This window comes from Eumetopias jubatus, unplaced genomic scaffold (genome assembly GCF_037043125.1).
Source record: "Eumetopias jubatus isolate StellerSeaLion01/CBP00866 unplaced genomic scaffold, mEumJub1_p1.0 scaffold_9, whole genome shotgun sequence".
NCBI classification, from domain to species: Eukaryota; Metazoa; Chordata; class Mammalia; order Carnivora; family Otariidae; genus Eumetopias; species Eumetopias jubatus.
Window position 1 is genome coordinate 32755921 of NW_028274815.1, and position 144179 is coordinate 32900099.

At 40.5% G+C, this 144179-nt stretch overlaps 2 protein-coding genes across 6 annotated transcripts; one reads left to right on the forward strand and one right to left on the reverse strand.

The window, feature by feature from the left end:
• The first annotated feature begins 7841 nt into the window (after positions 1–7841).
• TMEM178A (transmembrane protein 178A) lies at positions 7842–54287 on the forward strand. Of its 2 annotated transcripts, XM_088026179.1 has the most exons (5): positions 7842–8245; positions 21638–21698; positions 43092–43209; positions 45629–45766; positions 54046–54287. In XM_088026179.1, the coding sequence occupies exons 1-5, from the start codon at positions 7842–7844 to the stop codon at positions 54285–54287; spliced, it is 963 nt and encodes a 320-aa protein (XP_087882305.1). The 2 variants fall into 2 exon arrangements, with proteins under 2 accessions (XP_087882305.1, XP_027973092.1); XM_028117291.2 differs by lacking the exon at positions 21638–21698 and having other exon boundaries at positions 7842–8241; positions 43096–43209.
• Positions 54288–70459: 16172 nt separating this feature from the next.
• On the reverse strand, positions 70460–108753 carry THUMPD2 (THUMP domain 2 tRNA and snRNA guanosine methyltransferase). 4 transcript variants are annotated; one of them, XM_028117271.1, is made up of 10 exons: positions 108628–108753; positions 99824–99959; positions 97820–98226; positions 96629–96706; positions 93548–93600; positions 91720–91807; positions 84316–84387; positions 83717–83831; positions 74197–74305; positions 70460–71276 (listed from the first exon to the last, which is right to left on the reverse strand). In XM_028117271.1, the coding sequence occupies exons 1-10, from the start codon at positions 108751–108753 to the stop codon at positions 70952–70954; spliced, it is 1509 nt and encodes a 502-aa protein (XP_027973072.1). In that variant the 3' UTR covers positions 70460–70951. The 4 variants fall into 4 exon arrangements, with proteins under 4 accessions (XP_027973072.1, XP_087882528.1, XP_027973073.1 ...); XM_088026402.1 differs by lacking the exon at positions 108628–108753 and adding an exon at positions 105059–105215; XM_028117272.1 differs by lacking the exon at positions 96629–96706.
• Between the last annotated feature and the right edge of the window lie 35426 nt (positions 108754–144179).

Consider the following 144179-nt stretch of genomic DNA (forward strand, 5'->3'; position numbering starts at 1 on the left):
CAACACATTGTTATGTATTCTCCCGAGGATCTCCTTCCTGATAGCTCTTCACGTACTGGCTAACGATTACCTGGACCCAAATTACTTTTTCAAGAGGGTTATCCAAACCAAGAATGGAAGGTAAAAACAGAGCTGTCCAGGATGGTGACCTCTCTGAGGTGGTGGCAGGTGCTTGCAGACCTGTGTTGATTTCACCCTTTTCAGGCACATCTGACTCAATCCTTGTCTCCTGGTCTTGAGAGTCTGAATCTGGAACGTTGACCGAGCTTATGTGGGCCAAGTCTGGATTTCTCATCATTTGTGGAGAACTTCCCTCTGACTTCTAGCAGCTGCATTTTGGCTGAATCTTGAGTCCTTCTTGAGTCTTTACTCTTTTCTCCCTGTCCTTATAAGGAATCTGTCTGTCTCATTTACTTCTCTTCTCCAGATGCTATCCACAGCTGGCTTAGTGTCCCCTTGCCCTATCAGGGCTTCCTCGGCCCCCTGCACAGGGAGGGGAAGGTCCAGGCACTCCCCGTATTCTCCTAACATGATTGGTACCCATGAAATGCAATAACTATGGGCAGTCATTCCTACAGAGGCATTTCTATCTGGTCCATTTAAAGACCTTGAGAAATGGAGATACCTTATCGTACTCCCGCAGCTTATTTTGCCTATTCACAAAATAGCATTAAACCTCTTTTATGGGCTCATAACAGAAGGGCCTATTGAAAGAGCATAATGGTTTCTTATACTTTTGAGTGCCCATCATTCCACCAATACTATAGATGATTATGTTTTTAGGGGCCTTATGGTAGGCCTCCGTGCTTTTCATTAGGGCACAATCCTTGGGAGTTACAGTACAGTACGATCCTGTACTGTAACTAGGATTATGGCTTGCAAATGTGAGCAGTAACCAAATATTCTTGTTGGAGATGATAAATGGCAAGAGCTGCCATTCATGTCTGGAGCACTTACCATAGGTCAGCCTTTATATTATGTCACTAAGTGTTTTATTTTCACAGTGGATTTGATTCCTATAGCAACCCTAAGAAGAATATTACTACTTGGATCCCCACTGCACAGATGAGGAAACAGAGGTTTGGAGAGGCTATGTAAATCTCTCTTCCCCATAAAAAAACCATGCTAGAACTTGAACCCAAGACTTTCTGACTCCACATCCCAGACTCTATTGTCTCTCTATGTGTCACCATAGCATATCATTGGACTGCCCTGCCTTGGCTGGGAGACATGCATTGTCTTGATGCTTGAGTGCCTACAAGGAGGCCTTGACCCGACTCTCTCAGTTCTTCTAGCTAGCTACACTTCCCTCTAAGCAATCTTATCCAGTCCTGAGAATTTAAATATCAACATACATATCACACCTATATGCTGACATCTCTAAATCTAAACCTTCGTTCCAGACTCCTTCCCTTCCTCTCAGGCTCATACAGCCAACTGAGATTTCTAAATGGCATCTCATACCTAACAAATCCAAAACAGAATTTTTACTTCTCCCCAAATATGCCTGACATCCCATACATGATACCACGGTTCGAACAGACCAGAAATGGAGGCATGGCTCTTGATTTCTCCTTTCCCTCATCTGGACTCACAGTAATTCTGTGACTTCGACCTTTACCCACTTCTCTGTTTCTGCTGCTGTCTCTTTAGTCTAAGCTACTAATACCCCTTGTGTAGACTATTGTAATAGACTCCTGATTGGTATCCCTGCTTCTGCATGTGCCATCCCTGACTGGTTTCCCTGCTTTCACACCTGCCACCCCCAGCCTCAATTCCTTTTTCACATAGTCTTCTGAGTGACATTTAAAACGTGAATTAACTCCTGCTCCTCCCTGCTTAGAACTCTTCAAAGGCTTTCTTTTGATTAAAGTCCAAACTCCATAGCATGGCCTATAAGACCACATATAACCTGGCCCTTGACTAACCCTGCCACTGAATCTCATACCACTCACAGCCTCACTCCCGGCTCTCTAGCTCTAGTGGGCTTTTTTCTCTGCCTCAGTGGTATAAAGCTCTTTCATGCCTCAGGACCTTTGCCCTGGCTGTTTCCTCTACCTGGAATGTTCTCTCCCTGGCCCATAGGTGCTCAATAAATGTTAACTGAACAAATGGGAACAGTAGATTGCCTTCCCTACAAGAATAATATACATAATATGAAAAAAAATCACATCATTAATAACTTATTTAGCCATTTGTATTTATGACATATAAATGATATGAATTTAACATAATTAGGCTATGGGTTTTCTGAAGCTTGTTTATACGTTTACATGAATGGAGTAGGGAGGAGAAGGGAGTGGGGGGTGCGGGTTTCTCCTGAAAACATATTTAACATGTGGTAATCCTGAATCCTGTGGAGTAGATGTTGATATCCTTGTTTTTCCAAACTTAGGTGATTTGGGGAGGTTAGGTAACTGGTTGAGAGTGAGCAGGTAGGAAGCAGTTGTCTGGAATTTATAGGTGGTCTGACTCGAGCGCCTCTGTGTGCTTCCCAGATCCTGGTGCCTTAGAGCAGACACAGTTGAGAGAGGATGTTCAAGGGTAAGAAAAAGGGGAGACACCTGGAAACACTAGCTCTTTTGCTCACACAGGCAGCGGCTCAGGCTGCTGTGAATTGGAGAGACTGAGTATCTTAGCTATATCCAAGTCTATGTTGGTTGTCAAACATGGCCTAAATGAGCTGCATTAGACCTCAACTTTGAAACCCCGTATCCACACACACAGATAAGGCAGGGAATACAGTTACGTATGGCAATTAATAAGCCACCATCTGCTAAAACATCCCACTCCGAGTGGGATTTAACATGGTTATGGGTTTCTTTGAATGTGTGTGTGTGTGCGTTTTTCCCACCATATGTGTTTAAAGGCTCCAAAAAGGAAACAGCTTAATCCAGAATGTGAAAAAGAATGGTGACATTCTGTGGTGTGTCACTGAAATGAGAAACTTATCAGGCACCATCTATTTTGGGGGTTTTGTGGTATTCTATGGTTCCAGGCTTCGAGTTAGTGACAAAATGGCACTGCCAAGATGACTTACCACATACGTGGGGTAGGAGAAGAGCACTGTGGTAGGCACTGCTTCTAAAATTTACTTTTGGCTTTGCCCTGGACTGAGTTGACACACATATAGAAAATATCCCTTCTCCTCCAAGGCCTAACTGAGAAAGCATCTATTCTACTTGGCTTACCTATGTTCTTCCCAATGGAAATGAATCCCTCTGTACTAGATTTTCCTGTGTGAACCTCTGTGATGGCACTCATCCAGGCGATCCTTCCTTGCAGCCTCTTGCATCTCTTTCTCCTCCACTGACCTATAACTTTCCCGGAGGGTACAGGCTGTGGTGTTTTTCATCTCTGCATAATCCAGTGGGACCTAGCACAATAACTCACTTTGGAGGTACTCAATATATGTTGTTGAATGAAAATCAAATTGTTTCAGGGAAACAATGTAGGATGGTGACTTTAACCCAAAATACCTCAGTTATTTGTAGAAATGACATATTGTAGATTAACAACATAATTGACTCTGTCCTTATGTTAAAGGCTAAAAAAAGTGTGATTTTATAAAAAAAATCCTCATTCAATACAAAAGCCAGGGCGTGGTTTTGGTTAAACTGCATGGTCTAAATCCTGTGGAATCTCAATGTTTGAAATGAGGGAGGATATTGCTTTTGGTCTCAGCATTGGGGCAAAAAAGAATATTCATGGTTGGCATGGGTAGCTGAGTATAGGTATGTCAATAAATCATTGCCATAGCTCTTTGATTATTGGAGATGTGTGTCTGCGTGTGTGCGTGTGTGCGCGCGCGCACGCATGCGCACGGACATTTTATAAGGAAATATTTAAGAACTTCTTGACTGTCAAGAGAAATACAATGAATGTCACAAAGCCCCTAGATATTATGATAAGTGTGTTTGCAGAAGACAAAAGTATCTTATTTTCTAGATATTTAAAGATGGCCAACACGTCACTTGGGATGTTTAAATGTTATGGGAATAAAGAAGGACTCCAGAGTTGTATCGCGAATAATTTTCTCCAGCCTAGAAAGGAGAGTTGGAAGCTGAAGGATGACATAATCAAAGTAACATTTAAGAAAGAGGCATTTGGCAACAGTATCCAGGATAACTGCAGGCAGGGCTGCTCCTGGAACCATGGGGGCCAAGGCGGAAGCTGTAATAATAATCCCCCGTAAGGTGATGGAGGCATAGTCATGGCAAGTGATAGAAATGTAGAGGAAGGACTGGCTATGAAAGACATTTCAAAGGAAAAATCCCTATGATTTTTGTGAAGGTGATAGACAGTTCTAAAATACCGAGTTGGAGTGACTTGAATGACTTGTCAACACCAAGGAAGGAGAAGTGGGGAGGGGCAGCTGGACACAGGGAAATAGGAGAGTTTGCCTTTGGACACGCGGGATTCAGGAATGCGGTGAGACACCCCAATGGCCAGTCCCTGGCTCTATCCCTGTCATTTTCGGACATTGTGGTTCTCTGAGGGACGCGCTGGGGATATCAGATCTGGAGATGGCAAAGAGGAAATTTAAGACAGGCGAAGAACCAGCTAAGTTGGAAAACATCGAGGTCGCAGCATAGCCACTGCTGAGACACGCCACACCGCTCTGGTGGGATATCTGATCTCCTATCGTCCTGACTCTCTGCCGGGCTAAATGCCCTCATACGCTGACTGTATTCTGGCTTCCACCTCTTCTTCTTGTCATCTGCAAGCATTTAGCTTGTTGTCAGGCATTAGAACATGTCAGCTTTATGATTTAAAAATGTAGAAAAAAGTTCTTACTTTACAGTGGCCCCCAATATTACAGCCTCCGAGCTTGTGAGGTAGATACGTAAATCAAAGAAGTATATTCTGACTGTAATGCCAATATCTCTGATCTAATCCTCTTGGTAAAGTTTAACTCATCCTTTGGAACTAACCTGGAAGTCTCTAAATAGCCTGCCTGCCTCCCCGGGGCAGTTAGTTTTTTCATTGTCCATGTTCCCACAACACTTTGTTCTCATTTCTGCTAGAGCCCATGGAGCAGTTGATGTGACCGTCTTTGGCCACTAGACCCGGAGCATCTTGAAGATGGGAACTATCCATTCATCTTCGCATCCCCACTCCCCTAACAGAGTGGGGGGCGGTTAGTGGGTGACACCTCATTGTTGAAACTATCCAAAAGAGAAATTTTAAGAACATGGATGGTGCAATGTGTGGTTGTCGTAGCAAAGCCTGTGTACACATCATATGTCATATCCCTGCTGATGCTGTTAATGCTGCACCAGCAGAGGCAGCACTCTCATTACATGCTGCTGGCCCATCTTTGTAATGTGTGACATTTTTTATGAAATACTATCAAGGGTAATCCATCATACAGTAACCTTTGGATTATATGCTGAGACTGGTCTTAAACATAGACATAAATGAACTTCAAAAATAACGCTCTTTTCTAAGAAGGGTATGATCAAAGGGTTGTGGCTAGGAAAATAAAGCAGAACATTATGCTCTTTAAAGTTAAACAAAAAGTGCCTGAAATAGAGGTTTTCTTCCGTCTACTTCAGTTGGGGACAGGGTTATTGTGTGAAGATAATCAGGTGGCTCTGAAATGTGGCAGGCTGTTTATGTCTGGTAGGGCATCAGTGTATGAAAATGGGGTGAGGCCTCGCCAAAGGTTTGATCACCCTTGGGGATTGCAAGGTTTGTAATCACCTTCTCTCAAGAGGCGGCTTTGTTTGTTTTTTTAAATGAAAGGACACATGACAACTTGAGTGAATTTCAGATATCAACTGTAGGCTTACAGTTAAAGGTATTTCTCTCTGCATATCCATAAAGATCTAGGATTTTAAACACATTATAGAGAATAAATAAAAGAAGGCTTCTAAGTCTCATCATTTTTGTGTAAATCCAGATAAGACTCTTTTGATGAGCTTAGCGTTTCCTGTTAAGGAAAAGCTTATAGGTGAGAGAAACACTAAAATTATAATTCTTTGTCTTCCTTAATTAGACTAGAGCTCCCCATAGATCTTGCTGAAGCTGTGAGAAAATCCAAGCAATAATTCACATTGTCAGGTCAGCAGATATGGGCACAGGGGTCCAATATGACGGTAGGATTTGCTTAGGTGACCTGTGAACTAAACAGCTCAGAAGTATACAGCCTTGGTTGGAAATATACGCTCTGAAGATGCTGAGCACAAACAGCAATGAAAATAAATCCCAGCAAGATTCTCATTCCACCTTTACAGATGTCATTCCAGGGGAAGTATATAAATCCCATTAATACCAATTGATGTGGGGCACTAATTAATAAGTCCCATTAAATCATGGAGTAATGACATTTAGCATCTAATGAATGCTCATAATCTCTTGATCATTAATATTTTATAGCATAAGAACACAGAACTGGCATCCCTGGGCTTGTGCAGCATGGTTTTCTGTCTCTGACTTGGCTCCAAGGGCATTAAGTGGCACAAGGGTATTGCACCTCTGTTGTAAGACTACACAAAGCAGTGGAATCTTTCAGTAACCCTGGGTTCTAACATTTCCTCATTTTAGTGAATGTGAATCTGTCATCCTCCTAATTAACAGCTATGGACTGTGCAGCGCCCTGGAAGAATAGAAGGGAGCTGAGATGTGGACTTTGTTGTGTAGCTTTACTGTCTTGTTGACCCTCCCATTCCATCCAAGAACTTACATGGGAGAAAATCATTACTTTGATTTATAACCAGGGGCTTTCTTTATTCAAATGCAATAATCACCTCACAGAGCAGGTGCCATTTCAAGGGTTTATTGATCCTATGCTCTTCTAGAAATTCCAGGAGGCCGTCACTCTGCCCTGAGATAGACATGGTCAAGAAAAAAAACCTCAGTCTCTGAGCAGGCTGAAGGGAAGTGGGAGAAAATCCCCTGCCACCGTTCTAACGCTCCAGTGACACTCGGTGCCTTTCCGCTCCCCCGCCCCCCAGAAGAGGGGCTGGAGGAGAGAGAACGCTTAGAGGTTGCAGTGGGCAAGGGAGAGGGAGAGAGCACCGACAGAGGGCTGCCAAGGGGTCTAAGAGGCTGCATCCTTCAGGCGTGGAGAGAAAGGGTCTTCAGCTCCAGATCACGATTCCAAAGAGTTAAATTTTACCACGCAGCCCGATCTGGATGGGAGTTGCTTCTGGGTACAAAACGGGACACTGATCAAAATCAACTTGGACAAGTGACAAGCCTGAGTCTGATGTCGGTGGATGTCTTTTAAGGTCGTTGGAGGGGAGAGGACGGGAGGCAGTGTGCTCAGGGGTAGGTGGAGAGAAGCTTCGAGTCCAGGGCAGGGCTATAAAGGGATACGGAGTTGGCAAACAGGGAGACAAAACGAGTGGGGAAGAGAGAGAGGAAGAGTTGAAGAAAAGTAGGGGGAAGTGGGGACAGGGTTAGGGGAGAGAGGAGGATAGGAGAGAAAAGTGAGGGCGGCTGGGAGGGATTAAAAGGGAAGGGGGATCGCTGGAGAGAAGGGCGGACGGCAGGCTCGGGAGGTGGAGAGGAGGCGAGGGGACCCAGCGGGTGGGGGGTGCCGAGAGGCAGGCGAGGGGCTGGGGAGGAGGAGGAGGGCTAGAAAGTGCGAGCCGCGCGGGGTGGGGGTGGGGGGCGGCGGGGAGCCGGGGGGCCGGGAGGGCGGTGGGAACCGAGCCGGGAAGGGGGCACCGGGAGCGAGCCGGGCCGGGAGCCGAGGGCGGGGAGGCCGCGGGAGGGAGGTGGGGGGCAGGTGGGGGAACGAGGGAGGGAGCGCGGAGGAGAGCCGAGGCCAAGTGCATTGTGTCTGGCGGCGGCGCGCGAGCCCACCGGCTGCTGCGGCGGGGCGGGAAGCCATGGAGCCGCGGGCGCTCGTCACGGCGCTCAGCCTCGGCCTCAGCCTCTGCTCCCTGGGGCTGCTCGTCACGGCCATCTTCACCGACCACTGGTACGAGACCGACCCCCGGCGCCACAAGGAGAGCTGCGAGCGCAGCCGCGCGGGCGCGGACCCCCCGGACCAGAAGAACCGCCTGATGCCGCTGTCGCACCTGCCGCTGCGGGACTCGCCCCCGCTGGGGCGCCGGCTGCTCCCGGGGGGCCCGGGGCGCGCCGACCCCGAGTCCTGGCGCTCGCTGCTGGGGCTCGGCGGGCTGGACGCCGAGTGCGGCCGGCCGCTCTTCGCCACCTACTCGGGCCTCTGGAGGAAGTGCTACTTCCTGGGCATCGACCGGGACATCGACACCCTCATCCTGAAAGGTGAGCGGCGGGTGCGCCCTGCGCCTTGGGCGCCCGCGCGGGGAGCGCAGCCCGCGGATCCCCAGGGGCGCGCCGGTCCCCGCGGCCACCTCCCCGCCGCGTCCCCGCGCTCCGCTCCCCGGCTGTCTTTCGTCCTTCCCGGCCGCCTCCTTTCTTCATTTCTCTCCCTTTCTTGACCACCCCCTTCCTCCCTTCTCTCTCTTGCTCTTCTTTCTTTCCATGACTCTCTTCTTTCTTTCTCATCCTGCTCTCCCTCTCCTCCTTTCTTCACGTCTGTGGTTTAGCCCCCCCCCCCCCCCATCTGCTTCTTTCCTTCCTTTGCCTCCTTTTCCCTTCTTCCTTTCCTTCCTTCGCTGTCTTTGTACACCTGCCTGACTTGGAATGCAGGTGTAGATTTTTCTCGACGCTGCTCCCCTACGGAGGGTTAACATTAAAAAAGACCCGACCTTTCCCAACCGGGCACCTCTCAAGTTGTGCTTTCCTTTTAGAAATACCTTTGGAAGAAAAGTGGTGCAAGCCTCAGAAGAGGCGGAAAGGGGCTTTTTCTTGTATTGTGCTGATGTTGGCATTAGACAGAACTGGTGTGGCCATCCCAGCCTGGCAGGCTAATGGGAAGCTAAGGAGGCCCGAGACCTTCTTCCCAACACCAAAGTGCAGGGTTTCCTGTTGATTAGACCTCAGATTAGACCTCAGACTTCAGATAGACCTCAATTCATTGGTGAGGCAGTTGAACACAGACAGGACGTCTACTTTTTTCCAACCTTCCTGGTCACTCCACACACCACCCTCAGCGTCTAGGCACACCAGGGTGAGTGAGGGGAGGAGAGAACCTGCCCAAGCCCTTTAAAGTGCTTCTTTCGGGATTTGGCGGAGACTCTCATGTGTGTGATACCTTGTAAGGTTGCTTTTGTTGTAGTTGTGGTTTTAGTCCTGAGTTGTAGAGCATCAGTTTGCTCTTCTGAAATCTATGCAACACCTGGCTCCCATGCACGGTTAATCAGAAGTTTGATTTTTTTTTTTTTTTGTAATCTCATTCATGTAAAAATATTCAAGTGACAATCCCATTGGTGAAGTTTCCTTCTAAGTTTCAGAGCTCCACTCTTAATATAAATTATTTTTCTCTGAAATGAAAAAAAAAAAACCCCTTTCCCTTAGACTCATTATTGCAAAAAAAAAAAGGAAAAAAAAAGAAAAAGTCTAAAATCACTGCATTTTAGTATTTAGTAGCCATTTAAGAAAGTTAACGAACAGACTTGTGTGGAATTACAGTGTGGAATGGGATTACATAGAAAGGAGGGGGTTAATAACGTTTTGGCCTTCAGAGTCTTGTTAGTTGGCATATTCTTCATTTCTCATACATGTCAACTTCCTCCTTCCCATGGCTAGCTCAGCTGGGGACTGCCATCTGAAATCTGTCTGTGGGTGGAAGGACTCCAGCGCTTTGGGGGAGGAATAAGACAGAGTAACCTTCCTTTGGGAGGTGTACCTTTTTCTTTCTTCTCCTAACTCACATCCAAATCTGATTTTACCTCATGAAGATGCTGCATAATTAATTCTGATAGTAGCATAGTACATGAACAAACTGTAAAAGCTGGATTTGGAGGCTCAGTTATGGAATGCTCATTTAGGCAAGGCAATTTTGAAAGCTAAGCAGTGTAGTCTGTCTTTGGAAACGACAGAGCTGCATTGCCTTACACTTTCTATGCCTAGGGTAGTTGATTGCATGCAAATTGCTTATAGAGGAATGCCTGAAACAGCAGGGCAGAGTCTAACCCACCAATGGGAGAGGGACCCCCACAGGATACTGCACATTCCCCACCGCTGGAAGTGCCCTGGCTAGCTGAGGTGCCCAGCTCTGGGGTAGTCCAGGATCAAATAATCCTAAAGGTAAAGGGACTTTAGAGGTCACTGAATCCAGTCTCCCACCTATTGTTCAAAATCCCTTCTTCTACAGTCTTTCTGGCCGATGTTTGTCCAGCCTAGCACTTCCATAAGATTCCTATACTAGTTAAAATCATTATATTTTTCTCATCATGAATGCAGTGTCTTAGATTAAAACAATATCAGCTCTGTGATATTGATGGTGTTTAGCTAGTCCTTCGTGCAGAACAGTGAAGGGTTCTAGGCTGTAACCAGAAGACATGGGCTCTGTATCCTCCAAGAAGTGTCCAGACCTCATTGGCCTTCAGTTTTCTTGTCAATGGTACCAGGAAAGCTGACTCTTCTTTAGGGAATTTTCTAGTTCTAAAATTTAACATTGTTGTAATAACAACAGTGTAAATTTAGCTTTCTGGGAAGTTAATGAGCTGACATTATTACGACATGAGGGGTTTGGAGAAAATGACAGGTATCAGTACATGATAGAATCATAATTTGTTGTTTGGGAGATGGCCAAAAAATGCTTCAAGTACTTTTAACATTGTAATTAACCTACCTTGGACTAGTTACATAACTCTTCTGGATCTCCATTTCATTACCTATGAAATGAATAGGCAAAATGAACAGCTTTAAAATTCTATATTTCTACAAATAATTTGATTTTGGCATCTGTATTAGGTAAACAATATTACCTTTGTTTCGGCATCTGACATTAGCGGCTGTGGTATGACTTTCTTAAATGAGTCATAAGTATCTAGCGGTTGACATCACATCTAATTTAAAAATTTAGATAACTAGGGTCTTATGGTCTATTTTTACTTTCTTCTCCAAATTACATTGTTTATGAGTTTTAACATTTATATATTCTAATCATCAGAAATGAAGAAAAATAACCTCAGAGGGGAGAGTGGGGTGAGGTGGGCAAGGGCCCCAGAACCATCTGGGGTATTTAGTGAGCTTTTGAGAAAAAAAGAGATGAGCTGTTCTTCATAGGACTCAGAAGGCAAAGCCTGGAGGTGAGTAAAAGTTGCAGAGAAGAAAGTATGAGTTGATCATATGGAAAACATTCTCACAGTTGGAATTATTTGCATCTCATGTTACTGGAGGCCAGGCAACTATTTCTGAGAGATGTAGTTGAGACAGAAGCAGTCCATATAAACAATGAGAGATTAGTTTAGAAATGAAATGAATAAACTATCTCTTCTTAATCTACTTAAGAGAAATCACATGAGCCAGAAAAGCATCCATCTCAATGGGACAAGTATTTGGGAAAAATCACCAAATTCTAATTGTCACCTTTCATTATGATTCTAGTTCACTTCTAGCCCAGAGTGACCCTAGAAGGTCTAGACTGGACCTCTAAGCAGGACCTTCAGTAAGAATGGTGGTAAAGTTATTGATAAATGCATTCAGAACCAAGACTAGAACCCTGTGCTACTCTACCAGGCTGACAAAGGACCATTCACCAGCACGGTTTGAATACATTGTTTTTCCAGCTGCAAGTTCTCTTCCTAGCATTGCATTGACCAGTCCACATTTCACTCTCTTGCCCTTTGGGATAACCTGCAAAGTCTTTAGACAGATTAGGTTCACACGATATTCCATAGTTTACTATCCAGTGCAGTAAATGCCCATTGAAAGCCTATTATGTGCCAGGTCATGAGGAAGATGGAGGAAGATGTGACACGTGGGGTTCTTTTGTGTTTGAGTTGGTCAGTTGATTCTAAATTATTCTTCCATATAGTTCCTTCTTGCAGCTAACTTTTGATGCTAAGGAAACTGTGCTGGTCACAGTACTGTATGCAAGTGAAGGCATCCTCTGCTTAGCCATCAGAAGGACATAAAAATTGAGAGAGCCTAGTTGCAGGAACTTGAGAGAATGGACCTAAAACGTAGAGCTTCAGGCCCCTCCGTGCCACTGGGACTCTTAGAGGTTTGGAAGAAACCTGTCTATGTAAAAGTTACAGAAAGCCAGTAGAGCAGATGGACATGGCATGGATTTTGTAAGAAGCCCCAGAAATGAGAAGAGGTGACCTAAAGATAGGTTCTTCATTCATTCATTCATCTGATCCATTCACTCGACAAATACATATTGGGTGTTAGTATTGCTCTAGGTGTAGAGGATACAGGAGTGCATAAATTGATACAAATGTCTGTCCTCAAAGAGTTCATATCAAGTGGTGGAGTTATTTTCTAGTGGGTAATATAGGAACCACCCTTAGTAGGTTATGGGAAGAGCACGTGGGGAGGGCTGCTAGCACTGGTAGGCAAATGATGCAGGAGACAGTGCAGAGTGATGGAGTACTCTGCCCTCTGGGGGATGCCGGCCCTTCTGTTCCAAGTACAGCTCTTATGTTTAAACTACTGGATGAACATTCAAATAAGAGGACAGGTGGAAGGAGACTCAGTTGGAAACATCATATAATGCTTCTTTCGGTTACTGAAAACACTGATTTTAATAAATAAACGTTGATGAGACTTGTGAATCCATTGTATAGAACTTTGGAGAAATTAATTTTGAATGGGAATTAGTCATTGAAATTCTATCAAAAGTTCCAACTGTTCTTACTGGCCTTCACTTTAATTTTCTAAAATTTTTTAATTAAAATTTTTCATTAAAAACAATTAACATTACATTTCAAATATATGTGCCTTGTTGATATAAATCAGATTCTAATATTACATATTGCCTGCAATAAACAAAAGGAAAATTAATGTGGCAGTGTTTTGTTTTTATGAAATTTAAAGGGGTAGAATTTCAGAAATATGAAGATGGTAATTCTGTATGCATAATGTTAACTTGCATAAATCATTTGGGATTGAATTCTTGAAACTTGAAATAAAACATGTCCTTGTGGTTTCAGAAGCATTTTTCATCTAATGAGATAAACAGAGATATCAAAGACAGTGGGACACATATACTTTGTCATTTTGTTCTCTGCAAGAGAAAGACGGTAGGAAAATTGGTAGGAATTCATTGGATCTGTTCTTCACTCTGCTAATGATTTATCTGTTTCCCCTGTTGCTTATTTTCCATGAAATTAATAGTCTGTACAGGACCCACCAAGTTCTACCTGACACAGAAGTAGATTGATGCTTTTCTTCAGCTCATTTGTAGACCATAGTATCATTTGTGTTGGGATAATTATTTCCCAAGAGCAGATGATCTAGGAAGGTTGAGAGGCCAACACTGTTTCTCCTCTCTGACCCATTGGCTCACATATTGTTTTCAGATCTTGTCTTGGACCAGAAGATGCTGCTGGCGAAGGGATTCCTTAGTTTTGGGGGTGCTGGAGATATCATTAAGACTTTCTTTTTCTTTCTTTACTCAGAAAGCAAGTGGTCTCTCAAATCGTTTTGAGCATCACTCTATATAATTTCTATTTATTCATTTTTAAATTATGTTCATGGACCATACCAAGCATATGCATCATAAAACATAGACAAAAGCAAATTTTGAAGGGAGGTGGTAATAGATATCAACACAAGTTCAACTATTTTCACCCTGTGTTCCAAAAGATTGCTTGTATACCCCCTGGCATGTGCACACTCCACTTTGAAGAGTGCATCTCTCACTGCTCGTTAGCAGAGCCAAGTTTTTCATCTGAGCCAAGAAAGGAGGGTTTTTTCCTATCCTGGCTGAACTTTACGGGGGTCTCCCAGCGCACTGTTATGTCACACACATTCATCTTGCACAGGGGAGAGAAGACGCATTTTATTTCTGTATCTTTTCTGACACCAGGCGCAGTATTAAATGAGCCCTTTTTGATTAAATAACTTCCAGTTCATAATACACAACTCTTAATGACTAGATTTTTGGTTTTGTTGCAAAATGTTTTGAGGCTGAACATAGCCAAGGATAGTACTTTATGATTCGATGCATTCTATTGCTAACGCTCCTGAAGGTTATCTTGAATAGAAATTAAAATTCTTACTTGCCACTGGGCTCTCAAAAAAAGATACTTGCTTAAATTCTTTCCATCTGCACATAGGAATTGTCTTTTAAAAGTGATTTATAAACACAAAAGTGCATGGCGTTTTAAGTGGTTTGGGATCAGAATTGCCAGAACCAATGACATTTGTATCCACCATGTCTCATGGATAACATTTAGCGATGGCTTTGAGGGGAAAAAAGGAAGAGTTTTTGCTATGTCATAGAAAGTCCACATCCAATTATATCCAAGTTGCTGTGATTTTTGTTTTCCTTAGCTACTGAATTTTCTTCTCCCTCGCTCAAAAAGAGCCCTCAAGCCCCATCAGGCCGACTACTGGTAATTGCAAGTGTTCTTGATTGCCTTAGGAGATAAGCTTTTGTTAAGGGAGCATCTGGACGTTAAGATCCATTGAAGGAGATAGGGAGACTCCAGATGCTAAGCTGGAGCCCACGAGGAGTGGGAACATTGAAGGAATTTAGGCAGGTCATAGGGTTTCCCAACCATTAACCAAGAATGAACTTTCCTTTCATCTTTATTATACCTGAAGGTCAGTGTACCCCAGGTTATTGATCTGTGACCTCTGCCAAGCCAGCTGTGACCTCAGAGTGGCTGTCTCCTGATTCCCTCAGCCCACCTTCTCTTTCAGGGAACTTCCTCTGTCCTTTCATACTCAATTGTGTGGACATCTGAGTTCTATTTTCTGGTACTATTTGCTGGCTAAAAGAATAAAAATAATCAGATTTGGTCATCCTCTTCACTTGCCACCCCCTTGCAAAAGCAACTGGTGAAATAGAAAGGAAAAGTTGAAAACAACCAAACTGGAGAATCGGCAAAATACTTCAAAGAGCAGATGTGTCTCCTTTGGAGTAAAACATTAGCTCACCATTTCGGGGCAGTTCCACTAAGATCATTTGAACCATGTAGACTTGCTTCAGGTTTAAAAAAAATTAGTTTTCCTACAGTTACTATTAAAAAAAAAAAAACACAGCATTGACATTGTCTAAAGCTTTGCACAACTGGTTGTAAAGATTTTTATCGAAATAAAGGCATCTGTAAACAGAAAGTGGACTTCATCTTCAAAAGCTGGTAAAATTTATGACAGTTGATTTTTTTCACTTTCTTACAGTGTTTCCCTGTGGTTAAGAGTGATTGCAGTGATTAATCTATTTTATTGCAAGTTTTAACTAAAAGGATGTAACTGAACTTGGAGCATGAGAGACTTGGCGTCAGCATCTGAGATGGACAGTCTTTGCTGCAGGGTAACTGGAAACTATATGCAGCGCTCCATCTTTCTTGAAATTCAGCCAGATAAACTGATTACAGACCTAACAATAATGTCATGGGGACACCCATCAGAGAATGCATTAGCAAGTGAAAAAAAAGGGGAACAATACAAACCATATTTTAGTTTCTGTTATCTCAAATTGCTGAGGACGCATGGAATTATTTTCTATAACTTGCTAGACGTCCCTCAGTGTTCAGACTTTTTGATATTTTGTTCACAGGTAAAAATCAATCAACTAATGTCTCCTCGAAGGACCTAAAGGATATACTTTGTTCCCTTTTGGTTTTTTCCGAGTAATTTGATGTTGTGTAGGTATGCAGGGAAAAGGTTCCAGAAATGTAAGTGGGAAATTCTGAATGTATCGATAATTCCAGAAGGCTTAATTGTCCCTTTGCAACAGGTCACTCAACTGCAAATCAACACTGAGGCTTCCATCTGCCAATAAGCACTGACATGGAGACTTAGGGTCTATCACAGTGGAACAGGCAGGCTAGGGAGAGTGGGGGAGTGGGGAGGGCTATATTTGGCTCGGATCTCTTTTGTTTACATTTTAAGGAATTTTTATTTGGTGTAGGGGATGCGAGCATTTGCTTCACTCAACAATCAGTCAACAAATGTTACTGAGTGTTGGAAAAGAAAAGCTTTTGAAGATAAGAGGCTGCTTAGTGAAAAATATGGGTGCTATGTCTTCCTGGATTGTGGGGTTGTGTTTCCCTAACCATACCCAGAGCAGAGAGGAAGGAGGTCTGGGTAGGTGGTGAATTTGACTTTAAATGACATTTCTTAATTCTCATGATTTTGAAAACTGCTTACAGTGATGTTTACAGTTGTCATGGAATCTTAAGTCCATGTGTCCTGTTAAATGGTACTCAATGAAGTTACCCTGAAAGACAACAAAAGTAATCACTTGTCATGTGATTGAGAAATTAGGATACCGATCAACGCCGTGACAGTTTGATGTCGCAGGAGACAACCTTAGGAAATAAACCAAAAATATAATTGATCCTAGGCCAGCTGGGGCTCAGTATTTCTTTTATACCACTGATGCCTCAGAATCCTTTGGGCCAGTTCACTTCATTCTTCGCATGGAACATATTGTAAGAGACCTGGGTGTTCAGGCAATGGACATATTGGTTGAAGGGAGCTGAAACTCACAAGTATTCGACGAATAATGAGAAAAGCTGAAGTAAGGAGTGGCAGGAAAACTGACAGTGACGGCTAACATGAATGTTTCTGCAAAATAGTGTCTTTTGTTCAAGTGTGGAAACAAAACAAAACAAAAGACACAGGGAAAGTGTTTGCTATTCAGCAGTAAAAATCCAGCCGGAAGATGTCCACTGAAGAAGCATCAAAGTCATGTTGTTATTCTTTCCTTTTTTTTTTTTTTTAACCTCAAGAGTTACCTTTTCTTTCTGGAGGAAACTCAGGTTGGTGGGAGGAAAATGGGTGAGCACATGTAGAATCAAAGATCCATACAATTGAAAGGAACTTCGAGCAATGATCCTCACCCTCTTTTTTCGCTGTGATGCCCATGATAGAAGATTTTCACCTGTGCTACCAGTGCATATCAATTTCCAGCAGACCAGCTCGAATTCCCTCCTTTTCTTTCTGAAAGCATCTTATCAGAATGCCTGTGAGGGAGGGGATGTTGTAATCAGCATCATTTTGAATTTGTTTTAGTTTATAAAACAGAGTCTATCATTTAGATAAGGGAGGCCCTTCAGTCTTGTATAGAAGAAGCTTAGAGACACCAGTCTGACTGGCAGTGGAGGTGGAGGTTTTATCTACATTGAGTATTTTTTAGGGGTGGAGGGTTGTAAGGGGAGCTGATGGATATTGTATGCATGGATGCTTTGATCCCCCAAAGTCATCCCCAGACACCACCACTGATTTGGAAACTTGGGAGCTGTATAAAGAACTCATTACCTGTTCATCTTCTGAACTGGTCCCAACACACCTGATTTGGGAAAAATTTTTTAAAATGACAGGAGAAAGCATATAGAAGGTCACAGTTTTGTATGCCCTCCAAATGTGACATAGTTACTGAAATAAATATGTCTGAGAGCCCCTGAGAGGCATTAAACAGAGTCATTCCCTAGTCTCTAAACCATACATACAGATGATTCTACAGTAATATTTTGATTATGCCATGGGGGAAATTGAGCACTTCTTACAAACAGGCACCAGATTTTCATTTTGGAAATTTGTGGCATGGGTACTTTTTAGAGCATGTTTTTATTTCTAAACTATGACAGTGTTTTTGTTTTAGCTCGCTTCTAGTTCTACCTACAGGTTAAAATGGCACACTACCCACCCCCCCACCGCCGCCTAGCCAAGTATTCTATATATGTAGTTTTCTAGAGTTGTTTGTATTTCTGAAAAGGTCAGGTATGGCAGCATTTCTGATTAGGTATGAAACATTATAATTTGAGCTGTGGGTCTAATTTTTAAAAATGCAATTAATAAAGTGCTTGATAAACATCTACCTGCATAGGTGGGTTTATCAGTTAAGGATCTCTTAGTGCCAAATAACAGAAAACCCAAATAAAAATGGCTTAACCTACAAAGAAAATGTATTATCTCCCATAACAAGATGTCTGGAGGAAGCCTGTACCCGGGCTGATTAAAGATTCAGTGCTGTTGGGCTTTAGTAGTCCCAACATGGGTATTTTTGCCTTCAGGCTTGTCTCTTCCTGGTCACAGCTGTACCATGAGTCACTTCCTTACACAGCGACAGTTCAAAGGCTGGGAAGGAAGGGAGGCCATGCCCTGTTTTGTGAACCTTTTTTATAATAAGTGTAATTTCTCAAAGGTCTCCGAGCAGACTTCTCACTGGTCTCATTGATGAGACCAATGTCACATGGCCATTCCTAAACCAATCCTTGGCAAGTGGAATGAGATTAGCATAATTCCCTTAGACCAATAAGGTTTTCCCCTGGCCCTGGAGAAGTGCCCAATTTCCCCAGGGAAGCATTTGGCTGCCTGACAGGTGAACAAGATTTGGTCTCTGTCAGCTAAGGAAATGCGGCTGTTGTATATACAATCATAGTGCCTGCCACAGCAGGGAACTCCAAATGGCAGTCCTGTCCTGCCTGTGGTCATGCTGCAGGTAGATCAGGACTGAGAGGAGAACCTGGATTTTCTGCTAGCTTTTCCAAATATGCTGTATTGTCTCTCCACATTCTGCCCTGATGGGCATAGGGGAAGAAAAACATCTTTTTCCCCTCTCCACTCCTAGCTTCTCTGGTTGGGACCTTATAAATCAGACTGACAGAAGACAGATTAACAACAAAAAACAAACAGAAGTTTAACATGTGCATGGTGCATATACATGGGAGCACTCAGAGATAAGTAACTCAAAGTGGTGGTTAGAACTTGGGCTTATATAGTAACATAACAAAAGAATAATACATTTTTTAGAAGAGACCATACAAAGGAAAAGGACTTTGAGTTTCTAGGACTGACAAATTGTGGGAAGGCAAATATATGAGGGAAACTAAGGATAGATAAGAACTAGTTTCAGCAATTTTTATTTTTTTTTAATGTAGATTCCTCTGGTACTGTCTCTGCACTGATAAGGGTCTAGAATTTTCTCTGGTGATTAGCTTCTATCCTTCCTGGTAGAAAGGGGAAGGAGGAGAGCAGAGAATTTTTCTTATATCTACTTCTTCTCAATTGCCTTCAGCTCACAGTAATCCTTATGCAAAAGTAGCATATTTTAGGGTAGCATATTCTGCTACCTTTCTTGGGCACATGGAAGTGCCTTGAAAGCCTGGTGCCTTTGTGAGGAGCCCGTTGTGATTCTTTAATCTCTAGTGATCCAGAGACTTTGTGGTTGTTTCTAAGGAGGCCTATTGACAATTACACTTTTAAAAATGGAATGCAAAATGTCCAAAATTGTGCATTTTAGTGGATTTGGATGTATCCTAAGATCTGATAGTGCAGTTGCTATAAATCTGATACACGCCGGTTTGGTGAGGTCAGTGTTTCAGTGCTTCCTGGTTGTACAACATTTGTTCCCCTCACCCGCAACACACACAGAAGTTCCATGCACACCAGAGAAGAGCTATGTGGAGATCATTATTCTGACTAGGCCTGACCCCACCCCGAGCCAGGTTGGTTTATAAAAATCTGTTCACCCCACAATATGACTCATTTTCATTTCCAATAGGAAAACAACAGTGACAATCACATGTTTCATTCTCATCCCTGGACGGGTAACCGAGTGACCATTATTACAACTACCAAGTGCATCTATCACTATAATTGCATCATAGTGATGCACTATAATATATATAATAATATATAACAATATAATTGTTATAGTGATAGGGGAATTAGCAAATCCCCCTGCTGTTGTCTATGTCCTGATGTGTTGGTAGAGGCCCATGTTCAAAACCTGAGAAACTAACCAATTCTAATTTGACATGTTACTAGTGTCTTTTTAGGGCTTGGATAAGCCAAGAAATTTCTGTGAAGAACTGTTTGCTTTCAAAATTGTAAACCCAGAAGGCCACATGAGGAAGCAGTTGTTTGGCTGTGTGTGATCTTGGGTTTGGAGGAGGGGGTGGAAGGAGACTGTGTTAGGATGAACCCCAGTCATCTCATCAGGCATGTTCAAGCCAACCCACTCCAGTGCACCTCACATTTTCTGGTGGAATTACTATGCTCCTCTTGGGTGTCTCATTTGAAACTGAGAGTCCTATTTATTAAAGATACCTCTTTAGAGCAGGAATTTCAAAGTGAGAAAACAATCTGAACCATTACAGATGGGCTGAGCTAGCAGGATTTTAGCACAGAAGCCTCAGAAGATGGTGTAGAGCCACAAGGTATGTGGGTGGACATATATTTGGACCACCAGATTGCATGCCAATTTGTAGGTTCAAAAAAAAAAAAAAAAGCAAGAGAGCAGGCAGGAAAGAAAAGAAAGCAGGAAGGAACAAATGAGCAGCTATTTGGTGACTCTTTGGAGGACCATCTATGGGGATCTTGTTTCTTTAAATATCTATTAGTCCATTTATCTTTCTAAAATACAATCTTTGGAACACTACCTGAAAAACTAATGATGTACTGTATGGTGACATAACATAATAAACTAAAATAAAAACAACCCCCCCCAAAAAAAACCAATAAAATACAATCTTATCATGTCTTTCCTTTTATTAAAAGTCTCTGTCTGAGGGCTTCCTCAATAAGTTAAACGGAGAATTACCAAATGATCCAGCAATTCCACTCCTAGGAATATACCCAGAAGAATTGAAACGGGGACTCAAACAAAATCTTCTACGCAAATGTTCACAGCAGCACTATCCACATGAGCCAAAATGTGGACACAACCCAAATGTCCACCCATTGATGAACAGATAAACAAAATATGGTATATTATATAATGAAATATTATTCAGCCATAAAAAAGGAACGATTTGCTGATTCATGCCACAATATAGATGAATCATGAAACCATTATGCTAAGTGGAAGAAGCCAGACACAAAAAGCAATGTATTGTATGATTCCATTTATAGAAATATCCAGAATAAACCAACCCATAGAGAAAACAAGGAGGGAGGAAGGGGTAGTGACTGCTTAATGGGTTTTCTTTTGGGTTGATAAAAATATTCTGAAAAAAAGGGGAAATGGCTATACCATGTACTAAATGAAATGGAATTGTTCACTTAAAAATGGTTAAAAGGGTAAAAAAAAAAAATCTCGGATGGTTTCCCACTGTTCACAGCTGTAAGTCTAAACTTCTCAGTAGATCATAAAAAGTCATAAAATTATCTTCACCGTGTAGCTCCAACTACCTTTCCGGTGATATACCTGGCCACTCCTCTGTGAAATCTAGGATGAGGCTACACCAACCCGTTTGCTATTCCCTCAGTACATATGCCCTTCATCGTCTGTGTCATTGCATATCCTGTTTCCTCTGCTGGAAATACCATGCCCTCTTGTCCATCTGGGCTCTCTTCCTTGAAAGCTTTGTGCCCTAGTTATTTCCTTGACCCTAGCCTCAGCCCCTCATTCTGCAAAGTTAATTGCTTTATTAGCCGAGACCCTAGTATGCTTGATATATCCTCTATGACAGTACTTCCTACATTGTACTGTGGCTTGTTTCCTTGTCCATTTTTCTCTCTACCTTAAGGCCAGGGACAGGTGCCACCTGATTAGTATCTGGCACATGGCGATCTTCCCATAGAATGGCTGCTGAAAAAATTGCATTGGTTTGACTCATATCACGGTCATCCTATCTAGTTCATTTTCTTCTCGCCCACTCCATCATTTTTTGTTCAATTCAAGGAGAAGGAGAAGGGAGAATTATTCTCAGTTTTCAAAGCATAGGACTCTAATAATTAATTCAAAAAAGACAAAATCCTTGGCATTTTTTAAAAAGTAGTGAGAGTAGTAGATGTTAAAAAAAAGCATTTATGCTATGCTTTTATTTTTGAAGTGTTCAAAGAATCAGTGTAAAATTAACAGGGTGTTTCTTTATGTGGGATTTTCCTCATAAAATGTTCTTAATTCCAAACTAAAGGATTGTATTATTATTGCGGTTTTCTTGTCTTCCTGCTTATCTCCACAGGAAGTCCCTTCCTTCAAGGATCTGTTCTGGTGTCTCCATTCTCTCACAGGACCTAGTAGGGGGCTTTAGAAATACCAGGAACTCAGCACACATAGAGTGTTTTGCAAAGTTCTTTCCAAGTATTTCTTTGTACAGTTTTGGTATATTAAATACTCCTTTTTTTTTTTCAATAAAACTGTTGCAAGTCCAGTTATTTACTTCCTTTGGCCAAACGGCAGAAGAGCTGGAATGTACTGCAGAAAGACTCTTGGTTGCTGCCCTTCATCAGGCTCTTTCCGGAGCTGCTCTGCTGCAGTGGGCTCATTCCTCGGGAGGCTCTCGGTCCGCTGGAGAATCGCGTGGGATACAAGAGTGCTCACAGGGCTCTCTGGCAGAGGTGGCTCTCCAAGAGACCAGTGGCTTTGCTGGTGTTCTGAAGTGATCTCCCTCCCAGCAAGTTTATTTTGCAGTTTTCTGAGGAGATGGGTGGGAGTCAGCAGACTTGGGGCATCTTCTCTACTCTGTTATTAACTTATTCTGTGACCTTGGGCAAGTCACCTGACCTCTCCAGAGCCTCATTTTCTTATTTGTAAATACAGAGATTGGATCAGCGTAACCTGTTGGGTCTCTTTCAGCGTTAACCGGCTATAATTATAGGATGCCCAGAAAACAGCAGCTTAATTAACTCTGCAAAGTGTTAAGGAGAGGAAAAGATCAGTTCTTTCTAGAAGCAGGTAAGCAAGCATTAGGACAATCCAAATTTGAGAGCCTTTTCTTGTTTTCAAATTGTTCACCCATATGTCTTTCCTTTGCTTTTTGAATGTGACAGGCTTTCTTAGTGCTTAATTTTCTTTTTCGTTTCCTGAGGATTTCAAAGGAGAAAGCAGGACTGTCTATATTGTTCTAGGAATTCTCTTCTGTGGGAGCAATGTTGGCCATTTGGTTGGAAGAATTCAACTGTATAATTTTTTTCTTCTTAGATGATTTCATAGGGAATTGGTAATAATAAGGTAGATCTGGTTTTAGGGACTGGAGTCAGAGTTTACAATAGAGAACAAAAAGGAGTACCCTTTAGGACATTGCATAGTATAATTTAAATTTTGTCTTACTCGCTCATTTTTAAATGTCTGAGGAAGTTTTGAAAAGATTTTGATGAAAGGAAAAAATCATATACTTTTTTTGTTACTACAGGAAAAATTCAAGCTTTATTCCTTCTTTGCTTCGAAGAGTATTTAAGACTCATAATCCATGTGAAGTCAATGAGAAGTCTACAATTATGTGTGATGCTTCATTTTGTTCAAAAGTTTTAAAGATATGCTTTCTGAATTTAATAATCCACTGTGTTAAATACCTAGAAGTTATATTTGATCACTTTAATTTAATTCATATTATGAATTCTGATTATTCATTTCAATTTCTTTTTCTCCCCCTCAAATGATATTTTCAGTGGCTTGCCACATATTGTAACAGGCATAGTAGTTAATTTTACCGAAAGCCTTATTCAGAAAATTTGAACATGATATGACTTTCGTTGACCCCAAGTTTCCTCCTTTGCAGAGGAAAGGATATACCTAGATAACCTCTTTGGTCATCCATTGCAGTGATTATAATGGCTGATCTGGCACCCAACTTCCGATCCTTGATAGGATCAGTTGTTTTTACTTAAATCTTTCCACACAAGCCAGAGACTAAGTAGGCAGGCCAATCATCTGCAACGTTTCCACCAGGATCAGGCTGGTTCTTACTGAGGGAGCCAGAGCATGACTTCCAGAAGACAGACTGTATGTAGTCTAGGGTATTGAGGTAGTACACCTCACCTTGCCCCTGTCATAAGCATTGGGTTAATTGGAAGACTTACTTAGAAGATAATCTAAGAGGAGGAAAATAAACCTGTTCAAGGAAGGTTAACTAACCTACACTGAATGGTGGTGGGGAAGATGGGAGAGAAGCAAGGCCACAGAGAAGGAGAGGAGAGCCATCATCACATAGCGGTCTTAATTTTGCTCTCCTGGTTTGGGAATATATTGCTTAGAAAGTTTCCTCACTCTTTAGGGATTTTTGTTTTTGCTTCCTTTTACAAACAGTTATACAAGAGTCTTACACAATCCCTGGGAGATTATGAACTAGGTAAGTGAAATTTTTCTGTAGTAGCCATATGACGAGGAGTGTGATACTCATGGAGTATTAAAAAAGCACCTTAAAGGTACATAGCACATTCCTTCCACATCACTCAAAGCAGCTTTTCACAAGGAGAAAAAGGACACATGTTCCCTGAGTAATAAGCTAGGTGGTCCAGGGGAATGACATTGGAACTGCTGGTAATTATCATTTGTATACAGAGGGGGATGTGTTCATGCAGTGATGGTGGGGGGGGTGAGGTGAGGGATGGGGGGTGGAGCCTGCGAAGGAGGGGGAAGATGCAGAGACCTGGGCACCAGGAGCTCCTGGCCTAGCCCTGGCTCTTCCTGCTGCATGTCGGACCTTGACAAGTCACGTAAACCTCTCTAGATCTCTGCTGGTCGTTTTCAAAGTGAAGGGTCAGACTTCATGATTTCTAAGAGTTTTCCAAATTATTACATTTTATGATTTATTTAGAGCATCAGGAAGTCAGGGTGAGTTTTCCATATAGCTAAAACCTACCTTTCTGTGCATCTCAATGGAGGGGTGTATTTATTCAATGCATGATGCACATCCCTGCCTTCTGAAACAGAGAGCACCAAATTTAACTTTGCATCATGAGTCAGGTCATCCTTATGAATGATGATGTAATACTTAGGTACCCTTAGGGAATGTAGAGGTGTGTAGAACTCTGTGCCTCAAAACTAAATAACACAGTCTACTATTCTTTAAAAAAATTGTGTTGCTCTGATTTTTTTTTTTTTTTTACGCTTAGCTGCCTTTCTAAATATCACTTCCTTCTGCTTCTGTGGTCTGCTTCTAGCTGTCCTTTTATATATTCCACTCTGCTGCTTCTAATGGGCTAGGAACAGGGGGCTGTAGATGAAACACATAGGAATTAGGTCTGAGGTTAGAGCAAATAGTCTTTAGGTGAGGTTTCAGGAGGTACTCTGCAGGATGTGATTGTCACTGTGGGAGACTTTTGGGGGGGGGCCTCTTCTGTGTGGCAAGAAGCAAGCCTTGTGTAAGTACAGTACGAAGATACTATTTATGGAACGATGTCAAGTTTGTGACCATTCTTCCTACAGAGAAATCGAGAATGGTGAGAGAGCAAGAATGCCAAGAGGGCTCAGAAATAGGAAGAGGTCACCGAGAGGGCAGATGGGCAGATCGGTGACCGTGTCTGGGTGACGGACAGGCATGGCTGGGTCTCATGGGTAGGGCATCCCACACAGTCATCCTGTTCACAGCCTTGCCTTGCCCGCCCTTCTCCACCGTGACAGCCCATTACTTTCTCCTTTAGATAAAGCAGATACAGGGGATTGGTGGCGGCAAGGCTGAATTAGGACCCATGGATGCCGACCTTCTGGTTAATTGTCACCCTATTGATCCTCAAGACCACTTGTAGTAGATTAAGAAAATGTAAATTGGTGATTCATTTGCTGCGCATTTACACGGAAATGCCACTTTATTAGCTTGCAAATTACAGTATCTTCCATTTCGGTATAAATTTGGACACTGGCTAATTTGCACTTGTTTAATCTTGCAAGTTTGGCAATTTTGGGAAGGCTCCTATATCCCCCACCCTCCCTCCCCATAATCTCACCTCACCCATCCAACAAAGCCAAGAATGTTGCTTTAGGCAACAGGAGCCATATTACAAAATACCACTGGGTTTCTTAAAGCTTTTCTGATGTAAATTAATTAACTAATTAATTAATAAGCATCACATAGGTCAGTCTCTCTTAGGGCTCTCTTTGCTGTGATCTGTGGGTGCAGTCAGAAAAGCAGTCAGATTTGGTGTTATCCACCACAAGGGACCACAGCTCCCTTGCCCAGGTGGAGGACGGGAGCTCATCCTGGGCAGGAGGGAAGCAGGAAGGTCTAAAATCTGTATGGGTGGCTTCATCCAGGATCTTGTGTATGTTAACTCCTGAGTGTGATAGGGAGGTGTGGAGTAAAAGCCCTGAGATGACCAGTCTTAAACAAATGGGACTGCCTGGGCCATCCCTTTTGGCCCACGATTGTGTACCCCCTGTGTTAGCTTTTTCCTCTTTTACAACTAGCGTGGGTGACGATGGGCACGGTGTGGGAGCACCTTCTGCTTTCTTCCCGACTAACGCTGGCCCCTCCTCACTTCCAGAAAAATACTGTCATACTGGAGCACGGGATTCTGGAATGACAATCCCTGGAACAGTATAGCCTGGGGCCTTATTTATCCAAGGCTTCAGACTGACGTCTTCTTTATTGATTTGGGCTGATAATCATGCAGTCTGTTGGACTGTTTCTAATTATTTTGGCTATCTTAATTATTGGATTGTGCATGATCTGCTCTGTTCAAATAATTTCTCAGCAAAAAGAATTGGACCAGCTCAAGAGAGTATACCCATCTACCTAGCTTCTATCTGCTCTACCTCTAGCCCTTGGTGTCACGTCAAATGAATCATTTTTGCCTCCCTGTTTTTCATTTTCCTCTCTGTGAGCACAGAGAGAATGATATTATCTTGTGGCTGAAGATTTAGGGTCACTGGGTATCAGGCACTAGCAAAATGTAAATTGTTGCTACCAGTTTGATAGGATCATCCATGCTGACTTTATGTTGTTTAAATCTTTACATTTTTCTCATTATGAACTTCCATAAACATATGCTCATTGTAGACAATGCAGAAATCTGAAAAGAGGAAAACAAAAATCATTTATAACCCTGCAACTTAGTCATGTAAGCCTGTGAAAGTTTGATTTCTTTCCATCCAGTATTTATGCAAATATACACACAAAGACATATTTGAGATAACACAATATATACTGCTTTGTATCCAGCATTAAGCCACAAGCATTTTGCAATTTTCATCATTTTTAATATCTCCATAGTATTTTAACGTGTGGATGCCTGGCCTCCTAGTTAATTTATTCTTTCCGACTCTCATATGTCCTCATATCCCTTTTTTTGGCCCAACTGACAGGATCATGCATCTGAAATAAAACTTGATCAGATCGCGGGCCTGCTTAAACCCTTCTGTGGCTCCTGATAACTTCTCAGATGAGGCCTGGCAGTGGGGGAAGCTCCTTATCCTCCCCACTCACCGTCTCACACTTTACGCTCCGTAACACCGAACCTCCTGTCCAATCAGCCCCTGGAAACGCTCCTTACCTCTGCACTTTTGCTTTTTGCTCTTCTTCCGTCTGGAATGCTCATTCCTCCCCCAATGTCACCACCCTTGACCGGGCTGACTTGGACCCAGTTTTAAAATTCACCCTAGGAGGGCCTCTCAGACTCCCCCTCACCACGAATGTGTTTCTCGGGATGGTTCTGTAGCAGCTTGCTTGTATTTGCATCACAGAAATGATGTGGCCCCCCCCCCCCCAATCCATTCCCCACGCTAAGGCAAGAGTGACGTGTTTCATGCCTGTTTGTTTCAAAAACAAACCAAAAAAATCAATTCTGGTCATGTCATCAATTTTGATCATTTCTAATCTGTGGTAGACTTCTTTTGAGGCTTATGATAAGGAGCAAGTCTCAACCCACCTCCAGGCTTTCCATGGTCTAGCCCCACTTTCCTCTCTAGTGACAGCTCCCCACCCCCCACCCTGCACCCCAGTACCACAGAGCTTCCTCTTCAAAGCCCTGTCCATGCCCTTCCTTCTGCCCCAGAAGGATACTCCTGCCCCTCCTTGAGACCTCAGCCTCCCTGGACTGCCTCTACCTTCTCCTCATGGCTCAGGCAATGGCTCAGGCATCCTGTTCGATGGTCCCAGAACACTGGGTTCTCCTTTATGTCAGGCTTGCATTTTGCATCTACCTGTGCTCTTATTTCAGTAATGCCAGTGTCCTGCAGTAGACTCTAAGCTTTCTGAGGGTAGGGCCTCTGTTCGTCTTCATTCACAGAGGTGGGATTGGACAGGAGGAAGATCACAGTGTCCAACACTTGAGGTTAAACAAACTCTTCAACAGATCGGGCTGGAGAAGACTGGTTCGGTTAGAGGCGATCTTGTCGGGCAGTGCAGGACCTGTGACTGAAGGTGGCCCTGTATAAAAGTGCCCGCTCTTTTATCGTCCTTGGAAGACATTATGAAATCAATATTATCAGCCCCATTTTACAGATTAACTACGACTCCGAGGATTTCATAAAGGTAGCAGGGGGTAGGGCCATAAGTTAACGTTAAGCTGACCTCTAGGAGGGGGAGGCAAAGTCGCATGAAGGACAGGGCCGGTCTAAGAAGTGATGGAGCTCCTGGTGTGCTGTGTGGAGCCCCACGTGTTTCTTTGTGTGTCTCAGGTTGCGTTTTGGCAGCTCGCTGGCGCATCGTGCAGTATTAAACCAGTCGGGCCGCAAAGACGTGCCGCCGGAAGCAGGGAGCACCGCAGAGGCCGATTTCCTCTCCGCGCGTTTGAGCCCCTGGCAATGAATGGTGTCGTCCCAGTCCGTTCGCACTGCCCCACACAAGTGGGAGCGGCTGCTGGCCGGGATGCCAGGGCCCTCAGAGGGCGCTGTGCCCGGTCCCGGGGAGGAAATCACCAGGTGCCAAGCCTGGGAAAACAGGTACTCAGGAGCCCTTGAAGGAAACAGGCGGCCCTTCTACTTCTAGTACGAAGGTTTTTAAAGTCACTGCCCTGAGGAGGCCAAGAACTGTGGGGTCCCTATCCTGAACATAGGCTATCTAGCCCCGGGCTTTGAAAACCCAACAAAGGCAAAACAGAAGTCTTCTGGCAAAGGAGAATAATCCAGAAAGGATGTTGCCAGAGAGTTAAAAAAAAAAAAAAAAATTTCTCCAGGATTTTCTTAAATTAGGTTTTCCTTTTAATTACCTAGTTATCCTTCAGAAACTTGGAACAGTCCCATTCCTTATCAACATATTCCTTGTCAATTATGCACAGGCGCAGGCTTCTGGTGCCGAGGGTGATGCTTAAGTACAAGGCAGCTGGAAGTTTTCCCCTTGGGTTGTGGGGAGTGTCAGGAATGCTAATGGGCCGAGGCTCTGGGCTGAGCTGGTAGCGGGAGGGAAAGGCCTCACTGAGCACAGGGCCTGGGGGCGGGGTGGGGAGCAGAAGAGAGGCTCAGGGCCTGCAGGGCGCCCCGCTTCGCTGCCCAAGGGGGCAGGGTGGCTGGCCCCACCAGGTGAAATGGGGAGGGGTGCTGAGCATTAATTTTTAATTTTTGTGATTTCTGATAGACCCTGCCTGCTCCCCGGTTGTAAACACCGTATTCTCAAATAGAGGATTGAAGTGATGCTTAGCAAAACTGCTTATTGGCCCTTTTTAAATTTTCCTGTCTGGCTGTCTCTGTCACTCATGCTGCTTGATGTAAAATGAGGGCTGGAAACATAGTGTGGGCATGTTCTGATGAGATGTGGGCTGGAACGTGGCGGGCGCGTTGTGATGAGGTCCAACGGGGACAGTGGTGAGGTGCAGCTGCGAGTTATCTTGTCCCCTTCATGTCCCCCGTGTCCCCGCCGAGGCTTCTTAGGGCTGCATGGGATCAGCACAGGGGGTCAGAAGAGAAGTGCAGCTCGGCTGCACGCTGTCCTTGGAGCTGGACCGGAAGCACGCTTATATTTCGGGCTCAAGCACCTGATGGTTGTTTTGACTGTTGGAACTGTGTGGGTAGGTGGGTGGGTTCTGGTAGGAGGAAGAATGGGAACTTCACTTTGGAGTGTGCGGCGGGCCCTCCCCACGCAGAGATTCCCAAATGGACGGCAGTTCCACCTGGTCAAGGGGAAGGTTTTCCCTTCCGATCGGATCCTCGCTTTAGGTATTGAGCGCCACCCTGTCAATCTGGGGCTCATGTAGTGTCTAGGGCTCTTGGGTTACAGAGAGATACGATCTCTGCTCTCTACCCCTTGTGGTCCTCCTCCTGCCACCACCACCACCCCCCCCGCCCCCATCCTTCCCCACCTTCATCTCTCTCCTCAGCCTCTCCTGTGCCCCTCCTCCTGTTTTTCCTCAGCCCTAGTCTGGGGTTTTAGGCACCTGACCACGTGCTCAGCAAGCAGGGAAAGAAATCTTCGCATGCAGAGGTTTGGACAGTGGTTTCCTCGAGTCTTTCTTTCTGTTTCGTTGTGGGTAGAGGGCAGTGTGAGAGCCAAGGGGATGGAAATATACAAAGAATATTGTGATAAACGCAATGCCACACGTCAACCCATGCCTGCCTGCTCTGTGCTTGTCCCTTTAAGAGGACTGATTAGGCATGATCAGGTGTAGTCGTAGTGATTCTCACCTGACAAAGTCTGTTAAGATATCTAAGATTGGCTTTGGAGGGAGATGCTAATTCAATACCAGCTCTGTCACTTGTTAGCCATGGGACTGCAGACAGATGACCTAAGCTCACTGAGCCTCAGTTTCCTCCTCTGTAAAAAAGAGGTAATGATGGAACCTGTCTCCTGGGGGAAATGTGAGTAGAGCTCTGAGCCCAGAGGCATGTAACAAGGCTTATAACAAGGCTTCAGTAAATTATTATCACAACCATTTAGTTATGTGGCCATGGGCAGGCCACGTAAGGAGTCTGTGCCTTGTTCTTATTTGTAAAAGGAACAGAATGTCTTCCTTATGTAACTTACAAGGATGTGTGACGAGGCTCTGAACGCAGCATAACACGCTACATAATAAATAAAAGCATGATGATCATTTTCCTATAACCACGCTAAAGCAATTTCGGTGGTCTCACAAGTGTGCTTGTCTGGCTACAGATTTATGCCCTGACTTTGGGATGCCTGTGGAGCTGCTGGAGGAGCCAGCGCACACAGGGAATAGTGGCAAAGGCTGCCGAAGACAGAGGGTCCTGCCCGGACTGCCGTCTTCCTCCCACTGCCGCAAACGGCTTTGGGATTTGGCTTTTTCCTATACCATAGGGTTCTTGCCGCTGGAAGGTGGTGAGTGCCATCCTCTGCTCTCCTTGCCGTGAATCCTTGATAATTCATTCAATTTGGAGATTTTATCCCCCTTCACTTCTTGTCTATGGTGTCTGCCAGGCCACCTAAATATGAGGGGGCTGGAGGAGGGAAGGGAAATGAAATCGGACTTGTCAGTTTTGCTTGATCATTGCTTAGGCATGATCATTACTTAGAAAAAGTTGAAAATATTGTTTCAAATCAATTCATATTGTTTTTTGAAATTGATTCCAATAGCCTACCGAAGTCCAGGAGGACAACTCTATCAATTATCGAGCCAGCAATAGAACAGGCACTCTCTATAGATCCTGAAGGCTGGCTCTAAAGGGCTCCCAGTTTCCATTTATCTTGATATGTATCTGTGACACGTCTCATCATAAATCCAGCAGCCCATCTGGTGAAGGGGACACAAGAACATTGTTCATGGTAGCAAATATGTTTAAATTTTTTCACAGTTTGAGCAGAGCTATTACCCTTGTCTCTACCGCCATAAATTAGCTCTACCAAACATTGCTTTCCTAATCTCCATCTACACTAGTAATTAGTCAATTCAGCTTGATCTGGGGTTCATTTTCATAAAGGAAACAAACTTCTGAAAGTGTAGCTCAATTAGAAAGAGTCTATCAAGCCACCTGGAAGGGGCCACGAGTGTACTGTTTTTAAGGATAATTTGCCCTGGAACACTGCCAGCCCACTCCAGAATGGCCCATCTTTCTCCAGCAAGTTGCTCTTTTCTGAGTTTTTGGGAAACCGCTCAAGCCATCAGAGTTCATGGGTCCCCATGTGGCAGGTGGGGGACCTCTCTTTCTCCTTCTCTGTCCATCCCTCCCTTCACCCTCCCTGTTTCAGACTCATGGTTTAGTTGCAAGTTGTTAGTTTTTCATTTTTGTGGAACAATTCTTTGTGGAAACCATATTTTGTGGAAATATTCTAGATTCAGAAAGTAGGTCCTCTGTCTAAAAGGTACTCGCTCAATAAATGTTTGTTGAACAAATGAATAAATGAATGAGTGAAAGAAAGATTAAAGGATGATGTGATTGACTTAGGTGGCAAAAGGTAATGATTGATACTTGGCCCCTGATTTTTTTCCCAAATGCTAGATGTGAGGATGAAGTTACACCGGCTGCAGTCCCGCAGGTCAGGACTCACACTTTACTGGTCCTTCGTAGAAAGAGAGCAGGAAGAGGGAGTGGATGGACTGTGTCCCTAGGGACTAGGCACTGTTAGGACACTTGATATATATGATCTCATTCGGTCCTCATAACAAGTCTGTGAGATTGTATTACCTCTACTTTACAAATGAGGAAATGGAGGCTCAGAGTGGTTGAATTTATTGCTCTAAGTCACACAGCTGGTTCCAAAGCCAATATTCTCCTTTACACTCTTGGATGCTGCTTCTTATAAGACACACATATTAAGTGTAAAAAAAACCCCCAAAACCCAACCTGTATATTCCCAAGTTTCTCCCAGTCTTTGGGAATATACAGGTTTAACTTCCAATGAAAAAAATCATATTTATTGATGTCCATACTAATTGAAAAAGTCATACTGGAGAGGAAATAAAGCTTAGGTTTGCTTCCTACACTGACTGGATGCCTCCCAGAATCCAGGAGATTTGAACATCAGGTGTGTATTAACAACAGCTTTAGACTCGTGTACAATTAAGACAGGTTTTGTTCGGACTGTATTGATCTCTCTGAGGTCAGCATGTCAGAACCAGAGCCAAGAGTAACCAGCAGCAACTGTCGGCCCGTCCCTGTAACACGGTATCCCCCAGGGGAAGGAAAATACCCCAGGGTACTAAGTTGGAGCATCCACTGAGCCAATGGCTGTTTGGTTTCACATGAGTCAGCGCCCGGGGAGCAAGATATGGGATAGGGTGTCGGTTCTTGCCTGTGTCTGCCTTCTTGCCAGTGGCATGATCGTATTCCCCTTGCCCACATTGGCAACCCTGAGCGAAGAAGAAGGACTAGAACCTGCCTCCTGCCAGAGAGAAGGTAAAGGGAAGGAGGAGAGAAAGAGCAGGGAGGGAGAAGCCGAGTGCACTGAGCTGGGCTGAAATCCCCCATAAGCCCCATAAAATCACAACCTCTCTTTAATCTCCAATCGTGAATCCCTGTCCTACCAGCTAATCACCAGCTGCATGCCATGATAGCTCTGAGAAGCTGAGAATCCCTGGTTTTTATTTTTCAAAATTGTATTACTTTTTACTGTAGATATAACATCATAACTCCATTAAAGGAAATTTAAAAAAATGAATTCAGCCAAACCGGTGGTCATGCACTGCCTTAACCCCATGACAGTTTCCACCCGTGTACAGGATCGTGCTTGTGGGAGCACTGTTCTTTCTGGTTTGCCCTACTGCCCCCTCCTCTTTTCAACTTCCCGTGATGATGTTTACTGTCTCTGCAGTAGGCTGAATCTGTCAGGCTTGTCATTGGACCCTCCCTCTTTGGCCCCTAGAGATCATGTGTTTACCGTTCACGGAACTCACCAGAGTCTTGCCTTTAAGGAGGAGTCCAGTTGTCAGGGTTTGTTCAGGTAAATGAAGTAGCAGTAGCAGCAGTAATAATAATTATTATAATAATGACGATGATGATGGAAGCTAACACCAATAGTAGGATGTGTCTCATTTAATTCTCCTCTGAGATAAATGGACTACCCCTGTCCATATATTACAGCTGAGGAAACTGATGCCCGGAGAGGTTAAGAAGCTTGCTAAGAACACGCAGCTAGTGAGTGGTGAAGCCGGAAGGCAAATCCAGCCCGTCTTGCTTCAAAGAGAATATGGCGTGAACACTGATACAATTTCACACAAGTGAGAAGCTGATTCTCCATTACTAATAAGAGACAAAGATAGCAGAACAAGATAGTATATTGTGGAGAGAGTCTAAACACAGAACAACGTTCACACCTTTCAGGCACTTCCTAGATCAAACACTTGCTCTCAGTTGCTTTTACTTTGAATCTTATTCACCTTCATCTGCTCCGGTATAGTGGCCATCAGCCACGTGAGACTATTGAATGTTTGGGATGAGACTTACATGGAAGGAGCTGTGCTGTAAGTGGAAAACACCAGATTTCAAAGATTTAGTGTGAAAAACGTATGTATAATATCTCACTAATTGAGGTGCCTGGCTGGCTCAGCCGGAAGAGTATGGGACTCTTGATCTTGGGGTGGTGGGTTCAAGCCCCACGTTGGGTGTAGAGATTACTAAAAAATAAATAAACTTAAAAAAACCTCACTAATAATTTCCAAAATATTGATTGTATGTTAAATTAAAATATAATACAATTAATCTTACCCATTTGTTTTTGTAGCATGGCTATTAGAAAATTTAAAATTCTCTATATGACTTGCAAATTCTCTAAATTTCTACTGGACAGTGCCACTCTCCCATCACTAATTTTGTACCTCTCTCCTCTCAATTCTGGAGATCTGATGATGGGTTTGCACTTGGGGCTTGACTTCAGGACTGGTTTTGGCTATTTGGGGCTTAAAAGTCAGCATTAGTCACACAACAGCTCCTGAACTCACTGTATCTGGTTTATTTATCTAAGTGAGGGCTGTTCATACCCCTTAAAGGAGGTAACGAGGAAAACATTTTCTTTTGTCTGGTTGGCGCCTGATTCCCTTTGAAATTAAATCTCTCTGGCAATAATATGGCAGCCACCCTGCCCTGTGGCTCCAGGACGGATCTTTCCTTTCAGACTGGCATGCGTGCGGGCAGAGCGGGTGGGAAAGAGTCCTTTGTTTTTCTGTCCATGGGCCAGTTTTGGAATTCCAAGTTGCTTTGAAATGTTTTAGGAAACAATGCAGACTGTTCACTGACCCTTTCATCTGCTGGAGAACCTGAAGCAACAATTAGACTGTTGTCAGCAACTGTGGCTGACGGAGCTCTGAAATATCAGGGACCCAGAAAGAAGTCACAGCCTCGGCTCTGAAGGAACCTGGGACACTCAGAGGGAGGCAGAGTTTCTGATCTATTAGGAAATGACAAAGACTAAGTAATCAAGAGCCAGATTGGGAGGCTCAGCCTCTAACGTCACAACAAAGCCAGAGAACGGAGTGAGCTTCATGGGTTGCAGTGTTCCTTCTGGAAGGCATTTTGAATGAAGGCATTGAGCCTGGGGGGTGGGGGTGGGGTGGGCGGTGCTTAGGAGATTTGGGGTTGTTCCAAGGTGATGGCCATATAGCTATAGAAAGAAATGGGCATAACCCTGCCAAGGCATATGTCTGGGAGGGGTGGGAATAACCCTGGGCACCAGTTGCACGGAGCGCAAGTGAGCTGGGGGCAGGGATAAATGACAGGGGTCTAGAACCTGGGTTTGATTACAGGGAAGCCAACGGTACGTTCTTGGATTGAGGCAAGACAGAGCCAGATGATGGAAACCTCAGGCTTTATTGCTCTCAGGGACCACGAGAGATTTTCTCATCTTCTGTTTGCTCCAGTGTGGAAGTTGGTACATTGGCACAGCATTGAAGCGATCTAATAAACAGTTATGGGGCATTTACTAGGTGCCGGCTACTTTATTTTTAAATAAATACATAATTCTACAATAAATACATAATTACTTTATGGGAAGTAAAACTGTGTCCCACTTCGAGTGATCAATGTAAAGGAACATATGAAGTGCACGATACTGTAAATGATAGGTGGATATAACAAACATCTTAAAGGTTTTCATATTCTCCATTACAGATGGGCAACCGAGGCTCCAGATCTTCACACAGCAGATTTCTCCAACAGTGGCCCGAGGGTGGGTTGGAGGGTGGAGAGAACAGTGGCAAGGAAGCCAGTTGGTCACCTGTTCAGGAGTGAAGTGATGGGAGTCTTGCCCTGAGCTTGAGCGGAGAGGGCACACGAGAACCCTTGGTTATACACCTGTTCAGGCAGGGGTTGCACGTGTCTGTTTCTCTCTCTGTACCCTCGGGTTAATCTGCGATGCACATTTAGGGTGCAGATTCCTAGCGTGTGGCAATAGTTCTGTATGGTGAATGTGAGCAGATGCCAAGAGATATTTCATAACCAGATGCTGACATTTCTTGAGTGCTTGGACTGGCTTCATCCCATGCTAAGTCCTTGAATGACCTCTTTCCTTCCTCACAATAACAGAATAAAGTATCTGCCATTCTTTCCCCTCTTTTACAGATGAGGGAACAGAGGCTCAGAGAGGTTAAGTGATTTGCCAAAAGTCACACAGCCGGGATTCAAATCCAAGTCTGACTGACTGCAAGGCCGTTAGCCACCACACATATTGCCTTGTCATTGACTGGTACACAATGACTTTTTAGAGCATCTTCTGTTTCTCACGTTTCTCCCTCATTTAACCTAAGTATGGGTTTCTGTAACTTAGCATAGAATTCGATTCATCTCTCTAAGCACCAGAAACAATAGAAGTTCACCAGACCATAAGCCCCATTCCTAACCTCCGTGCGGCATATTTATGTGTCTTCTTCTGTGGTTTATATCATCATTAACATGGTTCTACTTGGCCCTTTAAGAAGCTAATTAATCACTAAATATAGATCACAACTTGTTCTTTTCAACCCTCTGCATGTTTCTTCCCCCCATTGTGTGATGCCATCTGGTGCTATGAGCTCATGCTTTTTTGTGTTCCTTTTCAGGGAGCCAGATATATTGCTCTCTCTACCCAGAAAGCCAGTTGATTTCAAAGTTTGCATGCACGGCTTTGAAAAAATTTGAATCTAATGCCTCCTTGTGGATTTTCACAGTATCACTCTTGAACAGAACACCGCATGGAACTTCTCTGTCTTTACCATCATCCCTGTATATGGGTACACTTGTCGTTTCATCAAAAGGACCTCATTTGTCTTTGGCGAGCTGTCAAGCAACTGCAGGTCTTTTCCTGTGTGATTTTTGTCAAATTTCATTTTGTCACTTTAAAGTGTATGCTGTAGGAAGCCAGACCTTAATAAAATACTTGCTCCTTCGAATCTGTCCGACTTTTTGCTATGGCAGCGGAACGAGTCCTTAAGAACAAGGAACTCACACGGCTAACGGCGCAGGCCTCTGACATTGCTGCTGATCTGTCCTTCACTCCCGCTTTCTCTTCTAATTCTGCCTGGAGCCTCTAATCATCTTCCAAGGGAGTGAAGCGCAGGAGCTGTAGACTGTTTTCTTGCCAACTCAGCTGAGATGCTCTGGGCTCGCCACCGGGCTCCCAATCTGTGGGATTGTGCAGGACTGCTTGTTACCATCCAGTTCAGACCTTGCCACTCTCCACACTCCTTTCTCTTCTCATTTCAGAGCTCTTGGCAGTTTAAATTTAGCCTGGGAGCCTAGTGGGGAAGGAAAGGTAATTTGGCTCTGTGTGTGCGGCTTACCTCACTCCTGGCACATGCCGGATGCCCCCTGGGGAAGCAAGAGAGAGTTGGCCGGCTGCCTACCTCCTTTTCTGCTGTCTTCCTCCTGGGATCATGCCTGTTCCCAGCAAGGGGCAGAGGAGAGGAGCCCTGAGAATGTCTGCAACGATGTAAAAGGAACCATACATTTCCCTAGCACAGAACTTGTTCTGGGGCCAGCCCCTCGGACTCTCAGAGATCAATTTCTCCCCGGTCCACACCCCATTTCCAGCCATAAGCAGCTTCTGTGAGATGTAGGTAGGATGAAGTTACTGAGTCAGCCATAGAGCCAAGCCAGTCTCCAAATAACGTTATTGAAAGGTGTGGATAATGTATAGACAGAAGCCTCGATTACGTATCAGCTTTGTTTCCAGAAGAGTGTATGTTGTTACTAAACTGAAAAAATGTGTTTTTCACTTCACATTGATAGTTTGCTTAATAACTACAGTTCTAACCGCCCACAGAATTAAGATGCATTTCTAAAAGATGAGGATTTCTAATTTTCCTGACTGAGTAGTATACAAAATTTGGGTAACAGCTCACGTGTTAAAGCTTGGTTACTACTTTGCACTGTGGCCTTATGCTAGTTGCTTAACGTCTCTGAACTTCTGAGTTTTCTACCTACTTAATGGAGTGAATCATACTTTATTTTTCTTAATCTGGTTCGTAGGGTTGTGGGTGAATATCAGATAGATTTTGTCAAAAGTTTTTTCTGCATCTATGAGATGAGCTTGTGGTTTCTGTGCTTTATTCTATTGGTGAGGTCTATTATACGAATTGATTTTTGTACGTTGAAGCAATCTGACATTCATGACATCAATCCCACTTGGTCATGATGTACAATCCTTTCTCTGTGTTGCTGAATTCACTTTGCTAGTGTCTGTTGAGGATTTTTACGTACCTATTCATAAGGAATATTTTGAATTATTCTTTACTTGTGATATTTTGGTTTTTGTATTGGGGTAATACAGGCCTCCTACCATGATTTGGGAATTCTATTTTTTAAGATTTTATGAATGATTGTTAATTCTTTAAATATTTGGTAAAATTTACCAGTGAAGACATATGGTCCTGGACTTTTCTTCATTGGAAGATTTCTTTTTGAAAGATTTTATTTTTAAATAATCTCTATGCCCAATGTGGGCCTCAAACTCACAACCCCTAGATCAAGAGTGGCATGCTTTACTGGCTAAGCCAGCCAGGTGCCCCCACATTCAAGATTTTTAATAAGTTATTTACTAACTCAATCTCTACCTATTATAGATCTATTCAGATTTTCTAATTTTTCTTGAGCCAGTTATGGTGGTTTGTGGCATTCTACAAATTTTCCATTTCATCTGTATAATCTAATTTGTTGGCATATAATTTTTTCATAGTATTCTCTTAAACTTTTTTTCCCCATAAGATTATTGGTAATGTCCTCTGTTTTATGCCTGATTTTAGTAACTTGAGTCTTCCCTTTCTTTATCATGGTTAGTCTAACTAAAGATTTGTCAATTTTATGTTTATTATTTTTTAAAGGTTTTATTCATTTGAGAGAGAGAGAGAGAGAGCATGAGCTGGGGGGAGAGGCAGAGGGGAGAGGGAGAAGCAGACTCTCTGCTGAGCTGGGAGCCCAATGTGGGGCTCGATCCCAGGACCCGGAAATCATGACTTGAGCTGAAGGTAGATGCTTAACCATCTGAACCACCCGGGCACCCAAGATTTGTCGATTTTATTAATCTTAGTGCCAATTTTTGGTTTTGCTTATTTTGCTATTCTCCATTTCATTTATTTCTACTGTAATTATATAATCTCTTTTCTTCTGCTTAGGGTTTAGTTTGCTTTTCTTTCTTTAGTTTCTTAAGGTAGACAGTTAATGATTTGACATCTTGTTTTTTAACGTAGGCATTTGCAGCCATAAATTTTCCTCTAAGCAGGTTAGTGTCATCCCATAAATTTTGGTATGTTGTGATTTTGTTTTTTGTTTTCATTAAGGTGCTTTGAAATTTCTCTTGTGATTTATTTTTGGACCCATTGGCTGTTTAGGAATGTGCTACTTAATTTCCACAAATTTGTGAATTCTCAAACTTTCTTCTGTTCATTGTAGGATGGTCAGAGAACATACTCTATATGACTTTAATAATTTTAAATTTATTGAGATTTGTGGTCTATCCTGGAGAATGTTCTATGTGCACTCAAAAAGAATGTGTATTTTACTCTGGTTGGCTGGAGTGTTCTATAGATGTCTATTTTGTCTATTTGTTTTAGAGTGTTGTTCAAGTCTTCTGTTTCCATATTGGTCTTCTGTCTAGTTGTTCTACCAGATTGAAGGTGGGATATTGAAGTCTCCAACTATTATTGTTGAATTATCTATTTCTCCCTTCAGTTTTTGCTTCCCGTATTTTGGGGGCTCTGTTGGTGGGTAGGTGCATCTGTTTACAGTTTCATAAATTCCTAGTGGATTGACCCTTTTATCATTCTAAAATGCCTTTGTCTCTAGTAAAAATTTTTGTCTTGAAGTTTATTTTGTCTGGTGTTAGGATAGCCGTTCCTATCTCTCTTTTGGTGATTGCATGGTGTATCTTTTTCTATACTTTTATTTTCAACCTATTTGTGTCTTTAAATCTAAAGTGTGTCTTTTATGGACATTATATACTTGGATCATGTTGTTTTATTTATAATGCCAATCTCTGTCTTTTGATTGGAATGTTTGATCTGTTTAGATTTAATGTAATTACTCGTAAGGGAGGACTTACATCTGCCATTTTGCTGTTTGTTATCTGTGTGTTCCTCTATTCTTCCATTACTATTTTCTTTTGTGTTAAATAAATGTTTTCTAGTAATCTTTTAAATTCCCTTTTGTTGGGGCGCCTGGTGGCTCAGTTGGTTAAGTTTGTGCCTTTGGCTCAGGTCATGATCCCAGGAGCCTGGGATCGAGCCCCACATCAGGCTCCCTGCTTAGTGGGGAGCCTGCTTCTCCCTCTCCCTCTGCCATTCACTCTGCTGGTGCTGTCTGGCTCTCTCTAGCTCTCTGTCAAATAAATAAATAAAATCTTAAAAAATATATTAAAAAAATAAATTCCCTTTTGTTTTATTTTCTATTTATATTTTCTGTTATTTTCTTAATGGTTACCCTGTGAATTACAATTAACATCTTAATTTATAACAATCTAGTTTGGGTTAATACCAACTGAATTTCATTTGTATATAAAAGCTTTGCTGGTTTATAGCTCCATTCCCTCTCCTGTCCTTTGCACAGTTGTTATCATACAAATTACATTGTATGGTTCCTCAACATAGTTTTTTTTTTTAAAGATTTTATTTATTTATTTAATTGACAGAGAGAGAGAGAGAGACAGCAAGAGAGGGAACAAGCGGGGGGAGTGGGAGAGGGAGAAGCAGGCTCTCGGCTGAGCAGGGAGCCCGATGCGGGGCTCCATCCCAGGACCCCGGGATCATGACCTGAGCCAAAGGCAGATGCTTAACCGACTGAGCCACCCAGGCGCCCCTCAACACAGATTTATAATTACTGGTTAATGCTTTGTGTCTTTTAAATCAGATAGGAGAAAAAAAAGTTACAAAAAACACAAACAATACATTTATTATACCTCAATTTTTCCTTCATTTCTGAAGGATGACTTTGCTGCATATAGAATTCCTGATTGATTATCTTTCTTTCAGTGCTTTGAATAAATCCTCTCACTCCCTTCTACTTCCATAGTTTCTCATGAGAAATCATCTTCTATGCTTTCGAGGAACCCCTGTATGTGATAAGTTGCTTTTTTTCTTGCTTCCTTCACAGTTCTCTCTTTGGCTTTCAGGAGTTTGATTATGATGTATTTGGGTGTGGCTTGCTGTGAGTTTATCTTATTTGTAGTTCATCAAACTTAGATGTAAGAATGTATGTTTACATCAAATATTTTATATTTATTTCATCAAATATTCTTTTTGCCCCTTTTTTTCTTTTCTCCTTTCTGGGATTCTCATTATACTTACGTTGGTTTGGTGGTGTCGAAGATCTCTGTAGCTCTGTTTATTTTCCTCACTCTTTTTTCCTCATTTTCTTCAGACTGGATCATCTCAACTGACCTATCTTCAAGTTTGCTGATTATTTCTTCTGCCCCTCTAGTGGATTTTTCATTTCAGCTATTATTCTTTTCAGGTTCAGAGTTTCTATTTGTTTTTTTTTCTTTGTATACTTTCTATCACTTTACTAATATTCTCTCTTTGATGAGACATCATTCTCATGCTTACCTGTAGTTCTTTGGATATGATTTCCTTTAGTTCTCTGAACATATTTTAAGCAGCTGATTTATTGTCTTTGTCAAGATAAGTCCAACATCTGGGTTTCCTCAGTGATAATTTCTACTGGCTGGCTTTTTTCCTCACGCATGGGCCATATGTTCTTGTTTCTTTGTATGTTTTGTACTTTTCTATCAAAAACTGAGTATTTAAAATAATATTATGTAGCAACTCTGGAAATTAGATTCTTCCTCCTCCCCAGGGTTTGTTATTGTTTTGTGTTGCTGCCATTGGTTTTTTAGTGTCTTTCTTTAACTAATTCTATAAAGTCTGTATTCTTTGTCATATGTGGCCCCTGAAGTCTCTGCTTGACTAGCTTTGTGTGTAGCTAATGGACAGAAATGTCCTTAGCTGCCTGGAACTTATAAGTCCCAGTCTTTGCTAATGGGCTCTGTGTGTTTGTTGGACATGTCTTTAACTCTGCCTTAGCCTTCACTCCCTGCTTACATGGAGCCTCAGGTCAGCCTGAAGATGAATATCAAGTGGAATGACAGTTTTGAAAAATACAAATGCAAGCTATTAATACATTTGCAGCATGTTATCTGCTATTATTCTCACAGAACAGATTGTTTGTTCTTTGTAAGCACAGGCATTTTCTGTCTTATAAACACCTAACTCCTATGCCTTAGACCACATAACCACTGCCATGCATAGGATTCAGGCTGAATCATGGGACTCAGGAGATTTCAGGGGGAAAATAAGCCCATATTTATTTATGCAATAAAAGCATGGGTTGGGAGGGAGGGTGGGAGAAGGTACCAGATAAAGCAATGGGTACACCTGTCCATTTCAAAATATTGCACATAGGCCTGGGCATGCAACCAGAAAAGGTAGAGAGAATTTTTTTCTTTCTCCTCTCTACTTTTATTTTTATTTTTCCCCCTCTCTACCTATAATATTATTCTTTCTCTTGGGGCCCAGAATTTAGGTCAGCAAAATTCGTATTAAGGAAATACATCAGCTGCTCTGGGGTTAAATAGGCTCTTGAGGTTTGTCTGGTAACTGAATCACCACCTAAACCACCAACCAGAAGGTTGTCCTAATGGAATGATGTCTTCCGGTTTCCAAATAATATACTTCCTGATGAACTTTTTGATGCAACCTGTCTGAGAGCTTGAGATTGGATTGAGTTCAGACACATGTAATTTGTCTGGGTTAACTTAAAATTTTAAATCGATTTCCCCCAACCATCTCTATACTTTAAGGCCATTTCTCCTTGTGGAGTTTTGTGTTTAGTTAATACAAACTTAGTGTTGAAGAACAATTAGGAGAGTTTAGATCCTTATCAATTTTAACACATTCAAAAGTGAAACATGATTTAAAAAATTATGTCATGTTTTAGGTGTTTCCTGCTCTGATTTGTCTGTATTACTGAGGGTCATCAAGAGATTCCTATCCCGGGACACCTGGGTGGCTCAGTTGGTTAAGAGATTCCTATCCCTTCCCCCATTCAACCCAGTTTAGGATACATTACTCTGCCGTAGGTCTCCAGAATTGTATTACAAATGCCCAGACTAGTAAATCGCATTTCTTATTTCCTTCAAGGTATTGCACAGAGATGCACGGCTATCAAGTACCACTTTTCTCAGCCAATCCGCTTACGAAACATTCCTTTCAATTTAACCAAGACAATTCAGCAAGATGAATGGCACCTGCTTCGTGAGTATTTCTGGGAAGGGGTCAGAGAGGAAATGGTGTCTTTCTGAACAAAGAGTATTCCCACCAGCCCTCTCAGGTTTGAACCAAGAGATGTTGTGCTGAGCTTTTGTGGGCCTGTGGGCCCAATCCAACTTGGTCAGAGACTCTGAGAGTCATTTCACTATGCTGCGGTCAAACTTGTTTACAGATGGAATGTGTGAATATCAGTCCTGAGGCTTTGTGAGACAGGGCAGTGTGTGTTTCTGCCCTGGCGGCATCTGTACGCAAATGGCCTCCTGCATCTTTTCTTTACCAAGTCATCGGGTGCAAGGACCTGCTCTGCCACTTATCTTAGTAAACCAAGGAGATTATACTTTAGGTACTCTGTTTTGTTTTGTTTATACAATATTCATTTTAGCCACCATGTCTATCTCAGGCCTTGGTATTTCTGCTAAAATGTCTTTATGAGTGTGTATGTTGTAATTTTCTCAGAGGATGTCTGTCATTAGAGGATATCTCGATGATGGGAACTGCTCTTTTTCACTGTCAGGAAAATGTGAAAATCTAGAAAGGATCATGCAGTGTGACACTAAAGAGGGCCGATATTTACCTGAAAATTGTTGATTCATGCTGCCTGGTGATAGATGACTCAGGAAAGCAAAAAACTAGACCCTAGTCAGAGGTCGACGTTGTCATTTTCCAATGAAATAAGCAGCAAGGACTTTGGGGATCTTGTTTGGTGACCAAAGCCGCTGCAGAAAACCAAGCAGAATCTCATTTTGTGAGGAAGTCTCTGCAGATCAAAAGACTGTTTTGAATCTCAAACATATACATGAAAGCTCTTATGATACTGCTTTAGCAGTGGTCTCATGCTATACATATTAGGATTGGCAAATTTAGGACTTGGAAAGTCATTGCCTGAAATGTGGTTTATTTCTTAATGGTATGACTTCCTGAAAATTCTTTCTTGTTGGCTGATCTTAACAAGCATTTCTCAGCAGATCTGAGTTAGTTTTGTGTAAGTGTTCTTATGTCTGAACTCTTCAGGAGCATCTTTGGAGTTCTTTGTCTTAATCAACAGTCCAGAAAGCCCCGTAGTCACTGGTTTTAAGTCTGGTGAGAAAAGATCAATATAGGAGCCTGAGAAAGAACCTTGCCTCTTTACTGGAGGAGTTTGTGGCTTGCTGTTGCCCAGCAAGACAGTATTTGAGCGTTCTCTTTATCTTTTTTGAGGTTCTTACAGAAAGACATTTTCAGTATTTGCATGCATATGCTCTTTCTAAAAAAGTCACATTTGGGGATCTGTACCAGGTTTACCAGATAAGCTTAACATGTCTGGTACTAGTGCAAATCCCATCTAGATTATATCTGAACCTAGTGCCTTTTCATGGTCATAGACAATAGAATTACTACTTACACCACAGGGAATTTAGGAAGTTGAGACAACAATGGCTGACCTATTTTGACGTTTCCTCTGCTCAGATGTGGATGTCGCAAAATGACTTATCCTCTTAACATTAAACTCAGCCCCTTTAAATGATCACAGCCCCTGGCCCTTGGCCTGAGGTGCCTCCTCTTCTAGGCAGCGATGCTCTGCTTTCATTTAGATGCTCTGAGCTGGAAATGAGAAGCCCCTTTAAAAGAAAGGAATGGTCCATGTGGGCCCAGAGCTGTTGACTGGCCTCTGGGGCAGCTAAGCTATGCTTGGGATCTACTATTTTAAGAAGGGTCGTAGACATTTAGCTAACAATTTTTAAAATTCGATTTGTTAAAAAAAAAAAAGGGAAGGAAGGAAATAGAAAAATAGAAGAAATTAAATAGCAGAGGGTGGGCAATCAGAGTGCTGCTTTAGGGTAGCAATCAGAGTGAAAATATGTCCGGGTCCCTGTCGTTGGTGCATGTCTTGGTTTTGCCTCAGAGCTGGGGGAGGGGCTGGGCTTCTGGCCTAAAGATCGTGATTGTGTCTTTGTGACAAAGACAAATAAGATAACTGGCACCTATGGCGCTCGGGTAAAACCGTATTTCACTGCAGCATACCTTGTAGGCCCTTTCTCCGAAGCCAGATTAAGTGTAGCCACTTGCAGCGGTGGTAGGTGACATTCCCGTTGCTCTTTTGAGGAAAGAGAAGATATTTCACTCTCTGTTTCCTAAGTAACTTGCTATCCATGACCCAAGTTGATCTGGGCACCGTTCTCTGCTCTGCTCTGCTCTCTGCGTGGTCCAGACTTCTCCGTGCACGCAGAGAAGGTAGACTCTGACCCCATCTGTCCTCTGGTGGGAGACCTGGGAGACTTCCCTAGACCACCCCAAGCCTGCAGACCCCAGGCCTGCTTGTGCCACTGACTAGTGTTTACCATGTACACCAAGCTCTTCATTCTCTAGTTTTCAGTAACTCTGCTGTTTCTCCTTCCCATTCCGAATGTCTGTGTTTCGAGAGTAGACCTGAGAAGAATCACCGCCGGGTTCCTGGGCATGGCGGTGGCTGTCCTGCTCTGTGGCTGCATCGTGGCCACGGTCAGTTTCTTCTGGGAGGAAAGCTTGACCCAACACGTGGCCGGACTCCTTTTCCTCATGACAGGTACGCTGAACACCTAAGACCCCTCAGACCCCCCCTCCGGGCAGAAGGGAAGGCTGCTCTGCATGCAGCCTGCTTCGCTCTGCTCATTTTGCTTTCACTTGTGAGAAAAGCAGCCAGGGGCCATTTGGCTTTGGTGGGTGATACAGAATTTAAAGAGAACAGCAGTGTTCCTAATACGGGCCTGGTTTCTCCACTCTGGCCCTAGCCTTGGCCTGGACTCTTGGCAAGCTCTGGCCATTGTTTATCAGGAGCTCGCCATGAGAGAGAGAGAGAGAGAGAGTGAGAGAGAGATCAGCACAACCACCCCCTGGGCTGGAAGTCAACTCAAAGTACTTCTCTTAGTGATGGTGTCTTTGGGGTCATTTTTACACACAAAACATTCATTCATTTCACTCCACAGATAGATTTTGAGGACTCACTATGTACCAGGCACTACTTTAAGTACTAGAGACACAATGAGTAAGGCAGACAAAAATCCTTCTCCATTTTCATCGTGGGGAGACAAGAACTTGTGATAGTAATAAAAGCTTTGAGGAAAACAAACAAGGTGGATTAGGGGGCTCGGGGAACACTTGCTGAGGTGGCAATTTCCCTGCCAAATCGGGAAAAGCAGCCAGCCCTTGGGAGTGTGCTGTGGGGTGAGCCAAGCCCTACGGGCAGGGATGGGTTGGTGTATTTTGAGCCACAGAAAGAAGACCAGTGTGGCTGGAGGGCAGGGAGATGCACAGTGGCTTGGATTTCAATCTAAGGGTAATGGAAGCCACTGGTGTTTTAAAAAGATTTTATTTATTTATTTGGGAGAGAGCGAATGAGCGGTGGGGGAGAGGCAGAGGGACAAGCTGACTCCCTGCTAAGCACGGAGCTGGGCTTGACGTGAGGCTTGATCTCAGGATCTTGAGATCATGACCTGAGCCAAAGTCAGACATTTAACCCACTGAGACGCCCAGGCGCCCCAACCACCTAGAGGTTTTAAGCAGAAGAGAGACTTGACCTTAAAGCAGGGGATTGGAAAGGGGGTGGTGTGTGGAGACATGACTGTGGTCTTTTTGATTAGCAAGTGAAGGAGTCAGGAGCTGAGCTGACAGCTAACACTGAAGGTGGCTACAGGGAAGAAATCTTTTTTCCTTCTGCTCTTTCACCAAAAAAATTAATGTACTGGTGATTAGCGAATGTCAAATGAACAGTTTCACAAGCATACTCAGTATCAGAGCTAATATCACTTTGGATACGTAGCCATTTTGAACAAGCCTATTTCTGCTGCTTTGGAGTTCCATTTTTCAAGTGCCCATGACTGGGTTTGCTAGCACTTCTCACTTAATGGCCCCTCACTCACATCCACTTAACTGGAGGCAGCAAGACCTGACATCATTGGCTGACACCATTTTCTGTCTGCCTGTCTTTCAGGGTTGACAGGTAGGTGGCGCTTTGCTTTCTGGTCAGCCAATCTGAGGCCTGAGTAACCCAAGTCACAGGCAGAGACCCTTCCTTCTAACTGCCATGGGCCCCTCTCTCGCCCTGTGAGTAACATGGGTCATCGTTGTAAGCACCCTGACAGAGCATTCAGAAATCACATGGCCCCCGAAGAGTCTCAGCAGAAAACCAACGTAAGCTCTTCACATTTTGGTGACTACGCTAGGACTGTAGCACAAGGAGGCTAAAATTCTGGTTCCTGAGGTTTTGGAGGAGGATTCGAACCCTCGACCCTAGCCATTGGGTGCCTCATTTAAAACCCAAAAGACAGAATGAGTGGGTCAGGGTAGCAAAGAAGCAGAGAGGCCTGTTTCTGCCCAGAAGTTTCCTTTAAGCCGCGGCTGGGGCATCACAGTCATTAGAAATCTTGTCCATTTTCTTCCTGCCCCCTACTAGCTGAGCCCCCATTTTCCTGACTCGTGTCCTGGTGTTTATCAGAGAACTGCAGATTCACTGACCCCCAACCCTGGAAAGGCCTACATCACGTCCCCTTGTCAGGAAAATGAGGGGGGCTATAGACAAGAAAGCCTTAGGGATGGTTTTAAAACATACTTCAATATGGGTAATGCATAAATAATTTAGGATGCTCTTAGATATAAAACAATTATTAGCGGTAAAATAAATCACTGGCCATAAAAGCCAGGGCTAGCGAGAGTTCCTGAGAAGGTCATGGGCCAGTCTGGTTTTAGATGAGAGGAGAGCGGTTTTGGAGTCCTGGGTGGGCACAGAGGAGACCTGCTTGCTTTTGCAGGGAGTGGATATGCTGTGTTGTGCTCATCTGTTCCCTTTCTGTTGGGTTTAGAGAGGTTTGTTTTATTTTTTGCTGTTTTAAATACTGCCTTTACCTTTCCTTTGTAAACACCGGGTAACTACAAGAATCCATTGCCTGAGATAAATTAGCTGGAGGATGTTCACGTGTGGTAGCCGCAGAGGAGAGCAACGAAGGTTTAAAAGAATTGATTTTAATTAAGCAGAAGTGTCTTCAGCAGCCCTTGTCAGCATCTCTCCCACAGATTTCTGATGCTAAACTTAGCCGCTTCTAATGCGCTGGCATCTTCATTCTCCGCCTGAACTTATTAGCCAAACCTTCAATGCAGAGCATCAGTGATGTGACAGTTTGAGATGTTAAAATGGAAACTTTGAAGCAGTCTTCCTCCTTCTGCCTTATTGCTTGCAGACAGCTCTTGATTACCCACAAGTGGACCGGCAGTGCTGGTGCTCGCCCCTTCGTCTCCCGTGGGGCCTCTCAAAGGAACCAGGCTGCCCAGCAAAGCTCAGGGATGGTCAACACCCACGGTCAGCTATCCCTTCCTTTGCTTCAATGCATTAAAAAAACAAACAAAAAACCCAAAATGAACAAAAAACACAAGAAAACCACTATAGCAGATATATGGAATTATCTAGGTTATCCATTGATTATGACCTAAAACCACAGTTCCTGAGTGCCTGAGTTGAAACACTGGGAGCCAGGTGTGTTTTGGAATTCAGGATTTTTAAGTTTCATTTTAGAAAGGTAAATATGGTGCATAGATCTTATATTATCTAACACCCTCAGCAGGGTCTGAAATCAAATCCATTAACATTTCTGCAGCAAAACATATGAATATTCACACGAAGCAGGATCAATAAGGACTATAAATAGCCTCATGTCACATCAGGTCAGGCTTTGCATTAAATAAGATTGCTGCGATCTTTCAGGGAAAGTCGGGATGTTTTTTGGATTTAATAATTTCAGATTGTGGATCTTCTATTTTATTTTTTAAAGTTTTGTCTGTTTCTTGCCTATTCATTTAGGGAAGACAACTTAGGAATGGCTTTTCGAGCAATCTGTGTGAAAGTAGCATGAGGCATTTTTGCTGGAAGAGCAAAGAGACCAGGATGATGGGCAGGCCATCTTTTGAAGGAGTGAAAAAAAAAATCAATGTTTATGCCTTTGGGTGTTGCAGTTGCGTTATTTATCAAGCAGGCTAACCAGGGTGAAGCAGCTCCCACTCCTTTCACACTGTTAAGCACATCAAAGGATGATGGTCAGAAGAGGGGGCCTAGTTACCCTAATTACAGCTCGCCAGTTGGCCACGGGCACCTCGAGGAGTTCAGGGAAGGAAATTGGGTTGATGATCTGGGATGGCTGCATAAATTTACTTCCATCCTGATCCGAAAAGATAGATCCCTTTCAACCCTATAATTCTGCAATATCCTTGTATCTTCTAATTCTGAATATTAGAATTCAAAACCAGTAACTCTTCACTCTTTTGAAGATGTTAACCAGCAATAACCATGACCCAGCCTGGGATTCAAGCTGGGTTGAAGAGTATCAGTGCTGGCCGCAGGGGCTCCTGGCTGGTCAGGGAGTGAGCAGAAGGGAAGGAGAGTCTAGGAGAAGAATGGAGGAGAGGCAACTTCTCTCCTTGTGGATCTTCAGGAAGGATAGTTAGATGTTGAACTTTTTGAGTGTAGGGGTGATACCTTATTTATCTTTTCATACCCCTGCCCCATACCTTGCATTAACTGGATTGCTACTGACAAATGTGCTCTGTTATCTGCCAATAACTTGCTCCCTGGGTAAGTCCTACATGGGGTATTTTGGGATGACTGGATCCTGAGGTTGGTAGAACTCAATGTGTTGTAGAACTCAAGTTTTGTTTGGCAGGTTTGTTGACTCCATGTGCTCAGCACTATTAGGATCCATGTGGAACTTTAGTCTAGGGGGTGTCTACTACCTTGCCCTGAGATGCATTCGGTGAAATGGAATGGAAAGAACACCTGGGGTTCCTGATCACAGCGACGTCAAACCAATCACAGCTGTGACCAATGAGGACTGATTAAAACCACCTCTAAGATGATCAGAACCCGGGGTGGGACGTAGTAGATGCTTGATAACTAATTGCTGAATAACTGATTAAATAACATTTAAAAATAGTAAAATCTTGCTAAGACCTATAAAAGAAATAGAAATATACTTCATACATTGCACACAAATACGATGTTATGGGCTGAGTTGTGTCCCTCCCCAAATTTCTGTGCTTGAAGTTCTAAACCCCAGTACTTTATAATGTGACTATCTTCGGAGACAGAGTCTTTAAAGAGGTGATTAAGGTACAATGAGGTCATTAGGGTGGGCCCTAATCCTATAATATGACCAGTGTCCTTACAAGAAGAGGACATTTGGACACAGTTATGGAGGGATGGCACTGTGAAGAGACAAGTAGAAAACCACCATTTACAAGCCAAGAGGAGAGGACTCAGAAGAAGCCAGCCCTGCCAGTAGCTTGATCTCAGACTTCTAGCCTCCATAACCGTGAGAAAATTTCAGTTGTTTCAGCCACCTAAGGTTCTGGTGCTTTGTGACGGCAGCCTGAGCAAACACATGAGCACTGCGAGATGTGCATATGGAGCTAAAATAGAATTCTGCAGTATCAACAATGACCTAAGACTAATAATCCAGCTACAGCAAAGATGTTTTCCTTATTTTAAACCACACTTGGTGTCTTTGAAGTGAGGATTTTTTTTTTTCCTTTTTAAAATATCTTGAGTGGGTTAGGCCTCTTTTACAAAATCTTGTTGAGCAAGTTGGAAACAATGCTTTCTCTCCTCTCAGTATGTTTCCTGGTAATAATCAGAAACAGGCCTGACCATCCCACAGATAATAGCTGTGGCAGCTCTGTGTGCAAACTCTGAGACATGTGAGGGTCTAAGAGAGAGGAACTCTTGCATATTATGCTTTTGTGTTACTTCTTGCTTTCCTCTTTCTCAGAAGAACTTCAAAAGTGTCTTGGAAGAATTAAAAATGTCACCAAAGGGCACCCCCATGAGGGCATCTGTGGGAAGGGTGAAGGGTGGATGGGGGCATGTTTGTGGGCTCATAATACCCCTGCCAACCTGAAGCAGAGTGAGTAAAGGCAACAGACGATAAGGCAGGTTTTTGTCAAGGTTTGGCAAGTGCCCTCTTCCAAAAAGAACTTAAAGGCACAGAGATACATATATATCACCATAAAATAAATAGAAATGAGTGATACAAATAAGACAAAGGAGCAATGAGGTTTGGGAGGCAAGATGGATCTAAGGGTGAGATCAGTAGCGAAAAGCATGACATGAAGTGCCCAACTTTTGCTCATGGTGGGCCACTGATTAGCTTTAGGGAGTTTGAGCAACTCCATCAGAGACAGAAGTTTCTATCAGGCATCGTGCACAATGACCCTGAGGTCCACAGACAAAGGCACAATCATTCATGACACCTAGGGCAGAGAAAATCATCCTTCTGGTTAAGTCCTCAGGTTAGCTTATTTCTTATAATCCTTTTCTATTCCGTGTGAACTGGTGGTGTTCTGCTAAAATTCATTTCGCCAAAAGCAACTTGACGGAGTTGGCAGGGGAGAGGTGCTAACAAAATCAACGTTTGGTATAAAATCAAAGGGAGCATGTATAGTATATACATGGCTTTCTTCTTCTTTTGGGGGGAGGGGTGGGATGGGGGTGTGTTCTTGCTCCATGCCTTATTTTGGAATAACAGAATCACAGGAATTTGACATATAAGGGTTTTCAGTAACCAAGTCCCCCATTTTTTTTTCCCTAGATGGAGAAACTAAGACTCAGAGAGGTTAGGTAATTTCAAGGTCGCACAGTGATTAGCAGTAGATCTGGGGATCAGAATACACATTTCCTGCATCTCAGCTCAATGCATTTGGACATCAAAGGATGCTTAAAAGTCTTAGTTTGAACTCAAGTTATCAGAGGTCATTAAAACTACATTACTCGTAAAAAGCCTTGCTTTTAGGCATTCAGCTCTGTGCAGACAGTTGAATGCAGGACAGAGTTGTTTTTCCTGTGATCGGGTCATTGTTCTATTATTATATTTTACCTGTTGATACTCCAGAGATCAATTTTTTTCTAACTGCCTTATTGTTCTATTACCAGCATTCCTTAGAAGGCCCTTGTTATATATAAACATTGTCTTTGTTGTGGTGCCAGTGAAAACATTCATGTAAATGTAGGATCATTTGCTCTTCACAGGTTTGAAAAAAAGCAGAGGAGTATTATTTTTTGACGAGTCCATTCCTTTATGAAAGAGTTATTTCCATCATGATCTTTGGAAAACTCAAAGTGATATGTTTGCCATAATAATCTGGAGCAGGAATTCAGAAGATAAGATTTTATCCTTTTTGGAAAAACAGAATCACTTTAGATTTTTAAAAAAACAGAATTAGACAAAGGGTAGGAAATATCAGATTATCGCAGATCGTGTCCTTTTAATTTGAAACATTTCTTTTTGAAATGCACATTTGGAAAAGGGTTCAGGCAATGTGCCCTTAGGCGATTTGAGTGCAGGCAGAATTCTGGCACTTAAAATGGCACTGAGGTCATCTTTATTTCCTCCCAATTGCTGCCTGCTCTGAATTTGGTTTTCTGCTAGTGTTTCTGATCCCTAGAGCTCTATTAAAAGATCAGGGGAAATCTGTTACTTCTGGTCTTCTCTTTTTATTCCCCAAATCTGTGTCTCTGTTACCTATGGAGGTGTTCAATATATCCCCAAAGCAATTTTCCGGCCAATAGATGCAACCTCCATTGTATGTGGGATAAACCAAAGTATGAAGAAGAGATGCAGAGGATTTGGAACAAACTGGACGTTCCAATACTTCATTGGGTGTGCATTTCTGTTTTCATTACCCATCTCCTGCAACAGCCTCATTCTGATCCCCTGCCCATCCCAAAGGAGCATCCTTAGGGATCCATTGTGGTGGAACAGAAACATCTATATCCTTGGAGCATCACTTAAGTACTAAAAATACTGTGTTTGGGAAATTTTTTTCAGTCCTGGTTTTAGTGTTCTGGAAGGACAATTAATTATACATATCTGTGTTGGTACAAAAAAGGAAAATTGGGGGTCTGTCCACTTTCTTTATGTCACCCAAATTGTCTCCTATATTCTGAATGATTGAAGTATGTGATCTCCTTACTCAGCTATTTTATGTCAATTCCAACATCCTGGATTTAATTTGTATCATTTAAAAGCTTTTATTCAGGGCTCCTGGGTGGCTTAGTTGGTTAAGCGTCTGCCTTAGGCTCAGGTCATGATCTCGGGGTCCTGGGATTGAGCCCCATGTCGGGCTCCCCGCTCAGTGGGGAGTTTGCTTTTCCCACTGTTTGTGCTCTGTCTCTCTCAAATAAATAAATAATAAAAAATTTTTTAAAAAGCTTTTATTCATTCATTGAAAAAACCCACAATGATTTGTTGAGGCCCTAGTATGTGCCATGCTCTGTACCTTAAAACATAATTTAGCCCATGAAAAATTCATTTAAAGTATTGTTTACAGGGAACATGATGAATACTAACGATAATGGTAGCTGAAAAGGAAAACAGACATTGGATGATGCTTGCAACTATATAAAAATGTGTCAAATCGGGTATAGAACAAGGGGAAATGAAGACTGTTTTGTATTAGGTGTGAGTGATTCTAGATCTTTTCCTTAAAAACAGAATTTTTATTTCGTTGTTTTAAGAACAAAAACCAAAAATAAATTCAAATATGCATACCATCCCAGCAAGATAATCCTGAATAATTCAAGTTATCAGAGTCTTCTCCCGTGTTCTTTACTCTCCAATACCTACTGTACAGTCTGGCGCATAAAGTTTGGGCCAACGTTTGTTGAACGAATTCAAGTTAATTCCAGTGCAAGAATTATAGATCCTTTACTAATTTGGAGTGACCCCCTCATCAGTTGACCTGATTTTCACAAAGTCCTGTCTGGCCTGTGCCTTGTAGCAGGCAACACTGTAACCAATCATTCTGTTCCCTTTGCTTTATTTGTAGGGATATTTTGCACCATTTCCCTCTGCACGTATGCTGCCAGTATCGCCTATGATTTGAACCGGCTCCCGAAGCTAATTTATAGCCTGCCTGATGATGTGGAACATGGCTACAGCTGGTCCATCTTTTGCGCCTGGTGCAGTTTAGGCTTTATTGTGGCAGCTGGAGGTCTCTGCATCGCTTATCCATTTATTAGCCGGACCAAGATTGCACATCTAAAGTCTGGCAGGGACTCCACGGTATGACTGTCCAGACTCAAGTTCACTGCTTGGTGGCCTGTCCACGGTGCGGACGGCTCCTGAGAGGAACAGAGTGGAATTCAAGTCGGGATCCCAAGCACAAAACGGTCTTTTACATTCCAACCTGTTGCTTGCCAGCCCTTTCTGGATGACTGATAGAAAAATCATGCAAGACCTCCATACCTTTCTATGGACAAGACTATTGGGAATTCAAGTGCTTTAATGACTATTTATGCTTTGACTGTGAGACATTGGGAGCAGTGCCATGGAACATTCCTAGGTTTAGGAAAAAGAGGAAATTGCAATGGAAAAAATTTGTATGATTGCCATTTATTTCAGAGAGTTTGTATATAACAATTACCTGAGATTCATTTCTATTTGCAAAAGGATTCATAACAAAGCGAGTATAATTTTGTCATCGTACCATGCTTGTTCAATTTTCAATGCGGTATCTTTGGAACTTGTCCTAAGGGTGTGTTGTGTCAGCACCAGATATCTGTGCATTATTTGTGGATGTTCCTTGTCAACAGGAAGATTTCCTCTTCTGTTGCCTTATTTATTTATTTATTTTCAACTAAAGTCTCTTCACTGTCTTCGTATTGGAATCCGAATCCTAAGGAAAACAGACCAACCGTGTAAGAGCTAATCCGTGACACTATGCAGTATTGTTCTATGTCTTACCTGTTGTGTAACCTCTGTCTCTTTCTGTTAACTGGATTTCTGCATTAAACGACTGCCCTCTTGTTAACTTGGGTGTGTCTTCTTTCAGGGGTGGCAATGGGTCTCCTTAGCCTTGTGGACAGAGGGAAACTCTACTGTTTCCGTAAGACTCCTGTTAAGCCTTACTAATTGCTTCATTTCAATTAGGTTGATGATTAACCTGCTGTTGACAAAAGATGTCATTTTCAAACTTCTTTAGAAAACTTACCTTGGTATTTTTTCTTCTCTTTCTTCCTTTACCGTCTGCTTGGTAGTAGGCTAGTGCTAAGGATACATGGTCTCTCCTTTGTCCCTGGATCTCCTGGGCCAGGGGGTTTCAATTTTGGCTGCACATTAAGAATCACCTGGTGAATTCCTCAACCACACCTAAACTGGGCCCCTCCTCAAGCCAGTGGACTCCGAATGTCTGCAGCTGGGCCCAGGCTTGAGCGTTTTTGAAACAACATCCCAGAAAGTTCTGCTGTGCAGCAGGGATTGAGAGCCACTGTTTGGGGCCTGAGCTGCAGTAGTCTCCTCAGCTGTTAACATTTATTTAGCACTTCATGTGTGCCAGTAACTGGGCTATGGTTTTTTTCCAGGTATGATTTCCTTTAACCTTCTCACAGGCTCGATGAGACATGTACAATGATTCCATTTTTTATGGTAAGGAAGCTGAGGATCAGGCTCAGAACGTTTGCTTCATTTTCTCTCAGTCCTTTTTCCTATGTTGGGGTATAGGACAAAAGTTAAAATCCTTCCATTGTGTTTCCTTATCTTTAGATAGAAGGGTTGGCACCAGCTAACTTCCAAGTTTCTCCTTTTAACTCCAACATTATCCTGTTCCCTACACACGTGGTGTGCTGAAGATGCTCTGTAGAATAAGGGGAGATGCCACATCCAGAAGTAAGACTTTGTTTCAGATTTTAATTTCGTGAAAGATCCATTTCTCCTTTATTATAATCTTTTTTTTAAAGATTCCATTTATTCACTTGACAGAGAGAGACACACAGCGAGAGAGGGAACACAAGCAGGGGCAGTGGGAGAGGGAGAAGCAGGCTTCCGGCCGAGCAGGGAGCCCGATGCGGGGCTCGATCCCAGGACCCTGGGATCATGACCTGAGCCGAAGGCAGACGCTTAACGACAGAGCCACCCAGGCGCCCCTCTCCTTTATTATAAAAAACTGACTTGGTACTTGTGAAAGGATAACCCACCCCTTCCCGCGCCCCTCTCCCACACATAAAGCCTGACTTGAAAATGACAGTGTCCGCATATTGTCACGTGAGACTTTTCAGAGCAGTTCAGTGATTCCGTTGATCACACAAGCTCCCAAGAGCTGTGGAGAGATTCCCCGGCAATCTCTTAGGCTTGTTTAATAAACCCATCCCTCTGGATGAGATCAGAGACATATAGAAAGGGGAATTATTTTCATTTATTACTTACGTGGGAAATTCTCAAAGCAGGAGAGCTGTTTCTTTGAAGTCTTCTTTAAAGATCCCTGTAGAGGATGTCAAGACTCTTCAACATTTATATTCCAACCACCAAAGCAGTGTCTGAGTGAGTGACTTTTGAAGTTTCTGAGAAGCTTCCTAGGGATTTGAGGTGAGAATGGAAGAAAGCCTCAGAGTGACAGAAGGTTGAAGGGTTCACACACCAGAAAGATGCCCAGAAGCCAGGGGAGTTCAGTTACATTCAAATGAATGCTGGCAAAAACAGAGCTTTCCTGCCTTCCAGCCAAAGTGGGCTCAGAGCAAGGAGTGATATGCCCCACCTTCCTTGCTTTCTATTTACTGTCATGGAAGTGTGAGCAAACGTTGCCAAAGTCAGGCATTGGGTCCCCAGTCCTTGGGTTTCTCTAAGGGGTGTTTTCTTCATTGGCTTATGAATGAAGGATGATGGAAATGGCCACTCAGTACAGCATGGAGCAGAATAATTTATTGAGACGATCTGTTTGTTCTTCTTAAGTTCTCTCTGTCCCACTTCTACCTGCATGCCGTGCCCAGACTGTATTTCTTTGCCTTGGGGATTTTTCTGCAGGGCAGAAAGCAGAGGTGGTTGAGCTCATTGAAGTGAGGACTGCGGTGGATCCAGAAAGGAGGACAGGCTGAGGACTGAAGTTGTGGGCTAACAGTGCTCAAAGGGCATCCGAGAGACCGAAAGAGAAAATTACGGCAACCACGTGATTAGCTGGGCAGCACACTCCCTAAAGGTATCAGGACCACAGAGAGGACAGCTGTGTGGGGCGTCCAGGGAAACGGAGGCCCTTGAAACAATGGGCTTCTCAGTGTTAGCCAGTCTGAACCTTGGTCAGTGATATTGGCACATCGGTGTGTCAATGTTCCCAATAACGAATGGGGGCCAATTTCCCCCCACTCCTGCAGGATAAGGCTAGGAAGTGGATTTACCGAACACTTGGGATTGTAGACTAAGGGTCATGTCTATCTGCCACATATAGACAACATGTACCAAAAAGAGAGCTTTATCCAAAACCTTAATGAGATCATCATAAGCCCCACAGGCCCCACCTTTTAATAATGTCATCCTTGGTTTGTTTGTAATGTTAGAACTATTTCAGGCCACTCTGAGGGAACCCCAACCCCTCTTTCATTGGAGTACTATGGACCCTTGATAGTCAAGAGTCCATGATGTAGGAAACTTACACAGAATGTAATTTCTCCATAAAAGTCACTATACCTTTCAACAAATATTTATTGAGTGCCTACTAGGGGCCAAGCACTATTCTAGGCCCTTAGGAAACATCTGTGAAGGAGAACAAAGTTTCGGGAAACAAAACACAAACAAGACACAATGTATACCCAGGTAGTAAGATGCAGTAAAGTACAAGTAAAATTCTAGTAAAATACAGTAAAGTACAAGTAAAAATTAAAGTTACCCTTTCAAGCCCCAAATGATTTCATAAGCCCAGGATTAAAGTAATTCAATACAGTTATTAAAATAAGTTTCTTTTGAATTATACTTTTCATTGGCTGTACATTTCACTTCATATCATTCTTATTTGAATCTATCCTCAGTTACATAAAAAGTACATTTAACTTGGGGGGGTGTGGCCTCGCAAAGATTTCCCATTTGAACTTTAAACTGAGAACAACAAAGGTGGACTGCACAGGTAGACCTCAATTACCTGAGCTAAGGAACCCAGGTTCTTGGACTTTTAAGGTTACGTGAGCTAAAGATGAAGAGGACCCTAGGATCCTAGAGACTCGGAAGGCTACAAGGTCAGGATGAACCACCCAGTGAAGGTCGGTGCATCTGGGATGCTAACGCGTCCATCTTTGCTCAGGCTGCTTCCCCTGCTGGGGAACTCCCACTCCCACTCTGCCTGGCTCAGGCTGACTTTTCCTTGGGTCTCGGCTTCCATACAACACCCCTGAAGCCTGCCCCTTGCCGGTTACACTCTGCGTGGTAATCACTTGTTCACCCCTACCTGGGTATAAACTGTGTCCTGTGTGTGTTTTGTCTCCAGCGCTCAGCCTAGGAACACAGTAGGTGCTCATAAATCTTTGAGGAATAAATGCATGAGTTCAGATCACAAAGATAAACTTTCATCTTCCCCAGACAGAAGTGACTCCCTTAGCACCAATTGTAGGGAGCCCATCAAAAAATATACGGTAGTATAATAGGCTAAAAGGAATGAGAATATAGCTTGGCAAGCAAGTAAGCCTCATTAGAATTAGAATAATTAAAGGGACTATTAACCCGAACTAGCCCAGACATAACTTGAAATGTGTTATGAACTAAGTACTATGGAACATTTATTTAATGGCTCAAACAGTATTAAGTTAGTAACCTCAATATGGTTCTACACCTCCATTTAAAGCTTTCCCATTTATGTGTGGGTATGTTTTAAATCTCTAATTGGAATTCTGAAAGGAATGCTTCAAACATGACTTCCTTTGCATGCAAATAGCTATACTGACCAGGAGCCCTTTTTAAATTGTATTATTTGAGTTTCTCCAGGACCCTGTCCTTAGATTGGAAGGAGAGGAATTTGTCCTTGCTGCAGAACAACCACAAATGCTTACAGATGCTCAGGGTAACCCATCACACTGGGAACTTGGCTATCAATATATTCCCTGCCCATATACAACCTATATTTTGCCAACCTTCAAAGCAAGATTTCTACTTATTCTAAAACCTATTAGCATATATCTTCTTGTAGCTTCCATAAAAGGAAAGCAAATTTGTTGGCTATAAGATGCTTTTCTGGTCTTATTTCCTATTTTTCCTCCCCACCAGCATATATGGTAAAATACTGCCTGCTCTTCTGCTGTCTCAGGCTGTGCTTCGGCCTCTCCACAGACAGGAACTGAGAGAAGACGCCGGGCCTGGAAAGGCAAGAACAAGGGGGCCGTGGAGCTGGTGAGATCGTAGAGATAGGGCAGAGCTGTGTCGGCCGCCCGAAGGAGGCTGGGTTTTACTCCGGCTGTGGAAAGCATTGAGAGTGTTTAAGGAAGCACAGTGATGTGATCTGATTGTTGTTTTAAAATGTCAGTGTTGCTGCTGGATGGAGGATGGATTGGAAGAAGCCAGTGGAGGTGGAAAAGCCAGTTGAGGAGAAGAGTGTGGCAGGAGTCCAGGAGACACAATGGTGGCCTGGACCAAGAAGGCGGCCATGAAGATGGAGACGAGAGGGTGGATATATTTCAGAGATGGAGCTGACAAGACCTGCTGGTAAAGGGGATGGAGGGGGGAAGAAAGGGACATTATCAAGGAAGACAACTAAGCAGTTTTTACAGTTAGCTTATTTACTAAGGAAATTATGATTCTTAAATCAAAAGAGGATAAGGGGAACGCCCAGATGGCTCAGTTGGTTGAGTGTCTGCCTTCGGCTCAGGTCATGGTCCCAGGGTCCTGGGATCGAGCCCCGCATTGGGGCCTCCCTGCTCAGCAGGAAACCTGCTTCTCCCTCTCCCACTCCCCCTGTTTGTGCCTTCTCTCTCTCTCTCAAATAAATAAATAAAATCTTTAAAAAGAAAACCCAACCAAAACAAAAGGGGGTAAGGATTTGAAAGGGGGGAGAGATACTAAGTGTCATGGTAAACCCAGTGTCACATAGGATGGTGGTTATCCTTAACTGAGTAGAGCCCAGGCCTGAAAAGCTATAGGTAAGAATATGGTCCCCAATGCACCTCCTCCCTGATCCAACTGCCAGCTTCAACCTCTTTAATTTCTAGTTGTACTCCAGAAGCTGTCTATGCCAGTTGCACTATTCAGTCTGAGTGTGGATTTTATCAGTTAGTGATGACGCGAAGTGTTTGGTTCAGCCACAAGGGGAATGCATGTAGTGACTGTGGGTTAGTGGAAAAGACAGATGTCACCCACTGGCCTCCTCAGTTCACATCATACCTGATAGACTAATGGCCATGCTTCCTATCATGTCTTAAGGCCGGCATTGCCAACATTCACAAGATGCACAGACCACTGCCCCGTGATCTGCTCATTTTGGATGACCAAGACTTTGATGATGCCACTGCCTTGAGGGTGGGTTGTGAGGATGGATGAACTGTAGCCTTAGGCTCTTAGGACATGTCCTCAATCTACACAGGACCTTACAGGTAAATTCCCTCAATATTGGCATAGATGTGGAGTGACATTCTCTGGGAATTCTGGAAAGGACATGGAAGACTTGCTAGAACAGGTTCATGGAGGACCCACTAGATCTGGACAAGAAGGGTCTGGGACTCCTTTGACTACCTTCCCAGAACACAACAGGTACCTCACAATCACAGCCAGATGTCAAGATCAGGGTGTTTAGTTCTTGAGTCATCCGACACCTTTTATTTTTAGCCTCATGGCTTTGCCTGTCAGTCAAGTTGGCTGTGATGAGCACATAAATCCTTTAGAAACTTGCCTGCACTGAACTTTGCTCAGCAGTGGCTTTGGTGGGCTTCAGACTCATGCCCCACATGGCAAACACACCCCATCTCATCATACCGGTTGACACTGGTAAGCATAAGAGCACAAAAAGAACCCAGAAAACTGCAGAGATCATTGAGGTTTGCTCATTTCTCCCAAAGCTTGTATTACTTCTGGACTCTCTTGGTGCTCAAAAAACCACCTCTCTCTTTCAAGCACTTGATTCCAAAAGGATGGTGCTGGAGTCCCATTCCTGTCAGTTCCGAGGGTTCCTACATCCTTGTAAATGTTAGCTATAAATAAGAAGTGGAAAAGAAAGCTCTGACTCTCAGAATCCTCTCCAGTCCTGTCTCTTGGGCATTGATGAGATGCTACATGTAGGACTGACAGCATTTCCTCAGTGCCGGGCCATGCTCTTCATGAACTCTGTCTCGTTGTCATTGCCTCTACTTTATGGATGAAGAAACTAAGGCTCATAGAGATTAAATAACCTTCCCCTAAGATACTAAGTGGCAGAGCCAAGGTTTGGATTCTGGCCTCCTCACTCCAAAGTCGTGATTCTTTCTACTTTCCCACACAGCATCCACATCCTACCGGAGACCCGGCACAAACACCAGTCCTGCCTCTCTAACCATATTTGAGCTCCCCCCACCCCCAGGTTATATACATCTAGATAGATTAACATTGCCCCATGGTTTTCGTGGTTCCCCTTGGAAGTTATTGCTCTGCAGTTTTTTAAGTTAATTTATTTTTTTAGAAATCTCTACATCTAACACGGGGCTTGAACTCACAACCCTGAGATCAAGAGTCACATGCTTTTCCAACTGAGCCAGCCAGGCGCCCCTGCTCTGCGCTTTTTAATCAAGGAGCTGCATTTCTAAACCCGAGCACATACTGCCCTTTGTAATTCTGTAAAGAATGCCAGACCTATTTTTATAAGCACAGAACCTCTCCTTACTGATTGACCTTCAGGAGCTCCTGTCCTCTGCAGGAGCCTAAAGGTATGACAGCAATTTTAATTACCTTCCTGGCACTGCCCCCACAGAACATTCTGAGAAATTCCCATGTCACCAGGGCTGCTCAAAGATTAATATTTAAGTGGGTAGATCCTCCTTACTTTGTCCTGTGAAAGCATCCCCGGTGGCTTTTTAAAAATTACTCAGTGAAAGCAAAAGCAATTACTCCAAAAAGAAGGCTAGATAGTCTTGTGGTTAGAGACAGGCTAGGAACTCCGAGACTCGTTTAGTCCTTGTTTCGTGACGATGTAGCTGTGTGCTCCTGAAAGTCAATCATCTCTCCTGGGCCTCCGGAGACATGCGGGAGCTGATGGGTTTTCCTGTAGGCCATGCTGCATGTGTAACAAGCCCATGAAATAGTTTGAACACCTCCACAGACTTTTATATTCGTTTCCAAGTTGAACGTGAACTCATCTTTTGTAATGTGAACTGATTTTAAAAGCACAGGACACAAACAATGAAATGAAGCTATCTGACACCGAGTCAATATAAGGATATCTTCCCAGCTTCTTAGTGTGCATCAAGGAGGGCACGTCATGTTCCGTTTCTCTTTGAGAGGTTGGTCCCTGTGCAGTGACTTCACAACAAAATGTCAAGACAGCCTTGGGAGGTATGTGGAGGCTCTGGCTCTTATCCCCGTCGACAGTAGAGGAAACCTAGCATCTCTCGGCCAGTCTCTGGCAAGGTGTTCTAAGTCCCCAGCAAGCGAGCTCTGTAGGTTTTGAGGTCCACATATCTGTATAAGTATCTGTATTCCTGCAAACACGTCGATGAGGCACTAGCCTCTCTGCTTTAAACGCCTCTGTGGTGATACAGTAAATCGCTATCATGCCAACATGTTTCTCAAATAAAATGGACTTGGGAATTGAAACTAAACCAACTGTGAAAGGTAATCTGGGGGAGATAACACGAGTGATTAATGCAGTATTGAGTCAAAGGATGAGCCAGGTTCTTAAACAAAGGGTTTTCCAAATAAAGTAACAATTTAAAGAGTGTTCACAGGAGTAGAGAATGGTTTTCAAGAGAATGGGAGCAAAGTGAGGGAAGAATGCGGGAGGTGGAGTGAGGTGGGTTGAAGGGCAGAGCCACGAGAACCACGTGGAACCACGCCAAGCAGACATGTGGATGCCCTCTTCTCTCAGGCTTGTCAAAAATACCAGTTACTGCAGGGAGCCAGATGAGTGAAGAATGCAATGGGTTAAGATGGAAGTTAGTGTAATTTCATTATTTTTAAAGCAGTCAGCCTGTGGGTCTGTGATACGCCTACATAATCAAGAAGGGTGTCACAGAAAATGTCAAGCTTTTACCTAGGAACGACTGAGCAGCTGGTTCTGTGTTGCATGATTCCATACATCCCGATGTCACAAAGAAAAAAAGGAAAAAAAAATCTTCCTTCAGGGAATAACAGTCAACATTTTTTCTTTTTTTCTTTGTGACATTGGAATGTGTGGATTTGGTTGAAGCAAAGGGGAGCGCTCGGGTCTAGCATCCGGGAACTTTATGGCTTTGTTCACTTGGTTGGCAGATGACCAAGAAAAGTAACCTGTGTGTGGTTATTTGCTTGTAAGATCTATATTGAGTGACTAGTGTGTGCCAGTGACTGACTTCGGTGCGGGGGATCATCAGTGAGCAAATCAACAAAGCCACTCCCTTCAGGAGCTGGAGAGACAGACAACAAGCAAACATGTCTCTTGTGCTGGAGGAAGGTGCTATGAAGAGAAATCGAGCTGGTGAGAAGAATGTAGGGTGAGGTGGTGGGTCACTGAGCTAGGGAGGTCAGGGTTGGCCTCACTGATAAGGGGACATTGGAGTGGAGATCCTGAACAATGCAGGTGTGGGAGGAAGTGTCCCCGGAGAGAGGACGGAAGTGTAAAGGCCTGAAATGGGACGAGGCTTTGCATATTGCAGGGTCAGCAAAGGAGGCAGAACGCAAGAGAGTGTTAGAAATGAGGTTAGAAGGCAGATCGGGACGCCAGGTCAAATGAAACGTCATTGGAGGCTTTTGAGCAGGAGAGTGGTATAATCTGACTTACACAAAAATAAAAACAAAAAACTTCTGGCTCAGTGAATTAATTTTCCTTGGTTTCCATGTCAATATCAAGAGGCCGGTACTGGGCATTTGGGGCATACAGGCAGAACACATGGTTAATATGCCCACTCTTCCGAGATGAACTCAATCTCTCAGACTGTGGAGGTGTTCAGGTGTGCAGGGCAGAGTCACAAAAGGGCGTCGGAAGTGTAACCACGAAGTGGTAGAAATAACGAGTAAGAGAGAGGGGGATGGCAGGGAGGGGGGCCTGGAGTAATTGCTCTCCTTTGTTACATCCCCGAGAAAGTAGTTACTTGCTGAAGGAACTTGATGAAAACTGACAATATTAAATGATTATGGCATTCAGATGGCAAAATTATGCTTCAAATCTCCTGATTCTCTTGAACATAATAAATTCATGGAATTTAACTGAAAGACAAAGAAAGCTGAGCTCTTGTACCTAGGCATGTTTTCAGTTGTTTCTTTAAACTCCTAACAAATCCATTGCTTGTCACTCAAACATTTTCCTGGACTTCCTTCATCTTTCTGGGTCGAGTTTTTCAAGGAGAGGTTTCATCCCTCCATTTCCAGCGGTCAGGGATAATCCTCTCTCTCCTATACTCAGACTTCTGGCTGGCGTCCCCCCCTGCACCCCCCCCCCCCCACGCCCCAGCCTCTCTTTCCTGAGAGCTGTCAAGGCAGCATTTCAGGCAAGGCCAGTCTACCAAGGAGCATCCCCGGAGCCTGACACAAAGTACTCAGTCAATGCTTGATAGCTCAGTGAATGAAGGAGCAAATGAGAGAGTGAAAGAATAGGAAAATAGAAAAAGCTACACTACATACACTATAGGATATAGCGTTGGTATAACATGCATAAACAGACTCACTTGAGATTTCTTAATGACCAGGATTTCTCTGTGAAGACTTCCCATCTCACCTAATTTTAGTCCAAAGGCTTTCCTGCATAACTCTTTGAACAATCATATTTACCTTATATCCAAGTGAGTGGTTCCTCTTGAAAATTTATATATATTTTTAAAGATTTTATTTATTTATTTGTCAGAGAGAGAACACGCACAAGCAGGGGGAGTGGCAGGCAGAGGGAGAAGCAGGCTCCCCGATGAGCAGGGAACTCAATGCAGGACTCGATTGCAGGACCCTGGGATCATGCCCTGAGCTAAAGGCAGACGCTTAACTGACTGAGCCACCCAGGTGTCCCGAAAGTTAATATATTTTAAATCCCCGATGAGACTTAGCTTTCTAGGTCATAGAGGAAGTAGGTAATCCCCTGACAGCTGTCTGTCTCTTGCATGGCTTTCTGAATGTCCCTTTGATTCACTGCCCTCAGAATCACAAGCATTTATTTGTTCCTCTCTAGCAGGAGCCAGTGCAAATTAGTTCAAGAAATAGTAATCGTTCTTACGTGCCACGCCCTGTACCAAAGGGGGGAACATACTATAAAATACTCCAACTAGAAGATAACCTCAAAGTTTGGAAAATCCTCAAAAAGCTTTATTGCCTTATGCAGTTGATATTAAAGATGCTTTAGCAGAACCCGAAACCATGATTTAATTCTTGTGAAATACACTAAGATAATTAGAACCACTGCATCTGATGATCTCTGTCGTTGTCATTCAAGTCACTGAAGAAACACATTTTTCTATCTGTCATTTGCTGCATCTTGGTGACACACCCAAAGATGTCCACCCCCACATGTGATTTTTTTTCTCTGAAAGATGAAAGCAAGGCTTCAGCACAGAGTAAAAAAGACCGTATTGTTCAAAATCATTGAGGCCAAAACATTAAAATTGAGACCTGGAAAATATGGCGAAAGGGAAAATGCAAACCACACGGAAACCCTCCAGTGAGATTGACACAGACAGTACCCGCACAACACGAGTGTGCTTAGAAACTTAGGTGTGCGGGTTCCCAGATGCGATCAGCAGTCCACTTCAGGTCGCTTAGAAGAAAAGGAGTTCATTTTAAAATACAGTAAGGTGCTCAAGAGGGCCAGAAAATTTGTCTGGTTGGCCATATAACCGGGAACACCATGCAAACCCTATGACGGGATTGTTGCCACAATGACCCCTGGCAGCCTCTGCTGGACACCCACACCTCAGCTTGCACCACTGACGGTGGACCCTGAATGCTGCCCTCTGTCCCTGCTGACCCTTGAGACCCGACGCTTATTCTGCCACCCTTCCAGAAGGTAGGTTCCATTTTGGTTGCCTGCTTAATTAGAGGTGCTACGGTAACGAGTACCCTTCCCACTCTCACCCATTGGTCTCTTTATTCTGATTTTGGGAGAAAGAGCGCCATCTGTTGGTCACTGGATCACAGTGCACACAGCGTCCTGCAGGGAGGCATCTCGGCCTCTCCGGGAATTGGCACTGCTAGCCCAAGGCCTTCTGTTCAGGGGATGGCGTACGTGGTGAGAAAGCCCATGAGCATAGGCCTATGGTCTCACTTCCGTCACTGTAACTGAGCTCTGCTGGGAAGCACTGTTGCATGAAATAAACAACCACAGATAAGGTAGTTTGGTAAGTCCATGAAAGGTGCTGCTGGCCTGGAGGATCCAAATCTAGAATGAGTAGTTATTCCAGAGAAGCCCAGTCATCGCCCTCTCCACAAGGGAAGGGGTCCCCACTATAATTTCCCTTCCGAATGTGTATCATAAGTCTCAGGGGTGGTCACTGCTGCTGAAAGTTAATCAGCGGTGGTAGCGGCACTCGGTGACACGTCCTTCATTGGGCCAGTACATTATCTCCCTTCCTGAAACCACAGCCACCTTGTGCATGAGGCCCTGAGCAAGGGTGGCTAGGGAAAAGGGAAGGCACAGGGCGGGCAAACTTCCACCTGCGTACTTAGAACCTTAGAACAAGAGTTACTACTCTTGACCATTCTGGTGGGACACAAGTACTCCCCCATACTGGGCCCTGTCCTGAGATGTCCACCCCAATCCTCTTTTCCCTGACCTTTCATGTCACCGGCCAGCCTCTCAGACTGGTAGCCTGCCATGACAGGGTGAGCATCTACCTCTCAGGCTGTCTCTCCTTCCAGGCGAAGTGGACCATGTGGACTACTCCAAGTTCTGCTCCCTGGGAAATTTCCTTTCCTCATTGTCCCTTGGCCCCAGTGGGGCTGAAAAGCCCCAGCAGTTAAACTCCAGCAGGTGCCAGCCAAACTTGCAGAACCATCTGTAAGCCAGATTGGACTTTTTTCCTCTTTGGTGAGCTGCTCATCAGGAAATCCCCCGTGGGGCCATGGTCTCGGGGGAGGGTAGGAGTGTGGCGGGCAGGAGGCACTTTGCAGGATAAGGTGCTGACTGCTCTTGTAGCTCATGAGGGCCATCAGCTGTGGAGCTCAGTGCTGATATACACGGCTTCCACCTGATTAGAATGTGCTGTTGGCCTGGGCTCATTGACGGATAAAATCACTCTCAGTTCCAGATGGGCAGTTAGGTCACACAGTCACCTGGTGTCCTGTGGTCAAGCCCTCAGCTGCCAGCCAAGAGTTCTTTCTAAAAGGAGAATAATTACTTGTACAGGAGAGCTTGGCTTTGCTCCAAAAGCGAAGAGGCTACAGCTATACTTCCCCTGTTAGGACTTGCTGCAGGCTCCACACAGCATCCAGATTGCTCACAGACATTCTGAGCCACCATGAGATCCCCTGAGTCATAAGGGCAAAAAAGCAGAGCTGCTCACAGTGGGCCTGGACCAGATGGAGAGTCCCTCCTTGCATAAGCCTCCATTAAAAGTAAATGAGTCAGAGCAACAAACCCAAAGGTGACATAGATTGCCTTCTGATGCCAAGGAATTCCATCAAGCATCTGTGCCTTTTTCTTAATAGCACTAATGGTTGCAGTTCCTACAAAGGAATTATTGCTTTTGTTTGGCCATTTTGGTAGGATGCGTGTGGGGCCAGCCTGGGGAAGATGGGATCTTGGTCCTCCAATAACAGACACCCTTACTCCATGGTTTGGAAGCCATTGTGGAGATTCTGCATTTGCTGAGGGTATCATTCCAGGCATAGAGTCAGGATCTGGGGAAATTACCACATAATTTGTCACTGAGAAAACTGAAGCAGTCAGAAGAGAACTTGCACAGTCTACCACCACCACATCCGCCCACCCTCCAGCATCTGTTCCCACTTACAGTCTGTTCTACAGTGCGTGTTTCTGTAATAGGCATTCACTCAAATATTATTGCTAGGTTGGGGATGATGTCACTCTAATGTGGAAATTGGGTCGGTTCATAAGTAACTTTTTCCCCCAGCACATTAATATTTTGTGCCACCAGATAAGAGCAGCTGAATGTGAAGACACTAATGGAATGAGCTCAATGAGTAATCTGCAGAAAGAATAAGGTAGTTTGCATGAGGCCTTCTTCACTGCATCTTCTTATTGATTCCTTTGGGCCACAGGTTCTGTCTTGGAAGTCCTGATTGTGTACATAGCAGCCAAATTCTCTCAAGCTGCCTTTGCCCTTTTCTTGGAAAGGTGAAATCCTTTATTTACTGATATATAGTTGACCCTTGAACAACCCGGGTTTGAACTGTGGGGGTCCACTTTCACGTTTTTTTTTTTTTTTTAAGATTTATTTATGTACCGTGCACACATGGGGTGGGAAGGGCAGGGGCAGAGGGAGAGGGAGAGAATCTCAAGCCGACTCTGCGTTCAGGGTGGAGCCCGATTCCGGGCTCCATCCCACGACCCTGAGATCATGACCTGAGCCGAAACCAAAGAGGCTGTCAGGCTGTCAGGAGTTAAGTTGCTGGGGACTCTGAAGTTATATGTGGGTTTTCGACTGTGTGGGGGTTAGGGCCCCTTCACCCCTGGGTTGTTCAAAGGTTTGACTGTATTTATTGATTAGGAATGTTAACCAGTTCTTTACAAACTATGTTAATTGGTGTTTTGTTAGTAGGCAATTTCTAAAGCTGGATAAGTTTGGGATGGTCTGGCCGGTATTTCTTCCGTAAATTCTGCTATTTTTAGTGCATGAATTTGAGAATGAAACATTTTCAGAAGCACATTTATCATGTTATTGCAGAAATGCCTGTATGCTGCCTTCCCACTCGTAACCATGGAGAAATTATTCATGCTCTGATCGAACGCTAATTCCCCCACGTGTGGAATGTATTCCAGCCCCCTTTTCAAGGACACTGCTCCAGCAATTATCCTTGTCCTACCTCATGAGTTTTTCGCCTTTCCCGGAACATTCTCTTCAATATGAAAAACATGCTGTTACTTCTCCCACCTTAAAAAAAATATATCATTCTCTTGATTCCATATCCCTTACCAACCTACTAACTCCATTCTTTGCTCTCTTTTCATCACGAGTCGTTTGTATTCATTACCTCCAGTTTTTCCCGTATTTTCTCTTAATTCCAATCCAGTGTGACTTTGCTCCTTCCCCACGCCACCAAAACTCTCATGGTCAAGGTCACTAATGACCTCATTGCTAAATCCAAGGGTCAATGTCTAGTCCATAGCCTCTACTCATTTGCCTTCCAGGCAACCACTCGCTTTTCTCCTGCTCCCTTGCAGATTCCTTCCCTTCTCCTGACTTCTTAGTGTGGAGGAACCTGGGCCTCAGCCCTGTTCCTCTTCCCTCTTCTCCTCCATTTAGTCCTTTGGTGATCCCATCCAGTTTCATGGCACCAGTATGCTGAAAAATCCCCAAATTTGTATCTCCAGGGCAGAACTTTGTCTTAAACTTCAGACTCATGTATTCAATTGCCTACTCAACACCCCCACTGGGATGTTTAATGCACATCTCAAAGTCAGCAAGTCTAAAAATGAGCTTCTGCCATCTCACACCCAACCCACCCCCTCCGCAGCCTTTTTCCCCCATCAATTGATGGAAGCACCCTACTCAGGGGAATTGGCCAAGTATCTTAGAGTCACTCCTGCCTCCTCTCCACCTATCACACCACTTATCAAACACAGCTGCAGATACTGCTGGTTTAAGAAATGAAATATATTTCAGAATCCAGCTGCCTCTTACCACCTCTGCTGCTACCACCCTGGGGCAGGCTACCATTTTCTCTTGCCTGGATTATTGCAAAAAGCTCCCAACTGGTCTACTTCCATCTTTGCCTCCCCACACTACAGTCATCACAGTGGTTCTATAAAATGTATGTTAGATTTCTACTTGTTCAAACCTGTCTGGTAGTTTTAAGTCAAAGAGAGTCCTCCTAGCGATCTTCAAGGCCCTGTTTGGTCTAACCTGCCACTGCCACCTGCCACTGACTTGCTCTTCAAGCTCTCCTCCCCCCTCACTCACTCTGCTCCAGCCCGATTTCCTCTCTGCTGATCCTCAGATACATCAGGCATGCTCTTGCCTTACAGCCTTTGCAACTGGCTATTCCATGTGCCTGGAACACTGTTCCATGTCCTTTAAATATTTGCTCCAATCTCCCATTCTTAATGAGGCTTGACCTATTAATGCTTTTATAAAAAGAGCAAACTTTATTTTCCATCATGTTGGAGGATACTGGCTGGATTCACATTGTTATTATTCCCATTAATGTTTTATATAACTTGGGACATATAAAAGGTATTGCAAATAAAAATTATTTTTATTCCAATGGAGAAGAAAATTACATGTTTAAAAAATCAAGTTTAATATCAAAAGAAGTAACACATAAAAGTTTCTACATTTAGAAAAAAATCTGACCGTGAAAACATCACCAACCTTGTGATGACTGCAATATACTTTATGTGAACCCCTGAAAACCTCTGTTCCAAGTTGCGGCTTCTGCTCAGAAATAGTGCAGGCAGGGCAGAACTTTTCATCCTTCCGACAGAATACGAAGTTTAAGGGCCCTTTGGTATAAATGTTCATTCACTGGTCTTGGTTGGCAACTTTTAGCTCTTAAGGGTATAAAGCTGAACTCTACTCAGAACCTGCGTCCAGCCGCCACACCTCCTGTCCTCAGGGGAGTCTGTTTCCTTGGGACTCTGGGGCCCTATCAGGGTCCCAAGACAATCACCTTCCCTGCTGTGCAGCTGCCCTGGGACGACTTGATCCTGGCTTACAGCCACAAGCCTGCTAGAGTCCCAAAGAGTGCGACTTCCTGTATTTGTATATGAACGCATCTGTCCTTCCAAGGCTAACTTGGTAGCATTCCATCAGCACTAAAGAGCCAAACGGTGGCATTTTGTCTAAGCCCCCCTGGCTAATGGCTTCGGATGAAGATGACACTGTGTCTGATAGGTCAGTCTTCTCTCCAGGATTCAAGCACTTCTCGATTCCAGGTTCATCTGTGTGGCTGCCCTTGGAATTCAAAGGGATACCGCTCTGTTCACAATCTTGGAGGCGTTTGTGGTGATCTTCGCTGAGCAACAACACAATGGTTCCACCAACGTGGAGCACTCTTGACAAAAAAATGGTAATTAGCATGAGTATTTCTTTCTTTTTAGACAACAAACAATCCCACTTTATTTTAAATATTTGGTGTTTTTAATTTGAAATTTAATTTTATCTATTTAAACACAAGGATTTTGATAATTAGGTAGTATCTTCCATAATGCATATTCATTATAGTAATTACAGAATCACTAGCACAAATCTGCTTTAATTATCTATTTTTACTCTACTTAAAAGGCAAGCCTCAAAGTAATTCATAGTCACATTCTAATAAGTACAAAGGAAAAGGCAAATGAAAGAATCCTAACGAATCAGCATATATTAGAGGTAGTAGGCTGTTGGCAGAAGAAAATCACCAGAAAGAGTGAGGACATGCACAAGGGAAGGACAACAGGGAAGACCCTGAGATGCAATCACTTGCGCAAATTCTGCAGAGCACGTCTATGTGGAGAAAGTGACCAACACCACAGTACCGGGAGTTGCTAAAGAGATTACTGACAGTGGGAGAGAGGCCAGCAAAGAGTTAAGGAGGGTGGCAAATGGCAAAAGGCAAGTCCGAGGTGCCCCAGGAGCGCATTAGGTGGGTCCCAAACCCGCGCTGTGTGTTAAGGACAAGCAGAAGCGAGGCGGGCCAAGTGACAGAGAGGGACTGGAGCAAGGCAGGCAGCTGGAGGCAGAAAAGCAGCAGACAGGAAGACTGCAGGAGGGGGAGGCACTGAAAGAAATTCAGCAGGAGGGTGAATGAGAGGCGGTGGGAGGAGGAGGGAGGGAAAGAGCCTGTTGGAATGTGTGGAGGGACCGAAGGAACAGGGCAGGGTGAATTCCAATCCACAGCTGGATAAACAGCCTGGAGGCAAGGAGAAGACCAGGGCTCAGCGGTAGAGATTTTCAATAGTACACAGTAGATAAAGCCATGATGGTGGAGGACAGCATGGATCATGGGTGGGGTGGGGTGGTGGCAGTACCGAGTGAGAAGAGAACAAGGGCCAAGGAACAGAGACTTCATGTTTAAGGGAGGAAAGAGGAGGAAGGGTCCATAATCCTACGAGAAAGTCTGGACAATAGTGATGGCATGGAAGCCAAAGGTGCACACTTTCCAGAAGGGAATGGTCTCAACAGTGTTTAATGTGGCAGGACTAACAAGTGACTAGGATTACAACATGTCATTAGTGAACCTGGGCACAGCAATCTTGGTTGAGGGCAGGAGCAAATGCTGGTCTGCCAGAACTGAAGGGGGACTGGAAGGTGAGGAAGCAGAGATGTCAAGTGTAGACTATTCTTTCAATAAGTTTGGCTGTCTAGGTAGGGAAACGGGTGACAGCTTGAAGGCCAGGAGTTACAGGGAATCTCCCCCACACCCGACAAAGATGTCAGGAGCTCAAGTAGCTTTCCCTCATCTAAACAATCAGTGAATCAAGACAAGTTTGTCTCCAAACTACACTGTATTATGCTACACTGCCTGTATAAAACCTCAAACTATGTAAAAAGTAAAAAATCAAACCACAAAGGCTGTGGGCAGGTGTCAGGGAGGCATGGTCATAGACGTTCCTTCTGTCCAAATACAGACACGGATCCTACTGAGGCCTTCAGATTAGGGGGGAAATCTTGAATACCTTCCGGAAAGTTCCAGGCTAACTGTAAGTCATTGCTCACACATACTAGTATTTCAGCATGAGCTGGCTTCATAGTATGGCTGGTGAATTACCTAGTTAGGCACAAAGGCTGTGGTTATTAACTCTGGCTGCACAACAGAATCAGCCCGCGAGTGGTTAAGAAATACACTCACATTCTACTCCAGACCAATTAAATTGGAGCCTCAGTGGGGAGGGGTGGAGAATGAGTGTCGGAGTTTTTCAAAAGCTCGTGAAATGGTTTTAATATGAAGTCAGGGTTGCAAAATCTGCTTGAGGGGAACGTGTACAGGAGCTGAGGAAATGTCTGAATTATAGGTGTTGCCCAGAAAGAAAGACCTCACGTAATATGTCAAGGGTTAGGTAACCGTGCAGCAGAGGAGGTTGCTTAGAAATAAGATAATCCACAAAGGAGTGTGGAGCACCCAATTCACACAATGGAGCTGAGATGGCTCTTAGTTGGACTCAGACTTCATGTCAAACTTTAATTTTTCTTACGGAATGTCAGCCTTGACACTGAATTTTCTCCACCCAAAACCCATGGCTCATTTTTTCTATTGGTGACATTATTTATATACAGGCTCTCGAACATCTATGTTGTCTTGCTCTATCAAATGTCCAACTGAGACAATTTCATGAACTGACCTCTCAGTCATATCTTTTTATTCCTCCATGTGTTCTAGGTTCTCTCTTTTCTCAACTTCAATGATCAGAAAACAGGCCTCACTGTTTGAACTCCTCAAAGAAATACTTTCACTGAATTAGATTCCCTGAAGCCGACCTTAGAAACCACGACATGAATAAAACACTTCTGCAACTTCATTCTCCAATCAGCAGTGTTGTAACCTCTCTCTGTTACTGAATGTTCCTTATGGGAACTGTTGTGTGGTTTAGTAGCTGGGATCTTGAGAAAGTTCATCTTTCTGGGTCCCAGTTTCTCATCTGTAAAGTGTGGGGGATTAGCACACAGGAGGCAGGGTTTTTGTGAGGCTTAGAAGTAGACACGTAAATTACTTACCTCAGTGAGTAAAATACACGTCACTATTTCAGATGCTCAAATTTCAGGCAATAATGACAAATTAGTATCTTTTTCAGAATAAAAGTTGTAATAGTGTAGGATGATATAGAATAACTATTTCAATTATAAGCTTCTGATTTGAAACATTAGAAAATTGAACTACAAAAGCTTTGGGGGGAATTACTAAGATGCAATCAAATCTTAACTGAAGAACTAGGATGTATTTTGGTCAAATGCCCCATAACTCAAAAATTATATAAATAAACTCAACAACTTACCTCTCCATTTCTTGTAGAATGTTTTTGATGTCCTTCCCTAACTTAAACTTCTTCCCAAATGGAATGTCAGAAATAATAGTATCGACACTCTCTGAGGGCAGTGGCAATTCTGAAATACAGAACCAGAGAATCTGGTTACATTAAGTTCAAATATTTACAACCTAAATAAGAGAAAATTGAAGTACGTAGAATTATTTTTGTATATTAAATAAAATTTAGGGTTGCTAACATTGTTTCCAAGAAATTATAAGTTTCCAAAAGGCTTTCCACTAAATAGTAAACGGTAAAGTTATTATATTCTGTTCTTTGAAAACTGGTTTTTCTGTTATGATAAAATGACATAAATTAAGCAGAATCGTAAATTAATCAGAAAATTGAATTCTCTAAACATATTACATGACTAGAAAGTTGCCAGAACCAAGAAGAAATACATTAAATTGTCTACAAGAAACTTCTACAAATGATATTCTGTAACTTTCATTTCTCTCCTCACAGTTACATATACAATTTTGCATGTGTAGATCTATTTGCTTTTAAGGGAGATGATCTCAGCTTTCACTGAAATTTTAAAGGAGACCCAAAAGGTTAAGAACATCTAGTTCTAAGGTCAGAGGAAAGGCTAAACAAATCAACAAAATGAATATTATCCTAACAAAATTAAATATAGTGTTTGATTACTAAATCTAATTTTTTTCTCATGTTTACATTCCTCAGAAATTAGATTATCAGAAGGTAGTACACATAATCTTAACTTCCACATTTTCTGAGTATACTTCTCATTTTTTACTTATTTTACTTGCCACCCATCATGTAAATTAGATATTAATAAGGTAGATGTCCCAATTTTTTTTTTTTTAAGATTTTATTTGTCAGAGAGAGTGAGCGAGCAAGGGAACACAAGCAGGGGGAGTGGCAGAGGGAGAAGCAGACTCCCCGCTGAGCCAGGAGCTGGATGTGGGACTTGATCCCAGGACCCTGGGATCATGACCTGAGCTGAAGGCAGATGCTTAACTGCCTGAGCACCCAGGCATCCCCATTATTAATAAGGTAGATGTCCCAATTTTCATTTTGAATAGCATCTAATTCTGTAAAAATATAATAAAATTTAAATAATCTTTACTATTTTGAATACCATATCAATTTTTGTTGGCTGGAAATTTAAGAACAAAACAAAAAGTCCCATTACCTGAGAAAGTCTAATGAACACTTGATAATCTCACCTAGTTCTAACCCTTGCTCGAGATTAGTAGAAGAAAGAATAGGTTGTTAGAAAAAGTTTCAGGATAATATTCTTTCAAAGCCAGGCAGGAATTCTTTTTTTTCCTAAGTCATATATTTCTTAAAAGATTTATCTATTTATTTTAGAGAGCGGAGTTGTAGGGGGACAGGACAGCCTAGTAGGAGAGGGAGAGAGAATCTCAAGCAGACTCCGTGCTGAGCACGGAGCCTGATGCGGGACTTGATCTCATGGCCCTGAGATCACGACCTGAGCCAAAAACCAAGAGTTGGTTGCTCAACTGACTGCACCATCCAGGTGCCCCCAAGTCATACTTAAACTTCATGCATTTAGTTTTAGGATGTTGATATAGGACATGTACATTTAAATAGTTTCTATACTTTTTGCAGAACTACTCAAGGCAATGTACAGTGAAGGCAATCATGGTTATTGGATGATTTATACATGAGAAACCACAACAGTTTACTCTTGAGTTTGAGCCCACATCTTTCTTTTGCATTCACGCACACACACACACACACACACACACACACACGCACACACACACAATTAGCTGCCCAATTTGTTCAGGTTTGGTTAACATTTTTTTTCTTGTCAGTCTCTCTTTTTATTTGCAACTTTCCTACTGTGTATTATATAATTTGCTAAGCTGCTTTAAATAATTTTAGAAGTTGAAGGAACAAACTTAACAGAATAGTTCTTTCTAAAAGTTCTAGAACTAAGCACTGTCCAGTAGAACATAAAATAAGCTTTTGTGGATGTGTGTGAGAGTGCAGGCAGGCCCTGGTATCAGACAGCTTTCATTTGGCTCTGCCACTAACTAGGGGACTTTGGGAAATTACTGTGTTAGTTTCCTCATCTGTAAAGTGATAAGAGTACCTATCTCTGAAGTTTACAAGTGAGGTCATTTATGGAAAGCATTTAGAACGGTGCCTGACACAGAGTGAGCACTCAATTACGGTTAGGTCTTGTTGTGGTTAGTATGTACAATGTCCTCTCTGGGCGTACAGGCGGGTGACAGCTGGGGGAGACCAGTGGGCCGGAATCCTTCAAAGCAGCTCTGCGGGACACAATACATCCTTCCCCCCACTCCTCAAAGGCCATGCGGGGCAAGGGCTTCCAGACGGGCCTCTTTCCTACTCCTTTCCTCCCACAGTGGTTCTCAGGGCCACAGTATCTCCCGGGCAGAGTCATCAGGGGCTGCCAGCAGCAGCAGTGTCTCCTAGGAAGTACAAATGCAAATCCTCTCCCCCTTCATCCCAAACCTACTGTCTAGTGTGTTTCAGAATCGAAGGAAGGGCTGGTGAAACAAAGGCTGTTGGCCCCACCTCCAGGGTTTCTGGTGAGGAAACTCCTGAAATCAGGAGCACCTGACCATGATTTTCAACACAGTAAAATCTTTTAAATTATTAAATGCTTTTGAACTGCCTGCGAACAAAGAGTTTGCCTGTAACTAAGGAGATAAAATTCTGAAATAGAAACATAGCTCAAAAATGTAAAAATCATCTTTTTACAACTCAGCAGGATGATTCAAGAAGATGAAAAAAATTTAACGTACTGGTGTGTCTTGAACAAAAGAGCTGCTCTATTTCTCCTTCCTTCCAGGAGAAAAATGGGTAAGAACTGCTTAAAACTCAGGATTATGGCCCTAATATATTTTCTTCCAATACATTTTAAAAGCCTTCAAGATACCCTTTTGTGCATATATTTAGACAAATGACTAAATAAATTGAGGTCTTCCACAAAATTGGGCACACCTTTCTATTTTTTTTCCTCATGTTTGAACTGTTTGTTCTGTTGAACTGTTCAAACATACTGTTTGAACATTCTTTCCACTGTCCAGATTTATCACATTCGTATTCTGTCCTGTATCTGTAATTCTCATACTTTGTTTAAAATCAGTTGTATATTCAAGTTGATTCAGTCCTCATAACCAATCACTTTGTCTTGCTTTCTCTATTCTTCAGTTGATTTATCTCTTAGATGTTTGCATTTTATTAAAATTTTCCCCTAAAGGATTTATTAGTGAAATGATGCCTGAACTTTTTATTTTTAAAGATTTTACTTATTTTATTTTTAGAGAGAGAGTCAGAGAGCACGTTTGTGAGTTGGGGGGGGTACGGCGGATGGGGGTGGGGAGGGAGAGAATCTTAAGTAGACTCTGTGTTGATCTCACCATCCTGAGATCATGACCTGAACCGAAACCAAGAGTTGGACTCTTAACCAGCTGAGCCACCCAGGCACCCCGCCTGAACTTTTTTATATTTGAAAATGTCTTTGTACTAAAATGACATTTTGGATGGGTATATTTTTGGGGCCACACTTGGTGTCAATAACCTTAAGAGCCACTATTCTATTGACTATACTGCTCTATAACTTCCTGTTTCTTTCCATTGTGGCCAGATTTTTATCTTTATTGCATATAGATTATGCCCTTTCTTTGTTTGATTGTTGCTGCTGATTTTTTTCCTTCTATTTTTTACTATTCCTTTTCTTATTTCAATAAGTGCAGGAGAATACAAATCCTTCAATAAAGTTTCCCTCTGTCATCTTAATCCAGAAGCTCATAATTAGTCTTAAATATGCAAAATGTAGTTTGGCATCTGGAACTGGCGACCTTTTACTATACAGTCCAAACAGGAGCATTTTCAAGAACAAGATGATTACATACTTTTTGAAATACTTATTGTCTGACAAATTGGTTATTACAGGGGACCGAAAAATAATATCTGGGCACCCTGAAATAAAAAAACCCCACAACTTTTAAGATATTATTTTAACATTAAAATTAACAAGTAAAATGATTTTTTGTGGTCTGTATTCTTATGCTGATTAGTTTCTTGGATGTATCAGTCTCTTGTGCTCACTTCTGCAGCACATATACTAAAATTGGAACGATGTATCAGTCTCTAATCCCATGTCATCATATTTTTCTAAAGAATGCAGTATTTTTTTTTAAGTAGGAACTTCAAATTTTCTCATAAAATTGCCTGTAATACTCTTCAAAGTTTCACTTTTATGGTTAATAAACTTCTCTGTAGACTCTAATATTTTTATTTGAGAAAATACTTTCTTTACAGGTTCTGAAGTAACAGTAGAGCTCAGAGCAAATTCTGCTAACTGGAGGATACTCCCAATTCTATTTCTTTCATAAGGAGAGTGTAAATATTTCAGCCCTCCATTTAGAGTATCTCCATTTAGAGTGCCTTTGACAAACATTTTCACAACACAAAGCTCAAATAAATTGTCTCTACTGTTCTTTTAATTGGTTTACCACGTGTAGAGGCTGCAGAATCTAAGCTCTTCTCAATTTGATTCCATTCCATTCTAGAATATACATTTATCCAATTAAAGAAAGCCACTAGAAGATTCTTCCTATAAGATATCAAAGGTGTATTTACAGAATTTCAGAATTAAATGTTGTGCATTATTGAGCTCTCAGTTTTAATTTGTTCATTTCTTCCTTGGTGTTTTCAGGGATTTTAATGTTTTTCATAACTGCAATTCATCAAAAATCGCAAAAACTTAAGTTTTGGGGCATTACATTTGTTAAATTCTTTGATTACAGATTTCCAATGGATTTTTTGAAAAATGCAACCTCAATAAGCCTATTGGTTTATTTAAGAAAATGTTTATAGGACAATTGTAGAATACTCTGGCCAATCCACAAAGCCATTCTTTGAAGGCTTAAAAATTTTTAAACCCATCTGATGATGGGCAAGGAAATAAAATGTGTTCTGTTATGTTGAAGATTTTTTTTTTTTTTTTTTTGGCAACCATCTTCATCACAAATAGTTTGCAGGTCATTTACTCAATATATATTTAAAAAAATGTTTCTTGGAAAGTTTATTATCTTGATAACTTAAGTTTCTATTTCATTTATAGAATATCAGAGCTTGTTTGAAGATAATTATGAATTATGTGGGTACCACGCCTAATTCCATGTACATTTCTGCTTCATAGATTTCGTTAGTAGAATATTAATTACCACTAAATACTGCATAAACAGACACACATGCAGTTCTGAGCTCAATTTACAGGAGCACTCACAATTATGAAAGATGTTATCTTTGACAGAAAAAACTTCCTAAATTTCTAAGAACTGGGAAAAAGACAAGCTAAACCACCACTGGAAGAGATAATGCATTTTCTTTTTGAAGCTTCTGATAACACTGATGCAAACCTGGCAAAATTTAACTGTCTGCAAAAGTCTACTAATGGAACCAACAATTTAATAGCTATAGCTTCATTTTGTTTATGTACATAAGAAGACTTGGAATTGAAACTGAGCAAAATTAATTTAGAATAGTCATTTGATCTAAATGAAAAGTCATGCTTCACAGAATGAGAGTTAAATACATTTTCTTTAGCTGCCTTTGATAAATAGCTGTCTTTGGGCTCAGTCTCCTTAAAATAACTATTATGTTTTGGAGTAAATGCTAGATGCTCCTATAAACAGATCTGTTTCATTTGATCAGTGATATCACCATGGCCCTCACAGTGGATGATAAATGTCAACAAACATTTTACTTAAGTAATGTGTTCATCAGCTTTCTTGAGAAATGGAAACTCTGTATTAACTTTCTCATTAAACATGTGCTTTAAAAAACTTATTACTGCTGAGTTCGTTACAGAATACAAGTGTTATCAAATAATTAAAAAGGATTAGTACCATACAACAAACTATAAAGCCATTATACCAAAAAACACTCAACTCTCTGTGGTAAGCTTCTTATTCCCTATTTCCACATACTCCACATACACCTAACCCATCACTTCCCACATTTCCTCGATTCCCCAAATGGGCAGCTTGGCAGCTTCGTAAGTCTTGCGTAACACGGCACGGGCCACAAGACATGTGGCTGGAGCACCAGGGCCCAGGCCAGCAAGGCAGGATGGATACTGGAGAAAAACTCACACTGATATGAAAGAAAATGCAACCACCACATTATGGGCAGCTTCTGGGTGTACTGAAAAAAGGATGCTTTACTCCTTCAAGGGTTGAAATGAATGACACCTGAGAACAAAGCACAGCTGTTAACAATAAGCTTGTTATAAACTCTCACCGAAGTAATGTGTGACAGACTATATAATGTCTAATTGGAAGTGAAAACATTCCTTTTTTCACCTGTCAACAATTTTGTCATTTTAACTTATACATGTATTTCTTTTGCTCAAATCTGTATATATGACAGCTCTCTATCTTATCCTAGGAATGTATATATATCTGTGGATTAACAAAAAACAAAGCCTAACCAATGACTAATTAGTTCCTAAGATAGCCTGTAACATAATACTCATCTGGTTCCAAACTTCATGATAATTAAAACTTAGGAATAAACACAAGCAATTTCTCCATATTAAAGGATCATCTCCTTTTATACCAGTAGAAAGTTACAAAGTAAACCTTACCAAAAAAGTAGAAAAAATACAGTCATTAAAGCACACAAAGAGAACAAAGACTGTGATTCCGCAGAAACAAACTGCGATGGGAGTATTACTAAATTCCTAGACATATCCACATTTACAGAGGTCTTTAACCGTGCTGTGTGTTAGGCAATGTACTCAACGTGCTTATGTGATAAATCTCCACCACAGGCTCTATGAAGCAGGGATTATCTTCATACTGTAGACGACAAAACACAGAGGTCCAGGATTTTGCTGAAGGCCACACACTGGAGAAACAATGGTGGAGCCAGGATTTATACTCGGTCTGTTTGACCCTGAAGTCTCTGCGTGCTCTTACTATAGTAAAAAAGGCGTGAGATCCTCACACCTGTCAGTGTTGAACAAGGGACTGATTCATGGGTCTCAACATTCTAAATTGTGTTTATGATTAAAGCTTTTAAAGGTGAAACCGAATGTCCACCTCTAAAGTAAAGATGTGTAATGAAGGGCTAATTATTAGACAGTTAATACTGGGCCCTATGTACACAAGATATATATGTTTCCCTCTAGGCTGAAATTTAATGTTAAAAGGTTAGGATGATGAAACAATTTAAAATAGATGGTTTATTCTTTCCTCCAGAAAGTTACTCTGAGAACAATACAGAAAAGAACAATCTACAAATGACATAATGTGAAAAATGTTTTATCTCACTAGTAATTGAGGAAAAGTTTGAAAAATGTATCAAATTTCTAGTTTTCCAGACTGCAATCCTGCAGTAAGATGATACTATCTAGCCTCAACAATGGTTTAGGGAAACGTGCCCTGCTGGCTGCCGCTGGTCTGGGGTAAGCTAGCACAACTTTGATTCTCAAGTGCTCTCCTCACCCCCAGGCCTCTTTCCCTTCTCTCTCTGTACTCATTTCCTAGGTGATCTGGATTTAAATGTTACCTATACTGACGATGCCTCACTTCGCCCCTACACTCCAGATTTGGGTATGGGGCTACTAACTTGCCACCTTCTCCACTTTGTGCCTCACGATCACGTGGAACTTAGGCCCCAGAACTCCAACTTGTTCCCCAGCAGTTTTCCCGACTCAGTGAACGGCAACCCCACCCTCTAGCTGCTCAAGCCAGGAAGTTGAGTCATTCTTGGTCTTTTTCTCACATGCCACATTCAACCCAACAATAAATCCTACTCGTTCTACCTTCAAAAATTAAGTATCTGACCTCTCCTCAACACCTCCATGAATAGCACTCGGGCCCAAGCCCCCTCATTTCTGACTGGATTATTGCGATAGCCTTAACTAGTTTCTTTGTTTCCTGTTTCCATCCTCCCTGCTATCATCTATTCTTAACATGGCACTTAGAATGATCCTTCCTTTATTTGCCTACTTGGTGCCATGGAGAACCGTTTGTTTTCAACACTTAAAAAAACAACAACAACAACAATTGAACCCCTTTGCTTGTTTTTGTTTTTTCACTTTAAGTGAAATCTTATGGAAAATGCCCCCCACACGAAAATAGATAAAAATGGAGTTGGAAGCGTGGCAGAGGTCAGACAGACCTCTGGGTATTTCCTTCCTGACACCTCAGAGGCACTCTGGAGATTGTGAAGGGTTTGAAAAACAACTACTCTGCAATAGCTGAGGAAGCCATCCCAGTCTTCTTGAAAGTCCCCCCAAAACAACTTTCTGAAAGAAATTAGAGTTCATGAAAGCTGATTTCAGCCTCATCATCCATTGGTTTCCTCTAGAAACCTGTGTCTTATGCACAGAGTCCCATTAAAAACCTTGACAGAGGGGCGCCTGGGTGGCTCAGTTGGTTAAGCGTCTGCCTTCGGCTCAGGTGATGATCCCAGGGTCCTGGGATCGAGTCCCGCATGGAGTCTGTTTACCCCTCTGCCTCCCCCACTCTCCACCCCCGCTTGTGAGCGCACACTCACATTCTCTCTCTCTCACAAAAATAAATAAAAAATCTTTAAAAATGGGGCTGCTTTATTATGTATTTATGCATAAGTCACCCTAATATTTTCTTCTTGATACTCTACTACTTTTCTACTACAATAAAAAATTAAAAAAAAATCATTTTGTTCCTCCAGATTATAGGTTTAACACTGGGACCATCTACTACCTATTTACACTGTTGTCAAGAGAATACCATTTTCTTAGCTGGAATTAAATGTGCTCGGTTTTTAAGGGAGAAAGATGTACTAGAGGAAAGGAAAGAAATAAGGAATGTGAGGCTTGTCTAAAGTGGTCTAAATACCATGGGTCTTATGTAAATATTATTTTGATTGGACTGAGCAGAGTTGATTTCTAGTCATGTTTGTTATTGCTGATCCCCCATCAGTAAAAGGCTTCCCTCTACCTCACAGGGTGACCAACTGTCTGGTTTGCCCCAGGCGTTCCAGTTTTAGCATTGGAAGTACTGCTTTAGCAAACAGGGGTGGTTGGTTGCCTCACTCCTATATGCCACAGGAATACTGTCAAATGTGAGGCAAGGGAAAGGCAAGATAAATCAGAACATTTCAGTTTATCTGAAAGAAATGTGCAGTTTTATTATTATTATTATACTGTCCTCTTTATTTTATGCCTATATTAAGTGATCCCTGATTATGATGTGAGAAATGGTTCAGATACAACAAACATCTTAAAAAGGTATTTTCACTTAAATGCTTAGGGAGACTGAATAAATGTTGTTACTAATACTGAATCTTTTGAAAAATAAGTTATAATTATACTATTGGAAATAAATCAAGGATTAGTCCCACAGATACATTATAGGATATGAACAAGTCAACCTTTATATATGGAAAGTGAATTTTGTTTAATATTATGATTCTAAATATATTTACATGTTCATTTTCCCAAATGTTTGCATTTTTAATATCTTACCTATAACAGAAACTTTAAGTAACTCAATTTTATCCTGAAGGCCTGCAGCTTTCAGATTATCACATGCACCTAGTAACTGTGAGTCACTGACGTCAGCACCCACATAATACACATCCTATGAGGAAAGAAAGTCATATTTTAAGTATGAATTAAACTACCGGACACTTTATGTAGTTAAGAAAACCTACTTGCTTCTTCTCAAATAATTAAAATGAATTTAATAGATTTGTTAATTCAGGTTAAAACAAATTTACAGTATTTCTTTAAAATGATATTCAATAGCAAAAAACGAGAAGGATTTGTTAATTTTTAAAAACTATCCATATTTTACAATAGCAAATGTCTAAAGAATTTGGGGATTAGCGTAATCTGTCATGACTAACCACTGAAACTGCTCACATTTTCCTAAATTTAATCATAGTATTTTAAGCAATTTAATTAACCCATCATAATCCATTTTGACAACAGTAAATAGTAACTCATGTAATCAAAGCTAATAATCCTAAAAAGACAATCTACTTGTAAATAACTGGGAAGTGACTATACATATAATGATTAAAGTAAATATACTGCTTGGTTCATCAAACTTCAGAACTTACTGGCCATTCTTTAGCAGCTTCCAAAAGTATCGTTCCAAGTCCACACATTGGATCTAAAACAAATGCACCAGCCTACAGACAGAAATATTGATTTGGTATTATTCAGCCTATCACAAATATGTATTATAGAAGACACCTAAAACTTGAGGAATCCATATTTCAAGAATAATGATTGCTTTTTATGCTTTATTAGGAATTTCTGGTGGTTAAAGCCAATAAGGCAGGTGTATGCTCGGCATGTATGAAGATTAGGAAGGTCCCTGGTGTGGCCAAAGTACAGTGAGTGTGAGAGAAAATGTGGTGTTCACATGAGAGGTAGCTGGGAGAGTCTCAAGATGCACTGGGTTGTGCTACACATAGGAACAATCCCTGCATCTTAGAGGTTGAAAACAATATATAGCTAATGCTACATCCCCACAGTAGGGCATCTGGGGCTTCTGCTTCTTACTTTGGAAGCCAGGCTCATGAAGTGGTCACCACCCAGAGCACTGCCATGACTGTGGCAGAGGGGAAAGGAAAGCATGACAAATGGTGTAGTGGCTCTTAAAGGTGCCATCTGGAAGTGAGACACATCACTTCCACTGCCATTTAACTGGCTGAAGCACGTTAGTCACACAACACACACAATTTGAAGGGGCCAGGAAAGTGTAATCTTACTTGTACCTGGGAAAACAGGAAACTTGGAGAAAAAAGGAATTACTCCCATTCTGGGGGAGTCACATTTTGTCACATCTTGTAGGTACTGCAAGGATTCTGGTTCTATTCTGAAGAATGGGAAACTATTGGAGGGTTCTGAGGAGACGAGTAACATGACATTTACACTTCAGATGGATCACTCTGGTTGCTCTGCTGAGAATAGACCAGAAAAAGGTAAGGGTGTTAACAGGGAGGCTAGTTAGGGGAAGTAGGCAAGAGATGATGGTGACTTGAATTAAGAGTGGTTTTGGTAAAAGTGGTAAGAACTGGTTAGCTTCTAGATATATTTTAAAGGTGGAGCCAATGGACTGGACGTAGAATGTTAAAGAATGACAATAATCAGAAATGACTGAAGTTTTTGACCTGAGCAACTGGAAGAGTTTCCTGTTACTGAGATGGGAAGAGATGGGAAGGAGAAGCTTCGAAGAGGACAAGAATATAGTTCTGGACATGTTAATTTTGAAATGCCTCTTAGACCAAGTATGGACGTCAAGTGATTTGTTGAACGTACGGGTCTGGAGTTCAGGGGAGAGGTTCAGGCTACAGATATAAAGTTGGGAACACTCAGTGTTAGTCATAAATGATATTTAAAGCATCAGAACTAGATGAGTCATCCAGAAAGTGAGAGAAGTTAAAAAAGAAAAGTCTATGGGTTGGACCCTGGTGATCTCCTAAGTATAGACGTTGGTAGATGAAGATTCAGCAATGCATACTGACAGCAGCACATACTCATGTAGGAGGAGAACTAGAGTGGTGTTCCAAAAAAATGTGGAAAAGAACATTTCAGGAAGGAGAGTGATGACAGTATCAAAGTGCTAATAGGTAAGTAAGATGAGCAGTGTCAGTGGAGTGCTGGGGATGACAGCCTGATGGAAGTGGGCACAAGAGAGAAGGGGAAGAGAGGAAGTAGCGACACCAAATATGGACAACTATTTTTAAGAGTTTTTCTGTAAAGGGAAGCAGAGAAGGAGCATGTGGGTTCAGGAACGGGTTATTTTCTTAAATTGCAAGATATTAAATCAAGGGTACATGCTGTTGGGAATGTGTAGTAGAGAGAAAAGTCCTGAAGTAGGCATGAGGTAATAGAATCCAGGAAGCAAGTACTGGAGTGAAACAAGGACAGTTCACTTACTGCAATGATGCTAACGCGAAGTATGTGGGCACAGACTCCAATATGTTGGTAGATTTGGTGAGGAGAACATGTTGAAGTTCTTTTCTGATTCCAATATTTAAGTCAAATAAGAAGCAAGAGAGTGAAAAGTGTGGGCAAGGAAATGACTGTAATGGTAGAACATAGAATCCAAGCTGTGAAGGAGGGGTGGGTAATGGACAATGGTAAGGTCAAATGACCAGAGGCCCTGGGGGTTAAGGAGCTGTGTGGTAGTGTGCTAGAGGAATTGAACAGGACGGAAAAAGAGGCTAAGAGCAGGATTCCTGAAACAGAGATTTGTGGAAGGTATACCCTTCTGGGTATGACAGGGTCCAGGGTATGACCAGGGTAGATCATTAGAGGTAGGGAAACGAAGACACTAAGGGGTCAGGTTACAGAGTGGACATCGAGATCATAAAGAACTATGACAGGAATAGTGGTTTGTACTCTCCTAGAAATGATAGGAAGAGAGGTCTGCATGTGACTGGGATAATTTCATGGCATGTGCTTCAAACGCACAGAGAGGTTCTGGGCAGAAGGAGCAATGAGGAGCAAGCCAGACACCTACCACCTCCAGGCCTATGGTCCCTTGATATGTTTACAGAGGAAGCAGAGCGCTCAGTGGACAGCCAGGTTTCAGTCAGAGCCAGAGGGCACCTAATGGAAAGAAACATAATGTCCTTCAGAAGAGAGAGAGAGAGAGAGAGAGAGATCTTCCCCTGGGCGGAAAGTCTAAGGGGTGGAATGTAAATGAATAATGATGGGGTGGTAAGTAAAAAGAATAATGATCTAAATGACAATTTAGTTAAAAATAACAATGGTATGAGAACTAATTTTTATTAAGATCTTAATATGTGTCAAACACTGTGCTCTTCCTTCCCCCAACATGGTCCACGCTCCATGGTATAATCAGACCTTAAATATCTTTAATGTCTTTATGTTACCACAAGACCTTCTCTAGCTATGGCATTTGGGTACCTGGGCAGAAGTAGACAAGTATTTCTGTATGCTTATATTAATAACTAAGACTTACAGAACTTGATTTTCCTTGTTTGGATATGTAGGAAGGAAAAGAATTTGTGGTAAACATGAAAAATATCTATCATCCTCATGTTTAGATTTCACTGTTAGTGGCACTGGCATACCCAAGGTTGGATACTGAGATCATGTACACTGTGGGTCATTATAAGGAAGGACAGTTGGAAGAAAGGCAGGCAGGGACAAGGGGTCCCTGCCCTAAGAGGAAACCACCTTAAAAGGATTTTACACCACGCTGGAAGGAGCCCTCCACCGTTTCTCATGGGATAGGTAGATGACAAAAACCTGACTGGGTGACAGGCACAGGGAGGGTTAATCAGATTAAAACAGTCCGCCAACAAGCCCATAAAAACCCCTAGATCTAAACTGGCAACATTTCGGGTCCCCTCCCTCTTTGGAAGCTTTGTATTCTCAATAAACTTTGCTTTGCTGCCCACCACTCTTCATCTGGTCTACCTCTTCATTCTTTGAAGCTGCGTGACCAAGAACCACGGGCACTAAAGGAAAAGAAATTCTGTAACAATTACTAAACTCCTCCAAAACAACTGTGCCTGCTACTTCTTACATGCTTTAACAGACTTCCTATGCTGGTGGTCACATTTAGAGAAACAATTCTTACTGTAGGTTCTAACAAGGCAAACTCACAGTAAGGAAACATTTTAACTAACATTAGCTTTGGATATTTTAATTTACTTTCTACTTTTCTGACAAATGGATGTTTATGTCAAGATAAAGGTAACATTTCAAACTTGTATAAGGTGGTTATATAAATTTATATTTATATAATATGTATATATATACACATATATATAGTTATATAGTTATATAAACTGTGGTGAGATCACTGGCAGTTTGGTAACCATAACTCTCCTTAGACTAAAAGAAATTTGGACTAAAGATTAAAATCAAATAAAAAAGAAAATCATGGATTCTGGGAACATGATAATCTTAAAGTAGCTTTCTTCCTTTCTCTCAACTCCAAGCTATTTACTTCCCTGGGCCCAAGTGATGCTCAGACGTAGAGGCAGCTAGGGGCTAAGAGAAAGCCCTGGGCTTCATTCGGGTCCCAGAAGAAAGAACTGGTATGGGGCCTCTCAGCCATGGCTGGGTGGGGGGTTAGAGACCAGCACTGGAGCCCAGAGGGGAAAATCATTGGAACTGGGGAGAACCTGGTCTTCAGAGATCTACAGACCTGTAGGGAGACCAGTGAATCAAAGAGCTTTCACCTAGAAAGAGAAAAGTCTTCCGCATGGCTGACAGATTTTCCTTACACTGCCAAGCCCAGTGGCACCAGAGATCCATGTGCCTTCTACCATTTATAGGATTTTAGCCATTTAAAATATCTTAATAACCACAGTTGAGTCCCAGTGAGCCACCAAGAAAATAATGGCACATCCAAAGGGCACGGGTCCATGAGTAGCTAGAGAGTAAACAGGCAGAACACTGAAAACACACATCTAGTGAAACAGAACTCCTGGGGGAGACAGATAAGTATTGGAACAAAAGAACGAAGAGCTTCTAGAGATATTCAAATGTAGCGTGCACACACACAGAACTTTTCAAAACTAAAAAACCATGATTTTTAAGCTAAAAATTCCGATGAATAAAGTAGAACATATCTCTATGACTCTTGTTATGGCTTGGAAGATTATGTTCAAGAATAACTCAAAATGCAGACCCAAAATATAAAGAGATGGAAACCATGTGAGAAAGGATAAGCAACTTGGAGGATAGGTCCAGGAAGCTTAACATGTTTATAATTTCAGAAGCAGAAAACAAAGTAGTGTAGGGTAAAAAAGTCACTAAAGCAAAAACAGTTGAGGCAATAATAATTAAATAAGTAATGAAAGAAAGTGCCTGAGCCAGAGAAATGATAACTTGTATAATTATTATATATTCCAAATAATTATTATAACTATAATTATTATTGCCATAGCAGCAGCTAATACTTAAACACTTTCTATATGCCATGTACTGTTCTAATCACTTAATAAATGTTAATTCACTTAATCCTCACATGACCCTAGGAGCTTTTTTTTTTTAAAAATTTATTTATTTTAGAGGGCAAGCGAGTGCATATACTGGGGTGGGGGGAGGAACAGAGGGAGAGGGAGGGAGAGAATCTCAAGCGACTTATTACTGAGCGTGAAGCCTGATGCGGGCCTCGATTTCACAACCCTGAGATTGTGACCTGAGCCAAAATCAAGAGTCTGACGCTTAACTGACTGAGCCACCCAGGTGCCCCCCCTAGATTATTATTTTCATCTCGCAAGTGAGAAACTGAGGCACAGAGATATTAAATATCTTGCCTAAAGTTTCCCAGTCAGTAAGTGGTGGAGCCAGAATTAGAACTCAGGCAGTCAAATACACCAAGTTCTGGGCTGAATAGAAAACACACATATGTAAGTATATCCTGCTAGTATTCCTGAACTTCAGAGAATTTTTTTTCCTTCCAAGATTTTATTTAAATCCAAGTTAGTTAACATATAGTGTAGTATTGGTTTCAGGAGTAGAATTTTGTGATTCATCACTTGTATATATCACCCAGTGCTCATCACAACAAGCGGTCTCCTTAATGCCCATCACCCATTTAACCCATCTCCTGAACTGTAGAGGATTAAAGAGAAAAGTCTTACAAGCCTCCCAGCAGCAAGAACAGGCAGCTATACAGGAAAAAGAAAATCATACTGGTATGTATTGTTCATCTAGAACACAGGAAAATAAATGGCAAGAGGACAGCATCTATAGACCTCTGAGGGAAAGGGACTGCCACTCAAGACTCTTACAGCCAGCCAAGATGGGTATGTATGCCAGGATAAAAAACAAATTTGAGGATATATAGGAAGTTCAGACAGTGTATTATTTGGATACTACATTTGAGGAAATTACCTAAGACTTTTTTTTTTTTAAGATTTTATTTATTTGACACAGAGAGAGACAGCGAGAGAGGGAACACAAGCAGGGGGAGTGGGAGAGGGAGAAGGAGGCTTCCCGCCGAGCAGGGAGCCCGATGCGGGGCTCGATCCCAGGACCCTGGGATCATGACCTGAGCCGAAGGCAGATGCTTAACAACTAAGACTTTAATCAAGCAACAAATAAACCAGAGCAGAGACCTCAAACAGGGAAAGACAAAGTGAAGAACAATGGGGAGTGATACACCTTGCGATATGTCTCTGTGTACCTCTACAGAAAGCGTGCGTGTACACACAATTAGAGCTTAGTGATTAAGGACAGGCTGCTTAAGTGCTAAATAAGAACTTCTGAAACAGAAGGGGCATATTTCAAGGGAAATTCTGACACATGATAAATAATTTAGTCCAACCTAGTCATTGGGGGTTGATAGTGGAAGGGTATAAAAATGTTACAAAGGTCTCATTGTAGGGAGGGGTAAAGGTGGGTCAGGAGAAAAGAAGAAGAGCACTCTAGAGGCCCCACATCACGACAGGGAAGAGGGCACGTTTAGAGTGTCTTGGGGGTAAAAACAGTGTCTTCAGAGAGGAAAAGAGCTGATATCTTGTTTTAAAGAAACAGCAGAGTTCGATGTGTTTCATCAAGAGAGCTGGGAACAGGAGCCATTAGTAGAAGAGAACAATAAAGTATAATCTCCAACCTCAAGGACAGCAATGAAATGATTATCAAGTAACTTGATCAAACTAGCAAAAATAAAACCAAGAAACAGTGTAAGAAGTTATAAACAGAGTAAAATAGGAAGAATATAATCAAGTATGTCTGTCCTAATACTGAACTCTCACTGGAAAACAGAGACCATCAGAGTGGATAAAAACAGAGCTGTTGTGTTTGTAAAAAAACATACTGAAAGCAAAGTTGAAAATAAAGCAGTGGAAAAGAAATGCAGCAAATGCAAAGAAAAAGAAAGGAATAAAAATATTAGTAAGACACGAAATTTAAGTTTAAACTCACTAATCAAGATAAAGAGAACTTTATGTTACAATAAAAAGGCACAACTCCTGATGAAACATGCACATAAATGTGCATATACCAAACTAGACAGCAGCTAAGGCAACAACTAGCAAAAGTGCAAAAACTTAAAAATATAAATATAGTAACCTAATGAAATTTTGAAATACCTCTTTCAGAATTGTACAGATAGTAAAACAGTAATATAGCAGACATTCCTTGACTAAAAAATAAAATTATTTTCTTATGTCCACAGAACACTTGCAAAAATTGATCCAGATCTTGGTCACAGAGAAAAACTTAAAATTTACGTAGAGATTTTATAGGCCATCTGATTGTGACATAAAAGATTAGAAATGATAAAAATGTAGCTATCTTTGGACTCAGCTTTTCCGTAGCCAAAATACTCTCAGAAGTTCAACAGTATCTAAAACCATATTGCTGTAGCAGTTCATAAATGTAAAGGCAACAGAAAGAGAAAGAAAAGGATAGGAAAAAAAAACAAAAAGAAAGGAAAAGCAAGCAAGCAACCAAGATGTCCACCAATCAGTTGATTATGCAAAGGACCTTGCTATTAAAAAGAATGCAAACATTTTCCTTACCTTAATTTCAGCGAGAGAGGCCATTGCCCATGCTATGGTAGATCTCAGGCCTGCTGTCTTGATGTAAGCTCTGCTGGCTAAAGGAACCCTACAAAGAAAAGAACCTGATGATACCCCCGGTATTACTGTATGGTAAAGAAGATCAGGATATAAATAAAAATGGTTAACCTGTTCACATCTGTGACTCACCTTAACATATTCATCTAACATACAGCTAAGTATCTGCTAAGTTACAGAATATTTTAACCTTATTACAAAATATCTTATCTAATTGGCACCTTGTCTAACCAGCCAGTGTGGTATTTCAGAAAGGTAAATTTGTGGGGCACCTGGGTGGCTCAGTCCATTAAGCACCTGCCCGTGGCTCAAGTCATGATCCCAGTGTACTGGGATAGAGCCTTTTGTTGCTGGGCTCCTTGCTCAGCAGGGAGCCTGCTTCTCCCTCTCCCTCTGCCCACTTATACTCTCTCTCTCTCAAATAAATAAATAAAATCTTAAAAAAAAAAAAAAGGTAAATTTGTTGGACAATTGAAATTTAAACTCTTAAGTGTTTGACTTATAAAAATCTAATCACATAGGTGGAAAAAATCTTTTTCAAATGTTAATATACTTTCCTGCCTTCCCAAATGGAATATATGGGAATTTTTCTTGCTGATCTGGAGTCATCAAGAGGAACATACTGTTCTGTGATATGGATGTACTATGGGAAGTAGGGCTGAATGGATGCTAACCCTTGAAATCTGTTTCCTAGAAAAAAATTGCTTTTGTAAATTTGTTCTTTGCTCATTTGCATCTTTCTCAAAAGATGAAATGAAGCATGACATTGCATTGTCTAAAATAATTTATGGAACGAAGAGCTGAAGCAGACATCTCCCAAATGAGTTCAATGGCCTCCATTATGTATCACTTCATACTTTATCCTCTACCTCATCACTTTTATTATCAGTGTTTCCAGATTTGATAGAAGTTATCAAAATATTATTTCTATCTTTCTAATGCAATGAACAAGAAAGCTTGAGAAAATCTATTACAATAACCTTAAGCATTCTTTTTTACATCCTGGCTTACAGATGCCTAAATGTGAGCTTAGAACTAATGGGGTATTCCTATTGAATTTTTATAATCTTTAAAAATATTCCATGCCTACAATCTAGAAAAAGAGTATCTAAATCACATTACACTATGTAAACAGGGACGTGCATATAAAATGTTTTGAAGATGCGAACAACATTTACATGCTTCCAAGGAACTGGAAATCACTATTTTCATCCAACTAGCTCTTTCTTCCCAGAGCATCCAGAAAAGTACCTGTTATATGATAAGTGTTCAACAAATATTTTGGAATAAGGAAATGAATCATTTGCATTTATTATCATATAGTACCCTGCAAGATTAGAGAGATACCTGAAGTAGATTTTAAAAACTGGAAATACTCTCCCACAATAAAAGAATAATGGCAATAAAATCTGTAGAATGTTCAAATGTGAATTTTAAGAACTGTGCTGTATTTTCTATTTTAATAAAAATTCCAGATGCCAACAGACTAAGGGCCTGTGAAAATCATTTAATAATAGAAATAATTAGATATAATTTTCAGTATGAATCACAATCAGTGAATGATTGTAATCAAATCTTTTATAGCTCCAACTGGCCAGGTTAAATCATAAACATCAAGCACCAAGAAAACACTGGCTCAAGTAAAGAACTCAAATGCTTTGCCTCGAGCCCCCTCTGTTATATCGATGTTTCATATTATAAGTAAGAACATAAAGTTCTTACTTTTACAAACTCTAAGGGACAAACATGAAGCTTAGAGAACAATACCTACCTGAACACGGGGATTCCCACCACAGAGTAAATGTCATTTAGATGTATGAAGATCTGAAAGAACAAATAGAGAAGTTAGAACAGAACAGGAAATGCATTACCAAATGCACTGACAATTTGAAAACTTCCATTTTTAAACTATGTTTTATTTTAAAATTTACTTTGTTTTTTATTTTTTAAATAATCTGTATTTTAATAAAAAAAAAACCTAAGGCCTTGTTTATCATATATGGAAAGATGTTCCATAATATTTTTTTCCGAGCAGAGACAAAGTAAATTTTTAGTACATTCCATAGAAAGATTCTGAGGATAATTCAGTATAGAAGGTATATGGACTCTCATGTTCTGAAGAGATCTTGAGTTCTTTGTTCCCAGAGATTCTCTGAATTATCATAACTGGATCAGACTTTTTAGCATTGTGGGTAGAGAAGACTTCCTAAACTCACCTTAATTCTAACTTCAAGTAAGACTTGAGGTCACACAGGACCGTCACAGGCTACATTTCCAGGGTAACAACATCTTCTTCAGGCCAAAGATACCATAGCAAGGGTGACCTTTTCTCTCTCTACTATCCGTAGCTGAGCTCCTTCCTTTCTACTACTCTTCTTTTGTTGGGTCATAAAGAGGATTTAAATGTCTCAAATTATAATTAGTAGCTCAATTAAATTTTAAAAGTTAGAATCTTACTTTCATAGTCTGATGAGGTTTATGGAATATTCTGACTCTGCTGTTTGACCTCAAGAGCATTTGATCCCTAACTTTGACCCCAAGGTTATTTTCACTATATAGTTTCATCAGAATTACTCCAATATTGACAAATTTTTATTAAGAAAAGAATGACCTGGAATGAACTCCATTTAGTCAATTTAAATCCTTGATCATCAAAGCTAAACTTTCCAATGTTTTGGATTATTCATTTCAGCAAAAGTATTAGGATTCTTTTCTATTTAAAATTGATACTCAAGAGAAGATACACTGATATTTTTAAGATTTTATTTATTCATTTGAGACAGAGAGATACAGAGAGAGAGAGCATGAGCAGAGGGTGAGGCAGAGGGAGAGGGAGAAGCAAACTCCCCGCTGAGCCAGGAGCCTGATGTGGGGCTTGATCCCAGGACCTGGAGATCATGACCTGAGCTTAAGACAGACACCCAACCATCTGAGCCACCCAGGCGCCCCGATACACTGATATTTTTATATATCAAATGTTATTAAGACTAGCTTCTCCCACTATAAAATTTTTTTCTCTTAATTTTGCTGAACAAAATTTATTTTAAGGTGTGATTCTTCTGTTAATTTTGGTCACAAATTTTACTGTGTGATTTTACTGTTGACAATTATGTTAATAGCTATTATTAATTACACTAAATGGCTGATAGGAATTAAATTAGTTATACTTATTTAGGCACTAAGCTATGAGAAAAATGTAATTTTGAGGCAGTGATATGGGGCCAAGGAGACATGGGGAGATGGGAATCAGCAGAGCACAAGAGGAGAGAACTGGAAAGGAGAGATGGAAGGAGGACATCCTCATGTCAAAACATTCTTGAGGTCAAAATATTTTTTTTCCTTTTTTAAGATTTTATTTATTCATTTGAGAGAGAGACAGAGAGAGCACAAGCTGGGGGAGAGGCAGAGGGAGAGAGAGAGAAGCAGACTCCCTGCTGAGCTGGGAGCCCTACCCGGGGCTGGATCCCAGGACCTGGAGATCATGACCTGAGCTGAAGGCAGAGGCTTAACCATCTGAGCCACCCAGGCGCCCCAAAATATTTTTCATGACAGTAATGAAGAACATACATCAGGCATTACTTTGTAAAAGTGAAAATATCAAATGAAAACACTGAAAAATAAAAACACAAAATGTTCTGATATGGCCAGCTATTACTCCATTCAAAGCTATAGAAGAATAAATTTATGAGTCAATGAATCATGAAAACGACTAAACTACCTGTCAAATTTATCAGATGGGGCGCCTGGGTGGCTCAGTCGGTTGAGCGTCTGCCTTTGGCTCAGGTCATGATCCCGGGGTCCTGCGATCGAGCCCCACATTGGGCTCCCTGCTCAGTGAAGAGCCTGCTTCTCCCTCTCCCTCTGCCCCTCCCCCCAACTCATATGCACACACGTGTGCGTGCTCTCTCTCTCTCTAGAAAAAAAATAAGTTCGGCGGGGCGCCTGGGTGGCTCAGTCGTTAAGCGTCTGCCTTTAGTTCAGGTCATGATCCCAGGGTCCTGGGATCGAGCACCGCATTAGGCTCCTGGCTCAGCGGGGAGTCTGCTTCTCCCTCTCCCTCTGCCTCACCCCCTGCTTGTGTTCCCTCTCTCACTGTCTCTCTCTGCCAAATAAATAAAATCTTTAAAAAAAAATTATCAAATTGTTTTTAAAAAAGTGAAGAATACATATATACACACACATACACACGCACACAAGATTTATTTATTTGACAGAGAGAGAGAGAGAACCACGTGAGCGGGGGGAGGGGCAGAAGGAAAGACTCTCAAGCTGACCGGTGAGCACAGAGGACCCTGAAATCATGACCTGAGCAGAAATTAAGAGTTGGACCCTTAACTGACTGAGCCACTCAGGCGCACTGTGAAGAATATTTTTGATAGCTAGCACTGGTTTTGCCATATAAGTGTTTTACTTTGTTTCAACGAAAAATCTCATGTAACTTCATTAAATTAATTTTGAAAATAGAGAAAAAAAAGAAAAACATAATCCCAGAGTCCTAACAAAGTCACTATTAAAATATTATTGATTTTCTTTTTTTAACATTAGCTAGAATTTTTTATTTTAGTGATTGTTATGTATTATAGTGACCTTATAATAAATTTTTAAAAACTCAACTGTGACCAAACAATTCCAGCCCAAAACATCTTATTTGGATAAGACATTTTCACAGTGAAAAGTACTAGCAAAATTATCTGCACTATTCTACTGCTAAAGAGAAAACAGACTGCTGGATCCATATAAACATGCTTTTTAAAAAACTCTAGAGCAAAACTGAAAAGTACAGTACAGATAGTTGACATTGTCTTTAAACAATTAGGTTACAGGCATATACAATAAAACAAACATTCAGTACCTCTAAATTTGGATTCCTCAAATCTGCTTTCCATCCATACTGTTTCATAAGAGCAATTCCAATTACTCTTCCTACTTCCTGAAAAGGCAGAGAGTTATAGAAAATACTAAAAATGAAAATTTTACATTTAAATGTAAGCAAAAATGAAGAGTATGAGTCAGACTATCTGATGGTAATTTAGGGTTACAATATTAAAATATGACACGAAAGCATTTTCTGTTGAAGGCAAGAAGGCTGCATTTTACCTTTCCCACCCCCAACATATCCTATGGCATTGATGTCTACTCATGTGTAATCTCTATTCTTGTAATAACCAGATCATGAATCGATAAAAATGATCATTGTGGGTTTTAGGAAACAGATGCAAGGTTAAAGATGAACTATTTGAGCTACTACAATCCTATGTGTTTACAAATTACCAGAACAACAGCATTATACTCAATCTTTAGGGTCTCATTTTAAGGCTGACCAAAGGACCCAGATCTGTGCTCTTGTATCACTGAACTTTCTTTTTTTTTTTTTTTTAAGATTTTATTTATTTATTTGACAGAGAGAGAGACAGCGAGAGCAGAAACACAAGCAGGGGGACTGGGAGAGGGAGAGGCAGGCTTCCCGCAGAGCAAGGAGCCCGATGTGGGACTTGATCCCAGGACCCTGAGATCATGACCTGAGCCGAAGGCAGACGCTTAACGACTGACCCACCCAGGCGCCCATCACCGAACTTTCTAAGGGCCAAGTGATACAGAGTTTTGAAGGGCACTGTGGTGTTCACTCTCCCCTAGATAGTTGAGACTTTGAGTGCATTCGCGTCTTTGCAGTCTGGGTCCTGGTGACAATCATCATGCAACGCGTAGTGTAGAGCAACCAGAACGGAAGAGAAACCCAAAAAGCTTAGGACAATAATATTAGGATTTCCAAATGTAAAGAATATCTATGAGCTTAAGGAAACTTTGAGGGAGAAAGTTAAAAAAAGGAGGTCATTACATGGACTGGCATACCATCATTCTTAAGCATCTGAGGTAAATTGAAAAAGGAAAATGCATTTTTAAAGAGATTTAATTATATGAAATTAGGCCTAGTTATCTGCCTCGCCAAGTTATCTATTCTGTGAAAGGCTGTCATCTCATTTTAAATCTAAAGAGTCGTTAATTCTTTCAGAAAACGGAACTTCACCCTGGGAGGTAAGCATACCTGTCCGGTAAAGGTCTTTGCAATAGCTCCACTGCAGCGACAAGAAACTCTGAACGTCAAGTCCTTCTGGTCTGGGGTATCAACTGCTTTCACTACATCATTCTGAAATGCTTCTTGAGATTTTTCTCTGTTAGTGAGAAAATCTTGCTCCACTGTTTCTTCTTCCATTTGCTTTTCCAGTTGGCATTGCCTGCTCTCTTGTAGCTCTTGCATTTGTTCTGTTTTTAATTTCTTAGGATTGGTGATGTCATTTTCTTCTACTTTTCTCTTTAGTGGGTTAGCATCTCTTTGAGAAAGTTTGTCCTTTTTTGCATCAAGTTCAAGAAGATTTTTCCAAATTGAAATGGCACTCATCCAACTTTCTGGATCATCATTTACAAGTCTTTGCATTTCATTAAATATTTTTCCTAAATAAATAAGATCTCAGTTTATCCTATACAAAAGCCTTAAAGACAGTTTATTACATTCATCGCCCCGTAATTCCATTACCTTTATTTCTTTAAAATAAGTTTTACTAAACTGCTACGTGAATAGTGACTTCACCTTCACCTGGAATTTATATAATTTAACATAAGAATATTGTGCAAAACAAAGTTCATTCTTACATTCCATACTTAACATCAAAACTGTTTTATAATTTCTATAGAATTATCATATATTTTAGCAAGATCATTTGTCCTATGAAAATATATATCTATACCTTCAATATATGCATACACCTAGAGTACATATTGATTTTTGAAATAATGCTCATCTTGCCTATAAAAACTAAGTTAAAAAAAAACAGAATACATTGCAAAACAGAGCTCAGAAACAGAGGAAATGAATACTGAATCTTAGACCATACAGTATTAGCATACATCATAAAATGAGTTTTCATAAAGTAATACTTCAGATACACAACCCATTCATAACTTAGGGACTGCCAACATGCTGAATATAATGTAATCTTTTTTTGATGAACAAAGTTCATCAAGGTGACCCAAGAGTAATTACTGTATTCTCTAAAGATGAGAATGTGTGGAATTTTGGGATGAAATTATATTGACCCCATGGTATAACACCTTAGGATTTGCTTTTTAATAACTTTTCTGACCTGTTTTGACTTCTTGCCATTTGTATCTTTATTGACACAGTTTAGTACAGACCATAATATTACATGATCTCAGAAATTAAAATGAAATTTAAGGCAATGTCTAGTCTAGCAGTATCTGACCCTTGCTTCTATTAAGATCCTTAAATTATTTTAGCAGCATATTTATAAAATTAGAAAGTGGAGGGGCGCCTGGGTGGCTCAGTCATTAAGTGTCTGCCTTCGGCTCAGGTCACGATCTCAGGGTCCTGGGATAGAGCCCCGCATCAGGCTCTCTGCTCAGTGGGAGGCCTGCTTCTCCCTCTCCCACTCCCCCTGCTTGTGTTCCCTCTCTCGCTGTGTCTCTGTCAAATAAATAAATAAAATCTTTAAAAAAAATAAATAAAATTAGAAAGTGGAAAGGGAATCTCTTAAGCCCCCTTTAATTGTAATGTTTTATAAATGGGTATAAATTTATTCAAAACCTTAAATTTAAGGTCCCTTAAGCAGGAGATTTTATTACATAGTATTTTTTCCAATTATATAATTCATTGGTTAAAATGTACAAAGTGACAGTTTTGATCAACTTATAAAACCATGCATTCTGGGTTATGACATGCTCCTGGGTCTAAATAAATGCATCTGACCATATGTATCTCTACATAAGGTGTCTGAACATAATTAAAATGGAAGAAATGTGACTTAGGACACTAAGGCTCAGAAAATAGGCAGCAGATTGCAAAGAGACAAAATTAGCTGATAATATGATTAATATGGTGATAATATTCAGGAAATATGGAAAAATACATAATTAATGACCCCATAGGTATGAATGAATCTTAAAAATGTGAAATGGGTACAAATTAATTATCAAGCAGAAAACTTTGGAGTACAATATATCATGGGGGTAAAAGCAACAGGCATCTACATACCTTTACTTACAGAAGAAACATTAAGTGGAAACTGCTTTTTAATCAGCAAAAATAATCTTTCTGCAGATTTTAATTTTTTCAGCATATTTAAGTCAGAACAGGTGGTGAAGAAAACTTTTCCTGAAATATATTCAACCTAGAGACAGAAAAGATTAATGTAGTCCTGTGTCAGAGTAAGAATCATTTCCCTTTTCCCCTCTTAATGAATTAAAACACAGTGTCTAGCCTGACAATAAAAACAACCATTTCTAAAATATGTACTATTTGTCAGACACTCTCCTAGGCACTCTGAATACATTTTCCCTCTCATCCTTATAACAACCTTCTAGAAACACAAACAAACAAACAAATAAATAAATAAAGGGGAACCTGGGTGGCTCAGTCGTTAAACGTCTGCCTTTGGCTCCAGTCATGATCCCAGGGTCCTGGGATCAAGCCCCTCATCGGGCTCCCTGCTCCACGGGAAGCCTGCCTCTCCCTCTCCCACTCCCCCTGCTTGTGTTCCCTCTCTCGCTGTGTCTCTCTCTGTCAAATAAATAAATAAAATATAAAAAACAAAAAACCAAAACAACCTTCTAAGGTAGATTTTATCACCCCCATTTCTTAGCTTATGAAACTGAGGCTTAGATAGGTTAAATAACTTGTATGAAGTCACATAGTGACCAAGATCATAATCTATGTCATGGCACCTTTTGTAAAGTGTGTGTGTGTGTGTGTGTGTGTGTGTGTGTGTGTGTGTGTATGCACACAGGTACTCCTAGGACAAATCAGATGACAAGCCCAAGGTTAACATCATTAGCAGGCATTTATTAAACACCTACCTCGTGGTCTACCAGGAAGCATCCAGCATATGTCCTAAAGATGAATGATAATTTAATACCTATATACCGACATACAAATTAGAATGTAAAATTTATAAGAAAATATCTTGAATTAAACCCAAATGAAAACAAAAAAAGTTAATATAATAAATGCATTGATAAGCTGTAGGTACAAGGTACAAAAGTAGCACTGAATAGGGAGCCATCATTAGTAAAAGTCTCAGGAAAGAACCCTGTAAGATTTGGGAAGAGAGCTTCTGACAGAAGAAAGGGCAAGATGCAGAGGTGGGAGTGACAGCCTGGCTGAAGTTAACTGTAAGTCAGCATGGCAAAATTTGCTGTGCTTTGCTGACTGACAGTGTCAGGTGGATGGATGGTGTAGCTCAGGCCAGCCTGATAAATGGTCATGAAAATCTGAGTACCCCAGATGGTAATGGTCAACCATTATAGACTTTTGATGAAAGCTGTGACAGCACTGAATTAGCTAGCAGAAAAAATTACTTTAGAAGAGGCATAAAGTACCAAGTGTAGATTGTGATGCTGGAGGAAGAAGATTACTGAGGTAGAAATAATGAGACACTTGGCTGTGGAACTGGAAAAGGGACAACAGCAAGAAATATGCATCACACAGAAAGAGGCTTTGGAGACAGGATGGATATGTTGTAAAAACCAGAGAAGAAAGGAAAATAAAAAAGTGCACTGGCAATAGAGAGTCTGGTGAGGTATGGCAAATGGTGCTCAATACCAATGGACTCCTAAAACTTTTGGGATTAACCCAATTCTCTCAAGCTCAGGATGGATGTGGATTGTCTTAAAATTTTCCTTTTAGTGGTGGCCCTGGGCTGACTGGGATGGTTCTAAGTTATCTCCTAGAACTGAGGTAATGGGGAATTTGGAGTAGCCCATGTGTTTAGGCAGCTGCCATCCAATGGGAACTTGAATTCCAAGTATTTTTGTACTCTTGATCTGCTATGGTCTAATTAAGTTTTTGGGATGGTAATTTCTGGGGTTACCATTCTAGCTTGATGAAGAAGAATCACTGCTGAGGAAGCCCTAGATTGACATCACGTAAAACCCAAACACTTCATTATAAGATTAACAAGTTTTGGGGACCTAATGTACAGCATGGTGATTATAGCTAATAATACTCTATTATATATGTGAAAGTTGCTATTAGAGTTTAAATGTTCTTATCACAAAAAAGTAATGGTAGTTATGTGACTGGATGGAGGTGTTAGCTAATGCTATGGTGTTAATCATTTGCAATATGAAATTTATCAAATCAACATGTTCCACATCTTAAAATTACACAATGGTATATGTCAATTATATCTCAATAAAGCTGGAAAGTCAAATTAAATAAAACCCAAACAGCTTGGGTACTGGAAAGTGCAGCTGACCAAGATAGATTGAGAAAGTAGGGAATGAGAAGAATGTTTAGGAATCAACATTAAAGGGGATAAGGAAGTAACAAAAATAAGAACTTCTAGTTTCTAGAATTTACTTCTTTTTCATTACAAAAGTGACATTTTTCCACAAAAGTCAAAACTAAATATATACCTCAAAATGCTTAGACCTTGAAAACAAAGTTTTAAAAAGTAACTTTTTAAAAGTTTAGATTTTATGTTACCTGACATAAAAATATAGCTTAATTAAAGCCATCACAAAACAAGCTAGAAGACATGACATACCTTATCAAGATTGTGGGGGGCAATTGAAATATTTTACTGAAAATGTATGGTTTTAAGATTCAAGTTCTATAAACAAATTGATGCAAACATTTAGACCAGTGATTTTAACCTAGTCAATGATCTAGATATTAATTTGTAGTTGTTAATTATACAAAGATCTTATCTTTTCTTACTTATTTGGATATGAAGGGAAACATTTTATACAGTGAACTTCCTCTAAAAATAGCATTTTGGGGAGGTGGGAAAAACAACAACAAAAAAAGAGAACGTGACTGAAAATCAAGTTAATTAAAAGGAACTAAAGGCTTAATTTATTTGGGGAATCAAATTATAAGAAGGTTTTGAGGCATTAAAATGCTAAATACATTTTCAAAACCAAAAGCAACATTATTCTCTTTATTTCAAAATTAACATGAGGCCTACATTCCTTTTACAAGTAATATGCATGTAACCAGAAGTAGTTTACTAAGTTGCAAAACAGTCACTATGAAAATCAAATAATCATATATCGTGGAAGCACTGTAATGGTTTACCTATTATATCTTAAAGCAGGAGGGAGAATGAATTTTGGTGCTTATAAGTTCAAAAACTGCTAAAGCTGGTGTGAACCTTTTTCTTTAGTTTATTGCTTGTAACATCACACTCAATTACAATACTTAAGGGAGAAACGTGGCATTTTAGGATATTTCATCCAAATATTTGTTACTTGAAAATCTATTTATATATACAATCTGTTTTTTCCATTTGGAATTAAATCATAACCAAGTGTCTAAAACCAGCTGGTTTTATGTCTAACACTTTTGAAGATGAAGTAACAGTCTTTATTAAAGTAAAAACAGTTGTGTTATCAGCTAGCATATCTAAGCAGTTAGCGTTTTTGCCTTTCTTTTAGAATTCAGCCATTCAAATCTAACAAATATTCAAATTATCAAATTCTCCTAATTCTACAGATGCCATCTAGTTTTAGAATTAATTTTAAATTGCTAAGTGAAGAGTTGAGGTGGTACATGAGCTTTTTTGATACATTTTATAAGAATTAAAAAGTATATTTTATTTAATTAAAAAAATTCAAGAAATTTCTCTACAAGAAATGCGGAGAATCTTAAAAGATATCAACCTTATATAATTACCCCATTAAATAAAATAACTATGAAATAACCTGATTATCTGGTTATCTGGTTAGATCTACCCCATTACCCTCTATCACCAAGACCCCACTAAAAAATTAAAAATTGACTGCTTATTCAGGTTCAGGACCCAAGTTAAAAGTCTTTGCTATGTGGGTTTATAAAGACCAGTTAATCCACTGACAGGGCCTTTCTGGCTAGCTAGCATTAGGTACACCTCTATTTTATTGATTTTATCTTGAAAGTATTCTTGCTTTTATTGTTATAATAAATAACAGTATTTAATACATTAAACATTGTTATAAAGTAAAGCTTAATTTTTCCCAATATATTTCTTTAAAGTAGTCCAGGTAAAATAAATATATATTATGTATGTATATAAAATGTATTATACATCTAAAAATATATAATTATACAATATAAATTAAATATTTAAACATACCCAGGAACCTATAAAGAAGTTTGCCCCACCACCAGGAGGAAAAAAAAAAAAATCTAACCTGAATCTGACCAAACTCTAGATACAACTTACAAGATTCCAACTTACAGGAAACAGAGAGGACATGTTAAACTACACCATGGAGATGCAATTGGCAATATCTACTAGACCAGGGGAAACTCTAGCAGTGCTGTCCAACAACTTCTGTGATGATGAAATGTTCTATAACCTGTGTTGTCCAATGTGGTCACCACTATCACATGTGGCTTCTGAACACTTGAAATGTGACTGAGAGTGAATTTTTTAAAATTTAATTTTAATTAAAATAGCCACCATGCCGGATTGGGTAGCACAGCTCTAGACTAGGGGTTAGAAAATGAGGCCTGGTGAGCTAAGAATGGTCTTTACCTTTTTAAAGGGATGTAAAAACGAACAGTAACAAAGAACGTGTAACAGAAACCACAAAGTGATCCATATATGTGATCTACAAAGCGTAACCTATTTATTATCTGGACCTTTAAAGAAAAAGTTGGCCGACCCTTGCTCTAGACTATGGGACAAACAACCTGCTTCTTTAACAAATAATAAATTGCTGGGGGAGAAAAGAGAGGTGAAGGGAAAATCTACAGATTAAAAGAGACTTAATTTTTTTTTCTTACAAAAATTAAGAGACTTAAAAGAGTATCAGCCAATCATGTGTGGCCCTTATTTGAATCCTCATTCTTTATTTTTTTTTTTTAAGATTTTATTTATTTATTTGACAGAAAGAGCACAAGCAGGGAGAGTGGCAGGCAGAGGGAGAGGGAGAAGCAGGCTCCCTGCTGAATGGGGAGCCCGATGTGGGGTCTGAATGACCCAAGCCGAAGGCAGACACTCATCGGAATGAGCCACCCGGGTGCCCCGAATCCCCATTTAAATACACAAACTTAAAAACAAAAGTGACATTTATGAGACAAGTTGAAATTCGAACACTGACTAGATACTTGATAAGTTATTTTTAGATGTGATATTGTGGCTTATATTTTGAAAAGAGCCACTATATGTATTACCTCTTCTATATTACACCATATATATTATGCTGTAAGAGCCCCCTCATTCCAGATCTAGGGTAGTCCCCTGCTACCCGTGGTACCGCTTCCTGCAGTTGCCGCGCTCACCCGTGTGATTCGGAAGCAGATGACCTCCGCTCTGACCTAAGGCCAACAGCGTAAGGCCACGTAAGTCAGTCGCAGTCCTGAAGCACCGTCCTCCTTCTGAAGGCCCATCAGAAAGTCAGTCAACGGTAGCCTAAGGTCTCGCACCTCACTTCATCTCATCACTTTGTCATCTCACATCATCAAAAGAAGGGTGAGTACGGTACCATAAGGTATTTTGAGAGAGAGGGAGGGAGAGTGAGAGAGAGACCACATTCACATTAACTTTTATTATGGTATATTTATAAGTGTCCTATTTCATTTATTGTTAATCTCTTACTGTGCCTAATTTATAAATTAAACTTTCTTACAGGTATGTATATATAGAAGATAGTATATAAAGGGTTGGTACTATCCATGTTCTCAGGCATCCACTGGGGGTCCTGGAACGTATCTCCCACGGATAAGGGCAACTACCATATAGGCAAACATTTACAGATGAAGTGGTATCTTGAGTTTGCTTCAAAATAACATGGGTGGAATGGAGCAGAATTCACTATGGGATCGTTCTTGCAGCCGGTTGATGAGTATGTGAGATTCACCATACTATTCTACTTTTGTGTATGTTTGAAATTCTCCAGGATACAAAGCTAAACAGATTACACAGGGCACTTTCTATGCAAGCTGCATGTTGAAGGAAGCACCTAAATCAGTCACCTGAGGGGGGAAGAGTTTGCAAGTTAAAATGCAAACGATTGGGCTTATGTACATTCCTACTGAAAGAAAAGTTTTTGGGGGTGGCAACTAGGGACATGTATTTGCAGCAAGCTCCCTACATGATTCTTATGTTCACTAAAACTGGAAAACACTGATTAGAAAGGTGTGATTCATTTGTAAAAGTAAACAATCATTTCTAAATTAGTTTTGTAAATTCAGATTTTACAATATCAATTTTCTTGAAGCGAACCGAGGTTTCTAACAGACTCTCTTATTACTGCATGAATGATTTTAAGTATTCCTGTGCAACTCATTCTTTGGTAACATTTATTGATCACCTACTAATTGCAAGACACTGTGTTACACATGCTATCAATCTTTATCTCAAGGATTGCTCTAATCCTTTTTTTTTTAAAGATTTTATTTATTTATTTGACAGAGAGAGACACAGCGAGAGAGGGAACACAAGCAGGGGGAGTGGCAGAGGGAGAAACTGGCTTCCCGCTGAGCAAGGAGCCCGATGTGGGGCTCGATGTGGGGCTCGATTCCAGGACCCTGGGATCATGACCTGAGCTGAAGGCAGACACTTAACGGACTGGGCCACCCACGCGCCCCTGCTCTAATCCTTTAAAGTAGGTATTATCATCTACATTTTATATCCAAGGAAAGTGAGGCTCAGAAATTTGAGTATTTAGCCCAAATTAAAAAATCTATTAAAAGAAGATTAAGATTTGAACATGTCTTTGGCCTCTAAAGTCTACATACACTCTTTTCCATGCTGTAACAGAAATAACCTACATGCTTCTGGGCAGTTTCCCACCATAATTTAATGTAGTTGCAAAGCACATGGGCTTCAAAGCAAGAAAGCTTCAGATACAAGTCCCAGCTCCACCATGTTGCATCAGTTTTCTCTTTATTTCTTTGTAAAATGGAGGGGAAAATGACCTATCATATAGGAGTCTTTTGAGTATTAAATCATATCCAATGTACATAAAAGTGTCTGCCACACTTTAAGTGCTTTATAAATGTTAGATGCTATCATTATTCTTTCAGGATTGCCTTAACTTTGAGAGTTTATATTAGTGAAACGTAGATGGAATTTCAGAGGTTATTTGTTCAGATCCCATTTCCAAGCATATCTATCCTTATTTTTTTTTAAGATTTTTTTATTTATTTGAGAGAGAGTGAGCAAGAGAGAGAGAGAGGAGCAGGGAGAGGGGCAGAGGGAGAAGAGACTCCCCACTGAGCAGGTAGCCCAATGTGGGGCTCAATCCCAGGACTCCGGGATCATGACCTGAGTTGAAGGCAGACACTTAACTGACTAAGCCACCCAGATGTCCCAGCATACCTATCCTTAAAACATACACAATCAAAATATGGAAATCCCTAAATCTCTTGGCATTTAATTCCTCTCATTGCCAAGAAGTTTGTCCCTATAATTTACTGAATTTTTTTTGCTGTGATGAACCCTTTAGTCCTCCTGTATCTCATTTTGTCTTTAGAGAAGATGGAGAACAAGCAGAGAAGATAATTTTTCTAATTAGACATACTCCAGTTGGGTCAAGCCTTCTATTTTTCATACTAAGAACTCTAAGTTAACATTTTTTTTTTTTTTAATCAGTGCAGCATGATGTAACAGCTGCACAGTATCAACTGGAACTGGACCCAGGTACTGGCCTGCCTGGGTTGGACATGATTATATATACTCATGCCTGAGTTCACAGACAGCTTGGGTTTGAATCCCAGGTCTGCCACTTTACATGACTTGAATAATTTATTGGACTTATCTGTGCTTCATTTTCCTTTTCTGTTAAATGTAGAGCCTACCTCGTAGGGTTGTTGTGAAAATTAAGCAGGTGAATACAGAGTAAAGACCTAAGAACATGGGCCTGACACATTAAATACTCAATGTCAGCAATTCTTACATTGTTGCTTTTTTAGATTAGCTACATTCAGCATTCTATTAAGTTCTGTGACCCAAACCACAAATGGTTGGTAATCTAAGACTGATGCCATTTTTCATGACCCCCTCTATCCTCCACGCCCCCAGCTCCCTCATTGCAGAAAGTCCTTTTGTGGCTTCCAACGCTGTAAGGGTTGCTAGAGTTGCGGGGTCAATTTCATTTAGTAAGTTTTCCTTTCCCAAAAACACATCATTCACACTGTCATATAGAGCCCGTCAAGTTACTGGAGTCTGTTTCTATTACATCTTTCCCCTTTGCTTTCAAGAAACCAGTTCAGCATGTTCTAAAGAACCTAAGCTCAAGTTTAAAACCTTGTTCATTTCATTGAAATGAACAGATAGGTACCACCAACTGTTAACTTCCTCCAGAAGTTGGACTGTGAGGCCTCCAAGACTGTATTACTTTAGTAGCTACTATTTACTCGGTGTTTACGGTGTTCTTGAGGTACCCTGTACCATATAATCCTCCCAACAATCCTATGAAGTACATACAATCATGATCAGGAAACTGGCAAGGGTCAAATAACTGAACCTGAGGATAGTATTTGTATATAAAGGATGCAGAAAGGCTTCTAACTCTGACAGGTCTCATTCTAACTACGTGCACTATCCTATACCTTCTTTTTTAAGAATCTAGGAAATAACTTGCCTTAACCTCCCCCCCGCCCCTTTAATAAAATTAAAGGCATGAGAGATACTCTGTCATACATGTGGAGGGGAGAACGAGTGGCGGTTCTTTCCAGCAGTAATTAAAGGATGTGTCAGAACTCCGAGGCCCAGGACCGTCCCCTCGGTGGGTCCGGGGCTTGAGAGCTGGGGACTCGCGTCGCTTTCCAGGGTCTACACCGACCCTGGCGCGTAGGGAGCAGGGCCTCCCTCCTTCCCGCCGGGGCGCGCAGTGAGGCCGACTCACCTGCGTGGCCGCCAGCCGTGCCCGCACCTCCCTCATCAGGAAGGGTTCCAGGCCGCGGCCCGCGGTGCAGAAAAACCTGGCGCCCGCTGCAGGCCGTGAGCCGGAATCTGTCTGCAACGCCGCCATGGCGGCTCGCGCGCGCGCGCGCGGCCCCGCGGCTCCGGGTCACGTGGCCTGGGGCGCGCGCGGCGCGTCCCCGCGCTCCCGGCAGTGTGCGCAGGGGCCAGAGGGCGGGGTGGAGCCCGAGGCCAGCCGGCAGGGAGAATCCCGGTCGGGGCTGGGGGTGCGGTCCCCTGGGAGGGGTGGCTGCGGGTCTCCCTGGTTAACTGCTTGTAACTTCCCTGATTAGGCATCTGGAACTATTTAGAATCACAGTTGGAAGGAATACAATTGGGATCTGTTATTTGATCTACAAAAGGGATATATATCATCTTTTTTTGTTAATATTTTTTTAAAGATTTTATTTATTATTTATTTGAGAGAGAGAATGAGCATGAGAGGGGGGAGGGTCCGAGGGAGAAGCAGACTCCCTGCTGAGCGGGGAGCCCAATGCGGGACTCGATTCTGGGACTCCAGGATCATGACCTGAGCCGAAGGCAGTCGCTTAACCAACTGAGCCACCCAGGCGCCCCAGGGTATATATCATCTAATCCATCTGCCTTATTTTTGAAATTGAGGAAGTTGATCCCTAGACAGGCCAAGGGACAGTTAGTGGCACAGCTGAGGCTGGTCTTGATAGCCAGTATAATGAGCTTTCTTCTATTTCTCCCAACTTTCTCCTCTCCTCTTCTCCATCCCGCTCCACTACTGTCCTCAAATAAGGAGCCCTGTTCTGTCTTCACCAAGAATGGGGCCAAAGTTACGAATCCTTAGGACCAAGAGCAGAAATTCCCATTCTCCAACTGAGTGTTTTCATGTTCATGGAACAGGTCACATTTCTTGTACTACTAAGTTAACCACGAAGGTAATGAATGCACCATCCAGTTTGGGTCACCTGATTTAATTGGCTCTCTGAACAGTATTGAAGGGACTTCTTTAATTTTGAATTTTCAATTGGCAATGAAAATATTACTTGGGGGGAATAGAATCCGTATTACAAAGTGGACAGCATTACATTAGCTCTGTAGTTATATGAAGTTATATAGAAGTCATATGTAGTTATATGAAGATATATAGAAACTATTAAACAAATGACTATCTTTCTGGCAAGTGCCTCTCATGTGCTTCCCAATGGGACCTAGGCAAATAACGGGTACTCCCTCTCTTCCTCCCTGCCCCACCCCAGCTCCTGGTCTACTGGGACAGTAGTAAGAAAATTCTTATGGAATCATGTAACACGAGTGTTTCAAAGTTTCAGTCCTAAAACTTCTTCTCAGATCCTTTCATTTTGACAAATTTTCCCTTTCTTCCTTCCTCTCTCCCTTCCTTCTTTCCCTTTTTTTCTTTCTTTCTTTTTTTTTGCCTCCAGACTTATGTTCTCATTCTTTTGGCAGTTGATATAGCTCATCCCAACTTCTTTATGCTTTGGGATTCCTGACACTCAAGTCTGTCTGGGGAAACCCATGAAACCTCCTTAGTACTTCCTACATTTTGTACCCAAGATGGTGAGCACCCAGACATAGATCAGTAAATACTGGACACCTGCTCTCTGCCAGTCCTCAGCATTTACTGATGCTAAGATGAGTAAGCAAGGGTTTGGACTTTAAGGGGTTTAGAGAACGGTAAGATTGATTTTGTGAGGATGTACCCAGGATGCTGTGGCAGCACAGAAAGGCAGCAGGGAGAGGTTCCTGACAAAAATTACTCGTGAGCCAAGTGTTTCAACACTTGTTTTACACTTGGTTGTGTAAGAGTTAAATGACTCTCTCTGGGGATGGAGGGTAGGGGTGAGGATGTTAGTAGTGGTGTAGCCTTTCAGGTAGTAGGAGCAGCAGATCCAAATGTGAGTGTGTGTGTGTGTGTGTGTGTGTGTGTGTGTGTGTGTGTGGTGGTGGGGTGGGGGAGAGGAAGGCCACAACATCAGTTAGGTGTTATTAGAGTATAAGTATATGAGTTGGGAAGTTGATAGAGATAAAGGTAGAGAGGTGGGTAGGGGTAATGTTATGGTGGTGCTGCCCAAGGTGGATGAAGAAATAACTCCTCCATGGCTAGCAGCATGCCTTCCTGGACAGAACCACTGCTGAGCTGAGGCTGCCGTCCTCCGAGCCAGTCTTCCCCTTACATCCTCTTTTCCCGTTGTCTCTTGTCCTTCTGCCCCTGGGAGCCTTCGGTCAGCAAGGTCTCAGGGGCTACTCTTGCTGCGGTTGGGGATGGGGGTGGGGGCAAGTGCATTAGCTCAACTTTGGGCCTTGCTGCAGCACAGCACTTCCAAAAATGCCTTTCACACAATGCTTGAGATGAAGTGAAATAGGTGGAGTTTTGCCTGTTTAAGGAGAAAATAATTGATTTTCTGAGAGGAGAGTTGCCTGGAATTCTCTCTTCATTACTCAAATACTCTTTGCTCCATCATTTCTGCTTCTCATTAAAATATGTCTCTACTCAAAAAAAAAAAAAAAACACCACTGATCCTTATAGATGCTTAGCATATCCAGCTGAGTTTTGCTGTTTCAATATTGCACATTCAACAAATAGGAAGTTGGCAGTTGGCAGGAACAATTTTACAACAGATATACTTTTAAGTGGGACCATTTTAGGAATTTAGGGCAGGATTATTTGCTTCAAGATCTCCATGTTTTGCTGTAATTGTCAATTCCTTTAATTCTTAAAAGTGTTTGATGTAGGGGCATCTGGGTGGCTCAGTCAGTTAAGTGGCTGACTCTTGATTTCAACTCAGGTCATGATCTCAGGGTCCTGGGATCAAGCCTCGTAGACTCCAGACTCAGCGTGGAGACTGCTTGTCCCTCTCCCTCTGCTCCTCCGGCTTGTGCTCTCAACGCAGCTCTCTCTCTCAAATAAACAAATAAAATCTTTAAGAAAAGGTTTGATATATGTACTTAGATACTAAAATGCAAATGCTTTAGGTTGTGAGATCCTTGAGGCTGGGATGACTTCATTGATCTGGGCGTCCACAACAAGCATGCTGGCTTGCCTGTCTCAGTCAATGTGTGCCGAATTGGAGGGAATATAACTAAATGGAAGGTCACTCACTAAGGAAGTCCTCCTCACCACTACACCAGCAAGGGGCCCTTGTGAGTGAGATATGGGGTTAAGGGTAGAGGATTGAGGCCAATGGAGGGCCTTGAGGGGTTAGAAGAACCCCAAAGATAACTTCTTCACAATTTTGCCTGCTACTTCCCCTCCTTCCTCAGCATCCTTTTTATTCTCCCCACATACTTTATAAATAATGTTCCTTAACTAGGAATACTTGTCAGAATGACCTTTAGGGTCTTTTCAATATGTCATGCTTGCCCACCCCCTCAGCCCCCCACCGCCCATGTTCTGGTGCAGTTGAGTGAGGTTGGTTGCGAGTCAGGCCCCTTCTCCCCAAAGGAACAGGAATCATTGCTGTATCCCAAGGGATTCAGTTGCCAACTTCTCCAAAATGCCCACTCTTTCCCTCTTCCCAGGCCTTTGCTTATACTGTTCCCTTTGTCTAGAATCATCTTCCTTTCCCTTTCTTTTCTATAAGGCTCAGGTAGAACGCCACATCTTCCAGAATGCTCTCTGCTGCCTTTCTAGCATGCTTTTATTTACATATTTTATGTACCTTTATTATTTATTCATTCATAAATATTTATTGAGTCCATGTCAGTGTTACCAGTTAATATGACAAGGTTCCAGCCTTTGAGAAACTTTCAGTTTAATGGGTGGTAATGGTGATGGTGCTGGATTGCTGAGAGAGCAATGGAAAACATAAAGGATGACAATACAGTGCTATATGGTAAGGAAAGGAAGGCACCTGGGCCTGGCACATAGTAGGACTTAATAAATAAATGGAGTTGAATAAATGAACTTATCCTGAAGTCCAGTGAGCATTTGTTATGTTTGTGGCTTTTCATCTCCCTCTGAGCATCTTTGCCAAATCAGGCCATTCTCCATCTTCCTCTTCTTTTTCTTTTTTTTTTAAAGATTTTATTTATTTATTTAAGAGAGAGAGAGAGAGAGAGAGAGCACAAGTGGGGGGGGGTAGCAGCGGGAGAGAGAGAAGCAGACTCCCCATTGAGCCGGGAGCCCGACACGGGGCTCGATCCCAGGACCCTGAGATCATGGCCTGAGCCAAAGGCAGATGCTTAACTGACTGAGCAGCCCAGGCACCCCAATTCTCTATCTTCTGAAACTCACCTCCCTAAGGTTTGTACACACCATGGAGATACAGTGAACTCTTGCTCACACAACCCGGGGTAGTAACTTTAAGATTTTATAAATTTTTTAGAATTCAGTGGAGTTACAGCATCATGGTAAAACCTCAGATACAGACACAGAAGTCTGTTGGACACACATTCCAACCAAGTCAGTAGAGATTGTGAAAGAATCAACATATTTTTATGGCTGCAACTGCAAAAGCAATTTGAGAAAAAGCTATTGGTTGCATAGTAATCATTTAAACCACTTATATGTACATGGTAACCACCTTGAATGGTGCTCCTTTAAGTATACAGTTAGAAAAGAGAAAATATAGCCGAAAATTACTGCGTTGTGCACGTAAATACTGCCTGTGGAACATTATTTATTCATTAGTGTTTATGTCACTGTAGTTTTAATGTAGCATCAGAATTCAAAAGGTGCAATCTCCATGCCTTGATCTAGAGAGACAATTCTTTTATATGTATTATCTCGCTTTAGTTATGCAGTGCATGAAATTATTATTTCATTATTATTTTGATGTACAAATAGACTCTAGTATATCCAGTGCTTTTTGGGAAAAGTGTGACATGCGTTTAATGCATATTTCAAAACACTAGGGTATTTGATGTGATTTTATTTGTTTAAATATATTTTGAGCACATAAAACTGTATTTATATCTGATAGACACTTATGATGTCCCAGCTGGAAGAGGGTATGGAAATTATTTCTTTGATACATTTGCTGACTGAACAAATGACTGACTATACAATTTTCTTCCATTTACTTGGATGACCTATATTGCCTAAATAAAATAAAGCCATTTTCTTCTTGCAGTTATGTTCACCTCACTCAGACTGTTCTTTTAATATTCCTTTTCCTTGTGTTGCATTTATGTGTATATTTACTATGAATATTTTCCATTAGAGGCTTGTTATTACCAATCTTCCTATTTCTTAGTACAAGGAAAGCCCCAGATATGTCCCAAACTAGCTAGGATTCCCTTATTTTGATATTTCCCTCTTCCATTTTCCGATAAGACTCACTCCTTTCTAGTAGATGGTCATTTATTTTGCCTGTTTTATCAGTGGCAATTTAAACAGAATCACCTGAAAACTCAAGCAAATATGATCTACAAATGAACAAAAACAACCAAGGGACAGATTATATTTCTTCAGAAATATAGATAGAGAGTACCTTGTTTTAATGTGAGTGGTATTTGGCAGAAGAAATCTGAAGATTTTATTAGCACGTTGGCTTAATTCAGTCAGCTTTTCTCCCATTGTTGGCATGAGAATTGAGAGTGGACTGTGGAGCAAGCAAGCTTATATGTTTTCATCTCTATTTTTCTTTTTGTTGGAGGGAAGTAATTTTTCACTGCTCGTGGACATTTTGTGCTATTTTGAAAAAAAAAACATTTTAGCACCCTTGAAAACCTTTTTCTGATATCTATCCATAAATAATCAGGCTTGCCTTTCAACACTGTTCTTTCAGAAAGTTTGAAATTTAATAGTTAAGAATATACTACTTACATTTAATGTTATGATTTTTTATAATGATATGAATTACTTGGCTAAACAGAAAAACAATATAGATACAAAATAAAAGCATGCAACCTGCAACATTGGGTTATGTCATCATTTGGTTCTTCCATGAAATACCTTCAAAATAGGATATAACGCCAGAAATTATTTGGTACTAGATGAGCTTCTAGATCACAGGTGGATAATACTTGTATCTTTATTGTGATATGTTGCTTTATTGCCCTGTCACTCTGATTAACTTATACCATACAGATTATCTTAAATCTTCAAAATCTAAATGTAGCCAGGTTGGGAAAATCTTAAAAGCTGGTTTCAGAATTCATCTTAGGTACAAAATAGTCTTTAGGAAATTTCCTTGATGGAGTTCAGCAAGGCTTCAAGTCACTGACCAGAGAAATACAGAAATTATTAAACTGCTCTGCATAAAAGTCAACAGGAGATAGAGAATATTGTGAGAGGGAAAATCTGATAAGGAAAGGGGATGTGTGGGACAGTAGTGTGGGAAACTGAGGCCAGTGGGAATAAACAACCAGTGAGAGATGGCGTGTAGTATGGTACCTAAAGAACTTCTAAGGATATTCAGTGCTCAATTTAAATTTGTTTCTGGTGTTACCCATGTTGAACCTCTTCTGTGACCCCAACTTTCTGTAAAACAAATAGACAAAACATAGCTTTTTGCCTGAGGTATTTTAAGATTCAAAGTATCAGGGTGTTTTGATATGGAAAAGAGGCAGCACCCTTTACATGGCCTATGGATGTCTCTGATCTGAGAAAATTCAGCAGAAGCAGAAACTCAGAGCAAAGCTGGTAAGAGAAACCTAAGTGTGTGGGTCTGTTACCAGGGAATGTACAGAGAGGGGCCTGCAGTCATTACGGACATAGGGTGGGGATGCCGGCCAATTTCAAACGATGGAAATCCAGTTGACATCTGGGTTCAGCTGCATTTATCCCTCATCTGGAACAATAAATTTTATATAAACCAAGTGTCTAATATTTAAGCCCCACTGGTAGACATTGAAATCTTGGGGCAACCCAGAGCAGGTTAACTAGATTAGAATCAGGGAATCAGGGGTTGGACCTAACAGTCTCAATTTTATATTTTTGGATGATCACTCTCTTCTAGTTTTTTAAGAAAAATTTAAAATAGTAGTAGCTTTGTACTAGCACAGGGATTAATCACATTAATCAGAATTGCTTAAATCTGTTATCTGGACATTGAACGTAGTTTGTACTGGATGTTATATTGGTTGTCTACGTTGGATGTAGATCCTAGTGTGGATTTCCCAGACTTTTTAGGCTGAGCACACATGCTCTTTAAGTTGGCAGCATTCTTCTCCACTGTGGTGGTGAGCTTGGCTTCTTTTACATGACAGGTTTCTAAAGTTGTGAAAGAATGTGTGTGTTGGAGGAGGGGAGAGGTGCTATTACAAATTTAGAGACTCTTTGTTTGTGGACTGAGAACAGCAGTAACAGTTTTAATAAGAGTTGGATTTCCTCAGAAGACAGAGCACTTATAACAAATAATTAGAAACCATTATTAATCCAAACAATTCCGGATCAATGTGACACCCATTTGTTTTAAATGTATTGCTCAATATGGTATTTGCTCTTTCAAACTGGTTATAAACAAAATAAAAACATTCATGCACATAACTTTGTTGAAAACTGCATGAGATGATAACTTGATTGGGAAATTCCTCGCTCTTCTTCTTTAAATTATGGTTAGCCTTCTACCCAGATGCCATCGGAGTGATATTCAAATATTTGAGAAAAAAAAAATCTCAATAATAAGATAAATCTGTTGGGAGCAAATGCAAGGGAAAAAATGGAGAAAGACAAGCGAGGCACAAGTTTAATCCAAATCTAGCTGTTCTAAGCCTAACTGCTAAAAGTGGATGGCAAACTGACCATGAATTTCATATTTATTTCCTATGAGTTAATATAGTATTTTTCTGACTATTATAATCATTTTATTTTGACATGGATATGAAAGTAAAGAAGTTCAGGAAGAAAAATAAAAGAAGGAACTAAGGAAAATAAATCTTGTGTGAAAGGTTAAAAGGAGTTGAAATTGTTTAGCTTGTTGAAATGAAGGAAAGGTTAAGAAATGCCTTAAGTACTTTCAAATATATGACTGGAATCCTTAGTAAGATACTTGCCTATTTATAAAGAGGACTGGAAAAGGGCACAGGCTCAACGCTTCAAAGATTTTTGAGACTGGTACGTCCCCTGGTCTGATGTTCTGGCTGTGTGGCATGCTGATTCCTCTCCCATGATGGTGTATTCTTGGTGTCCTAGAAGGCAGCAACTGATGTTTCCTCTGTTGATCACTTTCTACGTAAGGTGGGTGTCCCAAGATCGGGTCAGGAAGGGTGAAATCACAAGGAAGGCAGAGACAGATGATTACTGAAAAAGATAGTTGGATCATTATGCACTTCCAGAGATTTTGGTGAATGAAAAAAATCCCCCCCCAAAAAGAACAAAAGATTCTCTGTTCTTGCATGAGCTCTTTAGCTTTATTCTTCTATTAGGATTTATTTACCAGATTGGTTTTGTTTTGCTTCTGTTTCTTCGTTGTAAAAATCACATCACATAACATTTACCATTTTTTGAGTGTGCAGTGTTAACTAGAGTCATGTGGTTGTGCCATGGATCTCTGGAACTTTTTCATCTTGTAAAACTGAACAGCTTCCCATTTCCTTCTTCTCCTTGCCCTTGGCATGTTGGATTTTGTTGGATTTTTTTCACATGTTTGTCCCCTTCACTAGTCTCTAAGTTATGGAACTTATCCATCTTTTGTTCCCAGAGCCTGACACTTAGGAGGTGCTTAATAAATGTCTGTTGAATGAATGTCAGAAGGAACATCAGAATGACTCTTTTCAAGTGGAGTTATGGAACTAATAGTAAGTTGAAGGGTGTGGCTGGCACTGTTATTGGCTTTCCTAACCCATCCTCTTTTTTCTTCTCTTTTTAACAAAACCCAGGGCGCCTGAGTGGCTCAGTTGGTTAAGCGACTGCCCTCGGCTCAGGTGATGATCCCAGGGTCCTGGGATCGAGTCCCATGCTGGGCTCCCTGCTTCTCCCTCTGCCTCTGTCTGCCACTCCTTGTGGCACAAGCACACTGCTTGTGCTCTCTCTCTCTGTCAAATAAATAAATAAAATCTTTAAAAAACAAAACCCAGATTTCTCTCATGATGACAAAGTGCCTATCCTAGTAATGACTCTTGAGTGATCCAGTCCGTGGCTCTCATCCCTGCCTGCACATAGAGATTCCTGCTCCCCCTCCATGGTTCTCACTTAATTGGTTTGAAGTGGGGCCTAGGCACTAGAATTTTAAAAACCTCCCAGTAGAATAGAGAACCACTGTCAGGCAATCCTGTTCTTCTTTGCCAGATATTTGCTTTTCCAGGCTGTTTATTCCCTAAGGATGGCCATGTGACCTAGTTCTGGCCAATGAAACTCTGCTGGGTTTTCTGGAAAACCTTTTGCTTTCCTGATAAAAGAAACAGATACCAGAGAACTCAATGGTGTAGCATCTTCCTCTTTTCTGTCTTGAATGCAGATGTGATGCCTCATGCTCTGGTAGCCATCTTGCAACCACGAGGCAACAAGCATTAAGAACAAAAACCCAACAAGAATGGGAAAACAGAAAGTTAGAAAGAACCTGGATCCCTAATAACATTGTTGAACCCTCAGACTACCTGCTTTTTCTTGTTAAGTAAGTTATCAGTGTCTTTATGGTGTAATCTCCCTAACAGTGGTCCTCCCATTAATTACCTGCTTACAAAAGCATTTTGAACTGAAACAAAGGGTATCCTAAACCAAACTCAAACTAAATGCAAATAAATCCCCAAAATGAAATGGTTTTCAGAAGACTTGGCTAAAACTCTAAAACAATTTGTCTAAATATATAACTGCTATCACAAACATCCGTGATATTTCCCATAAAATACACTGGGATAAAATTATCAAAAACAGACCATGGTTAAAAACGTTCCATGCTCATGGATTGAAAGAACAAATATTGTTAAAATGTCTATGCTATCTAGAGCAATTTATACATTCAAAGTAATCCTTATCAAAATACCATCAACTTTTTCATGGAGCTGGAACAAATCCTAAAATTTGTATGGAACCAGAAAAGACCCCAAATAGCCAAAGGAATGTTGAAAAAGAAAAGCAAAGCTGGCGGCATCACAATTCCGAACTTCAAGCTCTATTACAAAGCTGTCATCATCCAGACAGTATGGTACTGGCACAAAAACAGACACATAGATCAATGGAACAGAATAGAGAGCCCAGAAATGGACCCTCAACTCTATGGTCAACTAATCTTCGACAAAGCAGGAAAGAATATCCAATGGAAAAAAGTCAGTCTCTTCAACAAATGGCGTTGGGAAAATTGGACAGCCACGTGCAGAAGAATGAAACTGGGCCATTTCCTTACACCACACACAAAAATAGACTCAAAATGGATGAAAGACCTAAATGTGAGATAGGAATCCATCAAAATCCTAGAGGAGAACACATGCAACAACCTCTGTGACCTCAGCTGTGGTCTTGCTTCTTGCTAGACACGTCTCCAAAGGCAAAGGAAATAAAAGCAAAAATGAACTATTGGGACTTCATCAAGATAAAAAGCTTTTGCACAGCAAAGGAAACAGTCGACAAAACCAAAAGACAACTGACAAAATGGGAGAAGATATTTGCAAATGTCTTATCAGATAAAGAACTAGTATCCAAAATCTATAAAGAACTTATCAAACTCAACACCCAAAGAACAAATAATCCAATCAAGAAATAAGCAGAAGACATGAACAGACATCTCTGGAAAGAAGACATCCAAATGGCCAACAGACACATGAAAAAGTGCTCAACATCGCTCGGCATCAGGGAAATGCAAATCAGAACCTCAGTGAGATACCACCTCACACCAGTCAGAAGGGCTAAAATTAACAAGTCAGGAAATGACAGATGTTGGCGAGGATGCGGAGAAAGGCGAACCCTCCTACACTGTCGGTGGGAATGCAAGCTGGTGCAGCCACTCTGGAAAACAGTATGGAGGTTCCTCAAAAAGTTGAAAATAGAGCTACCCTATGACCCAGCAATTGCACTTCTAGTTATCTACCCCAAAGATACAAATGTAGTGATCCAAAGGGGCACCTACACCCCAATGTTTATAGCAGCAATGTCCACAATAGCCAAACTATGGAAAGAGCCCAGATGTCCATTGACAGATGAATGGATAAAGAAGATGCAGTATATATATATACAATGGAATACTACTCAGCCATCAAAAAATTGAAATCTTGCCATTTGCAATGACGTGGATGGAACTAGAGGGTATTACGATAAGCGAAATAAGTCAATCAGAGCAAGACAATTATCATATGATCTCACTCACATGTGAAATTTAAGAAACAAAACAGAGGATCATAGGGAGAAGGAGGGAAAAATAAAAAAGACAAAATCAGAGAGGGAGACAAACCATAAGAGACTCTTCAACATAGGAAACAAACAGGGTTGCTGGGGGGGGGGTAACTGGGTGATGGGCATTAAGGAGAGCATGTGATGTAATGAGCACTCAGTATTATATAAAACTGATGAATCACTGAACTCTACCTCTGAAAATAATAATACACTATATGTTAATTAATTGAATTTAAATAAAAAAATAAAAAGGCAAAAAAAAAAGAGCAGACCATGGTTGGTATACTATAATTCTTACTCAGTTTAGCATTTATGTTTTTATATTTCCAGTCATTAACATAAGCAACAGTAGAATGGCATATCTAATTTTAAAAAATAATATTATTCATTAAACAAAAAATCTTACTGAGCATCAGTCAGCTCTGTGCCAGGCATGATTTTAGCTACGCATACGGGAAACACCAGTCAGTGAACAAAACAAGTATTTCTGTCTTTAAAAATACTCCTGTGGCACTTATATTCTAGTTGGAGGGTGAGTGAGTCAAGCAAAGAAACCATTATCATAATAAACAAGACACGTAATGTATCAGAAGTTGGGAAGTGCTATTAAAAAACAGAAGAGGCTAAGGCAGGTCAGGAGTACAGGAAAGAACATGACTCAGTTTTAAGTCAGGTGGAGAAGGCAGGCCTCGATTTTACTTTTGACATTTGCTGTATCTTTACTTAGATCCAAGCATCATTATAGAGAATGAAATATAACCTTAAATACTAGACTCATTTTCTGAATATGTATTGTAACCAATATGTGCTCTGCAAAGGGCCAACGAAGTTTATACCTGTTAGCCCAGATAAGGGGAAAAAGATCGATCCTTGGTTTTGTTGAGATTATATATCCTCCTGTCTATCTTACATTGTCATTAGACATCTTATGGTGTGTAATCTTTGGAACCTAAAAGTTGGCATTATTTTCTGCGGTTTAAATTTCAGAATTAAAAACAATGGTTTTTAAAAATTATAATGATGTCTCTTTTAGGTCCTTTGAATATGTTAATGAACAAGACAGAAAAGGTCCAGTCTCACAGAACTCATTTTCTAAGGAAGTACCTCTCTGGGTTAATAAACATGTAAGAGTTGCCTGCTGCCTTTGGATTTTGGTTTATTTTGGTAAGACTTGACATAGCCGATATTGTGATGGCAACATATTGTTCTATCTGGAAATAGAAAAGGAATATAACCAGTAGTGGCCATTCCTTTCTGACCTCTGGCAGGTGCCACTCTTGTTACTCTTGGCTCTCCTGCTTGCTTTGATCAATTTAACAGCAGTTTTGTGAATTCCCAAGAAAATCCACCAACCATGAATGCAAAGAGGTGGGAAAGAGACAGATATAGGAATTAGTTTCTCCTACTAAGAGTCTTCCTCAGATTTTACCTCAATTAATGGCTTGAGAGATTTATAAAAAATCATGCACATAAGTCATTAATTTTTTTATTATGTTATGTTAATCACCATACATTACATCATTTTGATGTAGTGTTCCATGATTTATTGTTTGCATATAACACCCAGTGCTCCATGCAGAACGTGCCCTCTTTAATACCCATCACCAGGCTAACCCATCCCCCCACCCCCCTCCCCTCTAGAACCCTCAGTTTGTTTTTCAGAGTCCATCGTCTCCCATGGTTCATCTCCCCCTCCGATTCCCCCCCTTCATTCTTCTCCTCCTGCTATCGGCTTCTTTTTTTTTTTTTTTTAAACATATATTGTATTATTTGTTTCAGAGGTACAGATCCGTGATTCAACAGTCTTGCACAATTCACAGCACTCACCATAGCACATACCCTCCCAGTGTCTGTCACCCAGCCCCCCCATCCCTCCCACCCCCCACCACTCCAGCAACCCTCAGTTTGTTTCCTGAGATTAAGAATTCTTCATATCAGTGAGGTCATATGATACATGTCTTTCTCTGATTGACTTATTTCGCTCAGCATTACACCCTCCAGTTCCATCCACGTCGTTGCAAATGGCAAGATCTCATTCCTTTTGATGGCTGCATAATATTCCATTGTGTATATATATATATATATATATATATATATATATATATATATACCACAGCTTCTTTATCCATTCATCTGTCGATGGACATCTTGGCTCTTTCCACAGTTTGGCTATTGTGGACATTGCTGATATAAACAACGGGGTGTACATACCCCTTTGGATCTCTACATTTGTATCTTTGGGGTAAATACCCCAAAGATACAAATGCACTACCAAAGTAGTGCAGTTGCTGGATCGTATGGTAGCTCTATTTTCAACTGTTTGAGGAATCTCCATACTGTTTTCCAGAGTGGTTGCACCAGCTTGCATTCCCAACAACAGTGTAGGAGGGTTCCCCTTTCTCTGCATCCCCGCCAACATCTGTCGTTTCCTGACTTGTTAATTTTAGTTGTCAGACCATTCTGACTGGTGTGAGGTGGTATCTCACTGAGGTTTTGATTTGTATTTCCCTGATGCCGAGCGATGTTGAGCAGTTTTTCATGTGTCTGTTGGCCATTTGGATGTCTTCTTTGGAAAAATCTCTGTTTATGTCTTCTGCCCATTTCTTGATTGGATCAATTGTTCTTTGGGTGTTGAGTTTAAGAAGCTCTTTATAGATTTTGGATACTAGCCCTTTATCTGATATGTCGTTTGCAAATATCTTCTCCCATTCTGTCGGTTGTCTTTTGGTTTTGTTGACTGTTTCTTTTGCTGTGCAAAAGCTTTTTATCTTGATGAAGTCCCAATAGTTCATTTTTGCCCTTGCTCCCCTTGCCTTTGGCGATGTTTCTAGGAAGAAGTTGCTGCGGCTGAGGTCAAAGAGGTTGCTGCCTGTGTTCTCCTCTAGGATTCTGATGGACTGCTGTCTCACATTTAGGTCTTTCAACCATTTTGAGTCTATTTTTGTGTGTGGTGTAAGGAAATGGCCCAGTTTCATTCTCTTGCATGTGGCTGTCCAATTTTCCCAACGCCATTTGTTGAAGAGACTGACTTTTTTCCATTGGATATTCTTTCCTGCTTTGTCGAAGATTAGTTGACCATAGAGTTGAGGGTCCATTTCTGGGCTCTCTATTCTGTTCCATTGATCTATGTGTCTGTTTTTGTGCCAGTACCATACTGTCTGGATGATGACAGCTTTGTAATAGAGCTTGAAGTTCGGAATTGTGATGCCGCCAACTTTGCTTTTCTTTTTCAACATTCCTTTGGCTATTTGGGGTCTTTTCTGGTTCCATACAAATTTTAGGATTATTTGTTCCATTTCTTTGAAAAAAGTGGATGGTATTTTGATGGGGATTGCATTGAATGTGTAGGTTGCTCTAGGTAGCATTGACATCTTCACAATATTTGTTCTTTCAATCCATGAGCATTTTTCCATTTCTTTGTGTCTTCCTCAATTTCTTTCATGAGTATTTTATAGTTTTCTGAGTACAGATTCTTTGCCTCTTTGGTTAGATTTATTCCTAGGTATCTTATGGTTTTGTGTGCAATTGTAAATGGAATCGACTCCTTAATTTCTCTTTCTTCTGTCTTGTTGTTGGTGTATAGGAATGCCACTGATTTCTGTAAATTATTAATTTTTATGTAAAGCATTTAGAAAGGTTTTTATAAATTACTTTTGAGACAATGGTAGAAAACTAGTATCAAAGAAATACCAAGATCTCCATAGACCAGGGCTTGAATATTATTTTTTTTAATTTTTAAAAAAATTTTAAAAACTTCAAATTTTATTTTAAAATTTTATTTATTTACTTATTGTAATTGAATATTAGTGATATTTAATTATTATCAACTAATCAGAGAGGTTCTTATAGGGAACTCAGTAGGGAAAATTCTTCACTAGCTACCCCTTGGCTTATTTTTTTAAAGAAAAGTATCTTTTTTTAAATGTGTTTGGGGGATAAAGAATAGAGCAAATGGGGACACCTGGGTGGCTCAGTTGGCTAAGCATCTGCCTTCAGCTCAGGTCATAATCCTCGGGTTCTGGGATTGAGTTCCACATCAGGCTCCTTGCTCAGTGGGGAGCCTGCTTCTCCCTCTGCCTGCCGTTCTGTCTCTCTCTCTCAAATAAATAGAAAATCTTAAAAAAAGAAAAAAAAGAGCAAATGCTGAAAACCAGGGAGAAGGCTATTTTTTTTTTTTTTTAAATATCCATGAAAGGGGTTGTGGTTTCCCTGTCAACCAAATGGTAGCAATGTAGAGGAGTCCTCATGTTCTCTTTAGGGCAACTGATAATCATAGGATTTCGCTCATAAAATTTTTTTAAAGGATTTTATTTTATTATTTTTTAAAGATTTTATTTATTTATTCACAAGAGACAGAGGGAGAGAGAGAGAGAGAGAGAGAGAGAGAGAAGCAGAGGGAGAAGCAGGCTCCCAAGGAGGAAGGAGCCTGATGCGGGACTCAATCCCAGGACCCTGGGATCATGACCAGCCGAAGGCAGACGTCTAACCATCTGAGCCACCCAGGCGCCCGCTCATAAAATTTTTTTTGCAGAACAAACAGAAGTCTCTGGAGGTCAGGGCCTTCAAGAGATGTGGTCTAGGCTGGTTGATGTTTTATGGCTGCATGGTTTCAGCCCACTTTGGTTTTATGAAGTGAGAGGAGAAGAAAATGTTCTGTTTGGATTGCTCTGTGTTCTGATTGCCTCCCTGAGTTATTGTGATGGCCTTCTGGTCTCAAGTTTTATGGCACCAAATGAAAACTGTTTATTTTACCCAGGCTTCAATATCTGACAGAGGCAAATCATCCAATCTTGCATCCTGGATGAGGTGTAAACAGAAGTGTGATACCTGAGGAACAAATTTAAAAACTAGTAATCATCACGGGAAAGGTGATGATTCTGCCTACCTAATGAGATTCTATAAGGTGATTTTTCTTTTCTTTTTTTACTGTTCAACACATTCAGAAGATAAATGCCAGAAGGAAATATGTATCAAATTCCAAGTTACTTAGTGTTACTTCTATGATTTTGGAAATCAGCACAACTATATGTTTTGTGCATGGTTAGGCCTAATTCAATAAGAAACCAAAGAAAATATTTTTTCAGTACACCCTAGGAAAAGGCAGATCAGTAGATGGAATGTTTATAAACTCATTCTAATTATTTTTCCTTTGGAGTTGATACTATAATTTATTTAAATACAAGTTTTAATTCTACCAGTGCAACATTTGACAAGAACAGTGATACAACTCAAGCTATTAATTTTTCAGAGTTTATTTTGGATATTTCTAAATAATAGCTTCAATGAAAATGACCAATTGTGATCTTTATTGCTGAGCCTTGATGAGATAATAGAGCATGCTCTCCTACAAGGACTTAAAGGCACAAGAGAAAAAAAGGCTTTAGGAAAAAGATGGGCTTTAAGGTTTCTAATGATCACTTAGGAGATTCCCATGTTTTATATAAAGAGTCTCAGGTCACATAAAGCCCATGATACGCAATGTCAGCCATGAGTCAATTGGTTCTATTTATATAAATGATAATATTCCCAATTATACATTTTCTACAGAAGAGATTCACAATCTTGTAAGAAACTTTACCTAAAATAATGGACGCACTCTAATCTTCCTCTCTAGGCTTCCTTTGTTATAGAGATTATGGTTATTTTTTGAGTATACAAATTAAAATGTTTATCTAGAGGTATGTAAAGTTAAACTTTCCCCCAAGCATCATTAATGACATACTCTGGGTCCAAGTTCTGCTCTTAAACCAGATCTTTGAGTCATGAGCTTTGCCAGTTTTTCTTGCTCTGCCTTTTTTTTTGATGCCTGTATGCTAAGAAATGGATTCCCTAAATGTTGGTAAAGTCTGATAACCCTGTTTCTTTATCTCTTCAGCCCTGATCAGAACGAGTTAGTCTTTTGAACAACAATACAACATCATGGTTAGAGTTAGAGTTAAGAGAATATATACTTTGCCCTTCTATTCTTAAAATTAATTTCCTATCACAGAGAACCTTGGCACAAATGTCTTGCTTTCTACAGTATTGATCATAAAAACATCTCTGCCTTGGCCATCACTCATAACAGTCATTATTAGGAGATAGTCACAGAACTAAATAAAAGATAGCCTCTTAAACTTGGATTTCCTTTCGTCTTGAGTCTATTCTCCCCTTACGAATGTCAGGTTCTTTCCCTGACTCCTCTCCTACAACCTTCTTGCTACTATACTTGGATATTTTTAGTAAATGAGAAAATAGTGGATAATAGCAAACTGAACTCTCAAAATATGGCTAGTTCAGCTGCTAAAATGGGAAGAAGATAAAAAAAACTTAAAAGGAAGTAATCTCATAGCACATTGTTTCTGGAGTCATGGTGGTTTCCCAATTATCAATTGAGTGGTATCCCATTTACCAATAGATACCGTTCAGTAGTATCTTGAAAACTCCCTATGTGCTGGGAACTATGCTAATCCCTCTTCATTTACATTATTTCACTTATTACTCCCAATAACTCTGATCACAGAGTTATTGGGTATTATTAATTAGCCTCATCTTACAAATCAGGAAACTGAGGCACAGAGTGGTTAAGTGACTTCCCCAAAGACAACACTGCTAAAGGGCAGAACTTAGAATAGAATTTTTGCTGCACGACCTCAATACCCAGATTCTTATCAGCTTTCTCCATCAAGAAATGTGCAGTAGATGCTTCAAGTAATTGTGCAGTAAATGTTGACTAATATTCACAGTTGCATTGAGACATTTTACCAGCCCATATCTCTACATTCATTTAAATTAGCACCAAAGATCTGTACATTTCACTGTCACATTCAAATGTCTTTTCTTAAGGCACTGATTTTCATCTTATTTATTTTGCCCTTATGTTTGTTTATTCTCTACTATTGTGATTAGGGTTATATTTTGGGCAGCTGTGTTATTGTGCAAGGCGTGTGGAATTAGAGCTTTATAATAATGAATATGATGCACTGTGTGGAAGATGTGCAGACCCTCTTCTCTGGGATGATGCTCTTTGTATCAGTGGTTGAACTAGTTAATTTTGTTTAAACCTTTTATAGCATGTGCTGGCAAAGTTTCCTAAAGGACAGAGGGTAAATATTTAAGGTTTTGCAGGCTATACAGTCTCTGTCATAACTACTTAGCTCTGCTTTTGTAACATAGGAACAGCCATAGATGATATAGAAATGAATGCGTGTAGCTGTGTTCCTCTAAAATTTTATTTACAAAAATAGGTGGCCAGTCTGCAAGCCATGATTTGCTGATCCATGTTCTATTTCTTTATCTACCTGACCTATCAATTTCTATAGGGTGTGATAAAATTTCCAAATAAATTCATCTTTTATTCTTGATTTATCTCCTTAAAAACCTGTCCATTATTACTTTACAATTTAGAAGAGTAGCAGAAAATAGAGGTTGAGAATGTCAACTCTGAGTCAGACGGCCTGAGTGTGTTCTGTGGACAGGTCTTAACCCTCTGTGCCTCTGTCCCTTCTCTGCCAAATGGGGGATAAGAATGATATTTACCCCAAAGGGTTGTTGAGGATTAGATGAATTAATACATCTAATGCTCTCCAATAGTGCTTCGAATATGATAAGCACTAAATGAAGGAATATAATCATTGTACCTTTTTTGTTTATATTCTTTTAATCTATATATCATATTCATATTTTCTCCTGCTATTTTTGGCCTTGAATTTACTTTCATCTGACATTAAAATTTCTTCTCTGTTTTTTTGGTCATACTTACCTATTATATCTTTTCCTCCCTTTCATTTTCAACTTTTCTGTATTTAAGTGTATCTCTGTAAACAACGTATTTTTGCATCTTTTTGTTTTTATGCCAATCTGATACTCTATTTCTCTTAGTTTGTTAGTTTTAACCATTTACATTTATTTTAGTTATGGTCATATTTAGAGTTATTGAGACCATCTCATCAAATGATCTCTCTCTTTTTTTTAGATTATTATTATTTTTTATTATGTTATGTTAACCACCATACATTACATCATTAGTTTTTGATGTATTGTTCCATGATTCATTGTTTGCATATAACACCCAGTGCTCCATGCAATACGTGTCCTCTTTAATACCCATCACCAGGCTAACCCATCTCCCCACCCCCCTCCCCTCTAGAACCTTCAGTTTGTTTCTCAGAGTCCATAGTCTCTCATGGTTCATCTCCCCCTCTGATTTCCCCCTCTTCATTTTTCCCTTCCTACTATCTTCTTTTTTTTTTTTTTTAACATATAATGTATTATTTGTTTCAGAGGTACAGGTCTGTGATTCATCATCTTACACAATTCACAGCGCTCACCATAGCACATACCCTCCCCAATGTCTATCACCCAGCCACCCCATCCCTCCAACCCCCTACCCAAATGATCTCTTTATCATACTTTCATTTGACTGATATTTTTCTCTTTTCCTTCTTTCCTTTTTTTTTTACATTTTTAAAAAAGATTTTATTTATTTATTTGACAGAGAGAGAGCACAAGCAGGGGGAGTGGCAGGCAGAGGGAGAGGGAGAAGCAGGCTCCCCACCGAGCAGGGAGCCTGAAGTGGGGCTCAATCCCAGAACCCTGGGATCATCACTTGAGCTGAATGTAGACACTTAACTGAGTGAGCCATGCAGGCACCCCTTTTCTCCTTCTTTCCAATGAATAAATGAAATATTCTTATACTGGTTAGATAGCTACATTTTTTGTTTTTGTTTATCTGATGGTTACCTAAACCTTATTAAGATCTACTCTTATGTTTGTTTTTTCTTTCATAGTTCTTGACTTTATCACTATTTGTATCTTCCCCTTGAAGACTATACTCTGAACCAGATGGCCTGAGTTTGAATCTTGGCCCTGCTTTTTACTGGTGTATGTCCTTGTACAAGTTTCTTAACCTCTCTCTGACTCAGTTTCCTCACTTGTAAAATGGAGTCTTACTTCTTTCTGACTACAACCTTTATTCCCCTCTTTCCTGAAGAAAGACCATTTAGTATCATCCTATTTTAGTTCTGGATTATTAGGTGTATTAATTTTCCCCTTCCTGTTTCAGACAAAAGAAGTTTTATTGAATTATTTGCTTACCCTGATTTCCTTAATATCTGACTTTATTTTTTTTCTTCCTATTAAAATACTTTTTCTAAGAATGTTTTCACAGCAAGTCTTTGTGTGGTAAACCTTCTGAGGCTTTGCATGCAAAGAATATTCTTATTGCCTTCCCCTATTTAAGTGTGCTTTACAGGACTTAAAATATTAAGCTTAATGTTTTCTCTTGAAATACTTTAAAAATATTTTTCCATTGTCTCAAGTGTAGTTGTTGAGAGAAGGAATAATCTGAATTTTATTCTTTGTAGTTGAATTATTCTTTCTTTCTAGAGGCTTTTAGAATTTTCCCTTAGACTTTGAAGTCCTTTAGTTTTTCCCCATTGATATCTGGATTTTGAATTTTCTTTTCCTTTTCTCTCTTCTCTTTGGCTCAAGACACTATGTGTCTTCTTAATCTGAGGTCTTTCATCTTTGCTTCTGGGAAACTATCAATCATTAATTCTTTGAATATTTACTTCCTTTTGTTTATTCTCCCATCATACTACTAAGCAGATGGTGACACTTTATTTTCTTATCTCTTATGTAGATTCATAATATTCCACATATATTCTGTTAATCCATCCCTGAATCCTTCTGGAATGGTTCTTTGACTCGGTCTTCCAGCTCACTAAATTAGTTTTCCACTTCATCCATACTGTATTTCATGATTCTTCATTGGCTCTTCTTTAAAATTTTTATTTCTGCATCATGTAACCAATACTTGATCGTATGCCTACTTTAAATTCTTTTTTTTTTTTTAAGGTTTATCTACTTATTGAGAGAGAGAGCGAGAGCATGGTGGGGGGGGGCAGGGAGAGAGAGAGAATCTCAAACGAACTCCCTGCTGAGTGCAGAGCCCAGTGTGCCCTGATCTCACCACCCTGAGATCATGACCTGAGTCAAAACCAAGAGTAGGACACCCAACTGATTGTGCCACGCAGGCGCCCCTGCCTCCTTTAAATTCTTCATCTACTCCTTCATTAACTCAGCTTTGTTTGCTTTTTGCTATTGTTTGTTGTCTTTTGTTGTATAGCATTTATGTCCTTCATATGCTTGTATTACCTGGGGTATTTGCTACCTTAACTTTTAATGAGTATTCAGGGAGAGGAGTCTGACACTCAGGCCCTGGTTTGTAAACCTCCTGGTGAGACCGCCATTTCCTCCCCACTCATGGTCATAATCACTTTCAGTGTCTCCAGGGGTCTCTTAGGAGGTTTATTTTAGTTTTTTAAATGCATCTTATTTCTTCTTGTTTGTTTTTTGCTTTGTTTTGCTTGTTTTTGCTCTATTTTGCTTTTGCTTCTTTAGGGTAGGCGTCAGTAGAGGGAGCTAGCAGCCGGGGTTGTTCAATGTCATGTCACAAGTGTACATTCTTTATAATATTGGCAGTTCTCAAACTGTATCATAATGTTTGAGAAGGCCAATGTATACCATGGCTCCTTCCCAAATTTCAGTGATTTTAGTAATTATAGTAATTTCAATAATTAATCTTCTGGTGATTACTATATAATTGACTTAGCAGTACCAATCACTATCTCTGGTGACTGCTGACATGGAAAGAATGGTGTGCCTGTAGTATATGGACTTGGCTCAGCTTCTCTTTTCGTGATGGGCCCAAAAGGGCCGACACTCTACTTTTAAGGGTATAATTCATGTGCTTGAATGATGATTCTCTGGTTCTACCTCTAGTAATCCTTACCAGTCTTGATGATTTACTTTCACAGGAAAGTCACATCTTAAAATTTATGTTATTTTAATAAAAAGTTTAAATTGAATTTTACTTTCATTGATTTCCACAAAGTTAAGCAATTCACTTCAGCATTATAAATCCTGCAAACCACACCAGATCTGTCAAGCAATAATGATGAAGATCAGTATTCTGCTCTTCCTTTTCTTTCCATTTTCATGTGACTTTCTACTTTTGTAAGTCTTCTTGTGGGGAGGTTTGCCTGAGAGTTCCATAGGGCATCTTACCACTAGCTTTCTGGAGCTCATATAATATTTATCTTCCATGAGGAAAAAAATTAGATTTAAGATGTAGGTTAAATTTAGTTTTTTGTTTTTTTTTTTTAAGAAATTCCTGTTAAAGTTGTGAATGATAATTTAGTTGATAAAAAGAATTTGTGTTAAGTGCTAAAATTAATTACTGAGATGACATGTGAAATCTTTCTCTGGAGGTCTTTAAATATAGAATATATTTTTACCTTTTTGAGGTGGCTAGTTTAGGGGTATTTTTAAAGATGGAGGGATTGAGATGATATCTTTTCTAACTCTATTTGAGCCCTTTGAAACTGCTAATTTTAGTTAAAAAATGCACCTTCTTAAAAAGTGCTTTTGTGCAACTGATATTTTTCAAGGGATGTAGGTGAAGACAGACATAGAGCCTTGAAGGAATTATATTTCATCTGAAACTTTGTATTAACCAATTCTTCTTCCCTATCTCTTCCAATCATATGTATCTGCTCCTACTGCTCTTTGTTTTTGTCCTAATAATTCCCAGAAATAGCTGAGACATTCTCCTTCTCCCTAACCCTGTAGAGGTTTTATAGTTTTAAGATTTGATATATATATATATATAAAGATTTGCCTGATATATGTACACTCCCTTCTTCTGTCCCTAACCTCTCTTCAAACAAATATGTTACCAGTGGCCTAGACTAGAAAAATAAATATTCCTACAATGGTGGGCTGACTTTTCCCTAGCTTTCTCAATCATTGTAATATTCTTGACCACTCTCTGCTCCTTCATATATTTCTTTGGGGGAGGGGGGATAGTTAATTATTTGCCTGGTAAACTTGGGTAAACTTGGGAACAGAAAGTGACCACTTCCCTTCCCCTCCCCTTTCTTATGAGATCAAGTTGCTCCAAGGAAGAATGCATTTTGTTCTGCTTCTCCCTGCTGCAAAATTTACAGGGTGGCTTGCCTCCATCTCTGTCCAGGAGAGGCCTGTGATTGTTTCAGCACCTCCTGTGACTAGCTGAGGAGGGCTTTCTAATTCTGAGCTTCTGTCCACTTAATGAAATTATTGAATGTTTAGATTTAAATCTACCATTTTGTTTTGTGCCTTCTATTTGTCCCACTTATTCTTTCTTTTTTTTCTTTGTTTTTTGCCTTTTTTTGAATTTAATTATGATTCCATCTTTTAAAGATCTATTATTTAAAAAATTATACATTTTATTGTATCCTGTTAGGGATTACCTTCAAAATTAGAAGTTACACTTATAATTACCAAAAATATTCATTAATAATTTGTGAAAGTTTAAGTTCATCAAGATTTTTACCCTTCTCCCAGGTAATCCAAGAAACTTAAGAGTTTTTTTTTTTTTTAAGATTTTGTTTATTTATTTGACAGAGAGAGATATAGCAAGAGAGGGAACACAAACAGGGGGGAGTGGGAGAGGGAGAAGCAGGTTTCCCGCGGAGCAGAGAGAGTCCGATCCAGGGCTCCATCCCAGGACCCTGGGACCATGACCTAAGCCGAAGTCAGACGCTTAATGACTGAGCCACCCAGGCACCCCAAGAGTTTTTTAATTCCATTAATCACCCTCCCAATATGCTATTGTTTCCAGGTAATTTTGTTATTAATACTTTAAAAGTCACAAGACATTATTTTTATTTGATACAGCTAATATTCTTTCATATTTACCCCATATTTTTACCACCTTATTCATCCTTTATCCTTTGCTACATTTCAGATTCCATCTCAGATCATTTTTCTTTTGCATGAAGGATATTTTTTAGAATTTCCTTTAACATGGGTCTTCTGGTGATGACTTAGTATTTTTTCCTAATTTGAAAATGTTAGTATTTTGTCTTCATTTTTGAAAGATATTTTCCCTCGATATGGAATTCCACACCCACACACTGAAGATTTCCATTGTTTCCTGGCTTCTATTGTTGCTATTGTGAAGTCAGTTATAACTCTAACTTTTGATGCTTTGAAGCTCTTTCTACTCTGGCTGCTTTTAAGATTTTCTCGTAGTCTTTGTTTTCTGCCTTTTTGATATGATGTGTCTAGGTGTAGATTTCTTTTTATGTATCCTGCTTGGGATTTATTTGTCTTCTTCAGTCTGTAGATGAATGTCTTTCATCACTGTGAAACTATTTTCAGCCACTCTCTTTTTTAGATAGCTATTGCCTCTGACACATCCTCTTTCTCCTCTTCTTTGGGAACGCCAACAAAACATACTTTCTCAACATATCCTCCAGGTACCTTTTTTTTTTTTCTTTTCTGAGTTTTTTGTGCTATATTCTAGTTCCTTTTGACCTTTCAGTTGAACTTACAGTCTTTTAGTTGACTAATTTTCTGTGTGCAATGTATTATTCAGACCATCTGCTGAGTTCTCAATTTTAAGAATTATATTTTTCAGTTCTAGACTTTTACTTGTTTTTCTTATTATCTGTTATTTTTATAGTTTTCAGTTTCAGCCTAAAATTTCAGTCTTGGCCTTGTTTGTTTTAACATAATAAACAGTTTTTGTTTTTGTTGTTTTGCTTTTTTAGTAGTGTGCCTTATAATTTCAATACATCATATACAGTTGACCCTTGAACAATATGGATTTGAAACGTGTTGGTCCTCTTACATGTGGATTTTTTTTTTTGATACAGTACTGTAAATGTCTTTTCCTTATATATTTTTAAACAATACTTTCTTTAGCTTACTTTATGACTGTTTATGTTCTTGGTAAGGATTTTGGTCAACAGTAGGCTATTAGTAATTAAGTTATTGAGGAGTCAGAAGTTATACATGGATTTTTGCTGCATGGGGGTGGTGCCCCTAACCCATGTTGTTCAAGGGTAACCTATGTATGTGAGTCATTTCTGTTACTTACTATTTATACTGTTTTTTGCTTAGGGTGTTTATTTCCTTGTGTGCTTGGTTATCTTTAAGTCTGTGCTGAACATTGTTTTTAAAAGATATTTAGGGAAATATTTTGATGCCTAGGCTGATGGTATCTTCTCCCAGAGGGGCTTTCATTTGGTTCAGCTAGGTGTTTTGGAGTGCTACCATTCTGGGACCTCTTAATCTTGATGCAAAGTTTGAGATTCCTGGACATCCTGCTTATTAGAGACTAGATTACAAATCCCTGCTCAAGCTGATTTATTTTTAGTTCACATCTATCCTAAGGGCATGTTTTTCATATTCAGTTGAAAGTGGAAATTAACTTATCAGAGTCCCATCCCTTGGCAGTGTCCAGGCTTTGATTTCTGTCTCTTTTGCCTCAAGACGACTCCAAAATGCAAATGAGCTTCATAGTTTCTTTTCCATCACAGGCAAGTGCCTTTGGAAAAAATGCATCTTTGAGTGGCTGAGCTTACCTTTCTCAGTTCTTGTCTAGTCTTGGCCTAGCAAAACTACATAATTTTGTAAGTTATTTTATTTCATGGGTGCAGCTTTCTTAGTTGTCCTCAGTGAGAGGATTAGTTCAAATTACCTAGTCTGCTATTCCTTTTTTTCCTTGAGAACTCCCTGTCTACAGGGATCAGGAATGTTGGTCTGCTCTTGTTTATGACCTTAGCTTGGGAGTAAAGGCTCTTGTGAGGCTATTAATTCTGCCACATGATTCTTAAATTGTATTTATCAGTTGATTATCTGATTAAATATGATGAGCTTTTTTGGGACTTCTCTGTGCTATGTCCTAATCTATTTCCCTTTAGGCATTTGTTTCTGAAATAAAAACAGATTTCAAACTAGGTAAATTCTCACACAAAATGCTGTTAGTATGAATTTTTATAATAAAATGGACAGTCTTTGAAATATTTGAGAAGCCAAGAAAGGAGAAAAAGTGGTCAAGTAAGATGTGCTAAAATATTAAATGAGGGGCACCTGGGTGGCTCAGTTGTTAAGCGTCTGCCTTCGGCTCAGGTCATGATCCCAGGGTCCTGGGATCAAGCCCCGCATCGGGCTCCCTGCTCAGCGGGAAGCCTGCTTCTCCCTCTCCCACTCCCCCTGCTTGTGTTCCCTCTCTCGCTGTCTCTCTCTCTGTCAAATAAATAAATAAAATCTTTAAAAAGTATATTAAATGATTTGGCAGGCAAGAGATCATTGGCTACCTGGGCAAGTGTAATTACTGGTGAGGTGGCAGGAAGAATGGATGGGAGCTGGGAGAGCAGAGAGAGCAAATGTAGCATGTTTTATGAAAAGGTTGTAGAGAAAAGAAGTGGGGCAATAGTTAGAAGAGTCATGGGAGCAAAAGATGACATAAAGATGAAAAAGATATCTATGCTGAGAAAAAAGAGCTCATATGAAAGGGAGAGGATGACGATGAAAGGGAGATAATTGATAATATTATGAAGTTAATCAATTTTCAGATGGCGGTGGGCTCAAGGGTAGAGGTGAGTTGATCCTCTGACCAGATTTTGAACACATCTTCCACTGAGTTTGTTTGCTTCAGGGTTAGGAGACTTTAGGATTGAATCTGAGTGTCAACGCTTAGAGTAAGTTTTCCTATATAGACTCTTAAGATAAGCTAGACACCCTCCTGTATATGCTGCTTCCAATCTACTCTCTTAAGTTATTAAATCAATGAATTTTAATTTACTTACAGTTCTTGGCCCTTTTCTGGCCTAAAGGTGACAACCAGCTTCGCTCAAATAGCAAAGTACAAGTGTTTTTCTGGTAGTTAATCCTTTTTCACGTATTTTCTTAGTTACTATCTGTGTTGTAGATAATTGAAGTTACCAGAAGTTAAGCTTTTTTTTTTTTTAACATTCCATAATAAATGCTTGTGCAAATGTATTGAGTAACGACTGTGACATTTTTCTTTACAGCTCAATAGACTTTGATTAGATTCCACTAATGTTAATTGGACGCCTACTCCACACAAGCCACTGTGGGTGATACAAAAATGAATAACACACAGTCCTTGCCAAATGGGAACTTTCATTCTATACAACCACTTGGAGAAACTCCTATAACTCTTCCCTTTTATATTCCCTTCATGTAGGGGTGAAAGGTAGGTAGTAACAGATGGAACTTCTCATTTTATTCAGCTTGCAGTTTTGATAATCACCAAATGTGATAATTCTATTTTATGTTATAAATTATATCCAAGTCCTATTAAGCCATGTTTGACTCATTTTACACAGGTGGCAGTATTGTATAATAGGCCACCATATTAAAATGCAAATTTGGCTAAAAGATTGTATTTGCATATGGTATTCATTTTTTTAATGTTAAAAAAACATTTAAAAGCCAGCCGGTTGAAGTTACTGAATCCTTTTAAAAAATTGCTCTAATCTCAAGGCATGAGACAGTGAACTAAAATAAATGCTCTTAAATGATTCTACAATTTGCATATGCAACTGCAGATGTCAATTATACATCTTAGATTTAACACCATCAGATCTTGATTCCTGCCCATCCCAACCTGTTCCTCCAGTCATCTTCCCAATCTCAGGAAATAGTATCTCCAATCTTCCCTTTCCACAGGCCAGAAACACTAGTGTCATCTTTCTTCCAAATCCCGTATCCAATCCAATTGTAAATACTGTTGGCACTAACTTCAGAATATATCCAGAATCTGGCCAGTTTTTACCACCTGCCCCCAAGATGGTGATCTTTGTCCAAGTCATAATTACCTCTTGCCTGGCCAGTACATCTATATCTGTTTTATAAAGCAAACAAATAATTGCATGTTATAAAAAGTATGAATATATTATGAGTTTAACTATTTTGTTTTTTAGTAGTTTTTTTTGTTTCCAGTTTTTCAATATTAAAAATAAATTGCATTGAAATAAGCCAGTCACAAAATGATAAATGCTGTATGACTCCACTTATATGAGGAACCCAGAATCATCATATTCGTGGAGAGAGAAAGCAGAATGATGGTTACTACAGGCTGGGGGAAAAGGTGCATGGGAGTGTTGGTTGATAGGTACAAAATTTCCATTTTGCAAGATGATGAGTTTTGGTGATTGGATGCATGTCAGTGTGGATGTACTTAATAATGCTGAACTGTACACTTAAAAATGGTGAAGATAGTAAATTTTGTTATGTGTAGTTTACTACAATTTTTAAAAAGGTAAAAAAATAGCAATAGGAAAAAATTCTAAAACTCAGAAGCTATAAAAGAGACTCTAAACAAGTTTAACCACATAAAAATGGAAAACCTCTCTAATAACTAGTGAAAGGCAAATTGTTTAACTGAGATATTATCCTCTCACTCACTGTTCGGTAAAGTTGACAATACCTGATGTTGGCAAGAGAACAGGGAAATAGGCATTCTCAAACCCTGTTGGTGGAGAGCCCATTAGTAAGACCATTTTAGTGGGATATTAGTTCACTGATATAAAAATTTAAATGTGTATACTCTTAGACTCAGCAAATTCACTTCTAGTCTATAGAAATATATAAAAATCATGTAAAAGACATTAATTGTATTTTTTCTTCTTTTTTTTATTATGTTATGTTAATCACCATACATTATATCATTAGTTTTTGATGTAGTGTTCCATGATTCATTGTTTGTGTATAACATCCAGTGCTCCATTCAATATGTGCCCTCTTTAATACCCATCACCAGGCTAACACATCCCCCTAGCCCCCTCCCCTCTAGAACCCTCAGTTTGTTTCTCAGAGTCCATTGTCTCTCATGGTTTGTCTCCCCCTCTGATTTCCCTCTCTTCATTTTTCCCTTCCTACTAAAAAAAAGAAAAAAAGATATTAATTGAAATTTTTCTTGTAAAATTGAAAAATAGAAAAATAATGCTGAAAAAATTTTTATACCACTTTTGTGCATAGTTTCAAGTATTTTTCTAGGGAAGGCACCTGTGGATTTCTGAGTCAAAAAGTTTATACATTTAAAACATGAGGAGGGGGGCGCCTGGGTGGCTCAGTCATTAAGTGTCTGCCTTCGGCTCAGGTCATGATCCCAGGGTCCTGGGATCAAGCCCCGCATTGGGCTCGCTGCTCTCCCACTCCCCCTGCTTGGGTTCCCTCTCTTGCCGTCTCTCTCTCTCTCTCTGTCAAATAAATAAAATCTTCAAAAAAAACAAAACATGAGGAGGTACTACCAAACTTTCCAAAAGGACTGTACCAATTTATACTCATATGAGAGTTTTTGCCGTTTTCCCAAGATTGTATATTATCAGTGTTATTGATGTTGCCAGTTTTATGGATTAAAAAAAATGATGTCTAACTGTTGTTTGATTTTGCATTTCCCTGACTACTAATGAATGAGAGATCTTTTCATATGTATATTCCCAATTTGCATATTTTTCCTGTGAATTTTCTTTTCATATACTTCACCCATTTTTACTGTATTTTTGTTGTTTTTTAGGAGTTTTAAAATATATCAAGTCTGAATTTTGATCTTCTATCTATCAATCTGTCATCTATCAGTTGAGTCTGTGACCCCACTCAAGTGTGTAAGAACTGCCCCATTCCCTTATATTCTTTAAATGCAATTATATGCATCTCTCACAACACCTTCCCAGAGATGAGAAACTTGTGGTCAGTCATCATTGGGGTTCTTCTCCTAAACCTTTGTGGATGTGGGAAGGTTCTTTTAGGCAGAGCAATATACTTGGCCAGGCCCTTGGGCTTTCCAATCCATGTGGATATCATCTATATGCCTGTTTTTTCAAGCCCCCATTGTCTTGGCTACTCTGCTGGACTTGAGTACAAGATTCTTTTCTGAGTATTGAGGCCTTTATTTCTTTTCATTCCTATTTCTAGTTACTTTATTATTTATTTTATTTTCATTTATTATTTATTTTATCTTTAGATCTTGAACTCATCTGGAAATTGCACATGCTTGTATGTATGTGTAAGGTCTGTAGTTAAGAATCTAAGTTTTATTTCCTTTTCAATTGGTCACCATTTATTGAATAATCAATCCATTCTTCTCAGACATGAGAGACAACCTGTTACAAATAGTAGATTGATTAAGGAAGAAAGTCACTTTCTGGTAGGAATAAAGGCTCCAAATCTTAGGCAACTTAAAATGTGCTAGAAAAAGAAGAAAAGAGACTACTGGCAGACATAAGATATATAAACATGCTGAACCAGAATCCAAAGAAAAATATCATAAATGGAATTAAGGTGAAATTGAAAAGCTGAGAACAATATTTTTTATTTCGGTGCTAAAGGGTTGGTTTTCTTAACACGTAAAAAGACTATTCCAAATAATATAAAAAGATAAACAATTTAATAGAAAAATGAGCAAAGGGCTTGAAGAAGTAAAAATATGTAAGTATTTTGTCCACTAGAACACATTCATCTTTTAACAATGAGACATTAGTTTTCACCTATCAAAATGGCAAGGTTTAAAGAAGTGATAAAACTCAAATTGCTATGTGAAAATGTAGCTCAAGGAATGTAAAATAGTACAATTTTTTCTATTGTCAATTTGGCAATATATTTTAAGACTCTTGAAATATACATATTATTTTACTCAGAAATTTTACTTTTGAGGAAGTTTTTCCTAAGAAAATAATCAGAAATGTGCACAAAGATTTACAAAGTATTATTTAGAAGGAGAACTACCTAAGTGCTTAACAATTGTTGGGGGGTATGGTGTTAAAAAATATATCCACATAGACAACATTATGTTGTCATTAAATTTCGTGGGAAAATGTCTGCACGTACAGCATATTGAAATCATCTGCTTGTGAAATAGTTTATTCTCTCATGTTATTTTTATAAAGGAGCATAGGGAGCACTAATAAACATGGTTTAAAACATCTTTGCTACACTTTGATGCTCTTTGGTTGTGATAGCACAAGTTGCAAAGTGGTTAAATGGATGAATCACTGTGTCGCGCACACACGTGTCTGCCGTACCTGGTGGTGTGATTTCAGCGTGTGGAGGAAACACAGTCAGGACCTCAGTCCTATTCGTCACTGAGAAGTAAAAGAAAACACCCCTCTCCCCAAATTAGATCTTCTGAAAAGCCGAAAGTGTACACTTTAAATTAACTCCCATGGAAGTCATGATAGTGTCAGAGTTCTTGCCTTCCTTGAGTATGAAATTAACATTTGGGGAACACTTTTGCTTCTCTCTTTCATGGCCCCAAGTGTACAGGTCTTTCTTTCCTCCTTCCCTGTACTGTGATTAAAACTATAACACTGAATTACTATAAACCCACAGCTACTGTTTTCTATCCCAGAAATAGGCCAAGTGCTTTTAGATGCAAACTGCCTGAGACTGTAATTATAGGAAGGGTTAATCATTTAGGCTAAGTAAGCAAGGAGAGAAAAATCTCAAGAAATCAGAAATCAGGGTCTCCACCCCAGGGGAAGAGGTGAGTGAAGCTGTGTGGAAAGCATCTTGTTCTGGTGGCTTGGCTGTCAGATTATGTTCAATAAACCAAGCACCTTCCACCTACTGCTCTCTGTCTTCTGACAGCAACTACAAGCACAATAGGGCAGGAGAGGGGCTGGTCCTGGAGGGAGAAGAAATTTAAAAATATGCATAATTGCTCTGAACCAGATGTCATTTTCCAAACTGTTTTGCTCAGACGGAAAGTAAGCTTATTGAAGTAAGTCATGTTTGTGCCACAAGATGCCACCCTTCCCTTGAAAAGAAGAGACTAAGATAACTAAATAAAATGCAAGTGTTTTATGAGTCGGATTTCTCTTGCTTTTACATCAAGGAGCTTCTTCTTGGATGAAGGAAAAGCAATTATATTTTGTTCTATAACATTTTGGTGCAGCAAAAGAAACTAGTGCCTTGTTAGCAAAGGCAACGAAAACTCTTTTAAAATTGTTATGGAAACATTACTTTCCCACTTGACCTGACAATGGATTACCATTTTGTGCACAAGCTTTATTACTTTGGGTTCTTGGTTTTAGCCTAACTTTTTATGTATAGTCAAGCTGTTACAAAAGACACAAAATGACATATTGTCACTCTCCACAATTTTAAGCTTCCAATTTCTCCAAGAGAGATGTTTAGATCTCTTGTCTGTGGAAGCAAAGAATGGATACGGTTTGTTTTTGATTATTGGTGGGTTACTTCTGTGAAAACCCACACCCCTCTGCACCCATCAACACACACTCATCTCACTGCAAAAGTGAAGGCTGTCACAGCAAAGTTTGGACTTGAAAAGTAGAAATAATTGTAATTCCTAATCAAATTATCTTTATATTCTTAGCAGAAATCTATACATATTTATTAGTCATAATCTTTGAATTCATCTTTGAGTTATGTTGAAAGCAAAATGTCAAGAATTACCTGTGTTGCCCTAGTCTTTTGCTTTTTGCTTACCATAAACCTAGTCTAAGTAAATCAGCCTGCTGCTGTCATTGGTTGGTCCTCAATCACCTTTTGGCCTTGGTGAGAAAAATGGAAAAATTTCAATTATTCTTCCTAAAAGGAAGTCAGGAAGTAGATGTGACCTTGAACAGCTCATTTAACCTGTTGGTACCTCCATTTTATTTGTGAAACAAGGCATTGTACTGACTACTCTGTAAGATGTCTTCTGTACTTTTGAGGAGATTTTTATGATACTCTCTCATTAAAAATTCTGATAATCAGACCAGTAGTGGGGTTAGTAAAGGAAAATATTGAGAATTTGAAGGGCTACCAATATTTATATTAAGTTCTGTTGTGATTTCGATAATCCTATTTTCACAAATTAATCTTCCTCCAGTAGCAAGGTGCTAATAGTATTGCTATAAAAACCTCATTTGCATATAGATATACTGATTTTTAAGATTGATATGATGGAAGCATTTTATATTTTATTTTCTTCATTTGAATTTTTATCATGGAGATGAGTCTAGAAAGTCTAAGTGCTTATTTACTCCCCACCTGAGAAAAGCAGTTCAAACCTTTATATCTGCATGAAATTTCTGGGGTTTGTGCCATGTTTGTAGGTTGAACCATTTCTGGCCACACTAAGGATCAATGCTTAAGTCCAAGCCATCCCAGGATGATTGGTCATTGGAGAAGCGCGGTGTGAAACTCTACCCCATATGAGTACCTCTATTGGGACATAAATGAGAAGATGAGTCACTAGAGTTTAAGTGATCTTTTCCTTCCAAATACTAATCTTTTCTTCCAGTTCTCAATTAGACTTGTTATCTTGGAAGAAATAAGAGTAGTATTGTCAGATAAAATGCAGGATATCCAATTAAATTTGAATTTCAGATAAAAAACAAAAAAATTTTTTGGTATTGTGATCCCTAAATTACGTGCCTATTATACTAAAAATTTAAACTATTATACTGAATTATATTTTATTCTAACACTAAAAAATTAGTTGCTTTTTAAAATCTGAAATTCAAATTTAGTGGTGTACTGTATTTTCATTTGATAAATGGAATCTTAACTAGGACTCAAAGGAAATATAAGGATGTTGAGATGCTACACACACCCTTGCAAAGAATAGCAATAAACCCCTATCACCTAAAATGATATACTTTTGTATAAGGTGAAAATTATTGAGTGCATTGATTTGTGTTTCCTAGTATATCCATATATGTAAATGTTTCTTTTAGAGTTTAAAAATTATATATTTTTGCCTTTTCATTTAATATATACAATATTTCTATTAATATGTATACTATTTTTATTAATATATACAATATTTCTATATCAATATTGCTATCCAATTTCATGTTGTAGATAAATTATTTAACATTTCCCTATTATTAAATATTTAGAGTATATCCCCTTTTTTGGTTTTCTGCTATAAATGTTACAACAACTTCTTGATGTACATAGCACTTTTTTTTGTTGTTGTTGTTAAACTGTTTTTCTAGAATAAATTCCTAAGAGTGAGATAAGTGGAACATCAGGAATCAAGTGGTCAAATTATGCCTGAATAACCATATTTAGGTTTCCCTTTTCATTCCCTGTTAAAAGGGGTACAAATTGGGAAAGGAGAAATGCACGGGAATGCAATTTTATATCTTACTAGTTCTGCAAGTGGGCAGTTCCTTTACAAGAGTGTTTCACTTTTAAAACCAGTAGTAAAATCACAGGCTTGGAAGTGGATTTTTTTAAAAAAATTCAGCTGAACATGAGATAGCTTAGTAACTTCTCTCCGTCATCCATTTCTTACCAGGATGCCACCAGGCTGCTCTGATCATCACGAGTGGCCTCCTAACTGTTCCTGAACTGACGTGATTGCTTCTTAAGTATGTTTTTTATGGTTACATTATTGAAGGAAGCTGCAGAGTGCATCTGTTCATAAACTAATCATGTACTTCTCTATCAGTGTGTTAGAGATGAGAAATAGTTTTGAAAAAAATTGCTTCTACAACAAGGTGGTCCAAGTGATAAACCAATACCCAGATTTTTGTTTTGTTTTGTTTTTTTATTTGTTTTTGTTTTTAGAAAGGGAGAGAGAGAGTGGGGAGAGGGCAGAGGATGAGAGAGAGAATCTTAAGCAGGCTCCACATTGAGCATCTTGGAGCTTGATCTCACCCCTGAGATCATGACCTGAGCCAAAATCAAGAGTCAGATACTTAACTCACTGAGCCACTCAGGAGCTCCTACCCAACTGATTTAATAATCACATAACAAACCAGTCAGAGCTATTTTCTTTTAAGGAAAGAAAGAGATGAGAAGGGTTGGGAAAGACAAATGTAATTGTCTAATTGTAGTCTACTTTCCTTTTTGACCCTGAGTATCATTTAAAGCAATTTAAAATCAAACAAGCAAGATAAAATTAAAGAAAAATATATAGAAGTATAAAGACTCCAAATTAGGATTTTCTGTAGTTTCTTTGGCTGGTTAACTTCAGCATTATCCAATTCAAATTAGGCACCATCAGGAGATATGTTGCTATTCACAGCTCCCCAGGGAAGCTCAGAGGTAGATAGGTTAGGCATTTCTGGGAATACTGTGCTGTGAGAAATTAAGCTTTCATGGGAACTATGAGTTTCAGTTGACAATGAAGCAGTATTTCAGGAGAGAGGAATAATAGTTCAATAATGAGAGGAATATAATTTGACAGAAGTCCTCCTCAGTGTTAAAAATCTTCTTTAGTGTCCTAGCTTGAAAAAGATTTTTTCCCCTTCCCAACCAATCTGTAGTTGGGAGTTCTATGAGCATTTACCAAATTGTTTTCAGAGGGAACACTGGTAGTTATCGAGAATATAACAGCTGATCTCCAAAAATGAGGTGAAATGAGTTTGGAATGTTACTTGCTATGTACTTCTCCCTCAGAGATCTAGGATGCCCATTAGAACAGTGAAAGCTCTGAGACGTTTGCAGTAGAAAAACCTATTTAGCTTATAACTCCCAAGGTATACCTAAGAAAGTCA

Excerpts from the sequence above, each read along its gene's own strand:
- TMEM178A (XM_088026179.1), top strand. The coding sequence starts at position 7,842 with ATGGAGCCGCGGGCGCTCGTCACGGCGCTCAGCCTCGGCCTCAGCCTC. Across the intron at positions 8,246-21,637 it reads ACCCTCATCCTGAAAGGTGA|AAGGAGAAGGGAGAATTATT; the intron begins GCGGCGGGTGCG and ends CAATTCAAGGAG. Across the intron at positions 21,699-43,091 it reads CTCTAATAATTAATTCAAAA|CAAGGTATTGCACAGAGATG; the intron begins AAGACAAAATCC and ends TCTTATTTCCTT.
- THUMPD2 (XM_028117271.1), bottom strand. The coding sequence starts at position 108,753 with ATGGCGGCGTTGCAGACAGATTCCGGCTCACGGCCTGCAGCGGGCGCC. Across the intron at positions 93,601-96,628 it reads TGAGGAATCCAAATTTAGAG|ATCTTCATACATCTAAATGA; the intron begins GTACTGAATGTT and ends TTGTTCTTTCAG. Across the intron at positions 74,306-83,716 it reads ACTTAAAGTTTCTGTTATAG|AATTGCCACTGCCCTCAGAG; the intron begins GTAAGATATTAA and ends TCTGTATTTCAG.